The sequence below is a fragment of the Gymnoscopelus microlampas genome, assembly GCF_963454915.1.
Source record: "Gymnoscopelus microlampas genome assembly, chromosome: 10".
NCBI classification, from domain to species: domain Eukaryota; kingdom Metazoa; phylum Chordata; class Actinopteri; order Myctophiformes; family Myctophidae; genus Gymnoscopelus; species Gymnoscopelus microlampas.
The window spans coordinates 32,575,916-32,705,911 of NC_139947.1; the positions used below are offsets into that span (position 1 = coordinate 32,575,916).

The 129,996-nt window shown below is 41.0% G+C and overlaps 7 protein-coding genes across 14 annotated transcripts in view; 2 read left to right on the forward strand and 5 right to left on the reverse strand.

Moving 5' to 3' along the window:
- The window catches only part of kif1b (kinesin family member 1B), a 92,718-nt gene extending 85,583 nt beyond the window's left edge, over window positions 1-7,135 (reverse strand). For all 3 annotated transcript variants that reach the window (XM_084068670.1, XM_084068669.1, XM_084068671.1), the window contains exons 1-2: window positions 6,837-7,135; window positions 5,131-5,281 (exon numbers count right to left, since the gene is read on the reverse strand). In XM_084068670.1, coding sequence (XP_083924796.1) covers window positions 5,131-5,236 — 106 coding nt within the window. In that variant the 5' untranslated portion in view covers window positions 5,237-5,281; window positions 6,837-7,135. The remainder of the gene's footprint in view (window positions 1-5,130; window positions 5,282-6,836) is intronic.
- Window positions 7,136-9,803: 2,668 nt separating this feature from the next.
- On the reverse strand, window positions 9,804-38,500 carry ube4b (ubiquitination factor E4B, UFD2 homolog). Of its 2 annotated transcripts, XM_084070249.1 has the most exons (29): window positions 38,180-38,500; window positions 36,525-36,744; window positions 34,559-34,694; window positions 33,559-33,646; window positions 32,803-32,947; window positions 32,419-32,644; window positions 31,769-32,248; window positions 30,174-30,278; window positions 27,980-28,121; window positions 27,457-27,557; window positions 27,132-27,246; window positions 26,458-26,541; window positions 25,286-25,342; window positions 24,456-24,572; window positions 23,087-23,185; window positions 22,878-22,991; window positions 22,321-22,519; window positions 20,457-20,595; window positions 20,259-20,358; window positions 19,681-19,808; window positions 19,224-19,322; window positions 18,590-18,825; window positions 17,926-18,052; window positions 17,454-17,598; window positions 15,777-15,911; window positions 14,851-15,042; window positions 14,368-14,542; window positions 12,476-12,622; window positions 9,804-11,236 (listed from the first exon to the last, which is right to left on the reverse strand). In XM_084070249.1, exons 1-29 carry the CDS (start codon window positions 38,201-38,203, stop codon window positions 11,169-11,171), a joined length of 4,143 nt encoding a protein of 1,380 aa, XP_083926375.1. In that variant the 5' UTR covers window positions 38,204-38,500; the 3' UTR covers window positions 9,804-11,168. The 2 variants fall into 2 exon arrangements, with proteins under 2 accessions (XP_083926375.1, XP_083926376.1); XM_084070250.1 differs by lacking the exons at window positions 30,174-30,278; window positions 31,769-32,248.
- Window positions 38,501-43,087: 4,587 nt separating this feature from the next.
- LOC311054188 (sialic acid-binding Ig-like lectin 5) lies at window positions 43,088-47,388 on the forward strand (the record flags this gene model as incomplete). The annotated part of the gene is made up of 6 exons (XM_084070066.1): window positions 43,088-43,178; window positions 45,638-45,961; window positions 46,197-46,454; window positions 46,568-46,858; window positions 47,007-47,142; window positions 47,325-47,388. 6 exons carry the CDS (start codon window positions 43,088-43,090, stop codon window positions 47,386-47,388), a joined length of 1,164 nt encoding a protein of 387 aa, XP_083926192.1.
- A 10,140-nt stretch (window positions 47,389-57,528) lies between these two features.
- On the reverse strand, window positions 57,529-59,234 carry rbp7a (retinol binding protein 7a, cellular). The gene is made up of 4 exons (XM_084069314.1): window positions 59,102-59,234; window positions 58,504-58,682; window positions 57,836-57,937; window positions 57,529-57,725 (listed from the first exon to the last, which is right to left on the reverse strand). Exons 1-4 carry the CDS (start codon window positions 59,172-59,174, stop codon window positions 57,666-57,668), a joined length of 414 nt encoding a protein of 137 aa, XP_083925440.1. The 5' UTR covers window positions 59,175-59,234; the 3' UTR covers window positions 57,529-57,665.
- A 9,497-nt stretch (window positions 59,235-68,731) lies between these two features.
- On the reverse strand, window positions 68,732-74,548 carry nmnat1 (nicotinamide nucleotide adenylyltransferase 1). The gene is made up of 5 exons (XM_084069312.1): window positions 74,441-74,548; window positions 73,470-73,629; window positions 72,253-72,436; window positions 71,151-71,275; window positions 68,732-69,354 (listed from the first exon to the last, which is right to left on the reverse strand). The coding sequence occupies exons 2-5, from the start codon at window positions 73,582-73,584 to the stop codon at window positions 68,957-68,959; spliced, it is 822 nt and encodes a 273-aa protein (XP_083925438.1). The 5' UTR covers window positions 73,585-73,629; window positions 74,441-74,548; the 3' UTR covers window positions 68,732-68,956.
- A 457-nt stretch (window positions 74,549-75,005) lies between these two features.
- On the forward strand, window positions 75,006-79,397 carry lzic (leucine zipper and CTNNBIP1 domain containing). The gene is made up of 7 exons (XM_084069313.1): window positions 75,006-75,220; window positions 75,669-75,814; window positions 76,595-76,730; window positions 76,932-77,030; window positions 77,150-77,245; window positions 78,843-78,924; window positions 79,014-79,397. Exons 2-7 carry the CDS (start codon window positions 75,714-75,716, stop codon window positions 79,067-79,069), a joined length of 570 nt encoding a protein of 189 aa, XP_083925439.1. The 5' UTR covers window positions 75,006-75,220; window positions 75,669-75,713; the 3' UTR covers window positions 79,070-79,397.
- Window positions 79,398-79,909: 512 nt separating this feature from the next.
- Window positions 79,910-120,092, reverse strand: clstn1 (calsyntenin 1). 5 transcript variants are annotated; one of them, XM_084069308.1, is made up of 19 exons: window positions 119,773-120,092; window positions 104,381-104,503; window positions 100,435-100,464; window positions 98,613-98,808; window positions 97,965-98,173; window positions 97,457-97,606; window positions 96,960-97,145; window positions 96,180-96,428; window positions 94,301-94,422; window positions 93,457-93,619; window positions 92,803-92,853; window positions 91,296-91,453; window positions 90,659-90,807; window positions 89,248-89,489; window positions 87,130-87,300; window positions 86,322-86,467; window positions 85,917-86,052; window positions 85,179-85,348; window positions 79,910-84,173 (listed from the first exon to the last, which is right to left on the reverse strand). In XM_084069308.1, exons 1-19 carry the CDS (start codon window positions 119,861-119,863, stop codon window positions 83,979-83,981), a joined length of 2,937 nt encoding a protein of 978 aa, XP_083925434.1. In that variant the 5' UTR covers window positions 119,864-120,092; the 3' UTR covers window positions 79,910-83,978. The 5 variants fall into 5 exon arrangements, with proteins under 5 accessions (XP_083925434.1, XP_083925433.1, XP_083925435.1 ...); XM_084069307.1 differs by having other exon boundaries at window positions 85,179-85,363; XM_084069309.1 differs by lacking the exon at window positions 100,435-100,464 and having other exon boundaries at window positions 85,179-85,363; window positions 119,773-120,091.
- Window positions 120,093-129,996: the final 9,904 nt, after the last annotated feature.

Here is a 129,996-nt window from a genome sequence, read left to right on the forward strand (position 1 = left end):
CTTATCCTGTCACTTTGCTATTCAGTGAGACCCTCAACCATTACCCCACACATGCAATCATAGAGGGGGGGAGCGTATCTATGTTCCCCGCTTACAATAACCCTAAGGTAAGCGACTAAGCGGGGAACATAGAACCCAGGGAACATAGGGATGACCCGATGGAGGGCTACAGTATGTAGGGCTGAACAATTACATAATTATTGATCAGCCAGACTGTTTTGCTAGATATTATGATCATCAAGACTATTTATTGGTCATGATGACTTGGGGGGGGGGGGGGGGGGGGACAAAATTCCCTTCACTTTTGCATACATCCTCAGGCCCAAGTGGCCTTCTAAAAAGGTGATGATGCCAAATGTTTTGGGGTTCAACGGCGATCCCGATCTTGGAGAGTCCATCGATAACCGATCAATTAAAAAAAACATTTAACAAATAGAACAAAAAACAAACAACCTTTTGATAGATCATTTATATACACAAACTTAAATATGAACATTAATTATACAATGAATAAGCAAACACATAAATATTAAATACAAATAAATGTCATACATTTATTTAACTTTTCTTTTGCGTAAGTGCCCATACCGATGTCATCAAATGGCGATATATTGGCAAAACTGGTCAGGGTCTAATCGAAACACGATCAACTAGAAAGGTACGCTCCTCAGAGTGCAGATCTCTGCCAGACTGGGTTGGCTCGTGCTACCCACAGCCCACAAACTTTGGAAGTCAATCGTAGCCAATGGGAATGGAATATGAAACATCTAGCAGATACTTCTTAATCACAAACAAGTGTTTTGCAAAAAAATGGGGGGAAATTTTGTTTAGAAATGGGCATGACCTATATTAATCCAGGGGAAAGATTTTGACTGTATGACCTACGGTTAAAGATGTATATTCCAAAACGTGAATCTGTCTGTTACAGCACCACCAATGCCATGAGGCTGATTTGAAAGATTTGGGGCAGAGGTTCTTCCTTGGCCTACTGGGAGTGTGTGCGTTCAAAGTTTTACGCAGATTGGTCCAACAGTGCCTGAGATTAGCTGCTCACAGGCACACAAACAAATAGACAAACAGGGGCAAAAACATAATCTCTGTTTCTCGGCCTGGCGGAGATAATTAATACACAATTACACATCTATACATTAAATATAATTTGGAAGGCAATGGTGGGCCTTGTTCGATCCTTATCTGCAGGTGATCTTTAGGGCATCTTTCCCTTAGCTGGCGCTGAGAGGAAACTCAGCAGAATTGTATCTGAGAGGTAGACTTGACTGATACAGTGACCTGACCTTCCCTAAGCACCATCATGAGATAATGTAACATTCAGGAGCTTTGCCACTTCCTGCTCAGAGAGGACAAACCATCGATGGGTGGGCCCATATCATCCATGAACGGACCATTCAACATAGGGCTGGGAAAGGGGAAATATATCAATATAATATGTTGATATCATGATGATCTCAGACAAGATGTCATCTGGGATATTGTAATATCATGATATGGTATGAGTCTTTTCTTCATTTTAATCACATGAGCTCTATTTGAAACTTTTGAAAATGTAAAAAAAATAGCTAGATAACTAGTTTTTGAAAAAAATTAAACAATGTAACAGGTCAATGAGCAAGCAATGTGTCAAAGATGTGCATCCAATTTACACAGCTTTGTTCAGTGCTGTTGGCCTGACATAACAGACATAACATAGACCAACAATCTTCTCTTTAATGTAGTCATCAGCCTCATTGGGCTGTACATACATGAGTAACTGCTCATTGGTTGATAGTTAGAACATAACACATGGGTTACATAACCAGCCCAAGAAAGACCAATGTGGTGCACACATCAGGGTCCTAATGAAGGCTGGCTTTTGAAGTCGTGGGGTTCTCTCACATTTGGAGGAGCAGTCCTGCTAACGCAAAAGCCTAGCTTGTTACCGGTAATTGCATTTGCTGTGGTATGTCTGAGGGTGTCTGCTGAAAGGGGCCTTTACTTAGTTCCAAGCCTGTTCTTGGAGGCCTTGGACACCTCTCCTGCACACTGGATAATCAAGTTACCGCGTCCTCCAAGCACGGTGGAGACTGGAGAGAGCGAGACAGTGAGAGAAGCATATCCTACCCTTGCACCCACACAATCTTTGTTCTACTGAGGTACACAGTACACACACACCAAAACATATCATGCCGTTGAGCACATGGCAACAATGAGGGGAATGTCATGGCCTCATCCACACAGCCGCCAAGCATCTACAGTACAACCTGACCAAGCAACTATACATTTAACACCCCAAATGTACCAGAACAGCTCTCAGTCCCACGTTATGCTAGCCTTCATTAGGCTAATAGTACTAAAATAAACAAACAAATGCTAAAGGCTGTAAAGAAACTAAAGACAAAAGACTACCTATGTCGGAAATGGCAAATATCTTATGATGATTGGATCCATATCATAAAATGGCTTACTCGTTTTGAAATTCAAAATTACGGTATACAATTTTAGCTTTCAAGATGAAAACAATATGAATATGTCTATGCATCACCCAAGCCTTGACAGTCTCGGGCCTTTCAGAACAAACAGCTGCTGGAAGCGTTTCAGCAAAAGAACCAGTAGGGGTATGGCCCATGTAAACAATGCATGAGGAACGCAAGTAAACCATAAGCGACTGACCTAGAGAAAGAGCGTATTTTCTCACAAGTCACAACACATCATATCATCTGGGCTGTGTGTGTGTGTTCATAGGTGTGTGCACGTGTGTGTTTGCGACACAAGCGAGCCACAATCGCTCATCACGCTAATAAGACAGCATTCTCAGCATACCATCTGCAATGGAGTGCTGATGAAGGGAAGAGTATGGCTGCCTGCCAGCCTCCCATTCTGCTCTGCAATCTGCCCATGTGATAGGAGGAGGTACTGTAGAGTAGACACTACTGCAGCCTCCTCTCTCTCTCTCTCTCTCTCTCTCTCTCACTTACACACTACCCCCACCAAAAAAGAAAAGAAAAACACTGCATATTCTACTGCAGCTCTGCTACAAACCTCAAGTCACCCTCCAGCACCTCAGGGTGTCATTGGCATGATGAAAACCCAGGGATCTGATGCTATATGAACCCAAAAGTACTAGGGATTTGACAGAAAGCTTCTCTTTGGAGGAGTTTGAGAGATAAAGGACAAGTGAGGCGTATCTGGTAGGAAAGGCCTGATCTTATGTTAGATTCATATGGGCTTAGTCTAATGGGGCTGATATGATTCCAGTGACAGAAAGAACAAGCCCTAGGCAAACACATACATGGGATCCTGTTTTAATAGAACAGGTTTCTCACAGGGTCTCTGGCAATGTATTTTTACTGCGTGGGCTCTGTAGGAGGCGAGCCGTATAGAAATGGGTCTGTCTGCCTGCCTGTCTGTCTGTGAGTTTGTCCGGGGATAATCTCACAAACCGCTGGACCGATCAAATGTCACAATTTCTTGTGCATGCTGCCAACAGGCCTACATCAAGTAATTACCTCCATGCATTGTTTTTTTCATCATACTTAATGGTGATCAGATCGAGTTGAAACCTGGCCCAAACATGCATACATCATGGCTGACTGACGTCAGAGTGGCCACATGACGTCCGAGATCCACACGGGGGCTACACCGTAATAAGACCCTGTCTTGTTATTGGGTCATTTAACGTCTCTAGGGTAACCTGACGTCAGGGAGATGGTATTGATCCAATGCTTTTTAATGAGACACGCAACAATGTGTTTGGGGTCAGCTAAGCTTGCCATTTGAAATGGCAAGTGACTCACAGTAACAGGTTAACAGGCTGAATCTGTACAAAACATGTGTAAGCCCTGTAGTTTTGCCACAGATATCCTCTGGCCTTTCACACAAATACAATTATTACCACAGAAGCACATGGCACATTTAGCCAACACAAACCTATATTCAAATGAGTAGGATGATTGAGTAACAAAGTGTGGAAACAGTTTTTTCATGACTATAGAGTGATGGATTGGTTTATCTGATGTCACGGGCATAAGCACCGCACCGCTATTGAATTATTATAAGAAAGTATCTAGACAAATTGCAATATGGATTTTTATTATTATTATTTGAACATGAGCTTTGGAGACAGAATTCAATTAAATGAATCAAGTCCCCAATGGAACATTAAGTTATTTAATTTTTTTTAGTTTGTTTGTTTTTTGTTGGGGGAGTCATATCACACATACAGATATGTAAATCCAACAGTCTAACTGAAACATGACATTGCCAAGTTTAGTTATCAGAAGGAGCCCAAGCTCTGGGCAGCATATTAAGTGTATCTATTGAGCGTCCATCTTAATCATCGATCCAGATTATATGCTGTCGGAGGGGAGACAAATTGCATTGGCTGACACTGCAACTGAATATAAAGTAAGGTCATTTTCCTTACATGCTCCCTCCACATTAAACAATACATCTGCGAAGGTTAAACTCCATATTTGTATTACTTCTCAATCTCCCATGTTTTTTTGAAAATGTAATTACCGTGAATATTTATTTAAAATGGCCAACTTTTGACCAAAAATCTGCAACTGTCATACAGCGTACTGTCCTTTAAAATGGAGCTATGTGCCGAGAAGGGAGTGTGTGTTGCCAAACTATATGTGCAAACTACAGAAATGATAAAACCATGTATAAAACTACAATAACTATTATTGCATTCTGCAACACTGCATGGGGGAGGGGCCCAAAGCGGAGACTGTTTGGTGACCTCCCTGTCCCCCACAATGGACTAACTCAGCGTTTCTCACACTGAGACTCCTCAGGCATGCACCCCTTTCAAAAGGAGGAGGAATTTCACTCAGTATGCCTTTTATTCCCTTTCAGGCTGTTTGTTCCTCAACCGTCCACCATTCAGTTTGCTCATTCTGCTGTTCGCAAATAAGACCCCTGAAGCAAGAGCAGACAGGAGATTGTATGACGTACTGAAGTGAATTGGTACTACACGGCAGGGGAGTATAAACTTGGAGAATAGTGTCACTATGTAGATAGCATGTGTGTGTGTGTGTGTGTGTGTGTGTGTGTGTGTGTGTGTGTGTGTGTGTGTGTGTGTGTGTGTGTGTGTGTGTGTGTGTGTGTGTGTGTGCGTGTTTTACTCACTGGTGGAGTTCCCTTGCATCTGAATGATGCATTTTGAGTCCTTGCCCGTCTCCCTGGAGTTGAAGGGCCGAACTCGAACGCAAACTTTTACAGACGCCCCCGACATGGTTGCAGTTCAGGACGTTCACTTAAGATTCCAAATATGTCCCTCCTGCAAGAAGTATAAAAACATTTGTGTTTGCATGAATAACATAACACTCACAACAAACACAATACAATAGTGTGACAACACACTCAACAACTAACAGAATGAAATAGTAAAAACAGCTTGTATCTGTCCAGTCCAGGGTACATTCCATTATAGTCCCCACCATACATAGCTTTATTCCTATATTCCATTTCCATTCATAACAGCCTACAACAAACATGGCCGACCAAAAGCACTGGGGATATTTTTCTTTTGGTAAAAAATAATCAAGCAAATCTTTCACCATTCAAATACAGGCAGCAAGTATTTATCAACTTTACAACGTATTTAAATCTGCCTTGTGTTCAAAAGAAAACGGCCTGCCAGTTATGTCCATAAGAGCAGCTCGTCATGGCCATGCAACTACTGATCATACTACAATATACAGTAAGTCAGTCTTCTTTACAATTGATAATAAAGCTGTACTTCTTGGGTCCCATCATTACCACATAAATAAATATATTGTTCATCGTGTCCGTGCAGTCAGCCATACTTGCTAAAGCATACGCCCATGAAATTCTATCTACCCTATTTGGGTAGATAGGCAAAAGTCAGAGAGAGAGAGAGAGAGAGAGAGAGAGAGAGAGGGAGGGAGGGAGGGAGGGAGAGGGAGCTAGACAGGCCTGCTTTACCTATAGTATTGTCCTAAGCATAAAAGAAAATGTTATATTTTTGTCACATGTAAAAAATGTCATGCCCCCGCCCCCCCCCCCCCCCCCAACACACACACACACACACACACACACACACACACACACACACACACACACACACACACACACACACACACACACACACACACACACACACATATGATGGGGGCCCCGAAGCTGTTTCCAGAACAGTACACCCCCTCACTTTAAAAACGGTCTTGATACATTGTTTCCATTCAGGCCTTGACAATTAGGAATGAAACAATGTAACTATTGGGTCCAGACTAGAGGTGAAACAAACATGTCACTCATCAGTGACAGACAGTGACAGTGGGGTGTGGAGGGATACGGATGTCTTCTTGGGGACCGTGATTTGTGTCATCAAAGGTTTATCTTAGTCAGACAGCCTTGGCCTCAACATCTATTCTACAGCATTCAGAAAGAACAGAAGATAACGCAGTGTGTCTACGGGGACAGCAGACAATTACTGTACTGTACACGTAAACAATATTATGTAAACGTAGGCTAAATGTATGTTTTCCATGTTATAAACGAGATGAGCAGCTGTCATTTTTGACTAAAGCCTCGTTTATACTTCACCGTGCGACACGTCTTATGCTGGAAAATAGCAGATCTGCAAGCGTGAGCTTGCAGATCTGCTATTTTTGGCGTCCAACTCCGTCATAATGGTGAAGTATAAATGGGGTTTCTTTAGGCATCAGGCAATGGGACAGGCAAGCAGTCCAGTCCTATAGTATCAACAGCCCTGAAAATCCAACACAGAGTAACAACCAACCCCCCCCCCCAAAAAAAAACACTTTCTGCCAACATTACAAACACAAAATACCGTTAAATGTTTTACTCACTTTAGCAGATTCTTCTCACGCAGGAAAAAACAGGAACACCGACCATATGACTGAAGGAAAGCAGGCGGAAAACTAGTGGGCGTCAAAATGTGGTTTATCAGAATGTGCGAGCGGAGAAGATATGATGAAGTCCACTCTGATGAAAAACACCCATCATAGCAGCATGTTGTCCACCACCAGATGGGTTTCACTGCATTGGGTGCCTCTTTGGACGAGTTTATTTCCCCGATTGTTATAGAAAGCCAGGCCGTATATTATCTGCTGCACACCAGCGAAACGGAATTGATAGATTGCCTTGATTTACCGAAGAGATTACGTCAACTCCCTCTCCCCTGCTCTGATTGACAGCCTGGCGGACCAATGAAAGGGGAGCCGTCCGTGACTAATGGTTTGACGAGCCAATGGTGATCCTTTAATGAGAAGTTGTGTCTTTTTTTTTTACACGGTGGCCTATATATCCCATAGTCTGAAAGGAGGATGGTCGCGCTGTGATAGGCTATTTTGGTTGTCAGGCAACGCGGCTGACGCGAGGAGACGACCATCATTGCCCTGTAGGCCTGCGTGCAGGGTTGCCATGTTCGGTTATTATAAGCAACTTTGAACTTGTTTTTCTGTTAAATTGCTTGAAAATATTGGTAGTTGCGGGTTGCATTTTTTTGGGCTTGTTTCTAAAGTGTAGTTGCTTATTTAGGCTTGCTTTCAAATGTTTTGATTATTATTTAAACCAGTGGTTCTCAAATGTTTTTGAGAACCACAGGGAGCATTTGTGTTTCAAAAACGTTTCAAATATTCCACATTTTATTGCAAGTGAGTTTGACAATAGCAGATCTACAAGCGATGCGACGCGTTGTGATCTTGTAGATAAAGTGCTCATGTCATGTGCATGGCCTATTGCTCCTTTGGGATTGTTTTCATAGACCTGGTTGCTTGTTTGTCTCGCACAACCTGGCAATACTGCCTGCTTGGGACAGTAGCGATAGCGGTACCATGTATGTTTTATACGGGTTATCATTGCCACATTTAAAAGAGGAACGTGGAAAGTCATCTAAAACTTGTTTTCAATCTAGAGTTAACGCTGAAGTACGGTCAATCTTAGCCATGGATCCAAGACAGTCATCTGCCATGACCGTCATGGATGAACTTCGACATAGTGTTGGCCCGTACATCTATATTTACGTTCAGATTTCAAATATAAAGTTCTTACCCTATGGCCACGGATGTTACACTTATGTTCGGGCCCTCAGAAGTACCCGTTTGTTCCGTATTGTTGAATAAAAAGCATTTTAATCTGATTGGTGGCCATTTCCTCATAGCTATAATGTATGAGAGTGCAATACACCTCCCAACCGATAGGGCCACGTAGTTAAAAGCATATGGAGAAAATGGCCACCGATCAGATTAAAATGCTGTTTATTGAACAATACGGAATATATGGGTACTTCTGGGGGCCCGTACATAATTGTAACATCCGTGGCCATGAAATACACAATTTATATTTGAAATGTTAATGTTTATGCAGATGTACGGACCAAAAAGGGAGAAAGTGAAAATACTATGTTGAAGATAATCCATGACTGTCACATAATATATGACAGTCATATATCGGGGCTAGAGTCAACGCTGAGATACGGTAAATCTAATTGCTTCTTAATTGTCACCAGACGATCTTGCATAAACAAACAGGCCTCGTATATAGTATGTCAGGCGCGCGTTTTTTAGATATACATCCAATGTGCGGATTATACATTTTAAGCATAGTGATTTTAAACTGAAGATGCTGTGTCTAATATCTATTCTAGATAGAAGTTTCATGACAACCAACAAACCAATCACAGCGGGATCATCCCTCCGAGCCATGGGATGTAGAGGTCTTGATTTTTTTATAACATTTTTTTTCGTGACGCCATACTGCAGGATTTCTCCTCACCGCTCCCCAGCTAGTGTTGCCAGGTTTTGCGAGAGAAACAAGTAACCGGGTTTATGAAAACAAGCCCAAAAGAAGCGATTAAGCGACACTTTAAACATACGTACGTTGGCTATTTGAAAATAGCCGATCTACAAGCTCACAACGCGTCGCGATGCCACGCGTTGTGAGCTTGTAGATCGGCTATTTCCAACAACAAAAAACAGTTGAAAAATGTTGAATATTTTTGTATACATTTTAACAACACTGTATGGGGGTCCGACATAAAATATTTTCAAAATGTTTGAGACCCACTGGTTTAAACAACATTAGGAAGCAAAACGAAATAAGCAACCACACTTTAGAAACAAGCCCCAAAAAACTATCTAATTTAAAAGCAACTTTAGAGAAAAACAAGCCCCAAGTCGCTTATAATGGGCGGACATGGCAATACTATCCCCAGCGCTGTCACCGCACTACCACCAGCACAACCACAAGGCCTCATCCCAGACAGCCCACATTCAGGGTCACTGGAAAGGGCGCCGTCTAGCTGGGAGGGCATTGTAACTGCATTTTGGCATAGAGCTCACAAAGCAGACATTCATTCAATCACAACCTCTGTGTATATTTTGTTGTTAGATCTCCAGTTAACCCAGTGGTTTAGTCTGTTCAAAGAGTTTATAGAGAACTGTTCACCACAATACACTTTCATTTTGTTTTATTTTTGGGTCTTTTTCTGCCTTCATTATGGATAGAACAGTGAAGATAGGACAGGAAACGGGGGGAGATAAACGGGGAGAGACACGCAGCAACGTCGGGCTAGGGAATTGAACCCACAGGCATTAGAGCCTACATGTGGGATGAGCCTTAACCACTAGGCCATCGGTACAACACCGCAATACACTTTAAATGAATTTGAATTTCAGTTTTGGAATAATCAATTTACCTTGATTCACCTAAAACAGAATTTCACCCACTTTCACCCAATTCATTACAACAAAGCCGATTCTGATTCTAATAATCAAAAACGAATAAACTACTGATAATAATCCACAAAAGACTCCTTCTGAACATGTGTGCATCATCATTTATTTCAGTTCAAAATCCTAGCTTCCAAAACAGGTATGTGGTTAAAGGAAATAGATTCCTGTACAGTTAAGGTCAGCAAGGTCAAGTTAGGTACAGTGCGCTTTACGAAAGAGAGCCCATCAGTTGAGAGATGTCGGTCATTCTTAAGACCATCCTTTTCTCTTCTCTTCTTTTTCCAATGGTGTGCTCCTATGGTACAACTTGTGTCACCAGTGTGTTCATGCTACATTCTCTCGTTCGGCCTTCTTGCCAAAAAAGATGAGTCCACGAGGCGCTTATGCCTGATTTACACTTAGTTGGGCGCTATTTCATGCACCAAAAATATCACGTCTTCAAGCTCCCAACACAACGCGTGAGCTTGTAGATCTGCTATTTGCGGCGCGCGAGACACAATGCACAACCAAGTATAGCTCAGGCTTTAGGAGGTTCTGGACTTTAGGCCATGCACACACACAAAGTAAATTCACTCTGTCATTAGGGAGAAGAAAACAAACCAAAAAACAACAAACTAGAAATGACCAACCGTACAGGTATCTGCCATACAGCTGCTTGACTTCCCACTGTACTCAAAAAAGAAAGCAGACATTTTAGCCTAATTTATACTTTGTCGTACAACCATGTTGCTCACCAAAAAAAAAGTTTTTTCAACGAGCGATGCGGTCATAAGACAAAAGTATAAATTAACCTTTAGCTAGAGTTCACGTTGAGCTACATCCTCGTTTAGGGTATAATTCTCATTTCAGAGCCTCATGAGTGTTAACACATACATTTGTTGGCTGTATGACTAGGAGCAGCATTATGTGAAGTCCTTTTAAGCTTGTCATTGTCACCGTCTCAATGGCGAGACTCAGCGCAAGCCATTTTTATCAGAACCCCATCCGCAACCCCTTCCCTAAATGTATTCCACTCCCCTTCACATAAATTGGATGTCTCTAACGAAGACAACATACAGTCTTACAAAACAGAGAGAGAAAAAGAATATTATCAGTGAAGCAAATTAATGCACCTTGCTGCTAAAACTGTTAGATGTTGGAAACATTCTTGCAGCATTGTAATGCATTGACTACCTCTCATTAAATATATGTATATATTCAGATATATACACAAAGTCATGAGCAAAAAAACCCATTTAAAAGTCTTAACTTTATTATGTTTTGTTTTTTTGATGATGGTCTGAGACCAAAAAAAAAACGATAAAAGGTGGGTAAAAATCAAAAAAGGTTTCCTTTTTTTTGTCCTGAATAATTTATTTTCTTGGTGGTGGTGATACTGAATTCAGGCAAGTTGGTAACATCCCTTAGTTGATGGTTAACGGGGCAGAACTTGGGGCAGGCCATCATCTACACTAGTCGTCCTCCTCCCTGCTTTTCTCTCATCCACACCTGGATCCTCTCCTTCAGCTCAGGAACTGAAAAGAAAATATATGGTTAAAAAAAGTGACAGCAAGGCTAGAAAGGAAAATATTTCACTTTGATATCTGTGCTGTCTTTGTATTATGTATGGGTTTTGTGCCTTTAACCCTTTAAGACCTATAACGCATCTGTGTCACTTTAGATTTCTTTGGCTATTCAAAAATAGCAGATCTACAAGCTCATAGCGCGGCACCGAGTGCCGCGCTATGAGCTTGTAGATCTGCTATTTGTTTTTATTTTTGTTTTTTATTTGTTTTTTAGACGCGGCCTCAGGTCTTAATGGGTTAAAGCTCTGTTCACATTGGAACATCGGGCAAAGCAAGAAACATTAAAGCTAGAAGCAATAATTAGGTGTGCCCGAGGAAGTATCAGCGTGTGTGCCTGCTTGCTGGTGAACAAACTGACTGTATGGACAGGAGTACATTTTGAAATAAAAAAATTGTGACAAAGGCACATTATACTATTCTACTTGACCTATGCATGTTATTGTATTTGATGAATACATGTAGGAAAAATATTAACATTTCCAATTCACGGGGGGTAATGGGTCTGATTACTGTGGGCTTCTCTGGAGCGCGTATAGAAGAGTCCGTTCGGACCGCAACGCGGGACTGTCAATTATATAAAGCGAGTAAACGACTGTCCGCAGTATCGTTCTATGTTGTGACTTAAGGGGTTTACATAGGACATTGGGAATTGTTTGAGTTGGGAGGGATATTGTGAACACAGTATTGATTGTTTGTTTATTTCTATTATTTCTTAGGGAAAGAGACAGGGACAGAATTAAATCCCAAAGTGTATTTTATTTACCATTTGATTGGTCAACTATTTGTGGATTCTATATGAAAAGCATCAGTTAAAAACCTGCCAATCCCGTTGTTATTTCCTTTTATTTAACGGTTATCCTTTTAAAGTTAAAGGCCGATTGTTACAATTTTAAATAGCAGCTGTAGATGGGAAACTACATGGGAGCATGTTGAGCAGGTGCCGCAGGATGATGGCGCGGGGTCCATAAGGGCTCAACTATAATTTAAGGCCAGGAAGAAAAAGTGTGTCTATAGTAAAGATTTAAAAGCCTCTATGGACTGGTTAGATCTAATATGGAGGGGTAAGCTATTCTGTTTCTTACCCTTCATAACACATCTATCTCAAACAAGCACAAACAATTGTGAAAACCAATGTTGCATGAAGCATCTTGTTTTCTAGGTGTGAGAGTATCATGGTGTGCCGGTTACCTGACTCCAGCATGCTCTCAGTGAGTGGCTGTCTGTTGAAGGGGTCAGTGGGGGAGTTGAGCAGGTGGCGAAGGATGATGGAGCGGTCCATGATGTTCCCAGAGGGCAGTATCACAGGGTCAGTCATCAGGGTGTCCATTAGAGGGTCTATTAGAACAGTCACACACACACACACACATTGTTTTAAAGGCCAAGTTAACCGTCTACCTCCCAATACATACATTTCTTTTTTTCATTAAGACAGATGTTAGGAAAGCTGGGATGGGGACAGCAGAGACGGGCACAAAAGGATTCTAGCTGTTTTTCCACACCATCAGAGTGCAAAAGATATCTTCTTATGCACTTCACTGCAGAGCTGCTACTATTGATTTAGCAATTATAAGACAACATAATATATTATTGTTTTTATGACGAGCTTGCATTTCATATTGCACACCAAATGCACTTCTGTAACTGTCACAGCCACACTTCATTGTCACATCACATACTTTTATAGCCTCCTATAAAAGTGAATACTTTGAACCAAGCTTATTTTGTCTGGTTGATGGACAACCCCAATAGCTCAGATGTGAGGCACAGAGAGAGAGCTTCACGCCGTCATATACAGTATATGCTTACTGCATGACAGCCCAAGAAAAGTCCATCTCCAGCCTGCAAAAATACAGCTCAGATATGTCAAGTATTTTATGTGACAGGTTAACTAGTGCACCTCCCAAAACCCCAGCAAAGGAAATAGCCAATAAAAATCTCATTAAGATAATGAGATTAAAACATGCCCTGTACCGAAATGTCACACGGTTGCTTTGGTGCGACTCGTGTGTTACACGTTTAAAAATAAGACCTGCTATGGGGGAACTTTTAACTCTGTAGAAAGTTGACACTCGTGTGTCTTGTACGGCACACTCCATTCGAGTGTGGTGGGCATGCTAGCATGTCCAGCAATCAAAGGTGGTATGTGGGCCACGTTCCCACCCTAGATTATATTAAGTCTGTGGTTATAGGATATCCTTGCTCTAAGCTGTCTATATGACCTCCATTAGCCACAAATCCATTGCAAAATGGCTGGAATTCTACCACAGTAGAGGTTGCTCTTGTTACTTTCTGTCTGCAACTGATTTGAGATTAGAGCAGATGTCAAGTAACTGACTTGGACATCACTAGGTCAAACGGGTTCAGTCAGTTCCTTTTACTGTCTTAAGCCCATGTAGTAATCACAAGCAGAATGATTGTGCAGTGCGAAGCTCAGTGTTATCAGCTTGCCAGTGGCATAGTGGTGATTTCTTAGCTGGGGGGACGCCATTTCTTTATGACGTCACGTGCAGACGCGTGCACACACACACAAATGCACACAGACATGCTCGACCAGCATTATGAAATATTCCGTTTTAGTTTTGATACATTTTAGTTTAGGTTACTTCTTTTTACTTTTTTCTATTTACAGTTTAGTTTTTATTTAGTTTTAGTCTTTCTAACCTTTTCCAATGAATGCTTTGATTTATAGGACCTAAGAAATAAAAGTAAGATAATAGAATGAATGCTATCAACCTGTGATGGTGGAAAAACAAAAAGCTGGTTTGTTGCAGCTTTGTATCACCGCCAATGTTCTTCGCACCGCTTTTTGCTGGCTTAGTCTCTTGCCAGAGCAAGGCTGCGTAGCGGCGCGAAACTCTAGTTTTAATAATAGGGGAACTTCTTTTAAACATCTCTATTTCCATTTGATCTAGGAGACAGATGGGCAGGGAGAGAAGTGCTTTGTTGAGTCAGACTACAGAAGTGGGCGGTGAATCTGAATAAATCTGAATATATAACTAACAAATACCCAATGATCATTAGGAGGAAATAGAACTGTGGCCCTCCATCTTTAAATACCACAATATATAATGTGTGTTCACCTTTGAACTCATCAGGAGCATCACTGTAGTCCATTTCAGACTGAGAATTCTTGGCAACAATCTCTTCCACCTTATCCGATAGCAGCTTGAATTTTTCGATGGCAATGGTGGACTTGATGCCAGCTTTCCTCATTTTGGAGATTACCTCCTCGAAGAGCTCTCGGCTGTAGGACCGCTGGAGATAAGAAGGAAAAATGACTTTGTCTGAAGCAAGCCTGTGAGACAAGTTGGTTAACATGTCCATCCAAAAATGTGATAATCAACTGTCCCCTTTTTTATTTTAAAAATAAGAAAACATATTCAACACCAGGCTACCCACTTTCCCTTTCAGGAACAAAAATGTTCCCTGATGTATATATCTAAAGGTCACTCAGCCATCATTACAAAAATAATTCAAATCCCTTTTAAGTGAATAAATAGTACTTGGCCAATCAAATTTCAATCTTGCACATTTCAATCTTGCATATTGCCATCAATGCCCACCTGGTCATCTGCGATGGCCTTGGCAAACCGGGCACAGTCAAGCTGTAGGTAGATGTCCGTCAGCTGGTCCAGGAGCTTTTTGGGCTCAAAACCGTATTTTTCAGGGTTCTCCACCTTCAGGTCTCGACACTTGGGCCCACACAGCTGTTGCAGGTTAAAGTTCAGCATGGCTGCTAAACGAGGACCCAGCTCCTAGAAATACATAGTACAAGTACAGTATAATATCGAAAATAGCAAGCCCTGTTATACATTACACCATAACAATATACCATTGTCATACAAGTGTGTATGCACATGTGTAATTATATTTGAATTAATTTACAACGAGCTTTCAACACAGAATTGGCACATTTAGTTTTACAAATGGATAAAAAAGCTCTTGCATTCACCAGGAGTGTATATAGAAGAGCAGATGAATAATACATTAGATGTATACAACAACAATATAAACAGGGTATTCCCTAGTGCAGTGGTTCTCAAACTTTTTCATGCCAAGGACCCCAAATAGACACTTATCAGACCGCGGACCCCGATTTGAAAAGATAAGCCAGGGACCCCCATAATAAAAGATTTTTACGGCTCTCTAGCAGTGATTTCAACCATTTTAATTTCAAGGACCCCCAGTTTGACATGCATTAGGCTACGGACCCCCATTTAATGGCATGTATGTCTCTGGGACCCCAATTCATATTGTAAAATCAATGTTAATTTAACTCTGAGAGTGTACAAATGGAACCAAATGGACCAGTTAGGGTCCATTTGGTTCCATTTGTACACTCTCAGAGTTACAGACCCATAAGGGTCCATTAGGTCCCTGTCCATCATTTAGCTGGGGACCCCTGGGGGTTCTCGGACCCCACTTTGAGAACCAATGCCCTAGTGTGTGCAACATGTCTGTGTGTACTACTACCAATACTAATACTTACGGGCCTGAGGAAGGGTTTCTGGACCTGCTTGGTGAGGATGTGGAACATGTCTACTGTCTCTGTGGCCAGGGCCAGGTAGGAGCGAGACACCCGCTCGTCCTGAGTTAGCTGGGACTGACGACTCTGCTGCTGCTCCTGGGGAAGGGATGACGAGAACCACGTTTGTCCTAAATCCATTCAAAGCTTGACTGAGGCTAGGCATGCAAGTAGCTAACCACATTAACTGTAATGTCCCTGGTTGTGTTGAAAGTTGTTCCCAGTTCCCACTCTCTACCCCAAGCTTCTGGTCTCCCTCTAAACCGTATCTAAATGAAGCAACAACAAGAAAATGACAACAAAATAATAAAAAAGCTTGACTGAGGTTATTAATAAATACAATCCCAGGTGGCAATCATGATAACCTACGAATTTGAAATAAGGTAACCTTCATTATCCACTTCAGGTCCGTCCTATTAGTCTATTGTTCATTAGTTTGAGGTGAGATGTTGATTGTTTTGTCACTCCAGTTTCAGCCAAACTTGACTTAAGTTATGTTATCATTTTCTAGATAACTAAGCCAGAGGCACCTCTGTACCTGATGTAACTTACCTCACTAATAATCTTATCTTACTACTATATAATTGACAAAAGCTCCGAAGTTCGGCAGCGATTCGCAAGCACAGGATCACTCCACATGCCTCCAAGACCCGTCACAGACTGTTGATCAGAGCTATGGCTATGTTTTAGGCATCTTACCCCACCTCGATCAGTGATCGGACTCTCGGTTTGATTGATTCTCTGATTCGCCTATCAGACCCTCAGCCTGATCTGGCAGGTTGCCATAGCAACGAGATACAGGAAGTCTGACCTCTTTATCACATGACCGAGGTTGGGAGGATGTGACTAGAGGTTAGGGCCGCAAAGCAAGGAGGAGAGGAGGAGGAGAGGCCAGACTTTGTATGACGTGTGTGCAGAGCTATAATTAGGCCAGGTCGAAAGTTTACATTGAGGGTAATGAGGGAACAACTGACAATATTGTTTACACTGAACTATTTTAATTAACTTTGAGCCAAGAGGAGGAAATTGACTATTTAGAAGGGATGACAAAGGAAATGTTCGAAGACTATGATAAATTATAGCGCTGCAATACTGTCTTGACTTTGAGCCTCGCAAATTCCAGGCAGGTAGAAAGAGAAGAATTGGAACAATATAAGGTTGGGTGGGGCCTAAATGTGAGGGCCGCGAACTCGCGAAGCATCTCCTCACACTAGGCTTTGGCGTTTTGGGTCTCTTGACCTGTATTTGTTGAACTAGAAGTGAGGGCCGCAAAGCGGCCCTGACATCTAGTTAATCGTATTTGGTGCCCAGATAAACACATTGGCGCAGCGACACAAACGTGATGCAAAGCTCAGCCAATCAGTTAAGCCGACGGCTCGGGTTGGCCAATCAGGGAAACTGGTGCCCACACCCCTCCCAAACACCCATTCGGTGCTTCCTCCGCAGACCCCAACAGACAGATAAAGATATTCGTTGTTTTTCGGTTCTTGGAAACCGTTGGTCCGATCGAATTGCCACTCTGCACCAGGGTCATATGGGACACACGCGTCAAGTTTGAGGCCGTTCGGTCGGACAGTGCACGAGTTATGCCCGGGAAAGACAGACACACAGGTTTTGTGAATTAATAGAGAATATTCTAACCCTGGGCAGCTGATCCCACTGCTCCTTGTTTTTCATTTCCTCCTGGATCTCATGGATGCGTTTCAAGGACTCCAAGCTCTCGTCTAACAGGAAAGTGGTGTCATTGATCAACATGTTGATGTAGCGGACAAACTGTTTCCCAGAACTATGAGAAGGGGAGAGCACAATAAAGAGGATGTCATAAATTGTCAGGTCACATTAGGTCACAGTAATGATGCCATTCCCTCTAATGGATTAATTAAATATTTTCTTGACAAGAGTTGCAAGGAGGAGAAATTAACTAATTAAATCATTTTTTAAGTAATTTTTTAAGTATCATCTCTATCGGCATTGGTTCAGAGTCAAACGGTGTGATCCAAACTTAACTAATTCTGTGATATAATATTGCAACTGTCAGTGAATTATGGACAGTGACTGGTTGACTCCAACACACACTAATTTGTCTACACAAACGATAATGTAGCAAACTCACTTGAACTCTTCCAAGAAAGTGCCGTGGTGGCCGATGTTCTGCCAAAGACTCTTGAAGATGGTGCTGATGTGATAGCGAATGGTGAACTTGTCATAAAACTCACTGGTGGCGCCAGTATGTTCCACATCTGAATAGAGTAGACAAGAGTCAGTTTTGTGACACAACTACTACCCAAAGTAACACTGCAGCGTATTAGAACCATTTAGTATAAGTAGCGGTGTTGGGCAAGTTACTTAAAAATTGTAATAGTTATAGTTACTGCTTTCAAAAACTAACTATGTTCCTGCATTATAAAGGTTATTAGTTAATAGGGAAAGACAACTTTGTATTATTCCTATATGGTGCTGCAAAGGTTAGAGACTAGATCGCCGTAGGACACATGAATCATCTAACGTTGTCGGCTATTTTCACAAAGAAAAGAGCCCCAGTAACTGTAACTGCTTCATTGAATTTGGAAAGTAATTAGTTACACTACTAGTTACCAGAAAAAGTAGTGGAATAACAGTAATCCATTACTTAGCAATGTGTTACTCCCAACACCGATAAGGAGTGAATCTTTTCCTGAGAGAATTTGTTGCTTTTATATTGGACTATATGTATATCTCATCCTATCATTTCTTACATCCACAACATGAACTGTGCCTTTAATTTGTTAGAACCTCACCAGTATAGAACTTCATGAGAGCGGGTACCAGTTGCTTGACAGATAGCGGGTGGTTCTCCATCATCTCAGAGAACCGCTGGGTTCGCGGCTGTACAGCTGGATTAGTGACAAACAGCACCTCCACCAGCTTGGCAATAAGGTAGGGGTTCCTGATGTAGTTCTGGCTGCAGATGAACACCACCAGGAAGGTCACAATGTCCTGCACGCATGGCTCATAAAGGACCTGTGGGGAATACCTGGGGGAGAGGAAGTGGAGGAGGAAGGAGACAGGGGCAATACAGAAAGTGAGAACAGCTTGTCAAATTATTCACACTTTTGATTGAGGTTAAGTTATCTGATCCCTTAGGAAAAAAATATTAAAATGTTTGGGGATGTAATTTCTGACACTGTACTTCTTGAAGGTTAACCACTTAAACCCTTGATTCTTGAAACGGACCTAAGTTACAATTGTACCTCTTTTTTCCGTCTACACCAAATCTCTAGATCTGCTATTTATGGCTAATGTTCCCCCCAAAATATAGATGCTGGGGTTCAAGCGATTAAGGCCAGCGTAATTACGCTTTTTCTTGCCATCAACATAGCCTATGAAAAGCCCAAGGCAGAAATTAGTTTGAGATAAGAACCATGAACTCACTGGACAACAAAAAGCAGGAATTCGGCTACGTCTTCAATGTAGAACTCGGGCAGAGCAGCAAAGCTTTTAGGAATCTCTGGGTTCAGTGGCAGGGTAATGCTGTGCAAAAGACAGGAAAATACAAACAAGTGGTTAAGGTGCATGCCACATAGGCTCTGACGCCTGACAACGAGTGCCAAGTTTGATTCCCGGCTCGGTGGACCTGCTTGCTGCATGTCACGTGACTCTCTCTACCCGTTTCCTCCCTCTCTACAATTAAAATTATCAATAAAGGCAAGAAAAGCCATAAAAAAACATGTTATTCTCATTTGTTGTTGATCTGCAATGAAAGCAAAACAATATTACAGACACATTAAAAAGGACAAAATGTAAATTTGGTTTAAATTATTTCCCCCTTGTGAAAAGACCATATCGCTTTCTCATAACATTGCGGCAACAGTCTGGCAGTGTGACTCACAGTGGGTAGGCAGGGTCCACCATGCGTAGAATGAGCTGAATGACCGTGCTGTAGAACTGCAGACATCTGCGGAGCAGGTTCTCGTCCAGAAGCCCGGCGTCAGCACAGGCTTTGGCCCGCACCAGTTTCTGAAAGAACAAAGTCACACGTCATTAGCACAGCACTTCGCTGAAGAAATAAATAAAAATGCTCCATCTCGGCATCTTAAGTAAACGTACATAACATAATACAAATAAATATATTCTCTCCTTCAGCTTCCAAATTGAAGCAGGCTCCATGTAAACTGCCGGGAAGCTTATTGAGCAATGTTGAACGTCCGATACCGGGGCATAGCGAGACCATCAGCTTGGATGAGCAGCTCTGCTCGTCCAAGATCCCTGCTTGCCCAGAAAAAGCGCTCTGACCAGCGTTTTCTAAAAGCGCCCGCTATGTGGTCACCTTTTGCTCATTTCTCATACAGTTTAATGCAAAAAAGCTGGTCACGGTGCCTGTTTTTTATTTTATAGATGACTAGTGTGAATGTATCCTAACAAAAGGAGAGATAAGGGAGGTGTAGAAGAACACCAGGTGAGACCAACCTTGAGCTGGGTTTTGCATCTCTTCAGCATTTCTCTGTGTCGACTGGCTAGCGGCGAGTCTTTCCATTGGCTCTCGCTATTCTTAAGCTCCTCCACAGTTCTAACATAAGAAAAACATCAGCGTTAATACACACCTACACCATGTTATGACAATCTGTACGTTTATGACAATCTGAAAGAGTGTGTGTGTGTGTGTACCTGTTGAGTTCACGGATAGCCCGCAGCCTGCGGATATAGCGCCTGCAGCCTGGCAGGATGGACAGGTGGTGTGAGTGTAGCGTAAGGAAGAAACACTCTGTTGGGAACTTGGGTTCTGAGAACTTGTTAGGGTCTACATCTGTAAAAAAAAAAAAAAAAAACATGAAATTCATACATGAAACAATTAATACAATGTAGTTGTGTACTCAAAATGAATAACAGATGAGTAAACCAAACAGAAGTAGACCAATGCCATTAGGTTTACTGTTAAAACATTTTTTTGTGATGCAGCTGTAGTAATTTTTAGCTACATATCTTTCCACTATAACCATGCACATCTTGCACAAGCTTAAGGTAGCTCTCCACCGCACCGCTGTCGGTGGTGATAAGTGTTGGCGTTTGGGGAGTCACCAACGCACAGCATTGAAAGCCATGCTCATAGAGTACATGTCAGCTTGTCAGTGCGTTGGTTTTGAAAAGGTCACTTTAATGTACATGTGCCAAATCAAATCTTTTAACAATGCATCGTGGCTCTATGTGGAGCGTTGCTGTTGCTTGCTTTTTTAAATTGGTGTCTGTTTCTGCAGAGCGTATGCTAAACTTCTGCAGAACTCATCATTAATGTCCGTTTTTGAACAAGTGAGCAATCACAAAGAGAAGGGGCGGACGAATATTTCAGTTGAATCTGAAATAGTCGATGAGGCTGAGGTTTAATGCAGCCTACAATGCAGGTATTTGTATCTATCTATAATAAAGTAGAATCACTGTCTTTTTTTTATATTAGTTAAATATTGCATTTCATGAGTACATTGGAATTGGCAATGCCCCCCCCCCCCCATTTGCCAAATATATACCAAACTGAAGCTCAAAAAGTGATTTGAGCAGTATTGAAAGTTATTTTCTTTTCACTGTTACACCTCTGTTAAATATGTGCATGTTTTATCATTTTAAAGACAACCATCAAGCTTCCAGATAGGGATGCCACCGAATATTCGAATTTTCGAATATTCGTTACAGTCTCCATAATCGAAAATTATTTTTAAAATTCGATTTTAATTATATATATTTTTTATTATTTTTTAAGATTTTTTTTTTTTTTTTTTACTTTTTTTTTTTTTACTTTTTACTTTTGTATGCCTTAATTTCAATCAAAATATATGCTAATACTAATAATAGTAATATTATAGTCTTAATAATTGTAAATGGCCACAGTTTCAGAGCGTTTCACTGTTTCAGCCCAGCCCAAACATGAACTCTGCAGCCGCACTGAGGCCCCTGCTGGAAAGCATCCCAGCCCAAACATTAACGTAACTAATAATTGGGCCGCGCAACCCGGAAATGACCGTAATAATGCTAAAATAGGAGCGGAAAAAAAAAAAAAAAAAAAAAAAAACCCTTTTTTTTTTTTTGAAAAATATTTTTCAAAAAACGGCGCTGTCGAATAATCGAAAAATATTCGCCAGGGCTGTCCGAATTTCGAATTGGCTGAAGGTCAGATTGTGGCATCCCTACTTCCAGATTAAGCAGAATGACTGATTGAGATAATCACTGGGGGACAATTTATTTGATGTAAAATTGGATCAATACTTAAATCATGCTCAGATCCAACATGTTAATGAATAATATTGGTAAATGATAAGCAATCAAAATGGCTCCAGTGCATCAAAACAAATTACATTTCAGACCTTCAAAATGGCAATTGTTTGTCTACCATGATGCAACTATACCAACTATGCTTGCTGTTACATATACAAACATTAAACAAACTTGGATCAGATCAAAAATAAAATAAGCATTGTTTATCGGGCTCTAATGACAATAAATTGCATTGGATGTGATCATTGTATAATGTCCATCAACTTACGTAGCTCAGCTAACCAGCTCTTGAGTTCCTCCATGGTGGCCTTTAGGCGGGTCTCCTCAGAGCTGACCTGAAGACGACAGCGTGGGTGGAATATGTAGTATGGGTCCACCGTCTCCAGTTTGATCTTCATGCTCAGCTGTTGCAGCACGGACAGGAAGTTCAGCATAAAGCCATCTGTCGATACTAGCTTATCGTCAGTCTGGGGGGAAAGAGGAGGAATAAAGAAGAGGGTAGCTATAACCGAACATGCAGTGTTACTTTGTGTTGGAAACAAAAGGACAAAGGAGAACCTAAACAATAAAATGGATCCCTACTCATCAAACCCCTAATGGAGGAGAGAGGGAGGACTTAATGTTCAGGACTTTGTATTGTTTAAATTCTATACCAATGTTGATTTGAAACATGTTTGAATACACAATCTAAAAGTTATCTAACCCTAACCACCAATGAGTACCAATTATGCACAATTATCTATTAGAATATATTTACAATACACCCAAGCAGTACAATTCCAAAGGCATGCAGAGTGAATACCATTAAGACTTTTTGCTTCTTACCTGCAACTGGGCTTTCTTCACATTACAGTTGACTAGAGCTGCCATGTAATTAAGAGCCAATTCACGTGTTTCTCCATTGAGCAAAATGTTGTGAAGGATTTTAAACAGGTCACCCTGATGAAGAACATATTAGATTTAGGCACATGAAATGATGCCATCACTGGTTTAAGTGAAAGCCTTAAAATAGGATGCAAACAGTAGGAACCTACCCTAGCTGCCTCCAGATAGTGTTGCAGGGATTGACTGACTACTCGAGTGTTCTCAATAGTGATGGCTGGGCCTGAGAAGTACTTATCTCCCACTTTGGTCTGAAAATTAAAACACCACCATAAAAACATTACACATTAATACTGTATACTTGCATACTACAAATTATATTAGAAAAAATACTTGTACTTGAACAAGTTCAGAACAGCAAGTTAGAGAAAAGACAAAGAAAACATGCATGATTACATCTCGCTTGTTCTTCATTCTTCAAGTTTTTCATAGACAATTTTTGCCAGCGGTATTCCCTTGAATATTGCTAGGGAATAATTAGTCTCACATGGACAAACAATCAGCGATCTCCACCCACCTACCAATAGATCTGGTGGTGACATCTAAACTCAATGTCTTGGCTAGCAAACCTTTGCTGAAAACGCTAAACCCACTGCTTTGAAAACAAATCATTACCACCTTCCCAATATGAAGGACCCCACCCCCCTGCATTGGTTCTGCATGTTATTTGTTATATCATCTAGCTACTAGAGTTCTCAAATTGCCCGAACCCGACCATGGCCGACTCGGGCTGCGTTTATTATCATTTTATTTATTTAATTAATAGTATCAGATCTAAAGACTATATAAGAAACTTTTTATGTTTTTGTCGCATTCCTAAGCCAATAATTTGATGACCTGCAAAGTCTCCGTTAGGAGATCGTCTCCTACGGAGTCTCCTATTGACCGATGACGCGGTCATCAAATTATTGGCTCAGGAATAAAAAATAAATAAAAAATCACCATGAATTCAAGGCTTATGGGGTGTGTAATTGATTGATTGAATTTTTTGCTTAGCCTAGTCGGTGATGACTGGTGAGCCTTAATATCATGTCCATTCATGGATGTTTGATTTATGTGTATGTGTGCACGCATTCGTGCGTGTGTCCACTACACAGAGTCACGGCGGTTCTCACAAATAAAGTATTCACTACTAGAAGTTGATTCGTTGCGACCATGTCACGTCTCTTTCGCTCGCTCTCTTTTTCTCTCTTGCATGCGGAGTGCATTATGTGACAGACTCTCTCATATCCCGTTACCCGTACAGTGTATTTAGTTGAGCCGGCACACGCAGCCATTTTTGGCATTAACTCTTTTTTTTTTTGGCTATCGGGCCGGTCTTGGGTCTAAAATTACAGTAATTGTTCGGGCCGGCCCAGTTCGGGCATTCATTTTCAGTCCAGTTTCGAACTCGACTAGCTACACGAGACTAGGCAATACTTATGTTCAAGGTACTGTCATTTTTGCTGTTAATATATCATATTTTGATTTTCTCTATTATTTTATGGACTAGCCAGTCTGTCCAATCACTGTGTGACTCACATCATCCTCTGCAAAGACAGACAGGCTGAAGTAGGCTCCAAGGTAAGACAGTCTCTGGATTTCTCTACCACAACCAGGGCTCAAAGACTTGGGACACCACAGGGGCAGTGATGTCATCTACACAAATACAAAGACAGAGAGAGAGAGAGAATTTAGTTTCAGTTTCAATGGCTACTTTTATACTACGTTGCTTGACACTTTTTGCTCAACAAAAACTTCACCTGCAGCAGGCAATATGTGTTCATCAACAGCCAAGGTTCTGTTAAGTGTACTTGAGCAAGACCAAATTGCTTTCACAATGCAACCTGGTCTCAGTGTCTTCTAAAATCTACATAAACAGTTCAGACATCATGCATTTTAACCCAGTGATTGACATTTCTTTCCAAACTAAGTGAGCTTAAATGTAACTTCAAACCAATGATAATATATTTGATTTGTAAAATTGCAGTAAGGCTAAACATAAGCCCAGTCATTATTCTTCCACAAAAGGAACTTTGTCATGTCATTCTTCTTAACACCAGCCACGAGAAAGTGCCATAAATAAACTATGCAGGGTGCATTCCTCTGTGGTTTGGTCAAGTGGGACAGGTCGTATCTAGTACAACAATTCAGATAAGGCATTGCTGTGGTTATTCTGCAAGGACTACCAAACATGAGCTTAATCTGAAATGTCCAATGTATTTTGAGCAAACTGCACTGTTGACTGGTGCCCATTTAACAGTTTATCCAGACCTGAACAGCTTGTTTTGGAAGTGTGTACTCAATGCTGTGCCGTTTCCAGAACACATAGTTATCACCATTTAGACTGAGCCATCCTGCAGCACACTCACCAAATAGCATATGGGGTGAGTCTTTCCAAACTTGATTTCACAGAGCTCAGCTAATGCCTGAGGAAGCAGAACAACAAATGTTACAAACAAATCTTCACTGGAAACTTTTCTCTAAAACAGGAAGGTCTCAATTTTGTCTCACAAGTAAATTTGACATTGTACAACTTTATTTGCTTTCACCAACACATCCTTGGGTTGACAAAGTCTTGAATTTTGAGCCGAGATCAATTTAATTCTGTGGCAGTCCAAAATCTAATTTGAACTAGTACTAACTGGAAAATCTCACAATTTGTTACAGCGATGCATTGTGAGCTTGTAGATCTGCTTTTTCCAGCATGGAACACCATCGCACAACAAAGTATAAATAAGGCTTTAGCTACATTAATTTCAAGATGCACTCAATATTTCCATCCCTGCATTCAGCACTGTGACCACTATTATGATTGGAGTTTAGCGCATGGTTTACTTATAAGCTCATCAAATTAGCAAGAGATGTATATATACAGTCAGCCGAGAGAAGGAGATATGTGTGGGGCCAATCCACTATACATAGGAGAGAATGCCTTCTCTCTGATGGGTGGAGAAATAAAGAGACTGATGTTTCTACAGACAGATATATAATAGAAATGGGGGCGGGATGTTTCCACAGACCGATATATACTAGAAATGGGGGCGGGAAATAATATGTATATAAAATGAAAAATAAATAAAATTGTAACCCAAATTAAATAGGTACATCCCCAAGTGCAAGTCATCAATCTCCAGGGGGAAAGTTTTTGAAATACCATGAGAGCTACGGTACTTAAAAAAACGACATTAATATATATATTTTTTGCCGCGATTTTTACCGGGTCTCACACAAGAGACTTTCTACAACTATGCCAAAAAGGCAGGCCCGCTAGGTCAGGGTATATATTACGCTTATGAGCTTCAGGCAATACTAGTTGTCAGCCAGTAGGTGTCCTAACCAACAACACCAGGGTCTAAATGTCTCAACAGAAGAGTAGGGAGTCCACCTCCAATCACTACAGATGCGCTAATTATATTGTATTAACATGCTCTACCATAGAGGAAAAAAAAACTTTTAGACTCTTATTTTTGGAATCTGCTTTTTAAGTCTGCTCTCCCCCAGTGTGGTACTGTAGGTAGGACTGGAATATAGATAACCTTACCATGAGGGGATATTTAAAGTTGTCACTGTCAAAGGAACATTCTTTCACTGCCCAAGCCAGCCCTTGAAGGATGGGAATGAAGATCTGTAAAATACAGACAAACCAAAGCATAGTTTGAGAAAATATCAATGAAATGACAAAAGAAAATTCAGCCCACAGTAAAATCCTCAGTGTGAATCTTATTTGTAATTCCTCAGAATGAGCTTGTAGATCTGCTAGTTTCAACGAAGGTTTGGCTCTTCCGACATGCCTAAAATAGGGACGCCAGGGTTCATATGGTTAATGCACCAGGAAAGGTCTTTGTGAAAAATGTGTCCTTTTTTTGTTGCTTTAAGATGCTTGCATGCTGTGCGGTTTGTTTTCCAGCTTAATATGTCACACAAATCGTGATTATCCACCTTGTCATACTGTGCAAGTTGAATTGAATGAGTGTGTCTGTCAAATTGTGTGAGGAGCCTACATTCATCATGGGAGTCTAAAATGTTTTCCTAATCTGACAGTTTAAAATGACCTTGAAGCTAAATTTCAGCCAAATAAGAAACCTGGTACTGTACAAACTCTGGCTTTCAATTACAAAACGTTTGGCTGAAACAGAGCTCTCTATACGTATAATTCAGAAATGCTTTGTCACGTTTGAAACACTTTTTCTTTAGGTGGCCTACTGTGTCTCCCACCTGTCTGAACACCTCATCCTCCTGATGGGTGATGCGGACCAGTTCTTGGATGAAGCCGTATGGAAGGTTCCGGCACAGCAAATAAGGTACCAGCAGAGATTGCTGAAGAGGACTCCTGTGCGCAGAAAGAGTTATAAAAAAAACAACCCCAGCGTGAATGTGTGAGGAGGCAAGGTGAAAGAGTAGTTGCTATGGAGACTCATTCACAGAGAAGATAAAAGGAACAATGTGTCCACATAAAATGACACGTACCAAAAGGGAGAACAAATTAACACAGAACAGTAAAATGTCAAAGTGGAGAGATCTGGCTGGCTGGTTGGCTGACCTGGGCTGGGTGAGAGTGCCTTGCAAGACCAGCGCAGCGTGAGAAATACATTGAGAGCGTATGTTGCTGAGGAGTTGGCTGACACTGGGGTGGCTGCACATCTGAGAGGGGGAGAAAAAAAAAAGACAAAGAGAGGTGTGATAAGCATTACGGCTGTCAATGTCAGGGCAACCTTCTTCAGATTCTGCTGAATCACAGTGGCCTGTGGGGTACACAGCCGCCTCTCGTTTCCACATCTATCGGGTTATGTGGATTGTCTCCTTGGAAACCAGAATATGAGACAGGGACGGGCTGTGCCCGTTCTTCTCAGAGCAGCTTATCAACAATTAGAATGATACGCAAACAGAGCATGATTTTAAACCAGTTAAATAACAGTTTCTGATGGTAAGATTTTGCTTCTAAGTTTCTCTGCTTCATTGAAAAGAACAAGAACAAAAAAGTCCCCAGTATCTATCTGAATAAAGAGACAGCTCTCTTTATGTTCATGTGTTTGTCCCGTTCCAACAGTGATCCGGATGGCTACCTTGGGAGCTTTTCTCTCTTCCATGCCAACACTGTCAAAGCGCTCAATGAGGTAGTTAAGCATCTCTGTCTCTTTGCACGTTTCGATGGTGAAGCGGTCGCCGGCTGAATCGCAGGACATCCCCCCACCAGATGCACCCAGACTAAAGAGAGAAAGCGGTGGAAACAAGAGACAAGGAGAAAGAGAAGGATAAAGTGAGAGTCATTAAAAACAATAGAAAACAATGAGAAGTACATCTGGGGCAATGAAATATAATGGGTATGTAGGATTAACAGACAGCTGTTTTCCAGTGGTCCTGAAAACAAAAACAAGGCATTAAATTGCAACTGAGCCAGCATTTCAATGTTGGACTTTAAAAAGAGAAACCCTACAGGTCTTCTGCCATGAATCTGCAATTGTCGTTTCAAGCAGACAATGGAATTATCCTAACATCATTAAACTAGAAATAGTGTGTTGGCTAGAGCCACCATTAGTGGCCTGCTTTGAAATGCCAGATCTGTAGCATGTGAGCCGTTTCACACTAGTAGAACACACAGGCCATAATGCGGTTAGTCTTGTTATCTAGTCACAATACACAGGCATTGTGTTGTGTGCTCTACCCCGACTGCAGTTTCCTTCCTTGAGGTTGAAAGCAAAATTAGGTCAAGTTCTTAGAAGCAGAAATTCCAACTCAGTCTCGACTGTCATTGCTTTTCAATCACTGAAAGAATAATACACAGATCAATTGAAAAGAAAGAACTACGGATTGAACCACACTTAACGGCATTGCCCTCCTCACAGCCGAAGTGCCAGTCCGAAGAGGGCATAAATCAAGTTCAACAATGGCATTGTAGCAACACAACCACCAAATAGTCTTATCCGAGTTCAGTGCAGTAAAACCTATTGTACACAGTACATTATAATCAATGCTTACATCAACAATGGAAGGCTGCCTGCTAGTATGTCACAGAGACTTACCCTCAATCAAGTCCTTGATGCCGAGTGCTTGTTTTATAGTCTATGATCCGGCCAGGGAATTGAACCCCAGCCTCCCAATCTCAGGGAGGACACTAACCACAAGGCCACTGAGCTGGTCAGATTTCAATATACATTATGCATAGTACTATGGATAAAAAGAAGCATTATGCTGCTGTTTTTATTAACTTGTCAAATAAACATTTAATACAGTTGACCATTCTCTGCTCATTCAGAGACTAATATTGGTTTTGTTTGCTTCTAGATTTCAGAATTACTTTTCTAACTTCTCTCTATACACCACGCTCTGACCACTGGTGTGTTGTCCAAATAGAATATTTAATGAATCAAAAAACAAGGAGGGTCGCACTCAGAACCACACAAGTTGGGAATTCATGCCCCACTCGGTTATGGAATCCCTGTTGTAACTGATGTCAGAATACTCGCTATAACCATTGTACCCAGTGTTGTACCCATTACCATGTCTTTCACTGTAGTAGTGGGTCCATTTCTTTAATTCACAGAATGATCTGATAGAACACGACTTAACTTCACGGTGCAAATTTGACATTTAGCAAAACTTCACCATCGTCTCTCCATTTAGGTATAGGATATGCTTGCTAAAACCATGTAACCCAATCAACCAGAACCGATCCCTAGAGCTGTAGGAATATTTTACTTGTGAGACTCTTACGAGGAGGTCTATGAAACAGCAGCTATTTTGGCTACTGCCATGGGCCTAAATAACAGACAGATGGGATTGCATGTCTAAAACTACATCATAGGGGCCTAGGCCGTAGCATGACGGTCCAGGCACCCTAGTCTGCAATGCCAGCCTGACAGCGTGTTGCGGGTTCAACTCTGCATGTCACCCCCCCCCCATCTCTCTCCCCATTTCCTGTCAGCCTACTTTCCCTATCCCTCTCTAAATAAAGGCATTTAAAAAAGCCCCCCCGCCACCAAAAAAAAGCATCGTTAAAACTCCATCATAGGTTTCTACATCATACTGTTGGTGTGCTGTGAATTATGCATGAAATGTACAGTTCCTGCGTTTCTTGTACAGTTCATGCATCTTTTGTATTAAACATTGCTGCAAGCCATTTTTCCTTTTTGGAATCCCGGTGCTGCAGCATTTGTGGACTGTTAGAGGGTAGATAACCTGGGAACGCCGAAGCATGCAGTAGGCCGCAACTGAAAACGAGTGTGCACATACACACAAACACACCGTGCAATGGTGTACCTTGACTCAAACTGAACCTTTGTAAAATCCTCCTCCTCATCAGACTCTTCATCACTGCTATCCTGAGACACGTCAGAGAGGGCAAAGAATAGGAAGGAGAGGGGACTGGTGTGAAGAGTAAAACAAAGACAGGAAGAAAGGGAGAGAGAAAAAGGTTGGAGGAAAATAATGATGTATGAGGATGTAGAATCAGGAGAAAGGTTGGACTTTGGAAAACACAAATAAAGATGTAGAACGGACAAAGATCACACAAGAGGAATAGATGGAGAAGAAAGGAGCATGAAGGAAAGGATGCAGAAGTGATGCTAGTTTGTTGGAAGGTTTTCCTTGTTAACTAGATTAATCAGTACTATTAGTGGTTCGATATTTGACACACGTCAAAGCACATGTTTCTCAATAATTGTGCCGTCTCACAGTCATATGAGATTATGTAGTAATGCATTCAGAAAGGAAATGTAAAGTGCTCCTAAAGCAGAAAACACACTGCCTGCACAGCGCAAGTGCGCAATTGCCGCACGTAGCACCAACAGGAAGCGTCACGCTGCCACACGCTGCAGGGAGAACACCATTGAGAACACACACAGTGCGGGACATTTGTTGTGTCCGAGTAGGCTAGTCCAGGCAATTTGATTCCTCACCTGAATAGCAAATCTCCAGAGCTATGGCTCACCAGGCATTCTTCTTTTTTTGGGAAGGTTTTTATAGTGACCCAATTGTGTGCCACAACTCTGGATATTTCTGGGGCGTCCGCTGGCCTAGCGGTCCAGGCGCATACCACATACACTGGTAATCCAGCTTGACAGCGTGTCGCAGGTTCGACTCCCGTTCCCGATGACCTTTGCTGTATGTCTCCCCCCCCCGTCCCATCTCTCTCCCCATTTCCTGTCAGCCTACTGTCCTAAAATAAAGGCATAAAAACCCTCAAAAATATATATAAAAAAAAGAAAACTCTGGATATTTCTCTCTTTCAACAATCAGTCTCTCCTCATCCATTGTGCCTTCGACAACAACAGGTTGGTGCTAGTCTGCAATGGGAATCTGCTACGGGAATCTGCTACAGGGGCAGAAGAAGAGTTTCATGCCCACGCGTAACCGAATGCATACCAAAAAAAAGGATTTTCACCACACAGAGGCACCTGTAAAAAGAACTATGGTGTAAAGGAACGCCAGCGCCAGGAACGCTAGCGCACGTCTAGCACCGCTGGTGTGGAGGTTGCACTAAGACAATAATGGGGCAGCTGATTTGACGTGCGCCATTCGCAGCCAATGTGTTTTAGCCTTAAGCCCTTTCCTCCTCATTTGTTGAGTGTTGTCGCACTGCAAAGAAGAATGTACAAAACCACCTGTCACACTCCATCCACTGTAACCACAAGCATTTGTAAAACACATGCAAGCAGCTTTAAATTAGAATGAAGCCAGTCTAACAAAAGGAGACAGCCAGATGTTGCATAGCCAGTTAATTAATTCACACCCTAATCACATCACGTTACCAAGAGGGTTTGGCTCTATGTTGCATGTGTGTCGCAGAAGGTTAAAGCTTTAGTAGGCTAGCTGGCAGGTGCATCACACATTGTCAGAGATGGCCGATGAGGTACCTAGACGGTGGGATCCGGGAGGCAAAGGCAGCTCGTCTGGCTCTCGACCTTGGCGAAGGGGGCATCATGGGCAAGGGCATGGAGGTAGGATGGGGGCGAGGTCTGGGTGAACTGGGGGCTGGGAGCTGGGGGTTGGGTGGAGGTGGAAGGGCTGGGGTATTGGGGGGCACAGGAAGCCCAGCAGAGCTCGGGGACTGCATAGAAACACTACCTCCTCTGGGGCCTGGGCTAGGTGGGGTGAGAGCTCCCCAGGGAGAGGTGACAGAGTAAGGGCGGTAGCGCTGGGAGATTGGCATGGGGGCAGATGGGGTGTTGAGGGAAAGCCTTGGAGGAACAGTGGCTGTGGGTGGACTTGGGGGCACAACAAATTGAGGGGTAGATAGGGGCGATGGCACGGTGGGGGAGGTTGGGGTGGGAAGAGATGGGGAGGTCATCCTGGCTGGATTCAGATTCATCGGGTGTGGGCTAGACCCATACAGACTGTGGACAACATTGTGAGACACGGGTTGGCAAAAATCATTTAACACAGGATGATCCCTCCTAAATCAGCAAAAATACACTTTTTTTTAAAAGATCCGTATCTTCAATGCCTCTTCTACTATGATTGTCTGAAATGAGTTGGTCATTAGCTGTAGTTCCTTGGTACTTGCCTGGACAGAGAGCTGGCTCCAAATGAACCTGCACAGGGGGCCATAGGGCTGCTTCCCTGACTGGAGGGTTGAATCAGCGTCAGACGGTGATCGGGAGATTTGGCAGCTGCGATTGGCTGTGAGGTGGCAGTCAGGCTGGCAAATGGGTTGTGGACACGAGACTGGGTGGACATCATGAGAACCTCCATCAGGATCTGGCCAATCAGGTCTTTGAAGTCAGAGTACACTAAAATAACAGAAAATAACACTGTATAAACCACAAACAGAACATGTAGTTCTAATGTGTCTAGTGAGAGCAAACAAACACTTTTCAGAGGTTACCCAAGTATTTTATTCTAATCATTGGGATGCCTCTCCGTGACCTCCAGCATATCTGTGACCTACCATCTTTAGGGTTCTGCTGGAACTCAGAGGCAAGTGAAGGGAGATAAATAACATCTCTGTCCTGCTCCTTCCAGGAGACGCGGAGGATCTTACAGATGAGCTGTAGAGCCTGCTCTTCAGAGACATCTGGGTTGGCAGAGGATTCCTGAAGTGCAAACACAAATGGAAGGTGAACGGCATACACCATATTTATTCACTCAGCATCCATTTTGCTCTTGCTTTATACTCGTGGTGGGGATTTCCACCACTTCAGTGTGAACTTGATTTCAATGTCAAACTTGCCAAACTGTTAAGTAAAAATGTATACATGTGTAGCCAAACCAAACTCAATGTGACGCAGATCACCGACATTTCTCAAGAGGCAGCACAAGGTTGAATTTAAGAAGACAAAAATAGCAAGTGTGGAAAGTACCCACTTAGCTTCCAGGATTATCAATTAAACAAAAAAGCTCAAGTCTTTCCCATATTAATTCCTAGACTCACTTGATCTCAAAAAGAGTTTGATCACATGGGCAGGCTATGGGTAGACGCTGTTATCAGAGTTGTCTCTTCTTGTCATATTGATTCTATTGTTCTTTCTTTATTCTTTTTTATTCCTTTGAGCCAAGATGCTTTTCTAAGTCTCACAGGGGTTTTATCAGTCATTTCCTATCTTTAAAATCACAGTAACACACAATCGCGCATCACTTTGTAAGTGTATATGCATGTTTTACCCTGGTGGGAATTGTTTTAAGATCCCTGCCTGTGTCCGTTTACCTTTTCAGCCAAGTTCCTCTTCTCCCTGCGGTCGCTGTCTTCCACCTCCATGTTCTCTATCCCTGAGTCCACGTCCACCTGGGACATACTGGGATAAACACAGTTCTGCTCATTCGACCACTTCTTCCACAAATCAACACACACACCACCTCAGTGTGGGAGACCGGATCTAGGATCACCGTTCCCCTTTTGTCACCTCATCTCATTCGTTAGAAATATTAACATGGGGAACCATATCCAAGATAAATCAATGTGAACCTCAAGTACTGATTATTGACTGCTATTCACCCGCCATTATAAATTAGTCATTTTAATTCATTAAAAACGTAAGGACATTACTAATGGTGAAAGGGTAATGTTAAAGGGAATGTTATAAAACTAGAAATTAAATGAGAGGTCACTACACATTGTTGATCTAAACCCCAAGTATATTCTGAGGATCAGAAGATCAGATTAACTTTCAAAGGTATACCAATTAAAATGATTATCCCCCAAACCTAATCTCTGACTGAGCTAAGGCGTCAGTATACTCAGAAAGAGTAGAACTGTTTGAGAAACAAAAACGTGTTCAGAACAACGCTGTGTGTTGTTTCAGTGGGATGAGTTACTCTTATAACGTTTTCACAATAAAATGGCACCAGCACAAATGCTTTATTGTTTGTGCCCGGCAGCAACCAGTAGCTCTCTCCCTGGTTTGGAGCAGTTCACCAGGCAGTCTAGTGACTGCGTGAAGCGGGCTAAAACGAGGTACATGAGAGTTCTTATTGCAGAATACTGACAATGGTGTATGGGTTTGACTGGTGGTTCAGCCTTAGTATTCAGCAACTTGTATCCCCATCAGACAGTAAACTGAAGTGAGACAACTGTGAACACACAATATCGTATTCACCAACATATCAGACTTCAAGTTCCATCAAAACCATTATTCTTGAAAAGGACTGAGCAACACGTCCTCTGCAGAGCTAAACAATAGGCCACTCTGTGGCAGGGAGATCCTCACCTCTTTTCACAGGAGGCGGTGTCAATGTCCATGCTCTGGGATCGGGACAAACTCTGGGATTGAGTCTCAAGGCTGTTGGAGGGAGAGCTGGAGAGGGAGCTCACGCCCTCACTGCTCTGACTGCCAAATGCCACCCCTGGAAAAGCAAAGCGAAACAAATACGTACAAACGAGATAAGTACAAAGAGATCAACTTGACTGACTAGGATATGCCATAAAATCATAAACAGAAAGTGAAATTATACACTCATTCTAATTAGTTTAACGTTTACCTGCGTAAACGCTATGCAATGCATACATTTACAAAATATTTGAACCGATAACGTTTGTGTTTTTCCACCCAAATTTAGTCTAAGCCATAAACTCAGTTATAAATAAATTTACAGCAGACAATAAGCTAGATGCAAAGTAACAATAGACAAAAACTGCATAAAATGCAACCTAAGAATAGTTAAAACACTATAGTATTAGTACACACACTCAACTACAACAACACACTGCATGACTGATTTAATGTTAAACTACCTTAAATGACCTGCTACCTAATGCTATGCGCAGCAACCCCTCAACAGCAAGAAGTGTGACAAGTGACAGGATTACATTGTTAATCTGAGACATTTTTAGTTTCACATTCTGCTACAGAACACTTAATAGGATATAAACAGCAGGAAATATTATCCAACCACATCGAACTAACAAAGGTCAAGTCAACATTCACCACCTTTATGTTATTGTAATTTGTAAAGGCTGTTTGCTATAGATTGCAGACCACATCTTACTGTGAATGAAAGGTCACTAATTCAATTGCCAACTTGTAGGACAATAGCATCAAGACTTAAGAGGGTTTAATTGCCATTCACTCATACAGGTAGTGAAATGTTGGTTTGGCACCTATATGAGTGAGTCAAAAATAAACCCTCTTGATTCTACTTTCCTACAAGCAGTTACAGTAATTTGCGACCTTTCATCCATAGTAAGATGTGGGCTGTAATCAGCTTTAAGCAATCAATAGTAAACAGGCTTTACAAAAACACATCACATAAAGGTCATGAACGCCGACCTTAGCCTTTGTTACTCTCTACCACATTATAAACAAATAGTTTCAAAGCAAAACATGGACTACTTTAAATCCAGACAAATATCAAGAAAGGAGCATAGCCTGATCCCTTAAGGAATAAAGAATGGCATCATGGTATTGAATCTACCCATTGTAAAGCAATCAATCAAAAGAAGGTAGCATATTGTGGGGGACAGCTGGCAAAAATGCCAGGTGATTGCCATTGTATTCATCCATATTCACAACGCACTGTGTGATTTCTAGAGCAGCGTATATAGCGTGTGAAAGTATCATCTACCATTCTGTGCAGTGGGGCCCACACAGTGTCAAAAGGGGACACTAGCTGACACAATAAACTGGTGCGTGTTTTGTTAACAGTATTCAGTGTTGCTTGACTGCCTTTGGCTGTCCATACCAAGGTCCAGAAGTCGTGTCACCAAGGTTGTACCTTGTTTACATCCCAATGGCCCCATGCCTCGAAGCCAAAGCCTAGCAAGGCCATCTGATTTCACTACAGTAGGGTTGAGTGGGTCATGCTAAGACATAATTTTATAGGAAAATACAATAGCTCAATGTTGACTTCTATGAACAGCTGGCAGGATCCGTCATCAGTTTTATCTGTTGTCTATATGCGTCATCCCCTGACTTCAAGTGAAGTGTGCCATGTACAGCACTGCATAATTTTGAGTACAGACTTCATACAACATATCCTACTTGTTTTCAATCCCAAGCACGGACCACGTTGAAGAAGACAACCATAAACTGCAGAATAATCACAATACACAGTGAACATTTTAACTCAATGCAACAAATAGACCCTTACAGACAGGTCAATTTGGTTTTGGTTCTATTTGTACATTGACTTAAATTAACGCTATGGATTTTTCTGTGTATTTGTGGCTCTACATACCAGAGGTGCCCATGGGGGAAGTAGCAGGGGTACCACTGTGGACATTTAGACCCAATGATTGGGAGGCAGCTGGTGGCAGAGGCTGGGATACGGCCACCGAGGGTCCCGGGAGGGGTCCAGGTGGGGTTTCTCTCTGTGGGGACGTCAGTGGGGTACTTAGGGGTGTGCTGGGCTGGGATGTCTGCCCACCTGCCAATCTAGCCAGTCGCCTTCTACGGATCTGAATTGAATTAATACAGATGAGAAAATTCATAAACATTTTAATATAGACTCAATAGATGTAACACTTAAGGCTTGTTAATAAGAACTGACGGTATTGATCACATTTTGGGCATGGAGAAAAATGGATGAACATTCAGCAAACATTCTGCAAAAATAGTTGACGCTTTGTGAGCTTGTAGATTTGCCATTTTCACTATCTGACGTACGGTATATAGTGTTTAAGGTATATAGACTTTTTTTTAAATAGACCAAGTTAATATCAAATGAACAAAAGTGAGACAACATGCCATACTATGAGGACTGTGTGTTAAAGATTTCCCCAGGCAGCCAGCCTATGTTGTTGACATAGAAATGACTGGGTTAACCCGTCTCAGAAGAATTAACTAGCCAGGTAGGCTCTCAAAATAAAGGGATATATAGTATTGTATGTAGTCATTATGATAACCACTTTTAAGTATTTATTACTAAGACACCATAGGCCTTGTTGTCGGACAGAGACAGATGCAGCTCAACCTACACCACAGACAATGGGGGGAAATGTCACCACTAGCTATAGCCCTCGCTCAGCTGGTTAGCAAAACAATTATGCTAGTACGCGCACACAGTTGGTAATTCAATCGTAGTAGCCATAACTATGATGCACGGACGATGTATCTTAACAACCCCCACAGCTTGTCATTGCAGTTTAAGGCTCTGCTGCTGTCAATAACTGTCACCTCAACACGATACAGCCGACAGATGATTGCACAATGGTGGCCCGCTGTGTTTTTATGCTGAGTCGCCTCGCAAGCTAATTTCCAGCTAACGCTTTAGCAACATAACGGTCGCCACAATGTTAGCTTCGCGAAAGCCAGGCTCTAGTCTAGACAATCATTCCGGCGAAGCATGACATTTCCCGAGGATAAATAAATAATGATGTATTAAACACCACACGGACTGATAGGACATGACCTGTTATAGGATGTATTCTTCTCACCCAAATAGCATTAGATTTGTCAGCCTTTTACGCTGAGGCATTTATAGCTTTGCAGCTGAATGCTAACCTCTGTGTGACACAAAAACACCAACCTGTACAGACGTGTTACTCGTACATAATATATTACACCATAATAACTCATTTCACATTGCTCAGCGAGATGCATTGACATGCACTGTTAAAACAAATATAGAATTTATATTCAATGCAATTATTCATGTTAAGAGTAATGTGGCGACTTAGCATCAATAGCTAGCCGACTAGCAGCAAAATCGTCCATAGACGGTGTTGTTGCTAGTTGGTTAGCCATTGAAGAAGACTACTGTATGGTCTTCGAATCGGGGGTGAGAATACAAGCAATAAGGCAATACAAAGATGGAAGCCGCAGAAACACCAAATGACAATTATTGGCTGCCAATTGATCAGAAGGCTTGTTTTACACTGCCTGTCAGCTTACCTCGTCGGCACTCAACTCCTCCATTGTAAGCTAAGTGAGCTAGCTATGCTCTTTAATTTTCAACAAGTGTATTGATGTGAGGCAGCCAGAGCCAGCTAGCCTGCCTGCTGCTATTAGAAGCTAACGTGCATAGTCGTCTAACTCGTTTAAACAAAGAGGTGTCAGCCGTGATTGTCTTCGGGCTCAAAACGGGCCAACCAAAGCAACGAGGATGGGCAGAGACGCTTCCTCCACAATACCTGTTGTTTGACAGTATTCTACTAAGAATGAAACAAATAGAAAAGTAGCTGGCTATTCAAGACGTCAATATACAAGCGCGGCCATTTTGGTTTCTCATGTCACGTGACGTGGTGGCGGTGTTGTCCAGTGTTCCCCCTAGCGGAAGAGTCAAATAGAACATAGAACGATGAAATATGATTATTGTGTTATTCGGCCTCAATTATCATTATGTTATTCTTTATTTCCTTTTTTGGGTAGTATATTTTAATTCTTTCCCCCTTTCATTATGCACCATGGCTCTGTTAAAAGGACTCTTAAATAGGCCTAAAGTTTGCCTGAAAAATGTTCAGGCTACGAGTGACAGTACAGCAGAGGTCAGCAACCTTTTTGAAATAAAGTGCCATGTTTTTATTTTCTAAATAGTTAGTGTGTCATGTCGACATTAAGTTTAATTCCAGTAAATTATTTCCAGCAGATTTTCATTGTCCATAAATATAACCCACCTATATCTCCCAGACTCCCTCTCGAGTCATAGTTTGAATGAATGTAGAATTATGTGCAAGGTGTCAAGTGCATACAGTGAGAAAGGTTTGCCAATGTTGGTGCCCGTGCCTAAGGTTGCCTACCCCTGTGCTAGTAAAATGTAAAACACAAACTTTTAAATACAGTCACCAGTTCATGGGGGAAGACTGAGAGAAACTATAGTCGGGCCTCTCATGGTCATTTTGGGGTCTAATACCCTGTGTTGCCTTCTGTCATCGTTGCTGTGACCCCAATGTGCATTGCCCATAAGTGCCCTCTACAGAAAGCGGTAGGAGCCGCAGTGGAAAGAGTAGCTGTCATTGGCCTCTTCTCCCCTGCACAGAGTGAACTACTAATACATCGCTGCAATCCCAAAGAGCGATGGTCTTGTGGAGAGCTTTGCTGGCAAAGCAGCTGACCATTCTCACAAGAGAACATCAGCACCAGTGGTGTTTTGGTCGCTACACAGGACACCACAGCATTCCACTGGAAAATGTTCCCAAGTACCCAAAAATCACCATTACATCACTGATCAGCACCAGGAGCTCTGGACACTGCCACAGATGGGGTTGGGAAAACTACCAGATGCAACTGAGGTTCCTGGGGGGGCAGAGCATGCCAGGAAGCTCCAAGACCACTTGTACCATTGCTACAGCTGGCCAAGATGAAACCAAAAGGGCATTCTCTGGCCTGGAGAGACCTCCAGGCCAGAGAATTGATCTGGGGGTAGGGGTTGTACACACAGAGGAAGTAAGAGTGTTGCCCTAATCCTTACTGTCACTTGGTGGGCTTCCGTAGGATTCTGAAGAAGGAGGGGTAGTTCCAGATGGCACCTAAAGCCCAGTCCACACCAATGATTCACAACCTAACTAATTGCAACTTGCAACCAGTTGCAAGAAATTGTAGCAGTCTGAATTGACCTGTTGCAAGTGGTTGCAAGACAAGTGGTTGCAAGTTGCAACTGTTTGCGTTGCGGATCGTTGGTGTGGACTGGGCTTAAGCGAGGAAGGTAGGCCTATTACTTCACAGACACAGACAGAGGAACATCACTCCCTTCCTGTGACCCTGTGCATGAAACAACTTCCCTGTTTCTAACTTTCCTTCTGCTTGGCCCAGTAAGAGGGCTGAAAGACAGCCAGTTAACACAAGCCTTTTCCGCTGCTCACAACTCCCCAGAGGTGTTGACTGTGCCCCCTATGTCAATGTCCCATTCCCTTAGACATTTCCCTTTCCCCCAAGACTGTGCTCTCACAACCTAGAAGGCAGTATCCCTTTGTTTGACCCTCTCGGGACGAAGGACTTTTATGCTACAACTGTCAAATGTTTAAGTGTCAATATGTATTTGAGAGGAGTCAGGATCACTGGTGTGAGTTGAGGTGGTTGGTGGGGGCTGGCTGAGCGATACTGTAGCTTTTGTTTGCCCCTCTTCCTGTTCACTGCTATTCCTGTGCATTGTTTGTGTCCTGCTATTGAGGAATCTATAATCTGGCGTAGTTAGCCAACAGTTACTGCTTGTGTGTTTAGCACTGTGTTTGATGAACAGCAGAAGTCAAGCAAGGAAACAGCATTCATCTAATTTACAATGTAACACAAGTCATTACAGTACTTTTGTTAACCCATTAGGATAGTTGATTATTTCTGTTCTAGATGGCTGATCCCTTCATTGCCACGTGATAAAAAGGAAAATATTATTAATTGGGGGCGGAGGGAGTAGACCTATACTATATTCACTAAGGGATCAACACTTTTCAACACATTAACACCAAAAGCTTTAGAGTGATTTAAAAAAAGCCATAATTAAAAAAGGAAAAGCTGCATTCTGTGATTTTGAGGTATCTTATGTGCAATTGGAAATGTTGTCCAAATGCTGTCACTAGACTAAAGGAAAGGCCCAGCCCAGGGGTCACTAAAATCAGTTGAGGCCATCGTCTCCAGATGATTAAGGTTCATGGCAATCCAGCCAATAGTAATACAGTATGTGTCCAAAGGACAGATAGAACAAGCCCATACTTGAGCCCCGCTGCTAGTGGGGTCAAAAATATTGCACAATGCAGCCTAAGTTACAATGATCTGTTGTTGAATATAAACACAAAGCAATTACATGTGCTGCTGTCTTTATTGCTTTTGTACATTTCTAAGTGGAACTAATCAATCAGGCTCATCAGACACCACAAATAAGTTGAACAGAAATGGTGTGCTTTAAACAAATGGGGAAAAGGTGCAGCCTAAATCAAGAAATAAAACAAAGGAAGACCACCACACCAGGAAGGAAATACAGTATATACTGTAGGTCACATTGATTGCAAGGCCCAGCTTTCAGGAAATTCTAAAATGTTGCAACAGTACCATACTGTTTATACTTTGCACCGCATGAACAACAAGTTTAGCTATAGTTCAAGAAGTAACAGCCAATCAGATTGAACCAGTCCTTACTTGGAGACAATTTTGGTCTAGTAGTTCAATGTTCAAACAGGAAGTAATTTCTGGCACATGGAGCCTTATGATAAGGCCAGGTTATTTTGATACTTGCTACAGTAATTATTGAGCAAAGAGAACATGCCGAGATCAATTGCAATGATAAATAAATACAACATGATGATACGGTATTTCTTTGGAAAAAGTCAATATGTGGTGGAATACCTTACACACTATAGCAGCCAAATGACGAACATATCATATTATATCATATTTTAAATAAGGTAGCTAATGAAGTCCAATAACAATTTCTAGTATTATGAGTTAGTAGACGGCATGAATACAGAGCAGCTGCGCATATTACATATTTACTATGAATGCATATGAATCATACAGTAGATCATACTGAGGAAATAAAGAACATACATATAACTGTATGAAATCAACACACAGCGATGTGATGGACATTTACAAAACAACAAAAACGTTAGTGTCTTCTGCAGTGTCTGCAGTATGATTGTATCAGTTACAAAGTCTTAAAGTGTTACTTCTCTCTTCTGTCTTTGTATTGTTACTATTGTGATTTAGCATGGAGTTAATATGTTGCCCCTGCTGTTTGAGTATACCCCCTCAACTAGAAGTTGTATTTATGACATATGCAGGGTAAGCAGTAGTAAGATCCATTACGGCTTGTTAATTTTAGAAATGTAATATACACTAGTAAAGTTGACTCTGAATTCAGTAAGCACTGATACTGATGCCAGTCATTGCTGTATGTACTGTGTAATACAGGGGGCAGCGGTGGCCTAAAGGTTAGAGGAGCGAAGTTGTGGCAAAAAGGTTGCCGGTTTGATTCCCCGGATTGGCAGAAAAAATCCCCCGACACCGTTGAAGTGCCCTTGAGCAGGAAGGCACTGAACCTTCAACTGCTCCCCAGTCAGTGTGGCTAAGAGTGTAACACTGTGGTTATACTGGGCAGTTCACAAGTTCTGATGCGTGTGTCTGTGCGATTGTGAAGCAGGGTGTTGCTGAAAAAGAGCATTTGGTCAGCAGCTTCTCCTGGATAAATAAAGCTTAAACAAATATGGTGAAACACTGAAAAACCTAATCAGATGATCCCCCCTGAAAAGGAGAGGAATTTGTACTTGTGAAAATGTACTCACCACAGCAAGGAGGGAAGCAAAAGTTTTGACAACAATTTTTATTTCAATAACTTGAAAGAAACAATTTGTAGAACTTCATAAGATTCTTGATTATGGTGTGGATAGCCCCTTGGTGATCTATCTCTGCTTATATTGTCTGTTTTTATGTGTGGCACTGTTACCTCACAGCAAGAAGATCCTGGGTTTGAAACTGAAAGGGGCCTTTCTATATGCACATTCTTTTCCTCCCACACTAAAAGACATGCATGTTAGGGACATACTCCTTCCAATGACCTTGAGTAAGGCACTGGCACTGTGGTCGTACAACTGGAGCTGGTCCCCAGGCACTGCTCAGTGGCTGCCCGCTGCTCCTAATAGTTAGGATGGTTTAGATACAGCAGACACATTTCCCCACAGGGATCAATAACGTATACGGTAACTTAAATGACAAAATAGGCAAGCTTGACCAGATATGCATTTTAAGCTATTTAATATTATTAGAAAACTCTCAACTTCAGAGTTTTTAGGCTGCGGGGAGGAGTAGTGAGGCCACTGAGGCCAGTTAGTATTCATATAAACTTCCTGAATTGTAGAAAAGGGGAAGAGGTAGATGATTATAGACAGAAACACAGAAAGTTCACAGCAGAAAGATAAGAGAAACTTTACCATCAAGAAGAGACACCTGGAGGAACACAAAAGAGGTACAACACAATCAACGCCTTTTTTCAACAAAGGTCAGTTAAATAGATTTTTAAATGTTTTGTAGTAAAATAATACATTCATACAGATGTTCTGAAGGCAAGCATTGCTTTGGCTGCTGAGTATGGGAAAGATTGTTGGGGAATTAAAAGTGTACAAATGTGGTTGTCATGAGGATAGAAGTATGTTTGTATAATTTATTTACAGTGTCAATGATGTCCAAGTATGATGTCTGTACTGTAAGAGTCCCAGGTTCTCCCAGCAAAACCAATGAACTAGTATAAAATCCTGTATATAATTGCACATATGAACTACATTTGTCTGAATTTGCACAGAATAGGCTGTCCTGTGGAGACAGACTGACTGTGAGGATGTTGGCAGTCATCTGGATGACACTGCTCTTCGCTGCGATGGGCGGCACAAAGAGAAAAAAAGAATCTGGAGGTAGTTTCTTTTGCTGATGTGTAATCATATTTTATTGTGTATTGTCTTGTCCACTTACGTTTGTTTGTTAGATTGATTGATTGAATACTTTATTAACAGTTTGCAAATAGTGCAGTGGTACGATTATATACTGATATATATATATACTGCTAAAAGGATAACACAGAAAGCCCTAATGGCTTGTTTCCATTGTGGTCCTGTGTATTCAATTCATCAAGACATTTAAAGACATTTTATGGCGGTTTTGAATGAGGGTAAAGAGTCACACTTTTTGATGGCTGTTGGAAGGGCATTCCACATTTTGGTGGCATAGCAGTAGAACGAATTTAACCCTCTCACGTTATTGAAGTAGTTTGACAGGTGCATGGCCATCCCTGATCCCTTGAGTATCTTGAAGACGAGACCCATTGCAAGTTGCTGTACTCTGTCCTCTACCCTGAGCCATCCCACCCTAGCATAATGAGCAGGGGTTAGGTGAGTCGTAGGTGTGAGGCCAAGTAGTAACCTGACCAGTTTGTTTTGAGAGGTCTGAAGTTTTGTTTTTAAATGCCTTTGTGGTGCTAGAGTACCATGAGGTGCATGCATAGTCAAAATAACATTGGATAAGTGCTCTAGCTAGTGTCCTCTGTGTATTATATTGGCCAACGAGGAGATCCTGCCCAAAACCGTGTTCTTTGGTTGACTTTCTTGATTATTTTTGTTGCCATTTCTTCATTGGAAAGATTGTTCTCTAAAATACAACCCAGCTAGGTAATTACAATTTCACCCAATTTCACCCACTTTGACCGTGAAGTCTTTAGCCTTGCCGAGGTTAATTTTGGACCCAAAAATAATGGATTCAGTTTTGCCCAGGTGTAATGATAGTTTGTTATCAGCGAGCCAGGTGCATGTCCTCGCCCGAGACCAGGAGTGCCGAGTCATCCGCGAACAATAACAAATTGCAGTCATATGCTGATGTCATGTCGTTAACGTATGAACAGTAAAGGCCCTAGTATGCTTCCTTGAGGAACGCCGCAGCTCACTGGGAGGGGAGAGGACAGGGTTCCGTTCATCTCCATCACCTGTTCTCTCCCCTCCAGATTAGATTTTATCCAGAATGTATGTATGTTCATGCATGTATTGTATACACGCACGTCACACACTCACTAACTACAAAGACTACAAGCACTTTTTTGATTGATAACTAATAACACATTTTTGTTGTTAGAAAGTAAGAAAATAAATTGATGAGATATTGTACTCTTGTTTATGTCTTTGCTTTAAACAGGTACTCCTCCGAAATGGACTGTCAACTTCAATGATACTGAGGCTGAGGCTGGACTTTGTATTGTTATCCCATGTTCTTTCACTCATGATCCTACATTCAACCCCACCTCTGCAATATGGTTTAAATGTAAATCTAAACCTAAATGTGAGGATACTGACATAATATTCAACTCCACGATCGCTCAGGCCCCGTTCAGAGGACGAGTGGCCCTGTTGGAACCAAATATCACACTGAAGAACTGCAGCATCACCATCAATGATCTTACAGAGTCCGATACTGGATCATATCAATTTAGAGTTGTGACCCCCACAAAAACCAAGCCTAATGATGGCTATACCTTTGCTCTTCAAAAGACCCTCACAGTTACAGGCATGAAGAACTCTTTATTATATCGTCACCGTTGGGTGGAAACCTTGTATTATTATTTTTTAAATTATTGAAAATAGTGAAAATAGTCGATTTACAAGCTTGTAGATCAGCTATTTTCACTACTTTTGTGTAACAGTCTTGTATGTTGAAGTAGGGCATTAATTTATGAAAAAACGTAAAAGGTTGAAATGTGGACACCAACGATATACAGGATGATCCCATGTTTGTTGTTTGCTACCATATTGGGGCGGGGGAAAGAACAAAATCTACTGAATGCTTTACTAATAAAGATGATCATAAAAAACGTGTCTTTGATGACAGTTGTATTGAATAATCTAACGAATACTCAATGTTTTGTCGTCATGTTTGCTGTCCCACTAGGTCTAAGACAAAAACCCCAGGTAAACGTTCCTCCTGCTCTGACAGAGGGACATCAGACCACACTGACCTGCACCGCCCCAGGGCTCTGCTCTGGAACTCCTCCCAACATCACCTGGACATGGAGGAAGACAGGACACACTGACTCTCTCATCACAAGCAATGTCACTGTTTTCAAAACAGAGAATCTTACTAGTGTTGGTCAGATACACAGCTCAAATTTGACCTTTACCCCTTCACCTGAACACGATGGCAGTGAAGTCACTTGTCAGGTGACCTTCAAGGGAAACATTACAACACTGGAGACTGTGACCCTGAATGTTACCTGTGAGTATAACATACCATCCTTTTTGACCCTGCTTGTAGATCTGCTATTTGTGCTGAATGTTCACGGATGATAGGGACTCAAGTGGTTAATGGTGGTCTGGAAGTTAAAGTGAAGTCACATCACATCTTCATTTGTCATGTATTGGACCCCTGGTCAAAAAACACTTGTTTAGAGCAATCAAATAGCGCATTGTTGCATTAATTCAAATGTCCCTTTTGTCAATTTGTGTCAAAGACCTGAAGGAGCCCAGAATCAGAGGGAATACCACCGTAGGAGAAGGTGGTACTCTGAATCTGACCTGTGATGTTGAAAACTCCCCTCCATCTACTGTCATATGGATTGGACTTGACTCTAACAAGAAACTTGTGAATGGTACTGAGAGGGCCAATCTAGTCATTCCTATGGTGACAGGAGAACATTCTGGAAGGTACAGCTGTACAGCACAGCATCTGACCAAGACTCTGATTACGTTTACTGATATAACTGTGATGAGTAAGTACACTACACTGATCTGCTTTGAGGGAACATCTTATTTCACATTCTACAATACATACACATTTTCATTCATGTAATTTTATAGTACAACTTTGCTTGTTTGTCTCCAGCCTTTCCAGTGATCCTCAATGGATCTGAATGTGTGCTCAGCCTCCGGTTGGGAACTCTTATCTGTGTGTGTATCAGTGAAGGGTTTCCCTTGCCTACAATCAAATGGCCGGTATTAAAGAACAGAGGTGTGTATTCTTTCACGACAACAGTGGTGAACTTCACTGTTAGCAGTACCTTCTCCTTGACTGTTGAACACCACTACAACAATTATGTTAAGTGTTTCAGCAAAGGTTATGGGACACCAGTAAATAAGACACTTATCATCAGAAAAGATGAGCCAATGCAGGAAGGTAATCACATACATTTAAATATTTGTACATTACTGTCAACACTGTACCTTGTTTGTAACCAATTTAATTATTAAGAAAGTGTATCATATTATGGTCAACAAATATGACAGAGAATGTGTTTCTCACAAATATTCCCTCTTTCCTCTAGGTCAAGATAAAGATAAAGATGAAGAAAGAAAAGAAGGATTCTTCAGTATTATTACAGAAGTGAAGACTATCATTGCATTTCTGATTGGTGCTACACTTTCCATGACCATTTGCTGTTTGGCAAAGGCATGCCATAGGTGAAGTGTTACATTTTATGTTCAACAGCTTTTTTTCTTTATTCATGTTTGCAAGAATTGCAGATATTGTCCGTTTCCATTTTTCTTGAGAAATATGAAACTCCTATTTGTTCATTTTTTAAGATGTTTTTAGATGCTTTTTCTCTTCTCTTTTCATTTTCTCTCTCAACATTTCTACTCAGATGCACAGACAAAAACTCCAGAGACCAGGCTGAGATGCTGAAGATGGTCACTTTTATGAAATGAAATTATGAATTCTCATTATTAAGCTTTGAAAATAGAAAACATGTTGATTTTCACTGAACGCTTGTCTGTTCGAAGAAAGGGTTCGGCATCTTTATGACTGACTTGCTCATAACAATTCCACATTCTCCTCACCTCCCAGACAGGAGGAGGACAAGGAGTAGATGGAGATGAGCAGACCCCACAGCGAGAGACTCTGGAGGGAGGAGGTGAAGCAGACAGAGACCAGAACAGCAGAGCTCCTGATAGCTCAGTCCCTCAGGGTGAGGTGAAAGAAGAGGACTATGCCAATATTGACTACTCTCAGCTGAAAAGGAGAACTGCAGAGGAAGCAGAGCGCAAACAAGAGACAACAGAAACAGAGTATGCTGAAGTCAAGAGGGAGGAAGAGAACAAGATGCAAGACAGTGGTGCGGAGGACAGTGGGACATTAAAGGGGGAAGATGAGGAGGAGGAAACAATGATCGGACAGCATGAGAAGACAGAAGAAAACTGTAAGACTGAGGAAGACGAGGGTGAGGATACGGCTCTTTACTCCAATGTTAAAGCCATTATGGATGAGGGATGATGACACCGTGAACATTTGTCCGGGATTTGGTTAACCCCTTAAAGGGATAGTTCACCCCCAAAATGAAAAATGTTCTCCCATGGAGACTTGAATTCATGGATATTTTTTAGTTTTTGTCACATTCCTAAGATAATAATTTGAGGACCGGCAGCGGTTCCGGTAGGAGACACAAAGAGTTTCCTACCGGAACCGCTGCCTACCGGTCCGCTGGTCATCAAATTATTGGCTTAGGAATGCGACAAAAACAAAAAAAATATCCATGAATTCAAGTCTCCATGGGGTGACCAATCGTTTAATCATTTTTTGGGTGAACTATCCCTTTAAGCCCTATTATACTCTGTTGTTCAATGGCGTTGCACAGCAAAATAAGTAGCTGATCTACAAGCACAAAAGGCCCAGCAAAAACGACCTTCAGGTATTCTTGCTATTCTTGCTATTCTTTTGTGAAGATGTTCACCTAATGAAATGCCCAAAATAGGGTTGAAGGTGTAAAGTTCAGAGTTAACGCTGAATGCTGTCAGCTTGTGCTTGGGTTTTGATGTGTAAATAACTATGCTTTGTATTGAAGGTCAAATTTGACTTTAGTCATTTGTGTAAGTTGATCAGATGTAATTTGATCCATTACAATTATTAATGGCCCATTGTATACTGCCTACACCAATAGACGGATTTCCGCGCGACGTCATCACAGAGCAGAATGCGCAATCTGCGCATGCCTGGGGGAAACGAATTGTTGCGCCGTTCACTCTGTTGTTATATTCGGGAGTTAGCTAGCCATAATTCTGCTATTATAGGCATAATAGGCATAATGCTGCTATTATATACAAACAGATCCTACTTCCAACAAATCATTTTTATTGAGTAAACAAGGTATTACAAACTGCATAATTTAATCTACTTTCATTAAACACGGTGAAGATCATTTATTTTATGAATGGACATTTGACCAGAGCTGCTGCGAGTAATGGCGCCCTCTATAGGCTTAGTTGGCTTACCCCCTCCTCTGCGCGGTCATATCCTCTCAATGTTTACAAACATGAAACCCGTCTATGACCAGGAGAATTACCCTCCTCTTCAAACCCATCCAGCATACTATGGCAGCCAATAGAAACACATTATAGAAAGATAGAAGCTTCATCCTTTCTGTCTCTATTGTAACTCTTCGTTGTAAGTACAATGTTGAAGGCTTGAACCAAAAAAAAATATTTCACACACTCATTTACACTGTAATCAAGTGATGTGACAAGTGATTTGAATACAGTTAAAATTAGAACGAGTGCTCAGTCTAGAGCAAATCTCCTAGAACACAAATCAGCCTGAGAATTTAAATAACACCAGCACCTATATCTACTGACTTGAAATAATATAGTAGTTAGTCCAGCAGATCAGTTCAGAAAGAATTTCAGACTAAGGGACCAGCATGATAGGACAAGTCCTGCCTGTGTTTTGCACTCCATACAGTAGTGTACACGCTTATGAAATAAGAGCGACGATATGGTAGTACCCAGTTATAGAACACACATGGGAAAAGTCCCATTCTACTACTCTGCCACCAAAATGTGGAATGCCCTAGCACCATCCCTTAAAAAATGTGGATCACTGGCTTCTTTCAAAACCCTGAAAAACCATCTATCTGGAGACCACAAGGGGAGGTAAACACATTTTTCCCATAGAAAGGAGGTGTCATTCATTGCTGACATGTTGTCCTTTTTCTCCTTTGTACATATAGTGCTTTGAATTATGTAATATGATATGTATTATTGTGTTATTTTTATGCTATGTTGATGAATTGAATACATAGGACCACAATGGATACAAGTCCCCAGGACTTTTTTGTGTTATCCTTTTAGCCTAAATGTCTGACTGTACCACATGCTGTTTACATTTATGACTAATAAAGTATTCAATCAATCAATAAACTCATATTTTGTAATCACACAGTTTGGATTCTATGGCAGGAAACTGAGGACAAAAATATCACAAAGAATGTCAAGTGACAGTATAGTCAAATTTTACTAACAACTTCATGTGAACATGTGCTGTCCAGCAGACCATATGACATCCTCTGGTAAAAAATATTGTATTATATTTATAGTACAGGAATTAATTCTGTACAACAAAGAATTAATTAATGAAATGTAGACTATGTAATTAACCCATTAAGATTTGAGGTAATGCCTTCTAAATCAGTTTTCTGAAAAACTTATGTTGCTATATCAGTGGTTCTAAAACGTTTTAATGTCAAGGACCCCCACAATTATATGTATTTGGCTGCTGACCCCCCCAACTCAAAATATTTTGTTCCAGGGACCCCAAGAAGCAAAGATTTGAGTTAAAAATGTTTGCTTTACAAAATATATATTCAAAGATTTGCACAAATTGTCACACATTTAAAAAAAAAAAAGTAAAACAATTTTTTTTGGATGTTCATTTTTTTGAACATCCAACCAATGTGCTAGCCTATATATATAGCTAAAATTTTGCATAATGCAAGCAAGCACCCTAAATGTGCTGCTTGTGCAGGAAAAAACAGGGACCATTGGAGTCACAGACTTCGGTTGGTCACCAATTTGGGGGTAACAGTAGCAATCAACACGAAAGTGTTACTTACTTACTTACTTACTTACTTGCAATGTGATCTGTAACATGGCAGGTTGTCACTGTGCCACCACACCCACTTTGCAAGTCTTGCGCGAGAGGAAGTAAGAAATGTATATAAACCATTTAAAAAGGGAAACTCCATAGAGCGCACATCTCCACCAGGCCAGGAGGACTATCCAGGGCTATGCACGTCATGGGTCGCATCTGTCAGGACCAGAGGAAGCTGCGGGAGAAATCAAGTTTCTATGACATAGAGAGACAGATAGACAGAAAGAGACTCAGAGAGAGAGAAAGCAGGGGGAATAAGTGTACAGTATATCAAAAAGGCCAGAGGGGCAGAACGGCAGAAGGTGACAAATGGGGGCCAGAGGGGGCAGAGGAGCAGTGACAATGGTGGTAGGTGCTGACTGCTGAGGGAACATGGGGCTGAGTGAGGTATCAGATGGCTGTTGGAACATAGGCTACTGTACGGTAGGGCTGACCTCCATGTGGTGGAGATTTGCACTCTACTGAGCGCACCTTTTTAGTTGTACACACAATAATCTGCACATGTCGTGACAGCTACAGTTACACAAAGTGGAAGAGAACGACTACATATGGGGTAACTATCGCACACTACACTGATACCCCCCCCCCCCCCCCCCCCCCCCAACATACACACACACACCCCCACACACACACACACACACACACACACACACACACGTGCGCGCATACACACTAAACGCCTCTGTTTAATTCCAAAGTCTCAAAATCAAATTTTTACGATCAAGCATACACGCCTTCATTTCATTGACCAACATGAACATGAACAACTTGCCTGCATCCATAACTTTTAATTGTTAACCACAAAAAAGGAGTCACTTTTCGGAAGTGATTTCAGGTTTTATACTATATTGCCAAAATGCTATTTGTATAGACTTGGATGTTCTGTTTCAAAGTTAACGAATTATGAACTTGATTTTCCAAGAATTTAGGCTATATATATATATATGTAGTCATTTGGACACCTTTATTTTTTCATGAATAGGCTATACTGTACACACAGAAGCTATCAGTGACTCTTACAGTACATATAGGATGAATTGTATATTCAATATAAAGTTCAATTTATTGTTGATGATTTCAAACATGCTTTATGTCATTAGCTGAGCTGAAATACAATCTATTTGAAATGTCTTATGAATGTAAGCTAATACTCATTCAGTGGTTCAATAAATCCAAAAGCAGAAGGATAAAACCACAGGTTTTCTTGTCATTGTTCCCAGTGAAGAAATACTTGGCTGCCGCACAATTCTTACAGTACGTCTGATACATTCAATGCTACTTGCTGCCTATTAGAACTATGCCTCTGGGTATGTATAGGTGAAAATAAACAAACAAACACATAAACAAACCAACAACTCCAGAAACAAATTATTTATTTATTATTTATATCTACTTTTTATGTCATTTTAGATATTCTGTACCCATAGATACAAGTATGACCATCAATGGATATGAAATATTGTCAGAATTATGATGATAAAACATGGCATGCAATAGGGTCCACCCGGAGGAACAGTACATGTTGTGACTGTAGCTGCAGTGGATGCAGTGATGCATATAATACCCAGCTACTATAACAGTAATCCAATGCAGAAAAACAGTTCATGTACCTCTGCAGTCTGTGTAAAATCAATACTACATTTTCTAATGTTAACATTGGAACCGTAGATATTACCCTCCCACGTCATTTACCGATGACTGTGTGTCAGAGTTGGATCTGAAAGAGTGTGTCAACAAGAAGGATGACCCTTCTGTACCATGCCCAATTTATTCTTCCGTAGAGAAGCAATATAATTAGTGTTCTCTTTGTCAGGCTTATACTAGGCTTAATTAACCTCTGTTATAATAACTTTATTTCCAATAAAATGATCAAACATGTTTGCCTATTCTTTTGTGTATTTGTGAATACAAGGTGTACAAGAAGAACGAGTCCTTTGTAGTATGCCTGATATATGAGGTAGAAAAGTATGGTAGCAATTGTGTTATACGTTTAGCCTACATAGTCTGAAATGAAAACAGAAAATGACAACAAATTTTCCTTCATTAATTTCCTTTTCATCATTCACCTGCTCTGTGTAAATTCTGTAATCTATGATTACAGTATAGTTTATTACAATACAATAGATTAAATTACTATTACAATAGAAGTTCTCAGCCACATTCCTTAAAAATAATCAATAGTTGACACAATGTCAATGAATGATTAAATGTTTATTGATGAATAAAACCTGTCTTTTAATAAAATAATGAATAGAATGGGCTACTTGTTTGTAAGTCTCCCTCGCAAACACATTATACATAAACTCTTGAACTAAAGATTGATTGATATTGCTGCCCATAGTTATGTGGCCCTGAGACATGTGGTCCCCTGGGATATTTCCTTCCTATATATTGTACAATACAGTATATGTATGACTTATATGTATGTGACTTTTTCATTTATGGTTAGTGGCAAGGGTAACTTGTTTACCTTAAAAATATGACAGTACAAATTGTTTCACAGAAGACATTCAGTTTGGCACAGGGTTATGGACTTTAATTGTGTTCTCATCCTCTTTGCTGAGCTGGAAATGTCTCCAAAAGATTAGGCAAATATGCTTCATGATCATTTTATTGGAAATAAGCTTCTCATAACAGAGGTTGATGAAGAACGTAGGATTTCAGACAATGTAAGCCTGACAAACAGAAGAGTGATGATACTACTTCCCTACGGCAGCATAAATTGGGCATGATACAGTGGGGTCATCCTTCTTGTACACTTTGTAGACACACTCTTTCAGATCCAACTCTGACACACAGTCATCAGGAAATGACCTGGGTTCTGAATACCTGCAATCACAGAGTTTACATTAGAAAATGCAATGGCTTCACAAGTTAATCAATTGTTTTTACATAAATTGAACATCGAAATGGCTGGTTAGTAAATACAGCGTTGAAATTGGTGGTACTTACGCGGTACAGCATCCACCGCAGTCACAGTCCCAGCACTTACTGTTCCTCCAGTTGGAGCCTGCTGCATGCCATGTGCCATCCGCATCATCATAACAATGAGTCGTACCTATGGTTACATAATAAATGCAAGTTAACTCACTGTCAGTCACTCTCTCTCTCTCTCTCTCTATAGGTGTGTGTGTGTGTGTGTGTGTGTGTGTGTGTGTGTGTGTATGTGTGTGTGTGTGTGTGTGTGTGTGTGTGTGTGTGTGTGTGTGTGTGTGTGTGTGTGTGTGTGTGTGTTACCTTGCTTCATGAGTATTTGAAAGCAGGCAGCATGTATCATTGAAGGCAGGGCACACAACAGTAAAGCTAAAGCCAAGTATTTCTTCACAGGAAAAGTAAAAATAGAGACAGAGTTAGAATATGCTGGCTTTCATGAATTGCATCCTTTACCTAATGTTATCAGAACACGTACTAAGAACATTGATGTATTTAATCAGTAATAAGCAGATCAATCATCATACTAAAAAGACAATCTGTAAATAATTGCGTAACTTTACGCATGTAGCCTATACATCAATGACAGTATAATCTAGAGTTAAAATCATCTGTAGTTATGTTTCAATAGATACACAACTAAAATGACAATATTCATTTGCACCTATGTAAAACAAAACTCACCATGGTGGCAGCTGAACGGGACCAATCGTTGTCTCCTTTTAAAATATGTTTGTTCTTGATGTTTGCTAGCCTCCTGTTTTAAACTAGTGAGTCCTCAGAGACTTTGGAATTAAACAAAGCGAGGGGGGGAGGTCCTAAGTCCATGTGTCATGTAGGGAGCAAACATAATGGTAAATGTAAAGCAATTTGGGGGGGAAATGGTGTAGGTTTATGTAAACTACTTATCTCAGGTACTATATGTAAATATGTAGATAATTTCTTTGTTTTCTTTGATTGATCTCTCTTGCCCCCCCCTCTTCTTCTTCCTTTTCTTTTTTTCTTTGGAAATAACAAAACAAAAAAAAGAATTTCACCCACTGTTTTACTTCTGTAAATCTGTGATGTGACAATAAAGCTGATTCTGATTCTGAACTATGTGGCTGATGTTGACAATAATAATGATAATAATAATAATAATAATAATAATAATATGGAGAATGACATGAAGTAATAGCATTGTTGGGTCCAAGCTTCTCTACGTAGCCCTTGTCCAATGCAAAAAGGAGTGCAAGCCATGTCTCACCAACCAATACATGCAGCTGGCATGAACGCTATGCGCGTCAATGACATCAGTAATCAGTTCCAGCCCACCAGTGGCTACTTAACACCAGCTATCACTTTACGCATCCTAACAGCTGGGTCAAATGTGACCCAACCCTTGTTGGCAGCAGCAAGATGGTAGGGGTCAAGCTGGATTCTAAGCAATGCCAAGCTCACATGTCAATATGAGACACAAGGCTCCCAATACCAGTACCCAGGGGCAGGGCCCAAGTGGTTCTGGTCAGGCTATGTGCCCTTGACCCTCCGTGGGAGTCCCTGCCCATGGACGTGCACAGATAGACTCTAGGTGGTGCTGGAGCACCTGCCCTTTGCCCTCTTGACCAGAAGTGCCCTTTTGAAAAAAGATGAAAAGTTTTTTTTTTTCAGAGTTACTACAGGGGGTCCGCCAAATCTTTATGTGATATGATTTTTCTTTTTACCATAACCACTCGAAACCTAGCATCCCTTTTCTGAGGAGAACTTTAGCCAAAAATAGCGGATCTACAAGCCCACAACGCCTCGCAGCGCGAGGCGTTGTGGGCTTATAGATCTGCTAATTTTGGCTAAGAGGTATAGGTGTAGAGGGGGAAAAAGAGCAGACCAAGTAAACAAAAAAAAGTATAATTTACTTGAGCACCTGGCCCTCAAAATGTCTGTGCACGCCACTGTCCCTGCCCCTCGGGCTATGCCACTCGACATGTATGCTGCCAGAGTCTGTAACCCCAACCTTCAGGTGGTGCAGCAGCCTATTGCCTTACAGGAGACTCAGCCACAGTCTCTGTGCTGGCTGCCGTACCCCCACTGCAGCAGAGACATACTGTATGCTGGGAAGTGCTTGTTCACTCTTATTCAGACCATGCATGCCAGCCTGGCAGGAGAAATCTAATCAAATCAAAACTCTGAGCTGCACATGTTGGAGTCCTATGATTCTCACTTAAACATTTGTTTCTTTCAATTACCGCAATACATTTATTTATTTTTATTTGACCTTTATTTGACCAGGAGGAGATCAGGAATCTCTTTTAAAAGAGATATACCTGGCCAAGATAGCAGCCATATAAAAACAACACAAATCACAACACATTAAAATACAACGTTGCTGTCCGGCAGGAACCAGCTAACTCCATTTTTTTCCATAAATCAGGGCCATTGAACACCCTTTACGTCTGTGTGTTGATTAAAAAAATATTGAACCAATGAAAATGATTAAAAAGTGCTTCTGACAAAACCAGCTAAATCCATTGGAACCTCAAACGTTCTGCTAAACCAGCTAAGTTCACCACAGGGGAGTGGAGTTCTGGTTTAGCTGACTCCAGGCTCCACCCCCTTTTGACCTCCAACCCCATTGTGAGCTTGGAGGTCCATTCAGCTGTTCTAATCAATGATGAACAAAACCTCCTAAATCCACTTTTTTTTTGTTTTTGTCATTTCCTGAAAAATGAACATTTTGGAGTTAGCTGGTTGCTGCCGGACAGCAGAGATATGCAACAAACATGTATAAAAGTGACCTCTCGAGAAAAACAATGACATGCCTCCTTCGCTACATCCATTATGATTCCATTAAATGCATCTCTGGATATAAATGTGTCCATGTGGTGGAATGACTGAGGGAAAGCTACAATAGGATGATGTTGGCATAACATCATTTTTCTACAGATTTGTAATACAATTTATGATTATAATTATTATATTATATTTTATTTTTAGTGTGTCACGTCTCTTTCTCATTGTTCTTATAGATAAAAGATTCAGAATTCAGTTAATAATCAGTAACCAATTATTTACAAATATTGAATAAGTCATCGCCAAGTCATTTACAAATGATCTATTAACTGTTTACAAGGAATAGTTATTATAAAATGTTGCTTGGTACCAACAGTAAACGCCCTCTTCATTTAATATTGCATGCAAGAAAGACCACAATGAAGATCTATGGAATTGACTAAAATACATATCACTTCTGTTTTTACTTCTGTGTTTTTAATAACTGTGCGTGACAAATGAAGGTTGCATTGAATGACATGTATAAAACATGTATAAAATATGCTATTTCTTTCACAGATTCTTTATTGTACAAAACTCTATATAAATTATAATACAATTGATTTCAAACATATATCAAAACAGATCTGCTGCTCAAACACATCTACATTAGTGATAGACTTCATCATTACAAATAGTATGAACACCACAGCACCAACAGACCAGCAGTCTGAAAAATAAATGAGGTTTAGACAACAGAATGGTCATAAAAACAGATTTGAATTCATAGACATTAAAATTTAAGACAGTATGAGAAAAATACTGGAGATTAAATCATTTACTTTAATGCTTCAAAAATGAGTCTTGGCAAAAAACAAAAAAATATATATCAGTTTGCCTTTTGGCAGGCAGAAAGTGGTCATCACAGACCATGTGCATAATGAGTTCTATCTCATTTCTGATTGGTGCCATTTGTGATGTTGCAATTGCACCCAATCTCCCCTACTAGAGGCATAAACATGTTGAATATTTTCAACATAAATGGTACAAGCTTTTCAAACCACTATCCATAGCTGCCGACTATCTGGTCAAGTTAAATCAATAATGCCACCTAGTGGTCTAAATCCACATAGCATCAAGTGCCCCTCAATGCAGCCTGGAAGATGGGGCTTCCAGACGGCCTCAGTGAGCCACAGCCAGTCCATAGCATAAGCCTACCCAGACGAAAAAAGACAGATAGTTTTTCACATTACAAGGAAAATACTAGACCACACAATGTTCTTTAGGCCAATAGGCTGGTCTTCTCAATGACATTGAGTGAGCACAATGTGCTAATTTCCTCCAGAGAACAATTCCTCTTATCCAGAGATTAGACTTCCATTCATCTTCATTCGTTCCCATTCTTCTTGAAAACCTGCTCGCAAACTTGGCCTTCACAATACAGCTCCTAAGAAGATGAAATCACTGATATATTCAACCGACATAGTTTTTCCAAATGTCTTTCTGGCTGTTTGTAAATGTGTGTAGATCATATAACTTAAATGTCAATGTCCTTACCAGATGAAGCTTATCTTCCTCAATCCAGTGAGCCCAGCCTCGTTGTTTCTTCTCACCAAACTGATGACATACCAGTTTATTCCCCTCCCATGTGACCAGTGACTGCACCAAAAGACAAAATGCAAAGGGGAGAGATAAACACAAAGTACTACAGCATATCATATAAAGACTACGTTAAGTTCATTCATTCATCAACAGCATGTACTTTGTCCTACACACAGTATTGCTACTACAGTACCTTTAATTTTCATGTAAATCTAAAATCCCACAACAATCCTTAGCCTTCATCTGATCTTTATAGGCTACCATTAATATAATCAGGGTTCGATTTGCTGGGGTGGATGAGGGGAGAAAATCATGCTTCTGCTTTTGGTATTCGGTCAGTCATTCATTTTTATTGCTGGTGAGAATGTTTCATCTCTGCTTCTGGTTAGACTAGATATGTGCATTTCCTTTTTGTCTGATGTTTGATAATGTCATAATTAAAACAATTAAAACATGTATTTAAAAAATAATGTAACTGATATAGCAGATCTACAAGCAAACTATAGCAGCTATTTTCACTATGATGTTGTACCATGAAGTACATAGGGCTTAAGTAGTTAAGGGAGTGTGTACCCCTGTTTATTACAAAATGAACCCTGAATATAATCTTTACACTCTCCTACCTTGACGTGTCTGTCGTCAAGACCCTGGGTAAACTCCTCAAACTCCTGGTCCACTTTGAAGGAGAAGGCGTATGTCCGGAAAGTGCTAATGGTTTTGACGATGAACAGGTCGCCCTGCTGCTCAATCACTTTCCTGTGCTTCAATCTTGCAGCAATCTTTCTCACAAAAAGGCTGATACCTGGGAAAGGCAGAAAGATGTTTCCCCGCACTGGATATTAAATCCTGCCATGCTGATTCACTGGCAGAAGTTAGCACATACAACATAACTGTCCTTCACTCTCTGCCTGCTCTTGCAAACACAGGTAGCACTATTAAAAAAAACAGAGTCAGCATGTTCTTTTTCAGTGTCAGGCAGTGCACAACACCCAGTACTAAAATGAGAACTGAATATTACATACATTATATATATATATATATATATATATATATATATATATATATATATATATATATATATATATATATATATATATATATATATATATATATATATATATATACATACATATATATATATATATATATATATATATAAACACAACTTGAATAATTAAAAAAAATATATAATAATAATAAATCAAAACAGCTGTAACGCACCTAGTGCTACCATGTAGCCCTCCAAGTTGACATTGCTGATCATGTCCCATGTGCCACACAGGCTATCTGGCATTTTTAGACCATAAACTCCAACTGCAGTATGTGGATGAGAAGACTATGCTGTGTAGTGGTGAAGGTGAGTGAGGACAGATTGGTCAGAAACTGGTCTTAAAGGCACTGGTGACAGGGAAAGAGAGGTGTGCCTTCTTTTCATTTGCTGTCACCTGAGGCCAAGTTTTGTCTCTGTCCCTGCCAGGTGTCTGTTGGTTTCCGTGGGAAACCAACACACAACAGTTAAGACTGGTGCCTGTGGGCAGCTCATCTAGCAATAGACACTTCAAAACGTTTGTTACACAATGCTACACAAGCACATTTACAACCAGTGTTTGGAGGGGCGCTCTTTTCAATAATGGAAGACAATGTTGCCTCCTGTTTGCTAATGCATTCATTTACAAGCTTTATATTGTAAACTGAGGCTGAATTTGGAATCGACAAATACTGAATATAGTAGCAGGTGGGTTTACTTTCAAACACTAATTTAATGATGATGAAGATACTGTTAGGGAATTTCTATATTATGCGGTGATATGCAAGATTTATATTATACACCGTGTATGTATTTGAGTAAATACTATAGTGGTCAGACCAGTTAGTTAGTATTACATCGTCACGTGCTTCAATGGCTATATTAAGATTAATGCAACACGAGGACACAAACTGTACAAGGACACTGACCAGCTACCCGACCCTTGTTGTACTGTAAATGACTGTTAAATAAAGACTGGATAGATTAGGACAGCAGATGGATGACGGAGGCCCGTGATTGAGACACCTTGTGATTGGCAGGTTAAGAATAGATCTGATTCTGATTCCAGAAACATGTCTTAAGATAATATTGAATAATAATTATCTAAGTTTCATTTTAATTTAAATGAGTCTGGTTTTCGTGACAAAAATAACTTAAATATTCAGCTTATTGTAATGTGGTTATCCAAGTCTGAAACAAAATGCATGACAATCTTGACACCTGCAAGTGAAATATAAATTGCCACGCCTCACCAAGCAGTGAGGAGAATTTGCGATTGTAGATGCTTGTATATGCACGTGTTTGGTTTTGGTTGTGATGATTTGATCTATGGTAGCCTAAGCCCCCATTGCCTCTCCTGACCACAGCTTGGCAGCAGCATGTACCGTACATACAACAGTGGAAGGTATGTGGAAAAGCTTGTCTGGGCAGTTCTATACCATGGGAAGATGCACCTGTCATCATTACGTTTAAGTAAGCCATTTGCATTTTCAATTCAATTCAAATTTATTATAGTGCCAACTCACAACAAGTTTTCTCAAGACACTTCACATATAGAGCAGAGACCCGATATTGTCCCACATTTTAACATGCTACAATCAGAATCAGACTCAATCTTCATCTATATATCTTAACTGGTTGCAGTTATTTCAGCTGCTGTCTTACTTCAATAAAAGGTGATTATGATCACACAATCTAAAAACAATCTAAAAAACATATTTGATCAAATAGATTAGGTGTCAATGCAACATCTATGTCACAGACTGTCTGGCCGTTCTCCTGTCCATCAGTCTCTTGTCCATAGCAGTGGTTCTCAAAGTGGGGTCTGGGGACCCCTCGCTGGTGTCCATGAGGGGGTTCCCAGCTCAATGATTGATAATTAGGAACCAAATGGTCCCTTACTGATCTGTAACTCTGACGGTGTACAAATGGAACCAAATGGACCAGTAAGGGTCCATTTGGTTCCAATTGTATACTTTCAGAGTTATGGGGGCCTAAGGCTGTGACCTAATGCATACTGAACTGGGTGTCCTTGAAATTAAAACGTTTTAGAATCACTGGTCTACTGGGAATGATACCCCCAAACTGACACCACAGAGTAAAACCCTCAGTGTTCATTTATCCATCTGAAACTCTGAAGAATGCACAAATATATACACTCAGAATTAATTATTTCACTCAGGACCCTCTAGGGGTCAGAGACCTACTATAAGCACACAGGGCACAATGGAGAGTAGAGATGTGGAAAGGCCAACAGAGTCATGGAGCGGAGACAGATAAAGTACGAAGAACATAACAATATAGAAAGGCAGAAAAGACAAGACAAAGGAATAATAGGGATAGGCGGGAGTGGAGAGACAGAGCCCCAGGCCCAGTATAAGCAGATATAAATAACACTCAAATATACCCAAACGACCTCAGAACTGAGATAACGCACAACAGGGAGAACTAGAGGGATAGTGAGAAGGGGAAGAGAGGAGATCAGTGGGACAGAGAGAAGGGGCTATGTAACCTGGATCTCTGTAACCTGAGCCTATGTCCCATTTCTTTCTTTTAACCAGGCACCTTATGTTTATACTCATATTAGGAATATTTGACACTTCTGACCCGTTTTCCTTGTTTTCTTTCTCTCTCTATTCTTTTCCCCTATCTGAATCGAGTGCACAACAATGCAATCAGAAAATATTTTACTTAGATGAAATAAAAAACAGGCTTGGCAAAATGGTGCATTTACAAAACTAACTAGTCATAGAGAAAATGTCCCTAGTTTTAGTCTTTGTCAACAAATCTTCAAAAATAGCAGCTCACAACGCTTTGCAATGTGACGCATTTTGAGAGTGTACATATTCAATTCGTAAATTAAGAAACACTACAGTAAATAACTCACAGCTTTTTATTTCCTATATATCCCAGTTGCTAAATTATTCTCCCATCGTATTCTGTACATCCTCTGTATATGGAGCCCCCCCCCCCCACTTACTTTTTCTCTGTTTTATACAGTTATTTTTGTTTGTTTAATATTCTATTGTTAGCAGTCTATGGAGCATGTCACAGTTGTCACACCAGCATTACACTGCACTGTGCACATACTTGTGTGAGTGACTAAAGTAAAACCTCTTGAATCTTGAAAATGTAAATGCACCAGAATTGTGATGACAGTAACTCTGTGTGATGTAATTGGTTGCATTAAAGTAAGAAATTACTTTGCCATGTACTCTGTAGTATGTTATAGGTTCAGGTATTCTAATGTAATGCTGGTTGGTTAGATACGAAAATATAGGAGGGGCAATGAGCCACAGCATATAAAAGATGCTGACAAGAAGAAAGTGTCGGATTTGTGCGCCAAAAATAGCCGAGCATGTAATTAAGTATAAATTAAGTATACGAGGGGCTGATCAGTTGGTACCGTTGATAGGGATTTTTCAATTGTGGGTGGGAGAGGGTCATCTGTGTATTTGTAGTGTACATTTGTTATGTAATGTTGGTTTTGTTTATATACGTTATTTTGTACATCTATAGGACCCCCTAAAAAATCTCAAAGGGCTATCCTTTCAAAAATTTCGGAGATTGGGACTGGTCAACCAATCTATATTCTGCCAACAAGAAGACTAGATGACGGTAAATTATTTGTTTCAAATTATGATTATTTTGCACTACTATTATTAATGTATTGATCACTTCTAAATCAAATCTGAAATACGAATGATAAAATATTACGTTCCTAGTAGTCTGAGCCCTATCTCAGCTTGTTTGTTATTTTGGTTGGACTGCTTCTACTGGTTTTGACCCCTACCGGCCTCATCAATCTGTAAGCATTAATTAGCTCCTGTTTGTTGATAAATCCAATTGTAATGCACCTGCTCTGACTCTGTGAGCTACACACTGTGATCATTTCCTTGTCAGAGAAGATGGCTAGTAAGGTGGACAATAGCTAACAGTCACGCAGAGCCTCCCAGGCTGGAAATCAAAGAAATGGTTTATGTATTCTTATTTTTCCAACACACACACCATGCTCTTCATTTGCAAATCTACTGCAAAGCATTGTGTAAACATATTCTGTGAATCCTAAATACTATTGGCCTGATATGGCCAACATATAAGGGTGTAAAAACTCATACAAATACTTTTTGCATGCATTTTCAAGTCCCCTGGTGATCCATGGTTTGCTCACTTTCTTGTGTTTGTTATTCTGTTTTCTGACTGGACAGTTTTTGTCATAAAGTGTAGTTACTGTGGTCAAAAAAACATCATATGCTTTATTTGGATTTTCTTCTGCATAAACCGCCTCCCAGTTCTGTTTGCTGAGGTCTACTTTGAGGGCTGCAACGGCTGTCGGAGTTTTAAGTCTATACATTATGCATTGCTCATCGCTGAATTTGCTCTTGCTCTTGATACAGTGTTGAAGGATTGCAAAAACAGGAAGATGGTCAGTAATATCGTTTATGAGTAGTCCACTTATTATATTGGTGTCAACGTAATTTGTATACATATTATCTATCAAAGTAGCTGAGTCTATCGTGATCATACGATCAAAGGAAAGAGACTAATCCGATGGGTCGGGGCAAAGCTTGATAGCAGGCGTCAGGAATCCACAACAGTACAGCTTCTCATGATTAGGTAGACACAACTTTCATGGGCAAGCGACGCCTTGGCCAGACAGTTCTCGGCAGTATACAGTTCATGGGCACAGCGTACTCGTGTGTGTCCAAGGTGAAATGGCCTTCTCTGTATTCACGTGATGTTACACTGTATGTATGTGTTCTACCCACAAATCATTAACAAACAAACAGACAATAAATATTATCCATCAATAAGATTATGACCATCAATGGAAATGAAATATTGTCAGGATTATGATGATAAAACTACTGTCAGAGCTGGAGGAACTGGCACTATCGACGTCCAAAACGTGCTGGGCAGTGGTGAGCTCTAGTTGGTGGCTTCTCTCTCCGAGACCAGGGCCAGGCGTGTGGCTTTCTCGTCGGGGGGGAGCCGTTTCACGATGCATTCGATGCAGTTCTTCAGCACCAGGTTGCGAGTCTGAGACTGGATTACGGCTCGGCAATCGGGGCATTGGTTATTCACTTCAGCCCACTTCCTGATGCAGTTGGTGCAGTAGCTGTGAGTGCACTCCAGGATGACTGGGTCTATGATGAGCTGTTTGCAAATACTGCATTCAAGTTCATTCTCAATTTCTTTCTGGGTTTGTTGTGCCCTCTGCTTTATCATTTCCACCTCCTTGTCTTTGGCCTCCAGGCACTCCAGGCACCCACCTTCCAGCTGTTGTTTGAACACTTTCATTTCCTCTTCTTTTCTGGTTCTCTCTGCCTTTGTCTCCTGGTCTTTGGCCAAGTCACGCTTCTTACTTTTAGCCAACCGTTTGGTCGCGTTCGTTAGCTTGTCTCGTAGCTTCCAGCGTTCCTCCTGATTTTGATACAACATTTGGATGAGGTCATCCTCATTTTCCACGTCCATTTCTTCCATCTGGAGGGATTTATCCATCTGTTTTAACTCTTCCCGATACATGCAGTGCCTCATGGACCATTCTAAGTTCGAATACCATTCAGGTACCAGGTCCCAGGTTTCCTCCTGATTGTGGGACAACATTTGGATGGTTTCATCCTTTTCCAGTCCTGTCACTTGTAGCTCATTGTATTTGGCCCCGAGTTCGTCTAGATTCTGGGTTAACTCCCGTACCTTCCGCTTGGCATTTGCCAGCTGTCGACGTATGGAAAACGTTTCCTGTCTCCGTTTTTTCTCTGCCATTGTGTTTCGTAGCCCTTTCTTTTTGGCCCGGTTAAAGCATTGTTGTTGTTGAGTCCGGGCATTCTGTTGGTGCTCTCTCTTCTTTCGGATTCTGAGGTTAATTCTCTTCTGGCGAGTCTTGGGCAGCGGTTCGGTCACGGTGACCCGTTGGGACATCGTCACCGATGTCGATAATGTGCTCCAAAAGTATCCAAAATAAATGTCTCCTTTTAAATCCTGGGTGGCAAACTCCTCCACACCGGGTCGGAAAAGCCTGTCGAGTGGTTATGTGTAGCACAATATATTAGTAGTAACATCGAAGAGGGAAATAGCAACGAGTTGCATTCTCCGGTTTACTTCCCCGTCCGAGAGCTAACATGGCGATTTTTATAAGTGCAGGGTGTTAGAGGCCTCGCCCAATATACGCCCATAAATTCATTTTCCGTCTGAAAATGAGAAATGTAGAGGAAGCAGAGCGCAAACAAGAGACAACAGAAACAGAATATGCTGAAGTCAAGAGGGAGGAGGAGAACAAGAAGCAAGACAGTGGTGCAGAGGACAGTGGGATTAAAGGGGGGACCGGGGGAGGGAGCCCCTTGAGGGGATTTGGTTAACCACTTAAAGGGATAGTTCACCCCAAAATGAATTTCTATCGATTAGTCACCCCATGGAGACTTGAATTTATGGGGTGGACCTTTATTATAGTGCCAACTCACATCAAGTTTTCTCAAGACGCTTCACATATAGAGCAGAGACCCGACATTGTCCCACATTTTAACATGCTACAATCAGAATCAGACTCAATCTTCATCTATATTCATCATCTTAATTGGTTGCAGTTATTTCAGCTGCTGTCTTACTTCAATAAAAGGTGATTATGATTAAAAACATATTCGATCAAATAGATTAGGTGTCAATGCAACATTTCTGTCACAGACTGTCTGGCCGTTCTCCTGTCCATCTGTCTCTTGTCCATACCATAGCAGTGGTTCTCAAAGTAGGGTCTGGGGACCCCTCCCTGGTGTCCATGAGGGGGTTCCCAGCTCAATGATTGATAATTAGGAACCAAATGGTCCCTTACTGATCTGTAACTCTGACAGTGTACAAATGGAACCAAATGGACCAGTAAGGGTCCATTTGGTTCCATTTGTATACTTTCAGAGTTATGGGGGCCTGAGGCTGTGACCTAATGCATACTGAACTGGAGGTCCTTGAAATTAAAACGTTTTAGAATCACTGGTCTACTGGGAATGATACCCCCAAACGGACACCACAGAGTAAACCCCTCAGTGTTAGTTTATCCATCTGAAACTCTGAAGAATGCACAAATATATACACTCAGAATTAATTATTTCACTCAGGACCCTCTAGGGGTCAGAACAGAAGCAGAGACCTGCTATAAGCACACAGGGCACAATGGAGAGTAGAGATGTGGAAAGGGCAACAGAGTCATGGAGCGGCGACAGATAAAGTACGAAGAACATAACAATTTAGAAAGGCAGACAAGACAAAGGAATAATAGGGATAGGCGGCGGGAGTGGAGAGACAGAGCCCCAGGCCCAGTATAAGTAGATATAAATAACACTCAAATATACCCAAAGGACCTCAGAACTGAGATAACGCACAACAGGGAGAACTAGTTACTAGAGGGATAGTGAGAAGGGGAAGAGAGGAGATCAGTGGGACAGAGAGAAGGGGCTATGTAACCTGGATCTCTGTAACCTGAGCCTATGTCCCATTTCTTTCTTTTAACCATGCACCTTATGTTTATACTGATATTAGGAATATTTGACACTTCTGACCCGTTTTCCTTGTTTTCTTTCTCTCTCTATTCTTTTCCCCTATCTGAATCGAGTGCACAACGATGCAATCAGAAAATATTTTACTTAGATGAAATAAAAACCAGGCTTGGCAAAATGGTGCATTTACAAAACTAACTAGTCATAGAGAAAATGTCCTTAGTTTTAGTCTTTGTCAACAAATCTTCAAAAATAGCAGATCTACAAGCTCACAACGCTTTGCAATGCGACGCATTTTGAGAGTGTACATATTCAATTTGTACACTCAGACTTATGGGGGTCATTGGCCTAATATATACCAAACTGTGGGCCCTTAAAAAAGATTAAGAAACACTACAGTAAATAACACAGCTTTTTATATCCTACTGTATATATCCCAGTTGCTAAATTATTCTCCCATCGTATTCTGTACATCCTCTGTACATGGAGCCAAGTTTCTTCTGACCCCCCCCCCCCCCCCCCCGTTTACTTTTTCTCTGTTTTATACAGTTATTTTTGCTCGTTTAATATTCTATTGTTAGCAGTCTATGGAGCATGTCACAGTTGTCACACCAGCATTACACTGCACTGTGCACATACTTGTGTGAGTGACTAAAGTAAAACCTCTTGAATCTTGAAAATGTAAATGCACCAGAATTGTGATGACGGTAACTCTGTGTGATGTAATTGGTTGCATTAAAGTAAGAAATTACTTTGCCATGTACTCTGTAGTATGTTATAGGTTCAAGTATTCTAATGTAATGGTGGTTGGTTAGATAAGAAGATATAGGAGGGGCAATGAGCCACAGCATATAAAAGATGCTGACAAGAAGAAAGTGTCGGATTTGTGCGCCAAAAATAGCCGCGCATGTAATTAAGTATAAATTAAGTATACGAAGGGCTGATCAGTTGGTACCGTTGATAGGGATTTTTCAATCCTAAAAAATCTCAAAGGGCTATCCTTTCAATAATTTCGGAGATTGGGACTGGTCAACCAATCTTGATTCTGCCAACAAGAAGAGTAGATGACGGTAAATTATTTGTTTCAAATTATGATTATTTTGCACTACTATTATTAATGTATTGATCACTTCTAAATAAAATCTGAAATACGAATGATAAAATATTATTTACGTTCCTAGTAGTCTGAGCCCTGTCTCCGCTTGTTTGTTATTTTGGTTGGACTGCTTCTACTGGTTTTGACCCCTACCGGCCTCATCAATCTGTAAGCATTAATTAGCTCCTGTTTGTTGAATAAATCCAATTGTAATGCAACTGCACAATCTGACTCTGTGAGCGACACACTGTGATCATTTGCTTGTCAGAGAAGATGGCTAGTAAGGTGGACAATAGCTAACAGTCACGCAAAGCCTCCCAGGCTGAAAATCAAAGAAATGGTTTATGTATTTTTATTTTTCCAACACACACACCATGCTCTTCATTTGCAAATCTACTACAAAGCATTGTGTAAACATATTCTGTGAATCCTAATTACTATTGGCCTGATATGGCCAACATATAAGGGTGTAAAAACTCATACAAACTTGTTTGAGACATTGTGGCTGTATTTTTTTCTTATTTCCCCACACAATTATCATTCACACTTTTGTAAACCAATACGAGACTGAAAAATATTGGGGGTAAAAATAATTTTACCCACACGTTTACATCTGTGTGGGTCAAGTGATGGTGACAAAGTGACAATAATGTTGAATTTGAATCTGCTAAATAAATTGCAGTAGTGAATCCTTAATTTGTTAGCAAATCTAAAATATCAAAAACATATCAGTAGCATGTCATTTTAGACAAAACTAGCTATAGTGTTACTGTACTATCCATTTGCAGATTTGTCTGCTGTACTACTGTATGTGCACTAACACTAATAGGGCTTTCTCTGTTGCTGCCCCCTACCTCTGGAATGCACTCCCCAACCATATAGAAAATGCCCCCTCCCTCCCCTCCTTCAAAACTTCACTCAAAAGCCATCTCTTGAGGATAGCTTTTCCCAGCTGAGGTCTAGTTAAGATGTCTCTCCAACCCATTTTATTGATTTTAATATAGCACTTATCTTTTTGTTTTTATTGGTTTAGTTTCTTTAAAAAGTTGGTTCCTTGCTTATCTTTATGTAAAGCGACTTTGGGTACTTAGAAAAGCGCTATATATCTGAGCTATTATTATTATTATTATTATTAAACATTATTACGAATTTAAAAAGGCAAAGGCACACTATTAGTATTCACTAAATATGCCCATTTAGTACATTATTCTGACAGTTTGTTTAACCCCCCCCCCCTCCACACCCACACCCACACACACACACACACACACACACACACACACACACACACACAAGCCTATTCTACAGCACGGTAAGTAAAATTGAATAACTTCACAGTGATTGGTTTAAATTAAAATCTATATCAAAGTCAACACAGCCGCATTGTATCTACTGTAAAGTTAAACCAGAGCTCCTGGACAGAACAGAGCCAAGGCATTTGTGGGGATGTCATCACTCAATGTGCTTTTTCAGCTTGAGGAGGCGCCCATGTTTCTCTGAAGAGGTTCTAAGACAACATCAGCATTTTTCTGCTCACTCTCTGCACTGTACAGGTTGTTATCCTGAATATAGCGAACCACAGGGTCTGGCAGCAGGTACCTGACACTCTGTCTTCGCCGCAGCGCTCTGCGCACGTGAGTGGCAGAGATCTCGTTTGTCACCCATTCCCGGACTACGTGGATGTTCTTACGATGTTTCCACAACATGTCTGATTGCTGGATGAACTTCTGAGCGTCGTTGCCATAGCGGGTGATGCAGACCATGCCATAGCCCACAATCTCAGCAATGTCATCCTGCTTCCACAGATTGGGAACCCCAAAGGACTCCAAGACATCAGCCCCACACAGCAGCATAAGACGAGGACTGTCTGAGGAGAGTGGAGAAAAGGAGATAGTTTTGAGCGAGGTTACTGTAATCCTGCTGTTATCTGACAGCAGATAGAGTTATCCAACAAGCCACTGCAACTGAAAGGATTTCAACTGTTATGTAACATGGCAGATTTGGCACAGTATACACTTTTACTATCGGTGCGTGTACTCACTTGGAATAACCCAAATATTTACTAAAGCATCCACACAGATTTCATTCATCTTCTGTGAAGAAGAAGTTGTCAGACAAAGCTGGCTGGGAAGCCGGAGGGCCAACAAAATGTATGTCAACTTACTGTGCATACTGTACATATTTGAACAGTACGCAATATATGAATGCCAAAAGCAGGAATGTACATAAAGTAGTATTTCATGTGTATGTTCCTCCTTTGGTTCCACAGCTGCAAGTTATGAGCCTCCAGGGGTAAAAGAGAAAATCAATCTTTAGGTTTGACTACGTACACCACATCTCCAATGTCTGGCAGTGGCTGAGTGTTAGTAAACCATTGCGTCCTCTCGTGAAGTTACAGTGAGAAAAAATTATTATCTTTTTTTTTTTTACGACTAATTGAATGGAAGTAGAATCAGTATTTTCATTTGATATGACTAGCTAACAAGGACAGATGAGACAAGCACTTTATAAGATGACTTGTGTGCGGCGATATTTGAAATGATTACCGGTAGTCAAAGTTGTGAACTGTAATTAGTTTTGCTCAAGGCAAGTGTTACTTTCTACACTTCTAGAAACAATTTCAACAACTTGTCTGCTAATAGGGGTAATGCGTAATGAGCAATGTGTTCCGGGGGTATGTGTCTATGTCACTGGTTCTTAATGTGGGGTCCGGGGACCCCTACGGTTCCCTTAGGGGGTTCCAGGGGGTCACCAGCTAAATGATTAACACATTGATTGCCAAGAACGCATTGATGCGTTCTTTCAAATCCATCGCTTGAGTGCCGCAATTCAAAAGATTGCATATATGCGTTCTTTTGAATTTTCATTGTTTAATCTGTGATCGCGCTGTTCTGTTTATTTTTCATCATCAGTTTCGTTTTCCACTTACTTCACACTCACCGGGATCCGGATTCATGACGCAGATTCTGTTTCCGGTTCTCATTTTTTTTCCCCGGTCATTTTCGGCCAGAATAGGGAAAAACACGTTTTTTTCACCCGGTATAAAAAACGAACGGAGAGCTCCACTTCTATTTTCTTTAGTCTGGGTGACTAACTGTCATCGTCGTCGTATATCACAACGGTCTGAAGGCCGATCGGCGAAAACGTCACATCCGGTTATGACGTATGGACTGTTTGAGCCTGTTTGGGGGGGGGGGGGTCGAGCGAGTCAGCGAGTGATCGAGGTGTCATTCTACTGCTCTCTGCTGGTCGATCTGTCGTATGTGTTTAAAAACGCAGCCAGACAAGCTATTTGAATGAAAAATTACAAAATAAAAAAAACACGAAAATCGCTGGCACATGGGTGAGTACATTATGAATAAACTCTGGCAGTCAATGTGTTAATTAATAGTTAAATTACCACTGAGGATTTTACAGTGTAGCTTGGGGTCCCAAAGATAAAATTTGCATCAAATGAGGGTCCATGGCCTAATGGATATAAAAGTGGGGGGTTCTTGAAATGAAAAAGGTTGAGAATCACTTCCCTTTTTGCATCTAATCTTCTGACCAGTGTTTACCCTCAGCACATGGAGACTAACTAATAGCAAATCTGACCAACACGGAGGGCAGCACACAAATTAATCGAGTTGAGTACAAAAATGCAAACGATAGCAATAGTCTTACCTCTCATTATACGAGGAGGTGGATCCTGAAGAGAATTCTCCTCCATGCGTCTCTTCTTTGCACAGATGACAGTGTCCACCTCATCATTGTTCTGGCCGGCTTCTACCAGCTGTCCATAGTGATACCTAAGGGAGTACAGACATCAGTTGGCTCAGGTGGGGAAGACAGTTTATAAATAACACATTATGACATCAAAGTAAAAGATGAGCTGTGGAATAGTTGCACTCATGGCTAGCTGAAAAATAATGATACACACAAGTTGTTGTACAGTATCAGTCATACTGAAATAGTACTACTCAAACGTCAGCTAAAACATATTAAAATCTGCATTTTTCAAGACTTCTGCTTGAACCCACATATGATGTCTTATTATAATCCTATCTGTTCATTTTATGATCACTGTTTTATCATCATTCAGGAAATAGCTACGGATTTTTTGCTATACATGTGTATACGGAAATGCATAGAGCATGCCTTTTCATTTACATGTTCAGATTTACTGGCACAGGAATAGTTTTGAAGCAGTCTTGAGGCCGTTATGTTATGCTTGTATGGCCAATTTCTTCTACTGTATGAAGGCTGGCCCCTGACTGTCAGTCTACTATTGAACGACTGCCTGCCCTTTGAGTGTATATTTAGCAACGTTTGCTTTTTTCCTTGCCATTTATGTGATTATCTTATTTATTTTTACCATATTTTACTGTTATACATTTGTCTGCAACTTTTCTTTGTCGTGACACTGCTCTTTTCAACAGGACTACCTCGAAAAGGACTCTTCCCTACCTAAACTCCATGGTTAAATATAACTTTGAAACTAAATAAACTAAGCAGATTGATGGAAAGGTGGCTAGCGGTAAGCACTGCTGTGAAACAGAGTACAGGTGAGAAGAATGCACAAATATTTGTTACACAGAGTGGGGGTGACTGACTTGTCTTTTGTATGTTCAGTCGATTGTTCTACAATCTGTAAAACAAATCGGTCGAGTGACAACCTGGCCTTATCCTCATATTAGCCTTGTTTAACAAGCACAGTCTTTTGAGTGCACAGCGTTTAAGAACAGCTGACAACCTTCACAAATTAACTAGTACACCATGTACTCACCGTAGTACTTTGGCTGTCTCCATCCACTCAGGCTGTAAGCTCTCCCAGGGGTCTACTCTGATCCAGTCAGAGTTGTCTGTCGCCAGTTGGACCATCTCCACACGGTGGCAGGCTTCAATCAGGCCCTTCTTCTTGTAACCATCACCCACTGGAGAAATGACGCCTCTCACCACCTTGTACTGGCCTAACATGTAAGGGTTGACAAAGGTGGGGTTAACAGAGGTCAGATAATAAACAGTAAGACCACTAGGAACTAGGGCGGAAACTATCGATTATTTTCTTAGAGATTATTCTATCAATTACTTTTGCGATTAATCAAATAAGAAGCATGGGGTGTGGGGTGGTTGGGGGCATGTGGGTGTGTGTGTGTGTGTGTGGGGTTATGTTGGAAAATCTGAAAAGACTATGAGATGCTCATTTGATTTAAAGTGTGATAGCTCGAAATGTACTAAGGTATTGGCATCAAAATATACTTTCAGTACCAAACTAAAAGTACTCAGGTGCAGACCAAGTCATTTGCTTTATCCCATTATATCTTGAAAGTGTGATAACTACTGATTTAGAAGGCATTTGTAGAATCAGCCTCAGGTCTTAAAGGGATATTTCAGTTTAAAAACAATTAGGGTAATTTTATCATCTACTCAGGCTTTTGGGAGCACCCTGGACAGTTTTTAAGTTGCTATATATTGATATTCATTTTATCAGACACGCCCCCTTCCTATACAAGCCCATTGTAACTTCAAACTCCATTTTAACCATGTTAGATTCATCGGAAACACCCGTCCTTGGTTCTGGTGACTGATATTGTCCTTCTATTACGCGAGGAGACCGTGATTTTTTTTACTTTTTCATTTAATTTTAATAATATTTTTGAAAAATGAAAAAAAAGAAATGTATAAAATAATTCAAATAAGTACTCGAAAAAACACGGGCCCCTCACGTATTAGGAGGGCAGGATGAGTCACCAGAACCAAGGACGGGTGTTTTTGATGAATCCAACATGTTAAAAATGGAGTTTGAAGTTATATTGGGTTTGTATAGGAAGGGGCGTGTCTGATAAAATGAATATCAAATATCTAAATACTGAATCAAGCAACTTAAAAACTGTCTGGGGGGCTCACAAAAGCCTGAGTAGACGATAAAATAACCCTTTTTTTTAAGTGAAATATCCCTTTAATGGGTTATCATAACAAAAGTGTGTGTCCATTTGACTCCACCTGTGTCTTCCAGGTAGTCTCGAGCCAGTTCAAACATCCTCAGGTGCATGTTGGTTACAGGGTTGAAGGACCCACAGGCCAGCAAGACCACTTTGGTTCGATCCCGGGACTCCATTCCTCATGCTGAATCTAATCTTGTTTTTCAATACGACAGCTTGTGCTGTATGAAGGAGAACAATGTCATCAGTCTAACTGTTAATGATTAAGTAGCAATGAAAGCATGCCCTTTGCTCTGACCTTACCAAGGGATACATGTAAACACATGTACATACAAACCTTTATGACAATATGTAGACAATAATAATTGTAACCAAAATGTATGTTTTGGTGCTTTGCCCCACTGCCAGTTGGAATAGTACAACTTAGATGCTATCTCTTTGATTGATTGACTGAATACATTATTAGTAAAAAGTGTAAACAGCATGGTACAGTCAGACATTGAGGCAAAAAGGATAACACAAAAAGGTCCTGGGGACTTGTTTCCATTGTGGTCCAGGACCACAATGGAAACCACAATGGAATGGAAACCACAATTGAAACCTCAATGGAAACAAGTTCATACATTTAAATCCACCATAGGACCACTGGTCCTATGTATTCAATTCATCAACATAGTATAAAAATAACACAATCAATAATACACGTCATCATCTGCATCTAAGTTGCAAATGCAATACCCTCCATTGAGAGTCGATTCATGAAACAGATCTGGTTGTATTCCCCAATATTGCAGAAGTAGTAAGTACGGAAAGCTTTGGTTATCCTTTGGCTTCTGTCAAGACTCAATCGAAAATAAATCAACAGTTGTCATGTTATGAGCATTAACCTTCTGTCAATAAACTCCAGTTTGTTGTTGTTTGCGGCGAACTGGCGAAGTACAACTGGTTAACCTTAAAAAAAGCAGGTTGCTTGCAGCAAGTTACGCTTGTCATAATTATTTTTTAATATAGAAATAGTCAAAGACAAGTTACCTATTCAACAGAAGACATCATTTCGTGCCTGTGAAGAAATCAGAACATCAGTAAACATTCCCGAAACTCAACTCAGCTATGCTTCCGGTATCATTCACTCATTTGTTTCTGATTGGACAAGATGATAAGGAAAAAAAACGTCTGATTGGCTGCTAGACACAACCAAGGCAATGTAAAGAAGGAACGTTCACATACGTCATCAGCAGTGATGGAAGAAGTACTCACATGTTTTACGGAAGAAGTACTCACATGTTTTACTTAAGTAAAAGTATCAATATTGCAATGTAGATATGTATTAAAATATTTTGAAAATAGCAGATCTACAAGCTCACAGTGCGTCGCATTGTGAGCTTGTAGAATGGCCATTTTCTAGTGGGTAATGTATGTTTTGTAATAATAATCAAAATCTACAAAGTAACTAGTAACTAACAGTTCTCAAGGGCCGCCCCCGCCCTAGTACCCAGTGCTTCTCTACTGTGGACGTCAGTGGCCTTTCCCTCCTTTCTTCCTGACACAGAAAGCCGCACCCACAACACTAGCGCTATGTTCACAATCCATCCCTGAACAAAACAAAAGGCTCAGACAGGCTGGAATGGAATATTTCGCAACCATGTTTACGAGTAATTGTTGCCATATTATATAGCTCTATAGTCATTTCTAGTTGGTAATTCTTCTGAACTATTTAATTGTTCATTTTAAGTGACATTGGCCGTAGTGAACAGTTAACATTGATCAGCATCTCATCACAACAACTGTTAATACCAAGACTCTTCGAGGCAGGTGAGGGTATCATGCGTTTTGATGCTATAGCTAATCAGTGTGTTAACTCTCACTGGTGCAAGCTAGTGAGATTCCACCAAACTATCCAGTTAGTCGCTTTGACATTGATGTAAAGCTCCAAAACATGACTCTAGTCTCTACTAGCCTTGGATCACAAGACAATATAGTCTTGTATGAAGGCTAGACCCTCTACTAGCCTTGATACAAGACTATCATATATGTATTTGATTGAGTCTGACTTTTACTTTCGTATCTATGATAGATATGCAAATGTCAAAATCGATACAAGACATCTATGATAGTCTTGATCCAAGACTCTCTCTACGAGCGTATTAGCTAGTCAGCTAACTCACGGATTGTGTCATAATAACGAAACTCAATGTAAACTAACAATGATAAATAATTGTGTTATTAATCCATTTATGTTTCGCTACTGTTGTGGTTGAAGTTTCAAACCTGTAAAAAGGTACTGTGAAGCTCAGAAGTGGAAAGGATGGCGTCTCGAGGGAAATCAGAAACTGGGAAACTGAGGCAGAACATGGAAGAGCAACTTGACAGACTGATGCAACAGCTTCAGGACCTGGAAGAGTGCAGGTACTGTTAGTAATATAAATGTGGAAGAGCAACTTGACAAACTGATGCAACAGCTTCAGGATCTGGAAGAGTGCAGGTACTGTTTGTATCTCTACACAACGAGCATCTTTTGTCTGGTTTTGTAGTGAGTGAGGCAGCAGCAATGCAGCATTTGTTTACAGCTGAATGTTCCCAGGGGGTGTGACAATGTTTCACATCACAAGTTCCATTTCCAGTGGTGGAAAAAGTACTCACATTTTTTACTTGAGTAAAAGTATCAATACTGCAATGTATAATTCATTTAAGGTATTGGTAGCAAAATGTACTTAAAGTACCAAAAGTAGAACAAGTACTCATTATATTTCACAAGTATTCAAATGCATAAAATGTATAGACAATTTTTGAAAATAGCAGATCTTCAAGCTCACAATGTGTCGCATTGCGAGCTTGTAGATAGGCTATTTTCAAATGGCCGAAATATATAGGTCTGAAGTGGTTTATTTATGTTTTGTGATAATAATCTCAATCTGCAAAGTAACTAGTAACAAAACCTGTCAAATAATGTAGTGGAATAAAAAGTACAATATTTGCCTCTGAGATGTAGTGGAGTAGAGGTAAAAGTATTATAAATTGGAAATACTGAAGAAAGTAAATTGCACTTAAGTACGGTACTTGAGTAAATGTATTGGTTACTTCACACCACTGCTCGTTTGTAGTGAGGTAGCAGCAATGCAGCATTTGTTTACAGCTGACTGTTCCCAGGTTCCATTTTCCTCCTCAACCCAACCTTTGTGTATACAGAGAGGAGCTGGACGAGGAGGAGTATGAGGAGACTAAAAGGGAAACTCTGGAGCAGTTGAGTGAATTTAATGACTCTCTGAAGAAGATCATGACGGGAGACATGACACTTGTAGATGAGCTCAGTGGGATGCAACTGGTATGTATTTGTTATTATTATTATTATTATTATTATTTATACGTTTTGTTAACTTAATTCCTGTTTATTAAAAAGTTCCTTTCTTCTAATATATTTGCTTTATGTCAGCTGTGGTGGGGATCAGTAAAGTCTCATATTATCTTAACTAATTCACAAGTCCACCTAACGTGATTGTAAAGTTGTTGTCTCCTCCTTCACCAGGCAATTCAAGCTGCGATCAGCCAGGCATTCAAAACCCCAGAGGTGATCCGTCTCTTTGCTAAGAAGCAGCCAGGACAGCTGAGAACCAGACTAGCAGAGGTTTGTGTTTTAAGTGGGGGGTCCTTTGGGGATGTTTGAGAACCACTGATCTAATCTAATTTTAGTTGAATGTGTAGTCTGGCCTGACATGTAGCCTGACGGTGTGACATTGTGTGCAGATGGACCGTGATGTCATGGTGGGGAAGCTGTCACGGGATGTGCACACACAGCAGAAGTTGGAAATCCTCACAGCACTGAGAAAACTGGGCGAGAAGGTAAGATACCCTGATAAAAGGGCTGAGCGATATGACTTCAAATCAATATCGTGATTATTTCAAACTTTTGCCATGATTACGATTAATGCACGATATTTCTTTTTTAACAAAACTGATCTACAAGCACAATTGTACCATTGTACAATGAAGTGTAATACAGGCTTAAGTGGTTAATCAGACTACCGGTAATTGATTTTGACAATTCTAAAAAAAATATCTATTAGAATCTTTTTTATTTATTTATTGATATATAAGAAAAATATAATTTAAGATTAAGTCAGTTATTACCTTCGATAGATCTTTGGTTAAATTGCTCAACCCTAACTGACAACACAGCGCATGTGGTTTTTGATTCCCCTGGAACAAATATGGTGTTGCTGATTAAGTGGCTCGTGATCATGACTGTGACTGATGTATTTGAGTCATTCTGCTGTTAATAGGCTGAAATGGCTGCTGTTTGTCCAGCAACCAAAGTGGCCTGTTCTTTTAAAGATAGTTTTGGGGGCTTTTCTGCCTTTATTTATAGTGGAAAGTAGAGATTGACAGGAAACAGGGAGAGAGAGACATGCAGCATAGATCGGGAACGGGACTTGAACCCGCGATGCGCTGTCAGGGTATATTATAGCCTAGGTGCCCGGACCTCTGCGCCAGCCGTCCGGGCCCAAAGTGGCCAGTTCTAACACAAATTCCCCAGCCATTAGCACAATTCTACCAGCCAACTATATTTTGGAAAAGAGTGAGAAAGTCTAGCAGATATGAACTAGTAATCATACCAGCATATGGGTGGTGATACTGTAATGTTATACCCAAATAACAGTTGTAATATTAGGTCTAACACATTTAAGAATTCGTATTAAAAAAAAGAAAATTCTACCTTCTTTTCCCCCCTTATCTCCCAGTTTACTCATTAAGCCAATTCCCAATTTTCCCTACACGAGTGTGTGTCACTGCTAACCCCTACAGTTGGTCATGTGGCAGGGGAGAGCGTAGAGACGAGCTTGTGTCTCCCCCAATACACATGACACCCGGGAGGGCGTACCAGTGCATGGGGAGGAACTTGTTATACGACTCAGTGTGTACAGGCACACCTGACCAACCTGTGGGAGTCGCTAATGCAGCGACAGAGATCACCCTCCCTGCCCGGCTTCCCACCCAACAGAACCAATTGTGTTGGTTAGAGCGCCTGGCCAAGCCGGAGGCACCACCGAGGAGTCAAACCAGTAGTCCCCGCGGTGGACGACAGGAACGTCACCCCTGCGCCATCCGAGTGCCCCTAACATTGTTTTATACATTTCATATTGTATATCGTTGTAAATTTCCATATTTAAACTTTTTGTGTTTTCTTTGTAAATGAATGCCCTACTCGATCATACTACAGCGACACTAGTATCAAAAGTAGCAGATCCACAAGCTCGAAACACGGCGCGAAGCGATGTGTTTTGAGCTTGTCGATCTGCTACTTTTGCTATTTTCTTATTTGAATCCTGAAAAGTAACAGTTCTTTTGGACATATGAGGTTTCCACCCGACAGAGACGATATGCTTCTTATAACCTTTACTTTTGATCGCTTATTCTTATTTCTGACCTTTTGTTAAAGCTCACGACAGAAGATGAGACGTTTCTAACAGAGAATGCAACGGCCACGCTTAACCAGTTTGAAAAGGTCACCGCAGACCTAGGTGAGAATAAACAAATTGAGATCTTTAATTGATTTAAGTTTCTCAGTGGTATATGTATTTCATGTCTGTTTCGTACCCTTGTCTTTCAGGATCAGAAGACAAAATCATGGCTTTAGCAAGCTCTGGTGTGAAAACAAAGGCATAACAATGTTACTTTTAATTCTTGGTGGTTAATAATGACAAAAGTGCCAATCGTCCTTTTGATTTTGTAACCAATCATTGCACTCACAGCAGTAATGGGTAGGCCCTAACTATTTAACAGTATTGTTTTATACGCCTAAACCTTTTTTAAATGTATTTTATTTTTCCACATTATTGTAAATTGTGTGTATTATAGGTACTAGAGTTTGATCTGATACTTAGCTTTTGCAACATATCCAGCAATTGATACAAGCACTTTATGGGAAATATTTGGCTTGTTGTATTTGTTATTGAAATGCTGCATTTATCATCTTAAAAGGCTTTTATTTCTTTATTGTGGTGTCTTTTAATGAGGGTCGTTCTCATGACTGCTGCAAATCATCAGTGTAATTTTCTGGACTATCATCTGCTATCAACACTCATGGATAATGAAACTGGAGTGACTTCAGTAGTGCATTATATATCTGTTGCCTATAAGCAATTGTGGTTTACAATGTAGTTTTGAGATGTATTCTGACTTGATATGTTGCCTCACAGTTGAGTTGTGTGTATTCAATCATGAGTACCATTTACATCTTAGTCGTTGTACAATCTTTGTATTAATGGCAAGGGATATCATATAAAAAAAGATTCTGCCTTTCAGTTTGGGTCAATTAAAATAAATGATTCACCAGCAGAGGTCACTAAAGCTTCAAGTTCACAACAAATACTATTCCAGTGCACTACTGCCACCCAAAGCTAAGCTTCTGAATAATAATTGATTGGGGGAAATGCTCATGATGCAGAAATGATGAGTTCTATTTTCTTAAAGCTCCACTGACAAAGACAGAAACCAAGAAATATCTTATACCCCATCTTGTCATCCTTTATTTTGTTTATGAGCAAGCATCAACTTAACCACAATTTGCCTTTCAATTGGTAGAAAAGTGAGAGCAGCCCCAACAAGCACAAAGGAAGCATTTGACAATTCTGAAAACATCACCTTAACCCTTTGAGCAAAGATTTGAAAGAAAATAAAACATGGTTTTGAGTGGCATGGATTTGTGAAACAGACAATCAAGAGAATCAGTAGTGAGCCTCCTTCTTCACCCCAAGCCTCACAACTCTACATGGAACATACACAAAATGTGGTTCATGCAAAGTAAAAGCCCCCTACATTTACATTTTTTATGTTACTATTACGGCTGCATTTCAATTCATTAGGCAGTGTGTGACATTCAATTCAAGAGAGAAAAATACAGTATCTCAGGGGCTGACCAGAAAGTACATGATTTGGAAAACTTGAGATGCCAGGTTAATTCTGAGCAGTATCATAGCCAATGTACTCTTAACAATGATAATGCGTTGTACCTTTTGCAGAAGTGTTAGTTGAAATGTTGACATTGAAACATTTTTTGACGTAATGACATTGTGAGAACTTTGGAGGGAACAGGCTTATAACTGGTTCTTGTGAATTTCATGCTGCCCTCAAAAACTTCTGTCAGCAATTCAGGCAATAGTACACTGTTGAAAACGACCTTCCTCTATACACAAATAGGTAAATTTATACCCACTATGCTGCCTATAGCAATTCGGTAATGTACATCTTTTAAGAGGTGGATTCCGTCAATATGATTTAGTACAATATAGAAGATACAATATGGATCTACTTTTTCTACACATCAACATGGACACATGACACCTATGTAAAACTTCTTCACTTTTAATAAAACTAGCAGTGGACTATTGTTACAATAAAATGAAAGAAAATCACATCCCCCAGCTCTGTAAGAAATCTAGCATTAAATAGTTACAAAATAAGAAAAGAAAAAAAAACGTTGCCACAACTAAAAGAGCGTAAATGAGTACTTTTTTATTTGTTAGTTGTGTTAATTGCGCTGTGATTGGCAAAAGGCACTCCCAACTCGGCCGGCTCAAACCTGGCCCCATGTTTTGTAGGCCCAAGTCATCATGAAAGGGGAGATTGTTCACCACATTTCCACCATTGACCAAAAACAATAAATAAATTGGACCTGAAAAAATCTAGTCACTCTAGACATAAGGTTTGCTCGAAACATCAAAGATTACCTGGAGACTGTGTCTAAAAAGGTCCTTTGACGAAACTTGCGAAGAATTAATATGCTATTTCCCCCCTCGTATTATTATTGAGCCATCTGATTGTATCCTCAGAAAATAGATTTGCATGCAAAGTATGAGAGCCTCGATGCCATCCGTTCTAATCATTTTCAAACTGATAATGCCACACTTTCTGCTCCCTTCCTTGAACTAAAATGCACCCAAAACCTAGTCACATAAAGCAGGTTGGAAAATGGATATATTTATTTTGGAATCCCAGAAACATTATAAGGTGTAAAGCCCAATTTGTGCTTTGGCAAAAAAAGTGTTGCGAAACATGTCGCTCAATAAAAGTGACGCATTTTCAACAAAACAAAAAAAGTGTTGATACGACACTTTCTTTGGCTGAAAACGTAATTTTCCTCGAGTTACATGTCACCCAACACTTTGTGCTTAAGCATAAATTAGCCAAAAATGTCCAATTGTGTCTGTTAGGTGAAAAATACACTACAGTAATGAATAACAGCCATGTCTAAGAGGAGATTAACATTGGACACATCTTCCCAATTAATTGTATAAGTTTTATACTAATACCGGAAGGAAAACAAGTTTACCAAATGTAAACAAATATCTTAGAACAACTCTACAGTACAGTTCCATGTACAATAAAATCTAGTGGTCTACTGCAAAAAAATATTTCATTTTAAGATTCAAACCATAACAAAATAAGATTCATTTTTAAAGAGTTTTCCTATCATAACTAGTGCACTCCTCCCTTCAGTTATAATTCCTCCAACAGGAACTCAGTGAATCCATGAGAAAAGGAGTCACAAGAAAAGCCAGTAATTACTCTGTGATACGAAGCTGCTTTAAAAATGCATCTAATATATTATCTTGGGTTAAATAGCTGTGCCACAAAAAAAACCTTTAAAAATATTTTTTTGCAATGAAGCAATCAAGAGATGTCTTTGCATTTCATCTCTCTACCCCTAAATGTAATTTATTCTTTGTCGCACGCTGGTGTCGAGCGTTGGAAATAGCAGACCTACAAGCTCACAACGCGGTGCATTCCCGACACGTTGTGAGCTTGTAGGTCGGCTATTTCCAGCGCTCGACACTGTCGTGCGACAAAGTATAAATCGGGCCTAAAACGACGCCAGCAGCTGCACTATTCAACCAAGCTCCAGTAAAAGCTTGTCTGTCCATATTGATCTGCTCTTTCAGTAGTTTGTAGAGATTCATTTATTTTCCAACACAGCAAAATTCTAAGTGTCACTTTAACTGAGTGTAAAAATGAAACCTATGACAGTGTGAAAATGGACCCTTATAGGGTCTACTTCTACACTCAGATTTAAACCAACACTTAGGATGTTTACAGTGTACTTATGTCACCATGGCAGGACTGGATAATGAAGAAGGGCAGTTTAAAGCTGCTGACAAAATATATCATCTCTAAGCTCTAATATATTAGCAGTACCCATATTTTAAGACCAACAGTGCTATTTATGATCTTTAGTACCATACCCAACACAAACCTAAGGTTTGTATGCATTTCTCTTGTGAGTGTGAATACCCTGAACAAAAATCCCTTCTGTACAACAGTGAATTCTAGGGACTAAAATACATTGATACCTTGAGTATAGCATTGCCACCTGTGCAAGCAAAGCAAAGAGTCTGCACAACAAAATCCTCAGTTAATTGAACCCTCAAAGAGCATACAAATGTGTCCTTACAGGTCCATTTTGACACCAACACTGAGGATTTTGCTGTGTGTGTGAAGCCAGTCCTGCCTACATAAAGCAAAAGAAATGAAGTTTTAGCCAAAAAAAACAAACAAAAAAACAAGAAAAAAACAAAATGGACACCACTTTGCCACGGAAACCTCCGCTTATAGTCCTGGGTTTCTCATTTTGAAGCAGACACGTTTTGTACAAGCATGACGGAAGAGCTCTGCTAAATTTTGCAACATGCTACAGCCTGTGTGACACAAATATTCTACATTACTTACTGCGTCATTGTAGATATTGGACCCCATTGTTTAGGCCTTCACTAACACATTGACTAATTACATTTCATTATATTTACAAAAACAAAATAATTAAAAAGCAATTTATTCCTCTACACATGTGACTTTTCAAATATCCTCATGCACTAAAAAAAAAAGAAAAAAAAAGAACTGCAGTCTACTTGTTGAGAAGCGTCGCCTTGTTTCACTCTCTGGTCTATGAACCCCAAGTCAAAGCTAGTCGTGATTTTAGCGGCAAACACATTTAAAAAATGAATGCGCAAGGTATATACCTACATAAAAAAAATAAAAAAGATATTCTCCATCTGAAAGCTGTGATCCGAGTGAACACGAAGTGCAAGGTTGGACTTCCTCACATTATTTCAAAAACAAATGTAAATTTAGGCCAAGTTTTCCTGGGAATTAAAAACATAATAAATTAAAAAATCACAAATCAAAAGTAAAAATCAGTGATCTGGTGATTACTATACTACACTGAGTACCACCACGAAGATGACAACAGGAAAACCTGGACCATAGATAGGTTGATAGGATTTTTTTTTCTCCCCCCCCCCCCCCCCCCAACATCATGGCTCCTTCAAAATGACGTTGTCAGGGAGTGTGTGCATGTGTTTGACAGTGTGTGTGTGTGTGTGTGTGTGTGTGTGTGTGTGTGTGTATGTCAGCTCACACTGGTGAGGGTGTGGGTTTGGTTAAGTGATTTGTATGTGTGAGGAGGTACTGTAGTGTATGTGGAGAAGGTGTGTGTGTGTGTGTGTGTGTGTGTGTGTGTGTGTGTGTGTGTGTGTGTGTGTGCGCGTGCATGCGTGTGTACGTGTGTTGCGTGTGGTCTTTAGTAGGTGAGAGTTGAGTCATCCCACTCCAGCTGCTGCTGTCTGCTGGCCCCCTGCTGGTCCTCAGGTTCTGCACCTTCCTCTTCCTCGCTGCTCTCCGATTCGGCGCTCGTGATGTCATCTTCCTCCTCTCCGTCCTCGCTCTCCTCCTCCTCCTCTTCCTCCTCTTCGCTGCTGTGCTGGTCCTCGTATGTCTGGACAGAGATAAGGGCTTTTCAGACGGGAAGCGACTGGCGCGCCTAGCCATACATTTTCAATGAGAGGCGAGCGGGCAGTGGGGAGGCGCGGCCAATCTGTCTGGCGGAGCGTCAAGCGGGCGCACTCCCATGAAACTGTCGCGTTGGTGCTTGTTTCGTGCACACGCCCGACCGCGACAAGAGCTGGATTGTGGTCAACTTGTGGTATTATTTATTTTCTTGTAGCCGAGTATTGTATAAATAAGTTACAGTTTGCCAGTAGGTCTATAATAGAAGGGCTGCACTGTTGTTGCCAGGCAGCAGAAAGAGTGAGATTTCATAACTGAATACGATGTGTCACTTCAGTGCTCCAAGGCCTAACCGCAACAATGTGAAAGAAAAACAAAAAAAAAACAGGACAGACGTGTCTTGAATAACGTCACATGCATGCCTTATTCTGCTAACGCATGGCAAAATTGAGAATACAAGCATCCGGAACAAGCTTAAAGCTGCAATCTGTAACTTCTCCTACCCGGGATTTGAACCCAGGTGCCCTATGTTTTTCTTTTCTTTTTTTTCTTTCATTCAATACCTCTTGTCAACCAGTAGTTGTCGCTATTCGACCACAGGATCTATTCACAAAACAAGGATTACTTTAACTTGGAAAGTGAAATAAAGCATTTTTTTTTAACCAAAAACACAACATGCCAAAAGCACATTAGCAGTGATAACGAGAATTATAATGATACATTTTTACAATACCAATGAAGTTGGGACAGTGTAGAATTGGACACGAATGCGCTAATGTACAGCCCAGCATCGGTACAATAAAACAGTTATGTATAATAATAATAATAAAAAATACAATTTTGCGTAAATCGAGTAAGCAACGTTGCTCTGAAGGAGGAGAGAGCGAGAAGAGAGAACACAAGAGAAAGAGGGGGGAACACTACTGTGCAGGGGCTAAGGTTGTCTGTCGGGCTAACGTCGATGTTTGTTTGAAGCGAGGTTGTGTGCGTTTACCTCCATGGGGTTGACGGTGATGGTGAGGGCCGAGTCGTCCCAGTCCATCTCGTTCTCCTTGCCGCCCTCCGTGTCCCTCACGGTGCGCTGGTGGGCCGCTCGGATGCGGAACACGCCCAGGATGATCATGAACACCAGGAAGCTCACACACACAACAATGACAATGGTGGCTGCGCTGGGGACCACTGGGCACAGCAGCATGCACGCACACACACACACACACACACACACACACACACACACACACACACACACACACACCCCAGGAGGGCATCGTTAGTTTCACTTGTCGCACAACGACAAAAAAGTAAAAGTCACTTCGACAACGTTCTCCACAACATACAGTTAATTTTCCAAGTCATTGCCTGTAATTCTGTGCTAGGGCATTTTATGGCCATTAGTTGTGTTGCAGAGAGAGAGGGCAAATGTATTCCCTCGTGTTCCAGCACTAGAGCTAATGGGGTTTAACTGAAGTGCAGAGGAATGCTTTTGGAGGCTGCGCGTGTGTGTGTGTGTGTGTGTGTGTGTGTGTGTGTGTGTGTGTGTGTGTGTGTGTGTGTGTGTGTGTGTGTGTGTGTGTGTGTGTGTGTGTGTGCACGCGTGCTATTCTCTTCCAACTAGCTCTTCCAAATTACTCTTAGGTTGTGAAACCATATACAGAAGATTTCTTTTTTTGCTTCCTGTCGTAGCTTTTTTTCTATAATAACATGCCGGGGTGAAAAGTGGTTTAAAGCTCACCTGAGGCCTGGTGAGCGTTGACCAGGTTGTGTCCAGACAGGTCAACAGAGGCGTGGTGCACAGGATTGATAAAGTTGGGCTGTACCATGGCATTGTTGGCATGCTCCATGGGGTTGGCTGTGTGGATCACGTTCACCTGAGGAAACACAAAATGTTTCAGAATATGTTGAATGAGGACAATCCTAGATATTATGTTGGAAACAATGTATTATGATGAGTAAGCATTCATATATCGTTGTACACATAGTTCTCCCCAGATGATGTGCGGAGGAGGACAGAGGATACCATTTCTAACCCTCTGCAGTGAATGCCTCCTTTTTAGGTTTATGCATTTATTTGTTTCTTTTGGTTCCTTTATTTCACGATGGTGACCAAGAAAGGACACGTCCGATGTCCAGTAAATACCTCGACTTTGAAGTCATTGCTGATGTAGCGGCCGTTGAGTTCCGAGCACACCAGCTTGAACTTCCTGTCGAAGAGAGCCTCGGTGTGCCAGTTCTTGTAGCGGATCAGGTGCAGCACCAGCTCGTAGTTGGCCATAGTGTTCACGCCTACCACACAGAGAGGCACAATCACACGTGAACAGGAGATACTACAAGCTGCAGATAATGCTATTTGACATACAGTACCTCAATTTACAATAACACCACAATTTAGGCATTTAGCAGACGCTCTTATCCAGAGTAACTTAAAAGTTGCAAGATCATAATAGGAAGAGTGAGTAAGCATGCCAACAAACAACAAGGTAAATAGTCACATAAACCTAGTGCCTCAAATAAAAAGAAATACCAGGTAAACAAATGCCCATGTAGTGGGAAAGTAAATTATATACCATGGGGTTGCATGTTTCTAAATAGGCTGATGAATATTCATGGTAAGGAATTAAGGAGTGAACAGCTGCAAAATGGATTTAGTCTCACAGATCTTAAAAGACATTTGAGTATGTATGAGTAATAGTAAGCGCCGCAATTGTGTGCATGTGCTAGCATAACATTTGAACATGGTTATGGGGTGGTGAATTAATCCAGTGGGATTAGATAAACCCATTCTATGCGGTCGTTGTCACTCACAGCAGGATACAACCGTAAGCTTGTCATGTTCATTTGATGCCTCGTACAGTATGCGTCTGAATGTCCTTTACATATACAGTTGTTCATTACATGGGGACACATCATTTATAGTACAGTGTGCACGGGTCTACGAGTGTCCGTACCAGTGATGACCAGGCCGAGGTTAGAGGAGCTCATCTCCAGACCACGCTGCTGGAGCTGGGACAGGTCCACCTCCAGGCTCTCATGCTCGCCGTCCAGCTCATCTCCAATGGCGGTCACCTCGCATGTGTCCAGGTTGTGCATGATCTCCTCTGATACCACTGTCTCTTGAACTGGACGAACCACGGGAAAGGACAAAAAAAAGAATGTAGTCAGGGATGAGGAGTTGCAGAGAGCTGGCCAGGTTGAGTCTTGAGGATATGGACTGGTAGCGCTTTGAGCCCAGTTTCACTTGCACACTCACAGTATACTATACTTGCTTGTAAATGTAAAAGTCTTTCCTTGAGCTTCAAGATCTCTACGACATATCTATGAGGTATGATACCAAATTTGGGCAAGGTTTCAGCCTGTTCAGAGACCCTTTGACTTCTATTATAACATTTAATTGGCAGTGTGCACAAGAACTTTGGCGCTGATCGTCCCGCCGTTTGCGAGATTAGCCCAGAAAACACAGACAGACGGACACAGACAGACATAGACCGACCCTCTTACAGACGGCTAGACTCCTGCAGAGCCACGCCGTAATAAAAGTTCATCATATGGTCAGCTGGTGTAAAGCAAACTCTCCCCTGTGACAGTGCATATTCTTTTATTGCGCACATTACATTTTTATTAAGATGTATTTGTGCCATTCGCATCTTCTGCCTCTAGTCTGCACTACAGGAACTCCTATAATGGATTCCCTGTGTGCCTATTTTACTGGTCTGCTAACTGCAGACGGTCTGATCGCAGCTCCTTGCCGTCCAGTGGAGAGCATGAGTTCATTATGTCAAGAGAGGCGGAGCAGGACTTTAACCATTTGAAACCCAAGCATCACAATTCTAAGGGGGGGAACAATTGCCGAAAATTGCAGATATTAGTTTTTTCTTGTATTTCTTTTGTTTCTTTTATGTGAGCTTGTAGATTATAGCTTGTAGATTAGATTTTTGGGGAAGATATTTAGTGTAGTAGCCCCTAGGAATACGGTCAACTAAGTATAGGGTTTTAAGTGTTTAAGCCCCTTTGTCCCACATGGCCTGTTGTTCACCAAAGCACTTTGTTTCTCTTCCTATGTACTGTATGCCCCCCTTACTTCTATTCTCTCTCCCCGTCCCTCCCTGCCTCGCCTCACATAGAGGCCAAACAGATGGCACGGCTGGTCAAATGTCCCCTTCCCCACGGAGTCTGTAGTAAACAACTCCTCCCTCTATCCATCTCTCTCTCTCTCTCTCTCTCTCCCTCCCTCCCTTTTTTCTCCAATCCCTTGCTCCCCCATGTCTTAATCCTCTGCGTCAGTGTCTATAACCACACAGCTTTCTACTGTATATATATGCGCTATGCCTAAGGGAGCCATTCCACCATGGAGTCGTTCCACCATCACAGTAACTCAACTCAACTAGAGATATTTCCCCTCAAGGTACAAACATAAGAAGATCAGGAATGTAGCGTGCAGGTGTTCATAGAGATGTTATGTACAGTACATACAGGTAGTTGCTGTTGGGCAGAACTCTTAGGTTTTTTGCTTTTTTTCTTTCCAGAAATGGATGTCCAATTTTGTACTTTATCATATGACAATGTCACGCAAAAGTAGCAAAAATAGCAGATCTACAAGCTCACTTCAACATTTTTGAAAACCTTTGTAAATTTTTGCCTTTCGGCAGCCATGTTAAGTGGTCCGATGGGTGGGCTTTTCAGAGCATGTTTATTTCAATGATCAATCAATCGATTGTGTTCCGACTTGGATCGATGGAACTTACACAGTATTCCTATTTATCGGGTATCAAAATGAAAACGAAATTTCAGAGTTGTAAAGAAACAATACCATGATTATTTTTAAATATTATTTATTTTATATATAAATGTTATATTATCATTAAAATCTTAAGTGTTTTGGCAATTATTTGGGGGGCCACTTGCAATACCTCGTGGCCCACCAGTGGTCCCCAACCCACAGGTTGAGAATCCCATCTATACGACGCTGTAGGAGCGGAGTTACAACAACCTTTTCTCTAGTTCCTGTAGCTTGTGGTTGCACTTCCCATTGTGTGCCCATTGTGTGCGCACATGTGCGTTTCTCTTACCCGTGGGGTCGTCCTCAGCGACCTCTGGTTCGGCCTCGGCCTCGGCGTCGACCTCGCGGGTGATGGTGCTCACAATGCGGAGCTCAGGGAAGAGCGTCACGCCCTCCTGGCTCTCAAACTCGGCGGCGCTGCGGGCGAAGTGGTCGATGCCGCTCAAGCTGATCTTGGGCTCCTCTGGCCGAAGCACCATCACGTAACCCTCGGCATCTGGCACTGTAACGCACGCGTCCTCGTTGAAGCACCTGAGGGGACGAGATGAGGTTACGTTCAAGTTCCAGATGTTATACTCCCCAAAAAGTGTAAATATGACACAACAGATGCAGACAATAAACACAGAAAAAGGAAGGCAAGAAGGACACAATAACTGACTATTATGCAGTGAAGTATAAAGTATCAAAAATGGAAATATTTTCCACCACTGCTTGTGAATAATGCATGTTGGTGCCGTGGATGTCATTGTCAACACTGTAACACTCTGTCCCAAGGACAATAAGATAAAGAGATTTTAGAACACAGAGCTTTTCTAATTCCATTTATATTATCTACCTTGACTTTCCCCTCAACCTGCCATGTGCATTCCTTTTGTAGCAGCATTACCGGCTCAAAAAAACCTGCACTCCATTTTACCTCTATGCTGTTCACATTATTTAAAACATGTCCTCCTTTGAGAAGAGAACCCATTTTTGAATTGTGATTTAGTAACAGGAACCTTCACAAGCTCATCTGCTGACCTCGACTGACAGATGCAGTTAAAGCACAGAAAAAGCCAGGGTCTAATAACGTTGCTGCTTCCATGTGATCTTGGACGTCATGTCGATGATGTCATATTGACACTGTGATGTCATATCGCTGAGATGTCCAAATATGGAGTTATTTGCCTCTCCATTGATTTCTGGTATAATAAACTGTGATGGCATTTTCTTGGCCTACTGCCAGCGTGCATGAGAAATGTTTCGCTGATCGGCCCAGTGGTTTGCGAGATTAGCCGCGGACAGACAGACAGACAGACAGACAGACATGAAGACACAAAGACAAGCTCACAACGCTATGAGCGTGTAGATCGGCTATTTTTGACAAATGTTCACCTGTCATGACATGCCCAGAATAGGGACACTATAGGTTTCATGTGGTTAAATCAGTAGTTCTCAAAGCGGGGTCAGCTATTTTGAAAAGGGGCTCACAACGTTGTGAGCTTGTAGATCTATAATTTTCAAAACATCTTGGAAAAACTTGATTTTTCTTTTTTAATTTGAAATAATTTAACAACACACAAAACTTGTATGGGGGTCCCTGTAAAAAAATCAGATGGGGTCCGTGGCCACAAATACATATACATTTGGGAGTCCTTGGCGTGAAAAAGTTTGACAATGACAACCACTGGGTAAAATGTCCTTTAGTCTCCGTGGCTTACTTGACTGTGGTGGAGACGCGGAGGTGTCTGATGCCGGGCGTGGGGAACTGACGTGAGTTCAGGTAGGAGATGTGCTGCATGACCTTATCAAAGGCATCGATGTCATCGCCCTCCACCGTCAGAGATGACTGGTTGGGGTTAAACTCCACCTGAGGAAAGAATATCAATGGGTTGCTTATGGGATCTCTGATTTAAAGCATAGTTTCAGTTCCTTATTTATTTTTATTTATTTATGTATCTTAGTATATATCTTATTTAGGTGTCATGTACAGTATATTATACTGTAGATAAACTGTTTTTATAGATTCTATATTGATAGTTTTTTATAGATTCTATAAAAATGTATTTCACCTTTATTTAGTCTAGTGTTACTTATGTACACCCTACATAAGAATGTCTCTTTGTTCATTCAACAGTACATTGTGTTCCATCTAAATCATACTCAGTAAAATCCTGAGTGTTCCTTTGAACCCAAGTGTACAGATGGAACAAATCTACAAATTCCATTTGTACAGCAAACTCTCGGAGTTGAATGAACACTCAGGAATTCACAGTGTAACAGCCTGAGCCTAAAGCGGCTGGTTGCTGAGTGTGTGGCCCATATAGGGTCTCTGGAGTGGCGTAGCGTCCTCCTCACCTTGACAGCTGAAGCCACCTCCTCAGGCAGCTGCACATCCAGGCCCTCCTTGCAGGTGTACAGGCAGTCAATCACCTTCTTGTTCTCCAGCTTGCCAGAACGGATCATGAGCCCTGCGAGATTCCCGCGGAAAAACTGGGCCATGCGAGCGTTGCCGCCTGAACACACCGGAATGAAGAGAATGGGAAGGTAACACACACACACACACAGAGAAAAGAAACACATAGTCAGTCAGGCGTACAATGTGCGGTTTTGACCTTTTCTGAGCCAGTGATTCAAGCGTGCCGTCTCAATGTGCAAAGCCGACGTGACTGGTGCTCATGCAAGTTAGAATATATGTCCTTACAAGGCCTGGGGCCCAGATAGCGAGAGATAGTGAGAGAGAGAGTGAGAGTGAGAGTGAGAGTGAGAGACACACAGACAGACAGACAGAGAGAGAGAGAAAGAGAAGGATGATGGGTGATACAGGCCTCGAGCCACATGCAACCTCAGCCATAACATGGTGTTACCGAAGCCTTGCTCTAACCCTGCTCTAAAGAAAGTGTGTGTGTGTGTGTGTATGTGTGTGTTTGGGGGGGAGGGGGTTGAACAGGCAAAATAAACAGGAGATCATCTTTATTCACCTCATCTCATCTTTGTGACATCACAGATGCAATTTTGAGGATTGAAAACATGACCTGAACCACTTATCAAATCAGTCTGGTACTTTGCTGTTTCAGTGAACCTTGGTATTTCAGTGCTGAGAGCTACCTGCTGTGTAGGTGAAAAAGTCGTGCTGGGGGATCGAGCTGTGCCAAAACATGACGAGCAGAGGCCTGCGTCACTGCAGAGACCGTGACAAACCTGGCCGTCCACATCTCAAGGTTAACACAGTCATCCAGCTGAGTCGTGTGTGTGTGTGTGTGTGTGTGTGTGTGTGTGTGTGTGTGTGTGTGTGTGTGTGTGTGTGTGTGTGTGTGTGTGTGTGTGTGTGTGTGTGTGTGTGTGTGTCTGTGTGTCTGTGCGTGTGTGCGGGCGTGCGGGCGTGCGGGCGTGTGTGTGCGTGCGTGCGTGTAGGGGGGGGGGCTACTGCTGTAGTCTTGTTATGTGATACGGAGGAGATGGTGCATATCACACCAAGGTCACGCTCTGAAAGAGGAGACAGCATGGCCAAACACTGCAGCCAGTTCAGGGGTTTGAGCTCATTTTATGTCTATTTCTGTTCTAGGCTTGTATCGGAAATCGAGATAGAGATTAAACTGCATCAGGTTTATGGAGGGCAGAGCAAATCAAAGAATAAAAACAGGGGATGTGTAGACGGCAAAACTGAGGCAGGCAATAAGGAAACCCACAACAATCTAATCCATACTGCATCATGCTGCGAGGGGTTACAATGAACAGAGTCGTGCCGCTAGAATGGACTGGAGCCATTCTAGTGAAAATGTCATGAGGATGCAGTTAGGATGGAGGGACGGACATCATGGACAAATGGACATTATCTGAGGAATAAGCGAAAGACTTGAGCAACCTGGAGTGGGCTCAGAGACTGTCTCAGTGTCATTGTCATGTCCTGAGTTCTCTGTAGAGGGTAGAGACAAGAGAGCAGGGACAGATAGGGAGGAGAGTTGAGGATTTGTAGGACAAACTAAGATATGACTCTAGGAGGTCACATCAATGCATCATCCGAGAATCATCTAACAAGGAGAGAGTTAATACTGTACTTGGAAAATAGCATACACAGAACATTTAAAGGAATAATAGGTGTACAGGTAGTGTGGATATCTCTGTTATTATATATCTGCATCAATAATAAGCAACAACAAAATGCGAGTGCAGAATTAATGGCCGGTCACGGAATGTTTGGAGAGAGATGACCATCCTAATAACCACTCTCCAAACATTCACTTGCACCGTCAAATACTGACTGTTGATTTAACTCAGAGAGTCTACAAATAGAAATAAATTGACCCTTACAGATCCATTTGGTTCCATTTGTACACTGTTAAAAACTGAGGATTTGACTGTGCACAGACCTCTCCATTAAGTACTTACACTGTAGTTTGATGTCGTACTTTGAGATTCATCCATATTAAATGTTACAATTTCTTAGTTCTTAGTATTCCTCATGTCATATGATGATATCATTTCACAGCGGTCTATGTAGAACATGTCAGACTTGTACCTTGCCAGCAGGCGCCAATGGTGAGCTGGGTGTCGATCTTGGAGGCGTGCAGGGGGTAGTCCTCTGTGACCAAAAAGGGCTCGAACGTGGTGCCGTCCACGAACAGAGTGACAGACGGCAATTCCACGTTCACCACAAAGTGATGCCACTCTTTGTCACACACCTGGGGGAGACAAAGAGGGGGGCGGTGCAGACGTTGAGGTCAGGGGTCAGGTTATGATTTACATGGCTGTCAAGAAGCACAAGGGCCTAAGGAGTACACTGTGTCCTTCAACAACACTTCCAGCTTCCTCATAAAAGGCTCTCATAAACCACGTGGTTAGAAAATAAACTGTAAGACATTCCCCATGGTTTGTGGTCCATGTAGCCGGGGTCATCATAAGGCAGTTGTTCTCAACCTTTTTTTTTGAGAACCAGACCACTAGCATATCTTGAACAATGGTCAAGGACCACACAACCCCACCTCCCCACAATAAAATATATATTTATTATATAAGACACATTTCTATTTTATTAAACATAATAATAATAATAATAATAATAATATTTAATATTACTGATCTTAAAGTCAGATTTGTACTAAATTGCACGTCGGTATCACACACCGAAAAAATATTTTTGGTGGTAACACTGCGCGCAACGAAGTATATCTGACTTAACTTTCATTTGAATCTTTTTCCCACAGTACTTAAATTGTATAGATGAAATATTATTTAAAAATATTTTTGATACATTCATATTTACACATTTACACTTTCCATGGACCACCTGTAATTATGTCATGAACCACCGGTTCAGTGGTCCGTGAACCACTGGTTGAGAAACAGTGTCGTAAGGGACTAACCTGGTCCAGTTTCCAGTGGAACTCAGCTGGCTTGTAGTTCTCTGACTCTGATGGCTCCTGGCGGAGTAGCAGGATCAGACGGCAGTTGTGGACGTACAGAGAGTAGTGGTGTCTGTTCATCTCTGCAGAAGATGCACATTTAAAATTTGTTCAAAATACATCTTCAAGTGGAAAGTGGTCTTGTTTTAAAAGTTAACTAGACAAAGGGAGCAACATTTTAATTAACTGAAGAAAAAAAAACATATTGCTGTGAGCATTCTGTACCCTCATACTATAAAACCCTAGCATCTCTATTCTGGGGGGAACATTTCCGAAAAATGTGTTGCTCTACAAGCTCACAAATTGTGAGCGATGCATTGTGAGTCACAATGTTTTTGCAAAGATATTTAATGAGCAAAAACAGGAGTGGGCCTATCCGTCAGAATTGTTACATCAACATTAGAATGTTCAGCTCTCAACCAACCTGAAAAGGCTGGTCTCGCAGCATGATTGAATGAACACAATTTTACAAATGTGTTGATTAAACCAAACTGATTAGTCGACTGAAAATGTCTTTAGGGCTATCCGGTAGTGCATTCTGTTGTGGACTCCCAGTTTTCAATTCAAACCGGATCCTGTCAAAACGTATAGCTCAAAGAAGTCAAACCAGTACACCCACATTCAGTTTCAATGTTGCACAGTTTAAGATTAGACTGCACATACGACCGACGGAAAAGGCTGCTGTTTTGAGTCCTATACCATAATATGTAAGTAAACATGTAATGGTGCACAAAATGCCCTAGATATTAATGTGCATAAAACAGGCTGGATATGGGGTCATAAATCACAGGTCAAGTGAATGGAGACTTACGGCCCAGGGCACAGCGATCCTGATGTAATCCTTCTTATATAAGCAGTGGGAGATCTGCTGATGAACCAACCCCCACCCCCGTTCAACACATGCAAGAGATTGTAGCCTTTACAGTGGATACGGTCAGGGCACATGTGACAACACACCACACAAAAATTCTGAATTGTATAAAAAAAATAAAAAATACAGTTTCTGCAGAAAGTTAGAAGTCTGTTACAATGTTTTAGATGCATCTTTACTAGCGTTGCCAAAGTGTATTCACGGATTGTAGCCTGAGGGTGTATGATGTCTTTATTAGCAAGTTATTTTCAGACACCATATGTGCTGGATTAATTAGTTGAATTGTCCCTAGTGTGATACTTAAATAAACACAGGATGCTGTCAGAAAAAAAAACCTCTATGTGATGGCTTGCATTTACAATGCAGCACAAAAGCAACAAGACCGGGGCTTTACAGTCAAACGTGTAGGGTTATGCCTATAAATACAAAATATAGAGGAACAAGTCTGTTGAAGACATGCAATGTTTCAATTAAACAAACTTCTTTAAAAAGAAGAAAAAAGGGTGGCACACTCTGGCTCCATATGAAGTTCTTTTAAATGTATTGATGTTTCGGCCTGCTGGCCTTCATCATAATGAACAAATGGGATTGTAACAACAAACACTGGTGTCTTATAGGCCACACCAACAAAGAGACACCTGATGGGGATCAGACAATCATGACTGGGTGGGGAAGAGCAATCAATTAATTAGGCTACCTTCTATTCTTCAGTACAAAGAGTACAAGCATCTGTTTAATTATTACATAACTAACTTAGTTAACCACTTGAACCCCTGCCATGCCTATTTGAGAATTTTCCAAAATAGCAGAAATAGTAGATCTACAAGTTCACAACGCATTGCATTGTGAGGCGTTATGAGCTTGTAGGTCGGCTATTTTCGCTAGAAGATATACAACAAAGTATGTAGGACTTAAGTGGTCAAAGCAGTAATGGACTTCTTCCATTCTGCTCTCCCGCAGGGCCATTACCTGTCTTGTCAGAGTTGCACAGGATGGTCTCCTTCTCGTGGGCCCCAGGGCCATGCCTCATCCACACGGAGATGGTGAAGGGGTCCTTAAGGTTTGTGTTCACCACGCCGTCGGGCACTCTGATGGCCTGGGTGCCGTTGAACTCAAATACCTGGTCGCTGTCGTGGCCGTTGTCTGTGGGCAGACCCACCGTCCAGTTGGCAGAGCTGCTGGGCGCAGGCAGCAGCTCCACGGTACCAGTGCTGGCACCTGAAACAAGATACAGGTTCATTTAGATACAAAATAGTGAATTAAATAAGAAAGAAGCACTGAACGAACTGTATGAAAAATTGTACCTTAAGAGATTTGTACACATTTTTCACTTTTGATGTGCTCTTTTTGTGGTGAAAGTCCTGCAGCGCTCAATAAATATAAATAAATATATATATATTTTAAGTTAATTAAATAAAGAGTCAACTAAAATATGTATTGTACTGCGCAGCCAGGGAATATATCTCACTGTATAGTCAAATGAATCATTAATGGGGGATCAAATCAGCAGCAACCACAATTGTTTATAATGTGGACTGTGATTAGAATAATTTAATTCATAAGGTACATTCATTGTCAGGTATGTGTACATATACAACTCAACTCAACTCAAAGTGTATTTAGAAAGCACATTTACAATGACTGATGTCAACCAAAGCGCTAAACAGATCAAAACAACAAGACAGCAAAATAAAAATGTAACAGAGTAAAATACAAGTAATATACATGGTTAGATGAGTCATTTCTTACCACACAGCTTGTGAAGGGACTTCTCAGAATAGGTGTCTCTGTCGCAGCCCTTCCCAATGTGGCTGGTCTCCAGGTCGATGCTGGCCTTGATGGAGGTGATTGGCTCGTCACAGGTCTCCAAGTGCATGCTGGGAAAAAGAGCCAGGCTGCCTGTGCCGGGCTCATACTCTGTCCTCTTATTGAAGCCTGAGAGGACAATACAGACATAGAGTGACAGACAGACAGACATAGACAAAGAGAGACAAAAGTGAGAGAGGGGGGGGGATGAGATTCCCTTCAGCGCACAAACAACAGACTTACTTTGCTTATTTAAGGCTGTTTTAATTATCCCAGCCACATTAAAAGGTCTAAGGGCTTAAGGGAGTTAAATAACCTTTTGACAATGTCTTCCTGTGTGTGTTCTGTGAGGAGGCCATGGCGCTTTTGTTCCCCACACAGACACACTCAATCAGTGACGCAACTTGGTGAAACAGAGTGTGTAAGGGGAGCTTTGATACCTTGCCAGCCGGGCTTGCAGGTGGGCTTGATATTGATCTTAACCAGTACATCCTCTGAGGCACGGTTCTTCCCACAGTCGTAGGCAGTCACGGTCAGCTTGTACATGTGCTCTTTGGCATAGTTCAGTTTCTCTGTGTTCTTGATGAAACCTGGACAAAGAAAAAGAAAAAAATCAAGTTGACAAAATGTGTTTTTGTTTGTTTACCTAATACCTTGACACCGATAATGTGATGGTATTCTGTGCATGACTATTGCTCCTTTCAGAAGATATTTACACACATTTCAGTTGTTAGATCTTCAGCTAATAAACCAACACATTAATTGGATGATCGACTTCTATGACATTTCAAGGAGACCGTGCTTGTCAGCAAGCTGTGGTGAATTCAAAATGAATCTTACACCTCTGCTGTTCAAACAGATCAATGGACAATGTGATCTGAGTGACTCTTTGACCTACAATGAAGCTTTTCTGGGAGGCGTTTGGAACGCACTGTTACGTATCCTTACCATCCTTGTCGACAGCGAATGGCACGTCGGGGGTGACGATCTCGTAGCTGCAGATTTGGCTGAACTGGAAAGAGCAGTCGGCATCTACTGCTTCCACCTTCAGAATGCTGTCATACTTTTTGCCCTCAATGACTGTGGCTTTGTAAGACTTCTCCTTGAACACTGGCGAATACTCATTGATGTCATTCACTTGGATGTGGACAGTGGCCCTGTTGGGGACACGTTCAAAGTTATGAAACTGTTCGAGAAGCATCACAGTAACTGGTTTTAACTCAGCAATGTACACAATTGTCATGCAAGATTAAAATATAATTATTCATTATAACAAGTATTTTGTATAGTCCCTTTGATGTACCTGTTGTTTAAAAATTACATCATTATTCACAATGAAGTGAACGGCTGAATGCATTGATTCATCAGATTCAAATTACTCTGAAGCAAGCAATGGTAAATCTGGTTCTCAGATGACTTTAAAAGCAGCCAAATCCATCAAGATTAAGTTACGGCAGAGGAGGACTGCACAAGGAAGCACTCATGTAGGATGCAAAGTATTATCATCCTATTTAGTTTAGAAAATAATGACATGCCCAAAATAGGGACACCAGGTTGAAAATGGTTGGGTCATGCCCACCTGTAATGATGACTTACTTGTGGGATTTCTTCATGTTGGCTCCATCGGGGCCCTCGCCGCAGTCATAGGCCTGGATTGTGAAAGTATGCTCCTTCTGAAGTTCACAGTCCAGCCTTTCCTTGGCTCGGATCACCCCTTCACCAGTGGACTTGTCCAGGACTACTGCCTCAAACGGGACATTCTGCCCATGGATCCTGAAGCCGCAAATCTCACCTGAATATCAATCAAAAAAGTGTTTTGCTCAGAATAAGTAATGAAATGTGTGAATGTTTTGATACTTCAAACCAAAGGATACGTTAACAACAAAACTATATAATCACACAAAACAAATTAAGATCAGCGAAAGGTTTTGGCAGCCAGGGGTTTAAAACACTGGGGTGGGTGGGTGGTATCCGTGGAGGAAGCCAAAGCACTGTATGGGTGAGTACTTGAGGGGGATTTGGGAGAGGGTGTGTGGGGTGGCTATTTAGTACCATAAAGGACTTTGTGTCTATTCCAAGCCATTTGAAACACATTAGCATCCAGTCATGCAGGTAAAAACCGAAAAAAGATGTGGACAGGCATTTCACAGGAGTACTTTATGTATATTGAATCGAAATCATATTACTAAACCCAAAAGGTAAGGGAGTAAGGCCTACATTTACATGAAGAATAACACTATTTGTGTTAGACATCATTTTTTCTGTGCAGTGAATGATAATTGCAGCCTATCTAAGAGGGGAAAAAACAACAAAGAAAATCCAAACATTCTATGCAATAGACATCATTATAATAAAGTGATGCGGCACCATTTCAGGGAGTCATCAAAACCTAATTCTGTGAGACACAAAAATTAACCCGAGTTCCACTGGAACAACATCTCCAGTATACAGTATAACATGTATTTAATTGAGGGAAGTCTTCCTGTGCAATTTTGCCTCTCGCCCCAAACTGAGAAATGAACACAAAATGAAATCATAGAGGACCAAATCAGTACAATAGCAGTCGTCAAATAAAAAGCACTGGATGAGAACTGGGGTTAGAAATATCAACTTGCTTGACATCCACATCAAATGATAACTGCAGCCATGCTATGATAAGAGATTAGTGGTGGAGAATTAACTAAAGGCTTCCACTAAGGCAAAGATGCAACAACAGAAACTTCACAGCGGAGAGAGTTTGCATAAGTTAACAATCTCAGCGACTTGGCTCTGAAGACTCCTGAAATGTCAGGAGTCCACAGGAGTCATTATGCTCTACCTGTGTAAACATGATCGTTTCTTAAAAGGCACTAGTAAGAACAAAGTCAATATCTTGACAGTGAAAAGATCTTTGACAAATATCTTGAATCTTGTTTCTTAAATACCAATTTCAGCATTAATTCCTGCTCCAATTGCTTTTGCTGTGGGTGTTATCAGGTAGTGAACTCAATTTAGTAAAGAAATTCAGCATTTTAGAGTTCACTGTCTGAAAAAATCTGCCTAATATTGGCTTTGCATTCCAGATCGTATGACAGAAAGTATTTATGTATTTGCCTAAATGGCAGCAATATGCTTGATAAGCATTTTCCTTTTCCCTAGTGCTGGCTGAAGAACTGTTAGTGTCTGCAAACTACAATGGATGTCTCATGCACAGATATTTCTAAGTACGCTCAGCCCCACATCACACTTTTCATCCAGTTATTGGAGCACCATAAAAGTCAGGGTGAGAAAAACGGAGTTGGAAAATAAAAAGAAATGGGAAGGAAGTTACAGAGCATGGCGGGTGTAGAGTTTCTGTGTAGAGTGCGGATGCTGCTTTTGCGTTAGTGGGTTAATAATAACAACTGAGCACAAGGCAGGTGAAAGAGCCCATCATCACCTTCGTTGGTGAGGGTCACCTCAAAACTCTCTACAGGAAGGGAGAGAAGATAGACCCGGATCAGTGAAGGAAAAGGAAGTTCAGAGGTTATACAAAGAGGACAGGAAGAAGGACATACATATTTTGCCATTCGCAGATACACATTCACTTTGAGCGGAATAGATTAAATTCAGCTTTGAATAAATGTACATTTCAGCAGTCCAAGAAAGTCTTCAACCAGATGAAATAAAAGAACAGTTTACAATCTGCAGATCTGTTAAAAGCCACTTCAGTCCAAGGCTTTGCCACTTGGTTCTGGCAAACTCTTGGAAGAAATAGGAAACTAGTGGAAATTAAGCAGGACATAAAATGACAACGGACAGGAAACAGACATTTTAATACCAGTCTTTCTTGAGACAATTGAAATAAATACATCAAGCTCAGCTCCATTCACAAATCATCATCATCAATCATCAATATACAAAAAAAACCTAACTGATTGAACTTTATTAATCCTAATTAAAATGCTCCAAGAACTCATCTAAAAGCTATCTGGGGTAATACAATACAGCTCAAGCACTTCTTTCCCATTACGGTGGCGTTCTGCTTGGCTGATTGTTTTAGAGTGCCAGTCAGGGCCTCTTGCGGGTTGAGCTGTCCATTTTGTTTTCCTCTCAGCAATTAGAAATGGACTTCCCATTAGAGCCTGCTGTTCAGGGCCAGTCATGCAGTGAAAGCTGTGGCGGGCCTCTGCCCTCTCCATGTTCACCCTAGCCCTAATGACCAGCTCATACATGACAGGGTAGGGCAATTCCTCAGCATATCACTGGGCATGTAAACTCAGTTCACTACCCTCTTGGTTCTTTGCACAATAGCTGTTATATACTGATCCTAATCCTCTTGATAGGCAATGTACAGACTGGGTATGTGCTGGTTTTATATAAACCTGAAGAATTATGGATGTGGGGGTGTTAATAAAACAGTCAGTATGAATTTACTGTAATTGTGATGTATTTAATTGTGCAGCAAACATTCCCTCTGCAATAAATGTACAGTATACAGGAATGAAAGCAGTTGTCAGCCTTATTTAGTCGTTAGACTGTTCTAACTGGACTAACTTGCAAATATCCCAGATCTTGGATTGGGACACTGTGGATGAAAACTGCCTTGTTATTGAGCATGGTAATGAAGAATGCAGAGATCATTTTCCAATGTTTTAAACTGTCCAAACATTATTTCCCCTTGAACTTAAAGGACCACACTGGCATCAATACATGTCATTGTTCTATTCACAGCTGTGTCTGAGCCATTACCCCAGCTTTATTTTTTAGATTTGACATTTGTTTACATTTTCTCATTACAATTTACAACTTCCCTGAATAATTGATTCAATGTTGGCTAAAAGTCATTGTGCTGTTAGCAGCTGTTTGAATTTCATTCTGAATCTTTTCTCTAGGTACTATTTTTGGCTAGGCTTTTACATTATCAATCCGTGCATTAAAATGCATTAAATACAACGATAATGTAACTTTAACCAAAAAACAACAACAACAACCTTGCAATGATATTTAGTGTGTTGGATTACCTATCTCAAGCAAGTTTGAAGTCTCTGCAAATTGATTTAGTAATGCATGGAAATGAAAGGAATCCAGTGGCTTCCTCAAAAACCAAACGAACTGCGGTATGCTTTGGGAAATGGCTTAGGTAATGTCAAGTACTGTATACTGTGAGTTGTAGTCAGTGTGCTAAACATGCCAGATCACCGGTATGGTCCTTTAACCCATTCAAACCAGGAAAGCATCTTTGTCATTTTAGATTTTAGCGTTGGCTATTAAAAAATAGCAGATATACAAGCTTGCAGCGCGTCACTTCATGCCGCGCTGCGAGCTTGAACATCTGCTATTTTTGAAAAATCTTTAAAGTGTTTGAAAAATGTTGAACAATTTGGAATTACGAAAAAGTTTGAGAACTGCTGATTTAGAAGGCCTTTGTAGGATCGGCCTCAGGTCTTAATGGGTTAACACGGGTTAACCGTTAAGATGGGTACGTTAACACATGTGGACTCTTAAAGTCAATCCTTCATCAAATTAATGGACATTAATGTCCAGACACACAATCTCCAGCACCTTCCCTCGCCCAAATCCAGTGATTGGCGTGCGTGGTCAAGCCTCTCTTAAGGCCTGTGGGTCGACTTTACAGTTAAACTTGTTTGTTCACGCAGATGGATTGACTCGGACGAGGTTGGCAGAGCAGAGACCCCCCTGCTGCCACGTGAAATTAGATTGATGGCTCTTGGGACACCCAATTCACAGGGACACACTGTCCATTCTGCAAAGCCCTGTTCATCAAAGAGGGAGCCCCCCCCCACTGAAAGCTGAAAGGGCACCAAGCTATCAACTGAACTCCAATATACTGAGAAAGGAGCTGGACATCAAGTGATGAATGGGCACAGTACTTGATTCAAGTCACTCTGATGTTGGGGACTCTATGTTGGGCAAGTGCATTTTATCAATCAATAGTGCTTGCTAATTGAATCAAATGTCAGGACAAATCTAAATCCAGTCACTTCACACCCGTCTATAACAGAGTGTAAAACCCAGTTTGGACAGTAAAACAAAAACAAAACAAAAACAAAAACGATTCTACACTGCAAAATCTGAAATAAGTTAAGTTAACAGTGTATTCACTGAAATGTGTGTTAGAGCCAGACCATTCGGCTTGACCAATATATTGGCCATCATCTGACTTTTTTCACAACATTGGTATCAAAACATTGTGTTTATTTGTATGTATTTGTTTTCTCATCAGTTAAATGTTCTTTAATAGAAATTTTAATGAAAATCCAAGTTTTTCGAATTGATTTCAAAGTTACTTTTCGATAAAATATCGATCAAAACATCAGTAATTGGTGGTCTAGGACTCGGGATTGGCATCAGTCCCAAGAATGTGGCATCGGTCAGGCTCTGGTATATGTGATAATAGTGGAATGAAAGGCAGGGAGCAGTATGAAGATCATAGAGCTCATGAGATTGAGATGGGGGAGGGGGAGGGGGAGCGTTCCCGATGCCATGGGGCTTTGAACCGTGGCCAAAGTCAATCCCCATGTGATTAAAAACTCCCGGTCTAATGCTGCCATGGCACATAAGGCACACTAATTGTGCCTCTCTTTGGGGACAAAAAAACATTAAAAGCAAACTTTGTTTGATGTGAATATGAAAAGGTCCTGATGGTGGTGGATATGGTGGCCAGCTGTAGAGAGCCAAGTCATAAAATACCCTTCATGCGGCGTACCCCCAAGCAATCTACGCCTGACACTGCAAATACATAAACTGAATTATTATTTAACAGTTAATATACAAACTAGGTAAGATGTGATTTTTATGCTACAGTATTTGGCAGCTTTTATTTTATTTAAAATGAGTTAATAATACATTTTGTCATATCATCATACACTGAGGATATATGTGTATGCACAAAATATGGTGTGTTTCGCATAACAGTGCCTATCACTTGTAAGCAGTACAGAGGAAAGAGACGTGTACATTTTTGGTAATTACCATAGATGGGACTGGGAACTTATATTAATCAATTGATCAGAAATTCCATTTAAACCTAGATGTACACTATAAAAAGTGTTAACACTCAGGTTTATGCTATGTAAGGTATGCTTACACATTCCTCTTCATATGACAAATGTATGTTCTGTCTGACCCAAAAGAATAATCCAGACATGATCATGTCTCTCAAAAATACACACAGATTCCGTGGCAAACTCTCAAAACAAAAGTGCAATGTTCTTAAATCTGTCACTAATGAAAATTATCTGACAGCTTCAGGGTAAAAAGTATCTAGCATGTGTTTTAAACCTTCTATGATGTGGTAACTGAAAGGAGAGGAGAGTGATTCAATGTTACTGAGCTGCTGAGACAGCACTGAAAGGATAGCGTCATCAAGCCTCCTCTCTCACCTGCATAGCGCAGTGGTGCATCCTTGTCCAGTGCAATTAGCGGTGGGTCCAGTAGTACTTTGTCATCGTTTTCTGTTACGATCCCGTGGTACGTCGTCTCAATCCATGGTTTGTGCTTATTAACTGCAGAAGAGAAAGACACAAAGACAGAGAATGAGAGAGAGAGAGAGAGAGAGAGAGGAGAGAGAGAGAGAGAGAGAGAGAGAGAGAGAGAGAGAGAGAGAGTCCGTATTGTATTAGATTAGATTTTGTTTCATGTGCCCAACACAATCAAACTTCAGAGTTCTAGAAATACACCTCGGATCATCATCTACAAAATTGCTGAGCCTGCATCACTTCCCGCAGTGGCACAAACCCATTACGAATTATTTGAAAAAAGTTTAATGATAAGCCTATGTCCCGCCAGGTAACGTTTCCTGAGAAACGGACGCAGCCGAGATCCATACTAACGAATGGGGTTTGACAGGAACATCATTGGTGATGGCGACAGCTCCAGTGAGATTCAGGTGCAAACTGCGCCTATAGGAGCAGCAGTGGAGCTCATTACAGCGTTCTGCCTTGAGAGCCTGGGAAACAACCCAGCTGCACACAGCGCTCTGTTTGGATGGCGGCTGCAGAAGAAAGGCTACTGTATGAAAGGCTACTGTATAGTGACTGACACATGCAGGCTGGATTAGATAGCTGTGTTGGATGCATGGGAGAATCTAGTCTGCACTCCTACAGCAATGTTTATGTCCCCTCTCCGGAGTCGGTGGGATTGGTGGCATAATGTGACACTGACAAGAGCTAGTAGGACACCTAGTAGTAGGGATACTGGAATACTAAGTAGAGGAAGCCCACAATTTACCTCACAATGACCCTTTGACCCCATGTTGTTGTGGTGCCAATCAGGAGACGCAACTTGTCCAAAACTACGGTCATAATTTGTCCATAGTTGTAGTACAGTGGGGGAAAAGGAGCAGATCAAGTATAAAGCCCTGCTTTGGGAGACCCCAGATAGTATACGGTTTAAGTGGTTAATCCTATGGTGTGACGGGAAAAAGAGGTCTAAAATGATGCAGTGGTGATCCTACAAGCTTCATCATTCTCTGGTGCATGTTATTCTGGCTGGAATCATCAATCGTTTATACAATCATAAATCTGAAGCTATAGCAACGTATACAACTGGTCGTCCAGCTGGTGGCTACCATAGCTAATCCTCTTAATTTTGATGCATTAGAGACATCAATTCCAGTACAGTTGGTGTCAGACAGCTAGTACTGTGATTCCACATAATATGAGGAACAGGGATCATTATTAGCAACCACAATAATAGACGAAGTCCCAGAAAAAGCCACATAACACACAAACCTGTTAAAGAAACGAGGGGAGAAAATATACAGACTGGTTGCTAAATCTTTTATACAGAATTCATCAGCCTGCCAAAGCCAATTTCAGCTAAAGAAATTAGTCTTGTTTTAAGGGATATTACATAATTTAATAGTATTTCTCAGTTAATTACCCAATCATTGAAAATTAATTATAAGCTATTTGTACTTGACTGGGATTACGTGGGCACCAAATGAAACTAGACTTTCCATTTTACTTGTTTTTTGCCCAGAGGTACAGTTATATAATTCACCTTTTACAGCCCCTGTCCTGAGATAAATTAGACAGACCCTCAGGTTTTCATTATTCAGAATCAGATGTATAATTTTTTTTGGTATTTTTTGGGCTCCCCAGTGTCTCTTGTACCCCAAAAATATTTTTTTTTAACATTCAGTCATTCATTCTCATTTCAGAGATTTTCAGAATGGGCGTGTCTAAACAGGCCATCTCAGAATGGCAAGTTTGCTTACATCACCAAACTTTCTGCCCATGTATTTTGACAGACAGAATTGCTCAGTACCGCAGTACAGCACCCCTCTGCCCAACAGGACGTTTTGGTATTGCAGCTGAAAGTGCTTTATAAGCCTGAGAGAATTGACTTGGGATGAGTATATCTGAGTGTTGATTTAGGCTCAAACCTTTTGAAAATGGTTTGAGGGACATACACCATATGATATTAAATATCAAATATCTTTTTTAAATTCATGGTGTGTCTCCTTTAAGATTTATTAATCTAAACTTTGTGCCCAAATTGTAAATTGTGATATATCTAATAAGAATTAATCCTAGGAACATTAAAGGCACTGTCTGAGTCAAGAATAAAATAACAGTGTTTAGAGCATTTTTTTTATATTCCAATGACAATTAAGCAAGGATGGATATCATGCAAAATGTTCATTTGAACAGACTTTTCTATTTGTTAGGGGGTGGGGTTGGTAGGATATTTGTCTTACACTAGTACACTAGGGTGGTTTCATGTGATGTGGAAAATTGCATTTAGACTAATACGCAAGGCTTAGCCTACATACCGCTGCAGAAATACAAACATGACATGACAGCCTCATCAATTCTGACAAAACACAGGACATCCACAAATAGGCTAAAAGTAGCATCATAAAACAGACCTTAAAGCATAGCCTATTGTTCATTTTTACCTTGCTAAAACAAGACAAGCATGCGCACCTTTTTTTGTGCCTTTATGAGCCTTATACACATATTTTCCTATGTGTCTTCATGAGGCCTTAAGTGTACTGTTTGGCAGTCTGTCTGCCAGTGCCAACCCAGACTACAATAATATCTACCCCTCACATGAACTATTAACACGGTCACATCACACGTGGGCCTTAAATTTGTTCCTGAGTCTGCCATGGCCAACTTAACTACAAGGACAACATTTTCAAAGCTCCAATGTTCCTGTCAAACAGATAGTCCTAATCTAAACCTATAAGCTGTGCTTCAGTCATAAAAGAAGGACGTACACTACAGAATAGGGGCAAAACAATTAATCAAATTATTGATAAATTATGTCATGAATTATTGAATAATTATTGATCAAATTATTGATTCATCGATAGACAGAAATGTAATCAACTTAATGTTTAGTAATCAAATAATTGTTATTAGTGATGTAAATAAATATGTGCCATTTACAACATCACCAAAATCTAAATCATTAGTCTTTGTTCCATACATAATAAAAAGGAAAATTAGGCAAAACATTTTTCGATTGCATTGCATTTTCATCATCATGTGTCTGATTCTTTTACCACCATTTTATGGTCTGCTCAAAATTATTCTCACAATGGTTGCTTGCAGCCCCACAGTAGAAGGAGTGTGTAGTGTTTTTCCTTAGGGCAGTATATTTGTCAGCCTGCATAAGCCACCAGTTATTTTTGAGTTTTCAAAGGGACTCTGAAGAGTGTTTTCCCAATTCCCACCAAACATATGTAAACAGTATATTTAATCTGGTTTTAAAATAATGTCATGAGATTTTAAAATAATGTCATTTTAAGTCTCCCAACAGGATAGGAAACAAATTCGGAAAATATTCAGAATAGCATTATTAGCCTGACAACTCTGACACAAGCTAATCAACCACATGCTGCGTTGCTGAGGGACATCGGAGAGACATGAGTCACACTCCAAACAGGGACTGTCATTTGTCACAATTGGGCAGCCTAGTGAAATCAGTTTTGAATAACAATGAAGACAAGAGACAATAATGGTTGGCTTAGCACTTAAGCCTTATATACTTGACATGACAAATAACTCATGTTGTGAGCTTGTAGATCTGCTATTTTCACTACCTTTGTTAGTTTGTTTGCCTCTATAACATGTCCAAAATATGGAGGCCAGGGCTAATGTGGTTAAATGAAGCTATTAGCTTACCATCTTGCAAAAACATGTGACATGACCAACAGTGGGAACTAGGTAAGAAAGGAGAGGATGAGACAGAGTCATGAGGACTTCAAAAAGCAGACGGCACAAATGCCTTTGGATCATTGTGGGTGAAAAAAACACACCAAAAAAAAAAGTTTCACTTTGTGACACCTACCGTGAAATGCAATCTAGAAGGAAACTGAATTGAAAGCGTGAAATGAACACATACATTGTGTGAAATTGTGTCGACAAGGCCCTGGTGACAAAACAACTTTATCATCCCCCCCAAGCCACCATGAATAGGAGGAACATCTGTTGTACCATAGAGCGTTCAGTCAAATCCAGCACTAATTTAGCGAAATGCAACTGTTTTCTGTTTCCCTGGTAGCACTAATTGGGTAATTCATAATGAACTGCTGCTTATTCTGGACAGTGTGAACTGTGTGTTATGCGTTATCGTGTTAAAAATCATTATCACGGGAGTGGCTTGCCTCCACTGAGGAGGGCAGACTATTGGTGGGAATGAGATTAGGGAAGGAGCTTTGATGTAGGTAGTTAGTAAATAGGTAGGCAACCTTGACATTTTTGCTTGACATGGCAGCCTGCCAGTTCCTTACTTCAGCGTTATAAGGGAAACCATTTGTCTGATGTGGTGCACAAGGTACCAATTATGACTTGGATCCTACAGAGTTATTTATTCTAAGTTGCGCACTAGTGTCGCACACTGGAAATAGATGATCTACAAGATTGTATATATCTACTATTTTCAGTCCGCAACACAGTGTGCAAATGGTATAAATCAGGTATATCAATTAATGCTCCATGAGTCTGGACGTTAACCTGGATCATTTTCACTGATATCCAGGACAGATAACAAGCGATATAGAATACGATGGGTCCAGAAGCACTTGGTGTGGTGCATATAAGACACTGTATGCAATGTTTGGAAAACAGCTCCACAGCAGATTGTAATAGTTAACCCAAAAGCATGTTTTCCAGTTTTTAAAGGGGCAGAGTGACTGGTCCATGTTTATAATAATGTTGTAAATGACATAAAATGATCACCTAATGAAAACTGACATGAGGAATTAATACAAATTCATACCATGTAGCTGTAAGAAAGAAATGTACAGACATATTCCTAAATCTTACAGGGTTTGAAATGATGTGGGTCAAAGTTATGTAAGTGAATATGTGCTGTTTCTTTGTTTTTATTGCATATTTCCATTCTAACAACTTACGTAATGACATAGCCTACTTGTGTCAAAGCATTTGGCAAGCAGCAGTACACATATCAGAAACTCAGCATAAAATCAATTGTCTTGCAGTATTTTATCTACAAGTTTCATGCTTCTCTCAAATTACAAAAAAAGATAAATAAAGGGAAATCCATACACTTAAACCAATTTAATTCCATGTTCAAGCCATTGAAAGACTTCAAGGGCAGTTTGCAAATAAAAAAAACTGAGCACACATTTAAACCATTTAATGTGTCTAATCATGCAGCAGTGCAGACAGATAAAGAGTACAAATGTCATGGTGGGTTAAAGAGGTAGGAGTGGCTTGGAAAACGTTTGCACACTGTCAGCATGAGTGTGCACTGTGCACTGTCAGTGAGCTAAAGAGATCTAATCTAATGCAGTAGTTCTCAAACGTTCCTCATTTTTCTGGGTAATCCCCTGGAACCCCCTCAAGGACCTCTGGGGGTCCCCGGACCCTACTGATAATCACTGCTCTAATGGCCCACACCAGTGGGTGACCGGATGTTACAATGGCCATGTGGTTGCAGTATCATTACGGTAAAAAAACAACAACTCAATATTCCCACAGACATGCATGCTCCATAGGGCAAACAATATGGTAACAATAAAGCCTATCTTTTCCAGCAACAACCTCAGGACCCTTACACCTTGAATGCTGTTAGACATATTGGTCATTAACCTTCATCTATGTCACTTCGCAGATCTGCACTAGTATGCATCAATATCTTGGCTATTTTCCACTTTAGAGGTTGTCCTAAATATTTCGATAAATTAAATCAAGAAGAAAATAGCAATATGCTGTTTTAACTGTACAGCCATATCACATGCTCTATCAGTCTATTAAACCCAGTGCAACATGTTTTAAGCATTTCTGTTGTATTACAAAATACAGAGAATAGGGACCAGGGGGGATATGTGACATGGGTCATGATGCAGGTCATGATGTGGATTTGAGCCACCAGCATGCCCCTAAACCCAGTGCATTCAGAAAGTAAATGAAACCTTGCAGGTAGAAAAAAAGAGGATATGAATTCCTGTAAACCCCACTGCAGAATGAACGTGTCAAGTGACAAACGCATAGAGACATGTGCTATGCACAGATGGTGGGTGACTGGACCTGCTCACAGCCACGCTACACCGTACCTTGTATGCAATCTTGTTACACAGCATATAATGCCACTGACATTTAATCCTATAATGGGATGCGCCTGTTTCATTGACTCGCAAGGTCGAGGGACTAGCCAGACTTAAAACAAACGATGGAATTGGCTCTAGTGGTAGGAATCATTTCAGTGAACGAACGATTTCGTTCATATTCACGGCAATGTTGCGTTCAAATGATTTGTTCACGCTCAACTTTCAGTAGCGCTTCTGGTTCCGGCGGAGCGCATGGGCTACTATATGAATGCAACTGTGTGCATCCGATCCCACTGACATGACTGCACAGAAACATAGCAAGCACTGTCATTCACAATCTAATTGCATGATCTTCTTTGTAATATAATAATGTGTAGAAGTAATAAATTGTAAAAAAAATATTAGTCAACATTTCCACAAATGTAATGTTTTATACAAAGCATCCTAAGTCAGTACACTCACATATGCGAATATGCGATTTCCTAGCATGTCTTTAACTTAATGCAGTTCATGAATAGTAGGTGTAGGTGTATACTATTTGTATCTTCTATTCAAACTAAAAGATGTTAATTGACCAGTACCTACCTGTCCTTTGTCTGGGACCATGCATATTTATTTCTTTTGATACTTAAATGTGGTGCTAACACTGATCTGTCTTTTGTCCAGGAACAACAATACCTTTGCTTCAATTCAAATTGCAATACGCATGCATGTCTATTGTATAGTGAAAAACTCTACCGCACCGCTGTCTGTCTGATGGACGAACAGCCTGCCCCGGCGCCCCGTCCTGTGGAAGGGGGGACGGGGATGGGTGGCATGAACGAAAGCCTGAACGTAACAGTTTCAGGAACTCATGTTTATCTACAGACTACTCTCCATCTAACCAGATTTTTTTATATGTATGTTTGTTTGAGAACATGACAATACAATAGTGCAATAATAAACCCCTCAGGGATGAATAAAGTACCTACCTACCTAAACACACAATCAGACCTGCCAAATCTTTTGATTCACTTCCATGTACCAAACTGAGATGATCGGAAAACACATTGTGCGGTTCATATTCTGCAGTGAAAGGAGGGTTTGCAGGGTTTGGAAGATGGCTGACCTCTGGCAAGGATAATTCCCATGGCGAGGCTCCATGTGCCAAGGTCTGCTGTACCAAGCTACATATCTACTACCCAGTTCTCAGTCTCACCCACCAGCAGCCAACACAAAGACAAAATTAATACTAGTAGTACACAATAAGCAAGATCATATGAAAATTAGCTCAATTTTGAACACTTGGCCTGTACTTTGAGGTAGCCTGGCTTCACTAAAAGCATGGATCCCAGGTGATTGGGAATCATAATAATTTAATCAAGAAACTCATCAGGCTCAGAATAACCATTTATGTTGAGCACATTTTTTCTGTATTGGCCTTGTAAAGAGTCAAGTATTGTAAAGGATCATCTTTCAGATGTCAACAGCTTACCTTTCGATTCAACAATATGGACTAATTCAGATTGGATTTCTTTTGTGTGTGCAGGCAGCCATTGGAATGAAACAGTGTGATGACATCTGAAAAACTGCCCAAATTTACATCTTGAAATGCCTGTAGTCTAATTCATAGCTCCAAAAGGAACAGTAAAACATAGTCTCTTGAAAGCCACAGCAGACATAAAAGCCACAGGCCTTTTATGATAGTCCCAACACTTTTATTGAAACCTATACAGTTTGACCTACTGACCATGCTGAAACACTTCCTGTGAGAATTACAGGGCCACAATGGGCCTGGTAATCCCATGGTTCAATGAGCCCCCCCCCACCACCTCACACGCACGTGTGCGCGCACACGCGCGCGCGCGCGCACACACACACACACACACACACACACACACACACACACACACACACACACACACACACACACACACACACACACACACACACACACACACACACACACACACACACACACACACACACACACACACACACACACACACACACACACACACACACACACACACACACACACACAGCTCCATCTCCTTTTCTGTATCTATTCTGTCCTGTGTTTCATACTGCCATGACAACTGATTTCCCTTGTGGGATCAAGGTCTGTCGGTCGATCTATCAGTCTGTCTGTCTGTCTCTATTCTCTCCCTCTCTCTCACACACACACACACACACACACACACACACACACACACACACACACACACACACACACACACACACACACACACACACACACACACACACACACACACACACACACACACACACACACACACACAGTCCCCTTGTTACATGTGTGATGTGAAGAAAGAATTCCATCTCTAGTCTCTATTGCTTTTGAAAAGCTCTGCACATACCCAGCAACAGTATAACCTTCACTAGTGGACAGACATAACAAGATAAGATAACATTAAGCTGTCATAAAGCTACTGGTCATCTTGGGATGAACCAGAAAATTATGACAGCGTAGGCTAGTTGTTGAGATCATGATCAGTCTGTCGTTTTTAAATGAACTCATTCATAAGGCTGTGGAACCTCTCAGTGGTTGTTATGTAATGATGAGAACACAGCCAGTAGTTCACGTCTGTGGCAGTGGCCGTGGCATTTTCTGGAGGCGCTCTGCATTTTCAATTGTGTGATTCCTGTTTTGCATTGGACTGCAAACGGGTTGCAGGAGATAAGGTATCATTTCTCCCATTCAAATACAACACTGAACCACACCTTATTGTAAAGTTGGTGAAACTATTGGCTTACACTTCTTTTGTGTTGTGGACTAATTTCTTATTTTCACTGTTAGGTATAAGGCCTACCGTCTTGTTAGTGTGTGCTAGGCCTGTAAAGACCTGTCTTGTGACAAACATTAACATGAGTATGTTGTTGGCCCTATGATATATTCTGAATATCTCAATACACCACGACATGCTGGCCTGGTATTTATGGTTATGAGTAAAGCTTGGCTCTATGAAACAAGCTCCCTCTCTTATCTATGTGTCTGATCCCTGCTTCTGGTTGAGTAAGTACACTACTCGACACTGTGTACTTCTCCTGCGAACTCATGGAATAAACCATGAATAAAAAAGTATATCTTCTTAAAGCTGATTTACACTTGGTCACGCATCGTGTCTCACACCAAGAATAGCACATCTACAAACTTACAGAACATTGCAACGCAATGTGTTGTGAGCTTGTAGGTCTGCCCGCACAACTAATTATAAATCAAGCGTATGTCTGACTATGTTTGCCTCAAGATACTAATTGATCCAGAATTCATCGACAGTGTAATTAGAAAATGTCATTAGTGTATGATATTTGAAGGTGGATTCAAATCATAATACACTCATTGATTTGGGATTACATTATAATATACCAGGCATATTAACAGACTGTAAACAGGGTAGAGGGAGGGGATGACATGCAACAGAGTCTAAAACTAACTAAAACTGCAAACATCGCAATTATGTGGTCAATGTACAAACCAGTGAATTAGTTTTTTAAATGTTACGACAACATGAACCGACATTCACGTTATGGGTAGATCCTCATTTCTAATTGTCTAGATTAGAAGATGTCAGTAAATGTTTACTATTATTATCTTTTTTCTTCCTTTTTTTTGGCAACCAGAAGACATCAACTTCTCCACATTGTTTGTATGCATGGTGAAAACCTCATACTCAGCAATACTAATGAAAACTGTCAACATGTTCCTGGCATCGATGTTAAGCATCCAGTCTTGCACGGATCAATGGACAGTTCTGCCCAGGCCTGGCTGGAAGTAATAATGATGATACAATCTTTTTACCGGAAATAATGTTTATACAGTTTTTGAGACGGTAACTCCTGGTAGAACATGGTCAGCTGACTGGCTCATTGCTGTTCAGGACTATTAATAATTATTCTCAATTCCTGCAGTCTGGGTGCCACCAGCATGCATTCCCAACTTGTATCGTTCCAAGTGTCCAATGGACTAGCTTCATTTAATTATGGAATGGGAGTTGCTGTACAACAGGTATTAAAAAGACAGTCAGATGTCATAGAAATGGGAATATCTTTATTTATTCATTTATTTAGTAAGTTTATTGATGGTGAAATACTGTAGCTGTAATTATAATTGACATTGAGTCAATCTGTTTATTTTACTGTAAATGTTGGCTAAGTGTTATCCCTAAGATGTATACTTTGAAAAACAAAGTATAGCTGGTTTCTGGAAAATTCCTATGCTTGCCCAGAACTGCTTTCCTTTCCAGTACACACAGGTGCATTTTCAACACAAAATCACCAACACAGCCCTTCATAGTGGTTCAGAGAGCTGCTTCAGGGACTTATTGATGTTTGACAAAAATATCTTGCAGTCACAAAGACCAGAAACGGATGTCAAAATTGGGTCTTTGGTGCAATGCAAGTCACAGAATGACTTCCATTGTGCTTGCCTGTTTTAAGTAGTCAGCAGAGTTTTTGCTTGAGGTCTGAAACACTGGTATAGGCACACTTCTCTGTTTACCTTGCCTTGCAACGTCCCGTGCTGCTGGTTGACGCATGCCGTCTCAACCACAGAGCACCGACTGTTCTAGGAAACGTTGATGGCCATTAAGGCAAGGCCAGTCTCTCGGGGGCCCCGCTACCTAAACATCCAACTCACACAGGAGTGCCTCTCAGTTGCCCGTCCAGCCACGTTTGTTTGTCCTTACTTCACGCAATCACAACCAACCATCCGACTGACTGACCAACTACCCCCCCCCCCCCTTCCCGACAACAGGGCTGGGGTGTTCCTCTGAAGAGGGGGTTGGGAGCCATAGAAGTTTCAATGCAACTCAATCACCGCTCTGTGTGAATGGCACAAAGGCCCAGTGAGAGTGAGGGAGTGAGACGCCTCGTAACTCTGCACAGGGGCTGCTCAGTGTATCAGACCTGCGGTTCTGGGACTGCAGGTAACGTGCGCTCTGGTTACATGGTTCACACGGAGAGACTCCTGGTTTTCAATGTGTTCACTCACACACACACACACCAAGCTCCGGAGAGCCATATTTCTCCCAGCAACGATGATGCTCTGGGGAGAACTGCAGATCTACCGGCAGATAAGCTGCAGTTCTGCTGTAAGGCTTGTATTAACAGCCAGTGGTTTAATATTTCTGTGTCAGAAAAATACCACACTGAGAGATCAACATAATTGGGCATTAGTAGGACAAAGAAGGAAGCTTTTCTCTTTCATCCATTGTGGATAGTGGTTAGTTTTGCGATAATAGCCAAACTACTTCCATTGACACGTTATTTTTACAGGTGTCAATGCAGTTTCCATAACCTTGTTTCATGAAAATGATTGTATCTAATTACTATTGAGTGTCATTTCTTGATACAGGGAAAAACTCAATTGCTATTTTGATTACTTATTGTGACTGACATTTACCTGCACAAAAGAAAAGGTCAAGCTGCCTCACATTGACACACACCGTAAGAAACAGTGCATCATGCCATCATGAGAAAGGCAGGGTTTAAGGGAATGTAGATTTCTTTCTGCTGGACATAGCTCCTTGGACAGCTGACTGAGCGAGGAGCACGACTTTAATTTCCACAATTGAATGACCCATTCTTGATGGTTCACTGACTCCATTCAGCCACTGAAGGAACCAATGAGGGGAAGTCATCACCAACCCCAAATTAAAGACAGTTGTCTGAGTAGGCTACACATTACAAACTGCAACACTCCTCCAACAACAGCACTTTTTGAGGATTATCATACACATTCTTGAAGGGCTTGAGTTGTGGTCCCTCTAACAGTGACCACATTGTGATGTGTGCGCTCAAAATCTAGGCCCAGAACTGTGGGCCAAAACAGCTCTTTGTTCCACTGGGAATTCTATGAATAAATCAGGCAACAATTCAAGAGTTAACTTTGAGAGATAAAGCCTCTGTAGGGCAAGCAAATTGTTATTAAGGGCAGTGCAGGGCAATTCTTTAGGCCTAATCATTCTCAGAATTGCAATGTGATGCTCAAAGGAAGCAATATAATCATTTCATATCGCAGGGCTTTTTAGTTACACAGGCACAGTAGTGTTTGTTGCTTGATCATGTCTGAGCTGTGATTCCTATCATTGAAGCATGACACTTGATGGCTGAAGTCAAAAATCAATAAATGTCAAATTTAATTGGGTTCATCAATCAAAACCACCTAGGTGACAGACTAAAGATAGCTGACATTTTATTTGATGTATCTCAGCTCAGGGGGGGGAAACCCACAGATGTTCAAAGAGAAACATCTGTGATGTAGGCTAGCATGCACAGTATGCACAGTTTAAGGTAATGGTTTAAGGTAATGAAGATGAGTATTGTATGACCAAATCTTGCTGACTCTCTCTCTCTCTCTCTCTCTCTCTCTCTCTCTCTCTCTCTCTCTCTCTCTCTATTGCCTTCTTTTACGTTTGTCATTATAGGCAACGTGTTATTTAATGTGGTTTGAAAGGAAAAACAAGCCTGTAAACTAACTCTGGTGTCAGAACTGAATGATGGCATGCAACACTCTTATGAGAACAGCATGGGAGAGGGGAACAATGTGGCTATTGTCAGCTGTGTGTATCCACATAGCTTTGGTTTTATCACCATATAGCAAGACATAGAGCTCTACAGTGTCACATGGCCTGCGTCATACAGGTATCTTGTTTGTTTGTTCAAAGCATGACATGTCATTTTGTAATGTGAGTCTTCTGCAAAACATTGGCTATAAAAGGTGTGATATTAGCCAGGGTGCAACCTGGTAATTGGTGGTGATCAACCTCAATCTATCTTTCGGTTATACTCAACAGAGCTACATTCTGTACAGTTTTTTTTAATAACTTTTTTGACAATTAGGAACAGCCACTTCTATCTTGTGAAGTCAACAACTATGTCCAAGTAAATTTCCCTAATACATGTAAAATCAACTAACAACATTTAGTAATTCTGGTAGGGGGGCCTCATACGTATGAGGACTTTGCAGAGGATGCATTTGTTTGGGCTTCACACAAAGCAATTTGTTCAACTAGAATTTCTTAATTTGATGATGAATGAGCTGAGAATGGTTCCCAGCAGTCAGCCCCTTTTGTCTGGATTGTGTGTACAGAGAAAAGGCCTGCGCATCACAGGCCTAATCTCTCACTCTGAGGGAATATGGGCACATCCAGCAGCTGCTCAACATAGCAGAATAGGAAAAAGCATTGGCCACAAAACTGACTAAAACCTAATATGACGTTCCCACACCTGATGTCTAAGGGAAACGAATAACGTCTGCAAATCCACATGTTTTGCGTAAGGGCAGTGACTCTTTCACAGGTACTGAATGTCCTGAGAATATGTTTTGCTGCAGCCAGTAGCTCCACCAGACTCTGCCTCAGCTTGTTTCATCTACTGTGCATCTGACATCTGTCAATATCAATGCACAACTTACGAAAGGCCCAGAAGCTTCAGATGATACAGTTTGATGAAAATAGGATTACAAAACACTTACAAGCAAACATACAAGGCTGTACTAGAGAGGACATGTGGTGGAACTCTACACAGGCAATTGAACTTTAGACAATAATGATAAGCTAACACCATTTCACAGGTGACGTCCCATAACTGATAAGACCAGGGATGCCAGCAGGTGTGGGCTCCTGACTATCCAATTATACACCTTCCTTTCTAACACACACACGTACACACACACACACACACACACACACACACACACACACACACACACACACACACACACACACACACACACACACACACACCTAATTTCTAGGCCTACGTCAGTATGTCCTTTGATTGACCTAATGAAAATCAACGTATGGCTTTACAGATTTACAGATGGTGACTGGCCATTGCTAAAACATTTCTTCAGCTGTTTGACATGACCAACACGCCTATTATAGATTGTTGAACAATACCTTCAGCAAGTTTTTACGGTTACGGATTCATTCCCTTATTAGCATTTTATTGATCATGGCCTCCAATACCTTGTACTGTAGGTCCGAGCATAAAATGGGTGTGCCACAGAAACAACAAACTCCTCATCATAATTCCCTCGGGTATATTGGAGGTTGCCACAGGGACACTGAAACATTGGCTATATCCAGTGACTAATATCAACCTGCTCTTTATTAACAGCTTGGGACAGATCTACACTACAGAGGTATCTGAATGATGTCAATATATCTACTGTATATAAATCCATGCTATGAGGAATTGGGATGTTCATCAGAGGGAAGGGAAGGTGAACCCCCCCGCCCCTGCAGTAAAAGGCCTGTATAATTCTTCACAAAGTGCAGGCCTACATTTCAAAGGGAAGTGAATATGTCCATTCCTGTCATAATAACTAGGTCTGTAGGTCTGCTAAGGGGCTGTGCTGCTAAGCCTGTGATCGCAACACATGAATTTTTGAAACCACCGACACACATAACAGTGCTTGTTGGTATGAGGAGGACCTGCAATGCGTGCAAAGCTCGGACCTACGCGCCCATTACGTTGCCAAAGCAGACATTTAGGCCACGAATAGAAAAGGATGAACCTGGGTGTTTTAAAAACACGTACAAATATATATATATATTGAAAGAAAGAAAGAAAGAAAAGAGGAATATCATAAGTCGCATAGCCTACGCAGGGGCTGAGGGGCATGAATTATTCAGAGGACATATTCTAATGTTCAATGCAAAAAAAAAAAACGATTAAAGAAAGTGCCCTTTTAAAATGAACACAGACAGAAAATGTGAATAAGTTCACAGTCCTAAACGTCTCCGTATTGTGGAGTAGATGTTTTAAACACGAACGAGATAATAACGTGATTATTACAACGAGCGTTGTATAATAAAACAGACTGGTACCCAAAAATAGAACAAACGCCGTATCGGGACTCGATCTCTGAAATAACCCAGTTCGTTCGCGTTATCAGATAAAGAAAATAAAAGTGGACGATGGCCGTTAAAATAACACGTGTTTCGTCTAAATAATAAATGCAATAGATGCACTTGTTCTCCGGGCGGAGCGGAGCGCCATCCATCCCTATGCGGCTCCGAGGCTGACCATCCCTGGAACAGGTTCCTCAACGCGCATCCCTCCCGTGGGAATACCCACTATATAGGAGCTATAATATCATCCTTATCGTGTAGGCCTTAACCCTATAACACGGACGTATATAGGTAGCCTAAACATGTGTATAAACGGTCCGTTTATTGTGTGTTAGGTACAGCGCCAACATAACGATGTACACGTAAATCCCGACTTATCCCTTACCTTTAGCTGTCTCTGTCTCCACGGCACATAATAGTCCCAGGACCAGTCCGACCACGGATGCAAATTGCTTATTCCCTCGGAGCTGCATCATCCCGAAATAGAGTTAAAAACACGCGGGGGGAGCCTTCTTCTATCCACGTCGGCTGGGTGGAATATTTCTCTATACAAGAATAAAATAATATCCCAGAAGATGATGTGTTTCTAAGAGCCGCGGATAGCTGCTAAGATGGCCGTCTGTCTCCTCTCCGCCGCTCGAGCTGCTATTCCCCCTGTTGCCTCAATCAGCGCTCTCTCTCTCTCTCTCTCTCTCTCTCTCTCTCTCCTCTCTGACTCTTGCTCGCTCTCTCGGTGTCTCTCTCTCTATGTGCTTGTGAGTCTCTCTCTCTCGCTCAGTTTTGCAGCTGTATCCAACGAGACTGGTGGCTGTGACGTCACTACTGTTATTGTGGGAGCGCTTGCAGTGAGTTTAGAGCACGCACGTCGCACGTCGTAGGCCGCACACACACACACACACACACACACACACACACACACACACACACACACACACACACACACACACACACACACACACACACACACACACACACACACACACACACACACACGGCTAAACTCAGACCGAGGGTGGGGGCCAAGTGCCTTCTGTTGGCGTAGAGAGGGGAGTTGCCAGAATGAGTCCTAATAAAATGAGCATGGTGGTGGTGGTATTGAAGCCGAGCGGATGCTATTATTATGGACATCATGCATATAGCCCATGATGCATAGACATAGTAGGATATCATATGCAGCATATGACCAAAAAAAGAACGAGTGATACAATGACCTCAGGTCCAACCTGCAGTTACATTGTAATCCACAATATTCCTTCCCATATCTCCCTTTCAGACAGTATACGTAATTCATAAAGTGTTAATCCGGTGGGTCAAACGAGCACGAGGAGGGATCATAAAAACGTTGGACACACCCGTTTGGTTCACCCTCTCCACACCCTGGGCTGGGCCTGGTAGGAATATGGCCCTATTACATCTTCTATTAGGTATCATATAGTGCAGTAGTTCTCAAACTTTTTCGTGCCAAGGACCCCCAAATTGATATGTATGTGGGCGTGGCCGCGGACCCCCACCTGAAAATGTGTTGTGCCAGGGACCCCCAGAAGCAAAGATGTGTGTTAAAAATGTTTGCCTGTTAAAAAAAATGATTTAAAGATTTGCACACATTTTCAAGATTTTTCAAAAATAGCAGATCTACAAGCTCATAGCGTGGCACCGAGTGCCACGCTATGAGCTTGTGCTGCTATTCTTTGAATAGCCAAAGTATAAAATATGGATAAAGGGGTTAAAATGATTGTGACGCATACCTAATTTTGCTGGGGACCCCACTTTGAGAACCAATGTCATAGTGGGAGCTGATGTGTGTGTTGTGGAATATCCAGAAGATGTTGTTTCCATGTCAACCATCAATCAACACTGTCTGCGCCCACCCACCCCCCACCCCCCCTCCTTCAGGCTAAAATAATATGCAGAGCAAGAGGGAGCTATGCATGTTTTAAAATGTAAAAAAAAATAGCAACCAGTTGATTTAGCATTGATTATTTATGAGCCAATGACACACCACCGCGCCTTGAGGACTGTTGGTGGTGGAGTGAGGGTAAGATGCTGCCAAATTGTGACTGTTGGCGACGTGGCGTAGGATGCTACCTAATCAACACTCACAAATAGAGGTATAACACCCTCAAGGCAAAGAGCTATGCAGCAATGTTTGCTGCAGGAAAATTGATTGAGAGAATGTAGACTACATCATGTTTTTCCATAATTGATAAGCAATCTAAAACGGCAGCCATCTCAAACTAATTTCTATTAAAAATGAATCAGATCTGTGTCACCTTAGTCCTTATTAGAGGGCCTCTATTTTAGTCATGAAGAGATGATAGGCTGGATTGGAATGAAAGAGAGTATAACAAAATGCTTTTGTAATTTGTTGTCTGTCTTGTGATATCAACCTGATTAGTAAATCTTGCTGTCTTTTTTATCCAATCCTGCAATGTCAGTCCTGCATGCAACAATGTTCAAAATAAATGTTTTCAGTGAAAAAGCCTATCCATGCAAGCGGGTAAGTATCAATACTGCAATGTAGAAATACTGTTACAAGTAAAAGTCCGGAATTCACAATTTACTTGTACAAAAGTATTTGTAAAAAATGTACTTACAAGTACCAAACGTAGAAAGTACTCATTATGCAGAATGTCCCATTTCACAAGTTTTCAAATGTATAAAATGTATACAAATCTTTTGAAAATAGCAGATCTACAAGCTCACAATGAGTAGCATCGCAACGCATAGAACGACATTGTGAGCCGATCTAGCTTGCGAGCTAGATCGGCTATTTTCAAATGGCCGAAATGTATAGGGTTAATGTATGTTTTGTAAAAATAATTTAAAATAAATAAATAATTGAAGTGTTGTAAAAGTACAATATTTGCCTCTGAGATATAGTGGAGTAGAAGTAAAAGTACTGAAGTACTCCAGTAAAGTAAAAAAAATACCTCAAAATTGTACAGTACTTGAGTAAATGCACTTAGTTACTACCACTGCATATATCCAGAACAGGGCTGGAAGATTAGCCTATTGAAATGCAATCCACCACAGAGTAGGCCTACATTGATTGCCCTCCTAAAACTGTAATAAAATCATCTTGATAACGTCATAAAAGTAATGTAACCTGATTACATTTGATTACTTTCTAATTACATGTTTTGAACCAGGATAGATTATAGCAAATAATAAAAACAGCAAACAGGTCAATGTACAACATAAGTACTCTGCTCAATATAACTTCAATGAATATTGATGTGTTTTATTTTAAATCAAAATCAAAATGAACACAGTGGTTTTCTAAAATCAACACTACCCACCTTGAAATGTTTGCTGCCTGCATGCACAATGCACATTTCCCTGAACTCTACCTGCGATAGGCCTAGATATTGTAACTTTTTATTACAATTACAATTTAGGCATTTATCAGACGCCCTTATCCAGAGCAACTTGCAATAAGCAAGGTCATAGGTCACATACATAGAATGCAGAGAGGCCATGTACTGTGTGTAGTCACTACACTGTCTCTGTTTCTTGACGCACTAGAAACTAGAATCCCAGGTAAACCAAGAACCTAGCATCAGTCAGACTCAGAACCCTTAGACCCTTAGACTTTACTGCTGAATGATATTTGACTGCAACCCTTTTGTAATCACCAACATTTTGATTAGTAACTGTAATTTAATTGCCATGTTGTTTCAATTGTGTCATTGTAACTCATGAGTTACTTTTATTTAGTAATTTAATTAGGTAACTCCTTTGCATGTAATCTGTTACATGTTAAAGTGATCTAACAAAGATAATGACCATACATTACAGTTTAAGCCCCTCTCAGGGATTGCAATTATCTATCTAGCTTTAGTACACAGAATGGCCATGTTTGTGTGAGGCCACAATTAACTGATGGTCTATGAACTGGGACGGTCTATATAGCCATCAGCAGAGCAGCGATGCCCAAGCCAAGGCACAATGGTCGTTTGTTTGCCCTTTGGCAAAACATGAAGTGGCTGAGAGAAAGTGGAAGCCCCCCACAGATGTCCATCTCTCCAGGGAAAGCCAGAGGGGACAGAATGCCCATTGTCATTCCTATGGGGGACAATGGCAAACAACGGCAGTGGTTTGGAAGATATGCGTGAGACCATTGACCATTGACTGTGAGACAGCAGTGGGGCATCACAAAGGTGTTACTTCCTTGGTAACCACCTCACCCACTGCTGTGAATGACGACTCTCCTGAGGGATTTCCATGGCCCTTAATGCCTTGTTGTGGTTGACTTTGAAAGCAGGCTCATTGGCAATCTGGGAACCATTGTTAGACTTCACTTTGTAATAAAACTTCACATGATTACTTGCTTTGTTTTTCAACACAACATATGGTGGAGTGCAAAACATAATGACACATCCCACACTGCGGGGGGGGGGGGGGGGGTATCTACACACACCGTATTTCAATTATATATGTTTTGTATCCCTAACTTATGTTGTGTATATTATGCTGCTGTACAATCTTGCAGACACGCCACAGCAACATTTCGCTACTTGTACCTGTATGAATGACAAATAAAACCTTCTCGACTCTCTATATTTAGCATACAGTATGTTTAAAATGTATTTTAGCTTATGCATTTTATTCACACAAAATGTATTTTCTTTTAAATATATATACAACACAAATTAATTTAGAAATATATGACATGCATTCCTTTTATGTACTGGATTCATTGTTAGTATAAACATGTTGAAAAGTGACTCAAATGTGAGTCGTGCTATACAGAATAGAATGAATTTAAAATAAAGGACACAGTGGGGTTTTAAGTGCATATTTTTGGAAGTTGCACAATCATGACATTCAATAGAAGCATATCTGTTGAAAAGTGTGAATGCCCAACAAAAGTTAAATACTGCCTTGAAGTATTACATAATATGATACACCATGGGGCCCTATCTTGCCGTAAAGCTTTTAGGCATGTTTTACTATTTTGAGAAAACATTTTAAAATAGTGAAAATAGACACTTTGTGAGCTTGTAGGTCGGCTATTTTAACTATTTAAAAATGTTTTTCAAAGTGGTAAAACATGTCAAAAGAATGTAGGCATAAGGGGCAAGGCAACGTGCAAAATATATAGGGCCCCATGTGTATGCAGCGTGATGCGTTGTGAGCTTGTAGATCAGCTAGTGCGAGACACGAACGATGCCAAGTATAAATCAGGCTTTAGGCTCCCCATGTGCACTCATGTGGCCTTTGTAGAGAGAGAAATGGAGAACAGCCATCTGCTGAACCAGGGGTATCCTTCAATGACCCTCTATAATGAAAAGACCCTGCCTGAGGTTGCTCTCCATCTGAGACAGAGACTGGCCTCACTTCACAGCAGCCACAGACAAGGATTTGTGGATTAGATTTAGGGATTTACCACATTATTAGAGTGATCGAGGGTCACAAATGCCTTATGGCTGAATACATAATTCAACACCCATCCACATCACATCCCTTTCTGCTGCATTTGTCATGCTCTGCCAATAGTATAGTTAGTTCAAGCTCAGCGACTGAAGGACAGACTGACCTGGCCAATATATTGATATCATATCGATATTCTGATGTAAACTTGTAGATCTGCTTTTTTCACTATTTTGGAAAAGTTTTGAACAATTTAAAAGAGACTTTATATTGTCACAATACGATACTATCGTCAATATCGATATCGAAGTATATGTAGTAAATATATCAGGATTTTTTCCATTTCCCCCAGCCCCAGTTTTTCATATTCTTTGTGTGTGTGTGTGTGTGTGTGTGTGTGTGTGTGCGTGCGTGCGTGCGTGCGTGTGTGTGTGTGTGTGCCTGCCTACATAATAATTACCACCAGCTAGGGAGTATGACAGAAACTGCCCTTAGAGAAACCTGAGTCACAACCCAGCTACATGGCTGCAAAGATCCTATTATGCCAGACTCCTTTGTATACAGGATGTATGCATGTGTGTGTGTGTGTGTGTGTGTGTGTGTGTGTGTGTGTGTGTGTGTGTGTGTGTGTGTGTGTGTGTGTGTGTGTGTGTGTGTGTGTGTGTGTGTGTGTGTGTGTGTGTGTGTGTGCACGCGCGCGCATATGAGTGCCAGACAAATTCAATTACCAGCCCTAAAAGAATATGTGAGCTGTTTGAGGCTTCACTGCTAAATCCTGATAGTGTAAGAATGGAAGAGTGTTTTTGCAGCGTTCAATGCAGGCAGTAATCACAGTGGGTGGCTGCATAGGGAGCAGACAGAGCAAGGAAAACAGTGTTATCAGGAGAATCTTAAAGCAGCCGTGACCATGAGACACCACTGCACAGTAAAAGCCTCTGTGTGAATGTAACCATTTTTGCAACTCAGAGTGTGTACAAAAACAACAAATGTATCCAGAATACCAAATGGACCCATACAGTTTATGTTTTGTACACTCTCTGAGTTAACCACTTTCAACCTGGCATCCATATTTTGGGCATGTCATTGTTGTCAAAAATAGCTCAAATACAAGCTACAAGCTTGCAATTCGATGTGTTGAGAGCTTGTAGATCGGCTATTTTCCCCCAACACCGTTGTATGACAAAGTATAAATTAGAGCATAAGTGGTTAAATTAATACTCAGGATTTTACAGCGTGTTCTTTTCTCTCCAGAGTGTGGACGGAAGCTTGTGTTGTTAACAACTGCAGTGCTCCAGATTCCTCTGGTCTCTCTAGAATATGATGATATGGGAACCCAATAATTTGTTCTATTTTTCTTCCAGCTGTCACATAAGACACTGGAGACCATCTTTTGGAAAGTGTTTACACAGTAGAATCCTCAATGTTCATTTGAGTTAAATTACCACTGAGTGATGCCTTACAGGTCCATTTGGTTAGTACAATTGTACACCCTCTGAGTAGTTATAAATGGATAGATGAACACTGAGGATTTTACTGTGGAAGCTAGTATCTCTTTCAGGTTCTTACACGTATTTGAATATAAATTATGTTTATAAATGTGATATTGCAGTTGCTGAAATGGTTATGATAACTTTCAGTCTGCATTCTTAGTAAAACATAAATGTAATATCTTGTTTTAACAGAGTGAGAATTGGAATTCTTTATGAATGCAGATATCCCCTATGACATTTGTCATAAATACATTTTTAAAATATTTCACTGGAGGAAATTGAACTTTAACTTCTTAAATTAATGTCCCTCAAAGGAAACATTGTAATCATTGGGTCTGGGGGTGGGGGTGGTTTTGTCAGTGGGGGAGGGGAGCCTTGCTGGTGTCGCCTGCAGTCTAATAATTCTTTCATGCATTCTCTATGGAGAACATTGAAAAGTTATCTTTGGCGATTGGTTCCTTTCCTCCCAAGCTGCTCTCATTTATCTTCCAGCCTGGTGCTGTCGCTCAAGGTCAGCTATTAACCACAGAGCCTCCATCGTCTCCAGTGGATCCACATGCACTTTCATTTATGAAAACTCTTCAGAGAATGCTGGAAGAGTGCTTTCACCATTACTATTTAATTTCAAGCACTTAGTATTCAACACAAGCCAGATGATGACTCTTGTCATCAATATAACAAGCCAGTGTTTTCAGCTTGTCTTACGGGACATTAAACCTATTTATTAGTTTTCTTCATTTCCATATTGATGTGGTTCCAAATCATGTTTACCTCCTTTTGGTTTGCACACAAAGAGGGTTTAGGTATTACAGTGATGCTGAAGTTTGTTCTGGCATTTAGGAAATAATATATTCTAGTACACTGCCGACACCCAATTTTTCGATAATATTGGCAAAAATCAAATCATAGATGTACTGCGAAATCCTGCTATTATATTGTGGTAAGGATCTGCAGTCTCAGGCACCATTGTTAGTAAAGACGGTGCCACAAAATCACATGGCAGGAGTGAGTGGGAATCTGACAGATGGGGTCCTGATTACCTCATAACATACCTCAGACCTTCCATAGAATTCTCTGACGCAAGGATCAGAAACAAGGACTACAGTCAGAAGCAAGGACTACATGCATATTAATGAGTCATTAATTACATTGCATAGTGCATACATTAATTATAATCAGTATGGCCCTGAGTTGTTGTTTTGTTTTGTTTTGTTTTGCTAATTGTATTGATCTCCATGGCATGGGGAAATTCATTCCCTGCATTTGACCGATCCTAACTGGAGCAGTGGGAACTGGGAAGCCACACTAGCGGTACAGTGTCTTGCTCAAAGACACCTCGACACAAAGCCAGGAGGAGCCATGCACCGAACCAGGGAACTTCCAGTTCCCAGATGGACAGCCGGCCACTCTACTTCCTAATCCTAAACCAATAATTATGCCGTCCTCAATTTGATTTGATTTCCATTTCATTAGAGACAGGTTACAGAAAGTTCCACGATCTCAACAGAGAATTCCTCCAGATGGACACCATGTTGCTCAGGCGTATGGGAGCAGTGTGGGTGCCATGTTTTTGATCTTCTTGTTTTTAAGACCTTGACCTATGAACCCCACAGAAGGTCACCTCTGACATGCCATAGAGGGAGTTCATACTGTGGGTCAAGCTGAAGTCAAACTTTCACCTCTTTGGCTTTATTGCCTCAGAATGGTGGGGGCGAGAACAGTGACATGGCTGTCACAACATGTCTAATCACTCATCTGTGATGGGCATGGCCTTTTGGGTCCATGGAGACTCCAATTTTGAACCCTAAGAATTAAGAGTCGGGGGTCCTGTGGGAGGCAAATTAATACAGTTGATGTGTAGGCCAGGGAATTAAAACTAATTGCAATAAAATCAAAGTTAGTGATACTGATAAAAACATCATACATGTTTCACAACAAATAGGGAAGTCACTAATACTACTAGATTTTCCAGCACTTTCCAAGCAAGTGAAAGAAATCCACCACGGTGGAAAGAAATAAGCCACACACTAAAATAAAAGTTGCAAGACAGTAGAGCTCAGACTCAGTTAACCATTTTCCAGACAACTGTCTACACTACAGGATTTTCTGTGGCTATCATCAAACAGATTGAGAAAATCACAGGCTTACTATATCTAGCAATAGCTGGGAACACAAAAAAAAGTTAGCACACACACATGCGCGCGCACAAACACATCCGTACACCCACACACCGGATGAAGCTATAATATTACAAGTGCAGACTCCACACACATTGCCTACTCCTATTAACAGCCCCCATGGTAGTACAAGTATGTGATTAAAATTTGCGTCCCTGTGTTGGTATATGGGAAAACCTGCTGTCCAGACAGCGGAAGTGAGTAATCTGCTGCTCCCTCATTACTCTTGAAGAAGGTTCATATTCGGCATGTGGGTGATATTAAAGAGGAGGAGGAGACACTGGTACAGACCCAGCCCAATCTTATGGTTATATTATATATGGTTATAATGTGGAAATATATAACAGCATAATAATGAGCTGCGAGGCAAATTATCTCATCAAAGATTTAACCATTTGAACCCTATGTATTCCTATTCTGGAGCGAACGTTCGGTGAAAATAACAGATCTACCAGCTCACAACAACACGTTGCAATCCTATGTGTTGTGAGCTTATAGAGCCCTGGGGGACCCCGGTCAACTGAGAATATAGGGTCTAAGTTAAATCGATTCAAGTTTGGACACATCACTTGAAAGATATAAATCAGGTTTTCCATGTGTTTTTTCAAGTGCTCCAAGACAACAAACTCCCATTTTGACTTAGTGTTGATCTGGCCTTGATGAGTCTGATAAGTATCCCCCTCCGACCTCCGGGAGCTACATTTTGTTTAATGATGATGATGGCTATTTCACTTCTTCCTTCTTGAAATTGGGGACTGATTCCTTCCTCTGATATAAAGTGGGTGGCTAGAGTAAGCTGAACCCCTGGCCTCTGGAAGCAGACAAGGAAGAAAGCGTAGATCACGCACGCACGCACGCACGCACGCTACACAGGAGTCTGGCATTTTTGCAGCCATGTAGCTGGGTTGTGACTCAGGTTTCTTTAAGGGTAGGGTAGTTTCTGTGGCGCTCCCTAGCTGATGGTGATTATGAAGGCAGGCAGTCATTAAGTGAGATCGGTCACCAGTTATTAACTGGGCAGGTCAGCGAATAGACATGGGAACACTGGAGTGCATCAGCTAAAGTGATTGACAAACACTTGTGTAACAGGACACGACTTTGCACTGTGATGATGAATCATGACAAATGATGCTGCACAGCTGGCCTCATGCAATTTCATCAGCCAATAAATAACCTGACCGCTGACCTAGCGGTCCGGGCACTTAGGCTCCAATGTAGCCTGACAGTGCATCGTGGGTTCGAGTCCCTATCCCGACGATCTTTGCTGCATGTCTCTCCCAACCCTCTCTCCCCGTTTCCTGTCCATCTCCACTATACCTATAAATAAGGGCAAAAAAACCCCTGAAAAATATCTTTAAAATAAATAATTAAATAAAAATAAATAAAAAATATCATCAGGAGGTAGGTTTTGTTTGAATAAATCCCATGGTTCATTAGTGTTGAGGTAGCCTTTGACCTGACATGATGAGGAAAGAGCTTGACTGGTGCATGCTAATTGTGGATTACGGTGCGATTATGGCATGTGTCTCTGGTCTGGTTGTTTGTGAAAGGGTTTAGCATTCCACTATG

Bases quoted from the DNA above. Each gene is read 5' to 3' on its own strand.
- nmnat1 (XM_084069312.1), bottom strand. From the start codon at position 73,584: ATGGAGTCCCGGGATCGAACCAAAGTGGTCTTGCTGGCCTGTGGGTCC. The intron at 71,276-72,252 runs GTGAGTACATGG...GTACTCCCTTAG, and splicing joins GAGACAGCCAAAGTACTACG to GTATCACTATGGACAGCTGG. The intron at 69,355-71,150 runs GTAAGACTATTG...CACTCTCCTCAG, and splicing joins ACCTCCTCGTATAATGAGAG to ACAGTCCTCGTCTTATGCTG.
- ube4b (XM_084070249.1), bottom strand. From the start codon at position 38,203: ATGGAGGAGTTGAGTGCCGACGAG. The intron at 27,558-27,979 runs GTAGCCATCCGG...TCCCCCTCTCAG, and splicing joins AAGAGAGAAAAGCTCCCAAG to ATGTGCAGCCACCCCAGTGT. The intron at 22,992-23,086 runs GTAGGTTCCTAC...GTTCTTCATCAG, and splicing joins ACTATCTGGAGGCAGCTAGG to GGTGACCTGTTTAAAATCCT.
- lzic (XM_084069313.1), top strand. From the start codon at position 75,714: ATGGCGTCTCGAGGGAAATCAGAAACTGGGAAACTGAGGCAGAACATG. The intron at 77,031-77,149 runs GTTTGTGTTTTA...CATTGTGTGCAG, and splicing joins TGAGAACCAGACTAGCAGAG to ATGGACCGTGATGTCATGGT. The intron at 77,246-78,842 runs GTAAGATACCCT...CTTTTGTTAAAG, and splicing joins TGAGAAAACTGGGCGAGAAG to CTCACGACAGAAGATGAGAC.
- clstn1 (XM_084069307.1), bottom strand. From the start codon at position 119,863: ATGATGCAGCTCCGAGGGAATAAGCAATTTGCATCCGTGGTCGGACTG. The intron at 104,504-119,772 runs GTAAGGGATAAG...TCTCTTCTGCAG, and splicing joins GGAGACAGAGACAGCTAAAG to TTAATAAGCACAAACCATGG. The intron at 86,053-86,321 runs GTATTTACTGGA...GTGTTTCCTCAG, and splicing joins GCAATGACTTCAAAGTCGAG to GTGAACGTGATCCACACAGC.
- rbp7a (XM_084069314.1), bottom strand. From the start codon at position 59,174: ATGCCAGATAGCCTGTGTGGCACATGGGACATGATCAGCAATGTCAAC. The intron at 58,683-59,101 runs GTGCGTTACAGC...TGCCTTTCCCAG, and splicing joins GGGCTACATGGTAGCACTAG to GTATCAGCCTTTTTGTGAGA. The intron at 57,726-57,835 runs GTAAGGACATTG...TCATCTTCTTAG, and splicing joins AGGAAGATAAGCTTCATCTG to GAGCTGTATTGTGAAGGCCA.